The 128,782-nt window shown below is 39.2% G+C and overlaps 1 protein-coding gene across 1 annotated transcript; it reads right to left on the minus strand.

Annotated features, from left to right (window-relative positions):
* Nucleotides 1–7,546: 7,546 nt before the first annotated feature.
* Nucleotides 7,547–111,193, minus strand: pappab (pregnancy-associated plasma protein A, pappalysin 1b). Its single transcript, XM_036599056.1, has 22 exons — nucleotides 110,797–111,193; nucleotides 98,418–99,501; nucleotides 78,351–78,496; nucleotides 77,917–78,210; nucleotides 76,372–76,564; nucleotides 75,419–75,540; nucleotides 66,077–66,575; nucleotides 53,782–53,910; nucleotides 53,506–53,597; nucleotides 48,940–49,136; nucleotides 42,114–42,221; nucleotides 41,335–41,470; nucleotides 40,774–40,987; nucleotides 37,720–37,888; nucleotides 26,478–26,661; nucleotides 25,112–25,319; nucleotides 23,951–24,119; nucleotides 22,903–23,056; nucleotides 21,968–22,083; nucleotides 18,312–18,383; nucleotides 15,580–15,678; nucleotides 7,547–8,000 (listed from the first exon to the last, which is right to left on the minus strand). Exons 1-22 carry the CDS (start codon nucleotides 111,191–111,193, stop codon nucleotides 7,896–7,898), a joined length of 4,887 nt encoding a protein of 1,628 aa, XP_036454949.1. The 3' UTR covers nucleotides 7,547–7,895.
* Between the last annotated feature and the right edge of the window lie 17,589 nt (nucleotides 111,194–128,782).

The following is a 128,782-nucleotide window of genomic DNA, read 5'->3' on the forward strand; positions in this document are numbered from 1 at the left end:
CAGCATTAGCATTCCCTCAATTCTCCGGCACTGGCCTTCAGTCTCTGCTCCAACCAATCTGCTTCTGTCCAGCGCTCCAGTGGCAGGCAACTACAGAATCCAATGAGAGTTTCCGAGCCAGAGACTGAGGATTAGTAGGGTCAAAGGGAAGACTCAGAGAAGGGGATTGGGCTGGAGATGGTTCTGTCATGCAGTGCAGCACGTTCTTCAGTTTGATTAAAGCTAGATTGTCCTACAGATCTACAGCAGGATGAGCAGAGATAGAATCAAAGGGCAGTGGGTTGATGGTGACCAAAAATGAACTCATGTAGTGGGTTTTGTCTCTGTGTGGGCAGTGAGAAGCTGGCAACACAACACGCTCAGTACACTCTTAAAATGATAGTTCTAAATGTTTTTTTGCCAGTACAGTTTTAGGAAAACAGCTCTAAATCACAGAAAGGCAAATTTTACTTTTTTTTTCAGTGTATAGCAATTTAGTTACGCCCATTCACGTTGAAGTTATAAGGAGTGTTTCAGCCCAGACTGCCTTTTGAATGAAGCATAATACAGGGCAACCAATCAGGTCATTTACATGTATCTTTCTGAAAGGCAGAGTAACAAACAGAACCTGTTTAATTCTCATGGATAAAGAGAGATGAAAATGTTCATGTAATGATGCATTACGACTGTTTTTGGTACGTAAACCCACATCATATTTTTCAAAAACTGTCAAAAATTATCAACTGAAATATTCTTTAAGGAGCGTTCAAATGGACATTGTTGTGTCTCCTGCTTAAAAAAATCGATTGGTCAGCTGTGATAATGTATGGTTCCTTTTATTCAGTGAGAAAAGCTGATGGTTTTTCAAATTAAACATGTGGTTTAAAACCCAGAAGTGCGCTGTGCAGGCTAGAGGAGAGCTTTTCAGTCACACTGCATGTTGCTCCATAGACAACAATCACAAGAAGTGAGTTTAAGAGTTTGAAAAGGCATCGTCTAACCACCCCCTTTTAGAACTGAAAGTAGTTTGTGTGAGGTATCACTCCAAAGAACCTTTTGTATATGTAATGCACTTGTTTCTCATGTTCAGTGTTTGTACACATACGCAAGACAAGGCAAGTGCATTTGTATTTACATGTTTTCATGTTTTTTGTGTGCATCATCAGCATAAATAAATGAACACAACATTTACAATTATGTTTACTTAACCAGTGTTTATTGTCTAAATAATACATATCAGGAAAAATAATGTCAATGTCCTTACTATTAATAATGTTCGAGGAGTTTATGAAAATATACAGTACACCAGTTGTCTGTTGTGTGAAAAAAAGAAAACAAGGAAAAAAAAACAGTAAAACATAACAGAAACATCAAGGATCCCAAAGGAGAACTGACAATAGGTAGACATCAGCGGAATTCAAACAAACAGAACGGTGGTAAGTGCCCAAACCAGTGCATTGAGTGTGTAGTCAGAATAAAGTTGGTTCATTAAGTTTAACCAGTGCTTGCGGAGACCAGTGCTTATGGAGCGTAGAAGTACAACTCTAACCCTCTGCACTATGACCTGCAGGGCCACGCTGGACAAACAGCAGACTGGAGGAGAACTGCGACTGTTATGTTTGGTCTTGTTGTCAGTGCAGTATCAAAAACTAAATGATTATTCAGCTGTGGTAGGGCTTTGAAAAGAATAAAAGAACAAAGCTTGAAATATGGAGCTACTGTTTATTTTTTTGGCACAGTCACATTCTTTGCTTGACTTTTTTTTGACATTTTTATTTCTCAGATTTTGGGCCCACTCTACTGAACATGCAGGCATACAATCATTCGGAGACTGGACTTGATGTAAACATGCTCACAGGACTATTCTGGTTTTAGTATTGCCATAATAAAATAACAAATAAGCTCAAAGCATAAATTCAAGGTCACAAAATAAGCATAATCTGAATTTTGTCTATATTTTCAGATTGTTATAGAAAGTGTTTTATATAAAATTTAAACTAAGCAAAGTATTGAATTGACCTATCCATGCTCTGCCCACAGATGCATTTAACTAAAGTGAAGTTGGGTTAAGATTCTAGGCTACTGAGCTACACTACTTTATGGGAGTTAAAATATTCAAGTTGGACACAACACTGTTAATGTTAATTCATTACATAACTGATTATATTACAACAAAAAATACAGTCAACATGTTCAGTCAAATTACATGTTCTGTCGATTTTCTAAGTGAAAGCAGGGAACAAACCTGACATTTTTCTGCAAATTTTATTGCACTTTCTATTCATTTGAGCTTAACATATTAGAAAAAAAATAAAACTAATTGAAGAAAGAAAACATAATATGTGCCATAACTTTTGCACAGGCTACATTTTATGTTTAATAATATGTTAAATTCAGCAAACACCAATTGTGCATTAAAGTGTGCAGAAGCGTGTTCTCTGTAGAGTATGTGTTACCTTGTTCTCACTTACAAAATCAAAAAAACATGCTGACTAGAGGCACTAAAACATTTGCACATGACTGCATGTCTGGTCTGTCCTAACTTTCACATGCCTACAAAAGAAATATCATTGAAATTCAATCTCTAAATTCTTTGAGGAAAAAAAAAAACAAACAAAAAAAAGCAATGAAAGACAGCATTGGTGGGCAGAGCACTGACAAGTCAACTCAACACAATCATAGACAGAATATTTCTGAGGGACGCCTGCCTGTTCATGGATCAACGTGGGTTTCTCATAAGCCTCCACGTGTTTTGCTAAAACTGAATGGGCAGAGATGTTTATTCCTCCCAGCAGGACGCTGCACAAAACGCTGCCTATAAGCAGCCAAACATCAGCAGCTAATCCACCACAAGCCTCCCTGTGCTTTTCTCACGTATTCTACTATTTACATTAAACCACGTGAGTGCCTTCAGTCTCTGACCTTTTCAAAGTGTATACACAAATACACACGTAGGAAATAGATGTTCCCTCACCATTTCCCCTCAGAAACTGAATATACACATGTATGGAATTTAAAACAGGGGAGGAATCCAACAGAGCAAAGGGGAGCTTTGTACAGCTTTTCTCCACTTGACATTTCTATAACACTGCCCTTACAGAGGAGGATCGTTTATTACTGATGCAAGCGTGGCCAAGAAAAAGGGTCATTCCTTCAGATTTATTTGCAGTGAGGTTAGACCTGTAGTTTCTAACTGAATAAGATGAACGGACAGAAAGAAAGAGGGAAAAAAAAACAAACAAACTTTCAATCACAACGCAACGTTTACATAGGAGACATACAAAAATAACTTAGATGAACACTGTGTAAATATAAATAAAAAAAACAACATTCTTAATAAATAATTCTATTATTTACACCATTGGATATTGCTAAGAGACTTAAATTACTAAAATACTGAATAAGTAAGCAGCAAACATTACAGGCATGAGGTACAGCAAAAGGATCCTGTCGAGTTTACAGTAGAATATGTTCTATCTTCAAACATCTGTATCAGACTTCACTTGTTTCAATGGAGTTTCAATGGAGTTTTTCATGGCTTAAGAAAATAAACAGGGTTATGGTTGCATTTGCGGACAATCGGATATACTGAGGTGTTTTTTTTTCTTTTTTTTTCTGAGGCTCTCCAGAAAATAAAAGAAGACATATACCAAGAATGCTCAGAAGCGGTTATTTTTTGTGTGTGTACAGTTGAAACCAGTTTCGCTACTGCTTTATGAAATTGCACATGTACTGGCATTTGTTCTAGGCACTCTCTCCAAGTGATACTTGATATAAAGCAGCAGTATTTTCGTATTTATTATTACATACAATAGCATACAGTTTAACACTGAGGATAAAGACATTTATAAAGACTAAATATCACATGGTACATTGAAAAAAAGAAAAAACTGAGCACAGATCTACGTTTGAATGCAAAACAAGAAACCCACTACTTTACTACTGTACCTACAACTGTCTTTTCACTCTATTTATTGCCATGCTCCTTCTACTTGGGTTCAGGTCTTCGCTTTGGATAGCTGAGAATGAAAGCTGTATTCTGAGTGTATTCTGGTTTTTGTTAGAGTATATGCATTTATTAATTTTTTTTCTTTTTCACCTTGAAATTGCGGTGTTAAAATATACGTATCAAAAGGGGAAAACAAATCAAAAAGAGGTTTAAATACATAATGATGCAATACGGTGACAATATTTCATGTAACGATAATGATTACCTGTCTGACAATAGCAGCTTTTGTAAGGTAAACTTTTCTCTTTTTCTTTTTTTTCTCCATTTATCGACATACAACTTTACAAAGACAAGTGCAGTAACTGAGGTCGATGATAAAAATACTGATTTATAGTAATATAGTTTGAGTACATCCCCAGATACAAAGACATGATAAAGGAATCTACATAGTTCATCTAATCTTCCCATTGCCACAGAACACAATAGAAGCATTTCTTTACAAATGCAATCCATAAAAACCTATTTGCCGAAATGGCTCGTTGAACTAGCACAACCTCTGTTTCTGCTGAATGTGCAGTCTTGCATTTCCATGACTACGTTTCGACGTCTACTGCTGTTCCCACATTATCAGTAACAGATGCACGAGAGGACGCCACAGTTTGTGTGTGTGTGAGTTCATGGACACTGTGAAGGACTCAGCTAAACGTCTCTAAGCCTTTCTGCAGCTCTTGACTTCACATAAGCATTAGTGTCTTTGTAATGCATAAAAAGAGCACATTAATATATGTGGTAATGCTTAAATTTATAATGATTCAGATGTAGACTGTTCTACTAATTGCACTAAGGGTGAAACTTTACAGGAATGGTAAGGCAAAAATTCCAATTTACACAACTGTCCTCTTAGCCCAGAGGTAGTTGATCAGAGGTGCTCAAATTTTAGTTTCTTTAGTTTAGCTAACGTTGCTAACAAACACTAGATGTCAACAGTCACCCAAATCATTTCCTTAAACACATTCAGAAAACTCTCATCCGGTTTAAACTCTATCCAGGACTTCATTAAGAAGACCATTCATTTTTAGTGTGATTTAGGTAACAGTATGGCTGTGAACTAAAAAATAAACCAAATTTCACTGTGTAGCTAAACACTGCTGTCAGTCTTTTTAGACAGCAAGTGATGTGCCGAATTCTGACTCCCCCACAGAATCCACCTCCCTTTCATGTTCACGCATGTCATGCGGACCTATCTTCAATTCAAAGATTCGGGATTAATGGTTGTTCATGAAAAGAAACAACAGTGTACATATGTCCGCACGACGTTGTGCACACAAAGAGGAATCGAATTTGGCAGGACACCCTGGTGTCTAAAGTGTTTTCAGCCACATGGTGAAGTTCTGCCCATTTGTATACGCCACAGTAAGTCATACTGTGCTCTAAACCACTCTGACAAGTCTGTGTGACCTTAATAAAGATGCTGTAACCTTGATGCTGTTTGAGTGTGTTGAGAGATGTTTTGGGGATGTATTTATGGAAAAGATTTAAAGACTTGGGTGACTATTGACTTTGTTAGCAACGTTAGCCTCGTAGCTCCAGCGGTAAACTAAAGAAGCAAAATTTGGACACCAAACATAACTTGGCTGATCGACTATATCTGAGGTCAAGTTGTAAAATTGTGTATATTTGATTTTTTTACTCAACCGTTCCTCTTCTCTTAGATTTCCAATAAGATAATACTAAAAAGTGAAAGAGATGTTCACTTTAGAATGCTATAAACTCATGATATTTATGACTGAGGGGTCAAGATAAAAACTCTTTTTTAATTTCAAGATGGCAAAAATAGGCTTGGTTATTTTGCAATTCCTTCCGACTACTCTCTACAGATATTTATACACATCTCTCTTTCTGCTAATGCAACATTTGTTGTTTAAAGTTCCTTCACAATACAAATGTTTTGATTCTCATTCCTAATTATATTTTACAACTGTGAATTCCAATTTACATTCTTAATGTCACAATAAGGATTTTACATAAGCTGGAATGAACTGTTAGTCTTACTACTGATTAATAATGCAGTACTGAAAGAAAGTACTAGGTAGACATGATAAGAATGCTGATATCATTCACTCATGGCAGCATATACATGGTATTCTACCATTTAGAAATTGTGCATGAGAGCCCAGTTTACTTCTGAGGAGCTGATATGCTTGTGGAAATATCCTGGGAGTAAAATCTTGAATAAAGTTAAAATGCAACTGTATAGTACTGTGCAAAAGTCAGAGATCACCACTGATTTAACTTTCAGTTCAAATGACCATTAAGTACAAGTTGTTCATCAATTTTATTGATTTAACTTTCAGTTCAAATGACCATAAAGTACAAGTTATTCATTTTTTCAGGAGATACTTCTGAGGAGATTATATGTAATTCACTTGTATGAAGTTAAATATTAAAAGATACAGAAATAGAAAATCGAACTCCTACCTGGTAGATCATTAAACCTGTCACATATCAGATAAACAGCACTGAAAGTGAGAAGCAGAATGTACAACCAACCTCTAAGACTTTTAAAAACTTTGGAGGTGTGGTAAAATATTACTGCAGATTTCTTTGAAAAACTGAATGCAAGTCCCCTGAAAAGAATTGAAACTGTAATAAAGGTAAAGGGTGGACTAAATACTGAAGATGTTTATATTTAGCTGTTGAAGCTTCTGTGTAATTTTCTGTTGAATACATGTTTGCTGCTTTTTTACTTAATGCTAAATATGAAAAACTATGATGTTTTGACTGGAAATTAACTAAAGTATATGTGGACTGACTTTAGCACAGTACTGTATTTTTCTATATTATTACCTATAACTTTTCTGCATTCACTTTAATCTCTTGGAATGAAACTGCACAAATTCACAACTATCTTATTGTGTGTGAATGTTTTATATACTTTCTTTTATATTTGTATAGCTGCAATTTGGCCAGAGGTACGATGGAAGGTAGACTGTGGATGCAACATCATGCTCAACAAAACACAATCTGCAGAGAGATTTTGGCTGCACGGCCAAAGCAGCAAAACTAGCAGCAACAGCTGTGCTAACACAACTTCTTTCACATCTCTTCGTGGCCAGCTTCTCTTACTCTCTCTCTCCATCCCTCCTTCTCCTTCTCTCCCTCACTCACTCTCTCTCTCACACACAGCTGGAGTTGTAATTCATTGGATTAACACCTCTTTTGAGGTGACACTTTTCAGGTTTAGGTGTGCGTATCTGGATGATCTAGAGTTTTTTTATTTACTGCCACATGGGCTGCACCCCTGCATCTTCCTATTCCTAGCTATGGGGAAACACCTTCCTTTTCCTATGCGTCTTATAGATGAGCGTTGATATTAGATCCAGAACATTGCTTTTATTTTTCCTATGCTGTAACAGACAGTATTTGCTGTTAAAAAGAAACAGGAGCTATAAAGGATGTGCAAGTACTGATGTTTTATAATCACTGTATTGAGTTCTACGGCAGTTGGAAAATACCCAAGACTGCAAGGTTTTCTTTCCAATTTGCTCATTTTATGTTGTTCTGATCACTCTTGTAGTACATAACTTGTATGTAACTGTAACCTTGCTACGGTTGCAACTTACAAATAACAACTGACTAAAGGAAACACAAGACAATAAAGCTGGCCAGTCCAGACTCTATGACCAACATCTACGGTTATTTATTGTTGTATTATGAAGCTTGGTCCTACGAAACTGACTCTTTTCATCTCTAGTTGAACCCTATATATCTTTTTGTATTGTGTTGTTTTTTGGGTGGCATACCCTGGTGGGTGGGTGTTGCTGGATGAGGGAGCGAGGGCACAGCGGCAGGCGTGTCAGGGAGCAGTGTGAGTGGATTGGCCCTCTTGTAAGCAGCATGGAGAGAGGAATGTTTTTTTCTTTTTGTTTCCTCCTGTCAGGTGCTCCTGGGGGTCGACAGCCCAGCCTCAGCCCAGCATGTGGTGGCGGAGCCCTTTGCTGTTCTCCTGGGCGTTTGGGTCCCGACACGAGCAGTCTTCTCGGGTGTCACAAGTCATGGGGAATGGGATCACCTGGAAAAGACCCAGCATCATAGTTACGCCATGTGTGCAAAACAGCTTTCCATTTCTGCTGTTTTGCACGCATGGCGTGAAAACAGATTACAATTCTTTAGGGATAAAATTCAATGCATCATGAAATCTCAAATGTCACAACAATTCAATTTAACTGACCTATTCTTGCTCCACCCAGAAATATGTACTTTCTTAACATCTGTTGTGAGGTTGGACAAGCTACAGAACACTGACATCTGACATCCTATTCAACCTATTAACAAACTGTAGCACATAACTCGAGCTTTGCCAAAACATGTTAACCAGTGATGCACTTGAAATGAAAATTCTTGACTGAAACCGAAATTCAGGACACAGCGGGCCAAAAAACAAAAAAAGGCGACAATAAATTAAAACAATTGACATAAATGATTACAGTATATACAATATGTGTCTACAAAATACAGCAACACAGAATAGCTGGTAATGTAAGGCAATACATTCATTTATTTTTTAGTAATACTTTGCAGTTGAAAAACTGAAGCTAAAGGTGGTGTCATCATGCTCGCAGGGACATTCTGCTTCTGCTGTTTTGCTGTATTCTGCAGATTAAGAGGGTTGTCTGTTTTCAAGGGGTATCAAACCTGTAATGCCGAAGTTCTTGGGAGTTGCTCTTATGGTACTTGGTATGAACAGTGATTACAGATTACTTGTCTAATATCCCTCATAGTTCCAGATGGCCAACATTTTCACTGTTTATCTGCTGCTGCTCAAACTGTCTGAAGTGTGCTGTGCACAGTTAACCACTATTTTTCATTTTCATTTGTAAAGTGTTTGTTGTTTGTTTTTCAGTCAAAGTTTTCTGCCTTTTTCCCTCTTTCAGCTGAAAACTGAAAGTGCCATTTGTGATATTTTTAGTGCATAAAATAAATTACAATTACATAACACCAAACTTCCAAATTGAAATGCTATCCTGTCAAGCTGAACAATTGAAACTAGGCAGGCTTGAAACAACATACCAAAAAAAATAAAACTAAATAAATAAAATCCATCCATCCATCCATCATCTAAACCGCTTATCCTTCTGGGTCGCGGTGGGGTGCTGGAGCCTATCCCAGCTGTCATTGGGCGGAAGGCAGGATACACCCTGGACAGGTCGCCAGTCCATCGCAGGGCAGACAGACAGACATACACACATACACATTCACACACACACACTCACACCTAGGGGCAATTCAGCATGTCCAATTGGCCTGACTGCATGCTTTTGGACTGTGGGAGGAAACCGGAGTACCCGGAGGAAACCCACGCAGACACGGGGAGAACATGCAAACTCCACACAGAAATGACCCTGGTCACCCGGCCGGGAATCGAACCCAGGCCATTCTTGCTGTGAGGCGACAGCGCTACCCACTGCGCCACCGTGCCGCCCTTAAATAAAATCATTTTAAATTAATAACACTCTAAATTGTATTGTTTTAGAATTTGAAAACAGCTTGAGAATTGCATTTGAAAATAGCTTTAGAATATTATTTTAGCAAAAAATGAAGAAATATAAACATTTTATTAATTATATTATTAGCATTGATTATAATCAATTCTAACAGTCCAACTGCCATGCATTTTATACTCCTCAGATGGACTGACATAACCAGAAACCAGTAAACAGATTGTATGAATACAATTCTATACAAAATTCCTAAAATTCCCTTTCTGTTGTCAAACCCCTCCAAACTGCACACTATCTGCTACCTATTCATCTCAAGCTTGCCATAAAGCACCCAAACTACTGTGTCCCCTTTACATTTAGTGCAAACAGTACAATAAAACATTGTTTCCTGGTGCTTCCTATACTTTCACAGGGTAGCATCGCATCGCAGGGTAGCAGCAGGACAGGGCCCAAGTGTAGGTGAAAAAAGGAAAGAGGGAGCGTGCATATGGGCGCAGAGGAACAAGGGCTTTCTTGTGTTAGAGAGCTGGTGGAGGGCGGAATGGCCTTTCATTGCCCTGTGAAATACACAGAAACACACAGGGCTTCCCTCTCGGTGTCCCCATACACCATGGGGGATTTTCCCAACTATAAATCTGTTCCATTCATGATGCCCACAAGCTCCAACTCACAACATTCCCCATAGCCGATAGTCCTCATTACAAGCCGCCAACACTTCTCCAGTGTGAGTATGTGTGAATGGTTTTGTTGCCATCAAGCATCTTTAGAACTGTTTGAAAACTCCAGTGACTAAACGCCATTACACAGTCACTCTGAACTGTGTGTCTATTTTGAAGCTACAAATTATTACAATCTAGTCTAACAGCAGAAATAGATCTCCAGATACACAATAATGAAAATAACTGACACTTTACTGAAGGGCACTGTTCATAAGGCTACATGACACCTACAAAAGCCTGTCAAAGACCTAAATAAACATTTATAAGCACTAGGCATTAACACTGATGTCAAGCTGACATAATATATGTGTCATGAAACTATTTGGGGTGAAATGACATAGACTTAGTAGCTTATAAGATGATATACCCTTCCATGTCAGCATGGTTGAACAAAAGTGAGCATTTCTGTGACCCAAAGATAATCTGAGTTTCATGTTATCATTAGTAACATCAATAAGCTATGTCACATCATCAGTGTTATGTTATTGTGATATAGACTAAGCTAAAGAGTCATTTGTCTGACACAATCCAATATCAGAAAAAAAATCGATGTGACATAGGTGTCAGCATAATATCAAAGTTGACAAAAGCAGCCTTTGTTTATGTGGATATGACGGCCTTAAGTAGGCGTCTTGGAGCCTTATGAACACTAAACTGTTACCAAACAATTTAGCAGACAATTCTTTTATGTTGTCCAAGAATAAAAATGAAAGCAAAATAAGATTCAAGTGCCTCTAATCCCATGTCTTGCATTCACTGTCTCTGAATATACAGTAGTGCTGTAGTCAAGACTATTAGAGAGAAGTCTGACACATCGAGACCAGAGCAAGACTTTATAGTAGTCTAGTTAAGTCAAGAACAATAACAGGAGTGGCCATAGAAGATCTACTTTTAGTTTCTTACAACAAAGGATCTCTTTTTGCAAATGATGTGCAAATGTGAAAAACCTTTTTCAAAGTTTAAAGTAGCTCCACAAAATGTAAAGGCTCTGTATCAGTTCAATGCTTTTCAAAGCCAAGAACCACTTAGGAACTTTTAATTTTAAGAATGTATATTCTGTGTATTATAGTATCCTTTCACATCACAGTAAAAGAATATGAAACAACTCTTTGAGCACTTTGCCAAATAAAGGGCTCTTCCAAACAGATGTCTCGAAACAGAGCTGGAATGAAAAGGATATGATGATTTTAGCCATTTCAAGGGTGGTTTGACCTGCAGCATTGTTTGTTTGAGAGGAAATGACTTTGAAAGCTGAAGTCAGGTAATGCAAACGCAGGCAGTCTCACTTCTCTCCCTGTCGGTCCCCGGGACCCCAACATCTGGATAGTATAAATATCATGTGTTTCACAAGAGTGAGACAAGCTCGAACACAAGCCTTAACAGTGCTGGCGGAGAGATTTGGGCATGCACTAACCAGAGTGGAACAAAAAAAAAATAAATAAAAAAAATAAAAAAAACAAACCCTAAAAGCCTCCCTGACATCGCTTCTTTACACTTACAAATCTAACAGACACTGGATGTTCCGACAACAACTGACCTTATCCATACTGACGTCACTCAACCAATCGGGAGCCAGCGATATGTGCTTTCTGTCAACAGTCGCCATGGGAACACTGCGAGCCAACAGTGAGTTTTCATCTTTCAGCCATAACATTGGTGAAATAATTAACAACGCTATGGAGAAATACTTGATATCACAATAGCCTTTATTTTACCTCTGATCTCAACTCAGAGGCCTAGTTGCTAAGGTGAATCTGAAAACACACAGTCGCTGTACAATTAATTATAATTACAATATATATTATATTTTGACATTTGTTTGATACAGTACAGAAACTGACATTATAACATACAGCATGCAATCTCTGTATGAGGTTGTCACTGAAATAGAGGACATTTCAAAAAATTAATATAGCTTGTGCTTACATTGAACTTTTTAAGTTAAAAGGTTGCTGGATTGCTCCATTACACTATGTGGCTAAATTTGAACATGCTTTTCTGGCAAACATATCCTAATTTAATACTGTTAGGATTAGAGTGAAGATTACGATTAGATTCCTAGTGAAGTAAGTTTGGGATTAGCTTTGGGATTACCTTACACAACTTTACACAAATGTTTGCTAGCAAAATTAGACTAGCCTCTCCCCTCTCCAACCCACCCACCCTAACAAAACACGTCATCCTGGAGACAAAGTCATGTCCTCCATCATGATCTCACATCCAAAATGGCAGACCACATCAATGGACATTGTGAACTCATCATGACCTGGCTATTCTCAAGCCCCACACAACCATTAGGATGTTTTGTGTCACTGTTGCTTTTCTGTCTACAGCTCACCACTCAGACCAGGCTTTCCTAATTGCTTAGCGGGCCCAGTGAGAGCAGTTGTGCCCTATTGATGGTGCGTTTGGGAGGAAAAGACCTTGGCTGACACCAAGCTTGGCAAACAATGATGTGATGTATGCTGTGACATTGTGGAACACTGGACTGAAATGCCTGCAGCCCTTCCAAAACAACAATGCCACTGGCAAATGATTAAGATTGGATTTTGGGTGAGTGTTTGACAATTATGAATCATTCCAACACAACAATTGATTCTCCAAGACTGCTGAAATTGATAAAAACCACTAAACAGGACAAGAAATTATGGAAATAGCTACATCACTTCCAAGCTTTATAAGGTCAACTGAGGATGTCAGTGTTCACTTTAGTGCCCTTTTTAAAATATGAAGACACTCATATTTACCGGAAATATTTCTTTTTCACAGAAATGCTTTTTATCACATTATTAATCTTGTTATTGAAATGTATTGCTTTATTTTTTCTTATTGTTTTTTTTATTCTATACATTTCTTGTTCTTTTACATTTAAATAAAAAAAATACCCTTTTTCCCCTCATACACTGTTTTATTTATATCGATTTACTTTGTTATTGAAACATACATGGTAAGTATTATGCAAAAGAAATATGCATTGTGCAAAAGTCAGAGACCACCATTTATTTAGTTCATTTCTAGTCAAAATGACCATTAAGTACAAGTTTGTTTATCTATTATCTGTAAAATTATCTGGTAAGTATAAGTTTTCTCATTATACTTAACAGATAATTTAACAGATAATATAGAAGCCTTTATAACAGACTTGCTTTCAGTTTTTCTAAGAAATCTTTTTCCACACCTCCAAAGTTCAGTCTTAGAAGTTGGTTGCATTTTCTGCTTCTCATGATCCAACTAATCCCACACATTCAGAAATGTTGAAGTCTGGACGTTGAATTTATTTATCTGCTTGACGAATCCTGTGGTGTGACAATGCAAATCCAGTAAGCATTTAATTACTTTCACTATAAAACTTTGGTGGTGTCCACTGGCAAATGCTGTTGCTAGATGTTTCACAACATGTTGTGTATTCCACTGGGACATAACTCATAACACATGCCAAAAAGGCTTTTCTTTTTTCTGTTTTGTTTTGACTTTACACGATGGTTCAGCAGCCCTGTCTACTTCCAGAGAAGAGGTGCTGTAATTCTGATGAGGTTAGGCCACTTTTCCTCTCTTACAAGAGAATATCACTTTCTTTGGCAGCCAGAAAACCTTTCCATGTGAAAAAAGGGGTGGGAGGGAGGGATGAAGTGAAAGGACAGTGAATACATGAGGGAAAAACACTGCCTCAGCTGTACAGGCTTCTATTTAGTATAAGATATTAAATCTATGGACTACAAATTGCAAGACATTCCTCATTATTTTTAATTGTGATGAACACTCATAGAGAAATACTGTACAGAAATGCTGAATTTGAATTTGCTGGAAAGTCACCTACATCATACATTATATTGTTAAACAACATATGCTCTTTAATTTTAAAATATGAATAAGAAGACCATTTAAAAGGTTTAAAAGTAATGAATCATACCTACTCTTATTATTGCACTTGTTTTCCTGTAACATTTTCCTGTAAATGGTAAATTTTTTGGGGATAATTGCTTCTAAAAATTGCTAATTTTACTTGAGTTTCTTTCTAACAATAATCTTAGCTATCTTCTGTGTTCTTTTGCTATTTTTGTTTTATTTTGTCATTTTAGAATAATAAGCAGAACAGCTCTTTATTAAACCTAATGCTCTTACAAGCTAGCTAATGTATCTAATGTAAGTCAGCGTTCAGGGCAAGCTAATGGGTTAACTTGGGTAGCAAGTAAAACCAGAGGAACCCTGAGCACTGTACCTTTCTGTAAGGCAAATATTAACCTTAAGCAACTCCACATAATCACTCAAATAGTTTTGAAATAAATAGCTTTTTATGTCTAACCTAAAGGGGCTTCATCAGTTTGACAAGTCACAAATTTATGTTGTATACTACAATGCCCAGCATGCACTATGTAAATATATCATTGGAAATCTGATGGTACTCAAAGGCTTCTGATTAAAAGCCACTGATCTAGAGGCTAATACACTGGCAGTAGCTAGCATTAGTGATATAGCACAATCCTTAACTGTTAAACATTTTTCTTTCAAAATGTCCTTCCACTTTAAGATTCATCATCAGAAGTGGGTTTTCCTGGTCTTCAAACCAGGAAATACTGCTTTAAAGTCTACTAAGTATGGCTGTAAGAGGTAAGCAGTTAAGTAATTTCCTTTATTCAGTCGCAGCACTCTTAGGACATTTTCACACCCGAAAGTTCGGACCAAGGTCCGAACCAAGGTTCGTGTTTTTGTTACATTGCATACATTCAATTTGGTTAGTTTTGGTTTCACATTGCAATTTAGCAAGAGCACGAAAGAACTCTGCATGACAAACCTACGTCCTGTCGTCATCACCTATGTGGGAGCTTCCCCTATATTTAACACTGACTGGTTTGTAGAGGAGTGTGTGTCTGATGTTGGCATGTTGTCAATTCAGCAGGTAGCCTTTTCCATTTAAATAGAGGAAAATGAATATCCTCTCTCTCTCATCCTCTCATAAAATAAGTTATATGTTTTGGCATTTTTATGCGTTTTTTTTCCAAGTTGACTTTTGATTTTTACATTGAACCAAATTAAAATTAAATACTTACTCTCCTCATCTCCCTAAGTGCTACCAACGCAGCTCTTTTTTACTTCTCTCTTTTACTTCTTTTTCTTCTTCTATTGTTTAATGGGTGACAACTTCCAGTAACTGGTCTGAAAGTCAGAACCACAAACCGGACCATGGTTCACTTTGATATGGACCGAGACCACCTCTTTTGGTCAGACCAAATTTTGGTCCTTTGGTCCAGACCATGGTCCAAGGCACCTTTCGCATCTGCCTTTTTGGTTCAGACCAAACTGAAAAGTCAAAAAGTCCAGATCAAACAAGGAAAGTGTGAAAGCACCCTTACCTAAATAAAAAATTCCACCCCTGGTCACAAGTTTTAAACTGTGATGGTACAACTAAACTAAGCACAAGCACATATCTCACCTTTTTAGTTTTAACAGTAGAATGACAGCAGTCTCCACCATCGTAGTTACAGAATGCTCGGTTGTTGACGCCATCACAGTAGTTATCACCCATGAAAGGCTGCAGAAGAAAGAGCAACAACAAATGTATCATACAAGACTGTAACAAGCATATGTGCACCCCAACCCCAACATTATAATCGGAATAAAACACAATACATTCACAATGATTTTTATAAGGATCATGAATATGTGGCATTATGCCAAAACATCAAGCATACCAGAATAAAACTGTCCTCTGTAACTCCAGAGAGAGGGAGAGAAGGGAGAGAGGCATTCACACATATACATCCACACCATGCAAAAATAGACACACAGACCAGAGTCTGTTGCAATTATGTCGCCCTGGAAAAATTGAGTTAGTATTCCTGAGCCTGTGGATGGAGGCCTCTTTTAATGGGGAAACTGAAGCCCTATTAAACTTATATGTGTCTCCCTCGAGAGTTACTACACATTTCCATCTTGACAGGCTCCAAAGGTTGCCCGGCACACCTGTGACCTTTTTCCAGTTTGAAATCATCTCCCCGGCCCGACCCAACTGCTTTCAGAGGGCTGCTAATTAATTACCCAGCGGCTGAAAGTGGGTCAGGATGTGGCCGGTTCAAAAGTCTGCCGTTTTGGCACAAAAAAAACGGTAACCGGTCAGCTGCCGTCAGTGCCACTTTACTGTGCTGTCTTATTAAAGATGATTTGTTGAAGGGTTTCTTAAATTATGGTTTTCTGTGTATTTTTATGCTTAAGAATGCACTGTTACTGTATTCTAAGTATGACCAATGTTCTTTGCCAAGCACTTGTACTCTAAAACGAGTCATATCGGCTGTCTCCAGTGTTTAGACATGTTTCAGTGTAAAGGCAGTAGGCCTGTCATGATCATGAAATTTCAGTCGTTGATTAATTCTCATATTAATAACTGTGATTAACAATTTAATCATCTTTTTTACTTACTGTATGCAACTATTCAAGCACACTGGAAAAGGGAGCACTGACTTTACATGATTCAAATTTTTAGTATGTCGGTTCCACATGAATAATACATTACATCAACACAACGTCTTCTTTCAGTTTACTCATTGATGCATGAATGTTTCCGTTGATATTAAAGTCTGCAAAAAAGTTTTTTTTCTACTGAATGTATTAATATGTGTAATAGTGTCTATTTAGTAATTTTTCCGTATAATGTTCAGGGCTTTTCTGCTACCCTAGCATCCTAGCTCCCCCTGGGGATCTATTAAGTCAGTATATCTGTTTGTCCACAGTACTTTGCTGAAGTCAGAGACCATTTATTTCCTGAATTTCTAGTCAACATGGCCATTAAGTACAGGTTATTTATTTTTTCAATGTCTGAAAAAAAGAGTAGTAAACATATATTTAACAGAAATTTACACAGAAGCCTCAACAACTAAATGTAATATAATTTTTTTAGTATTTATTGTGTCCAACCTTTGCTTTTATTACAGCTTTCATTCTTTTTGGGAGTTTTGCTTTCAGTTTTTCAAGGAAGTCTGCAGGGATTTTTTTTTCATACCTCCAAGATTCAGTTATAGATGTTTGTTGCACTTTCTGCTTCTCACAATCCATGTAATCCCTAACACATTCAATGATGCTGAGGTCTGGGCATTGGGGTGGCTACTGTTCTGAGAACATCAACAGCTTCTTTCTTTGATTTTTTCTTTTCTTTTCTAAAATAGACACACAGACCAGAGTCTGTTGCAATTATGTTGCCCTGGAAAAACTGAGTTAGTATTCCTGAGCCTGTGGATTTTTTCTTTTCTTTTCTAAGTAACGGCTTCTTGTCAGCAACACATCCTTTCAGACCCATAGTGTTGTGTTGTCTTCTCACAGTGGAAGGATAAACAGAAACACCTGGAGATTTTTTCAGATCTGAAGCAAGAGTAGAGCTTGATTTTCTCCTCTCTCTCAAAGATGAAAACTGTAAGTAACGTTTATTTGATGGTGACAGTTTTTGTGGTCTACCAGCTCTTGGAAGGTTGTTCGGAGTCCCATTTTCTCTATATTCCTAAAGAATTTTTTGAAGTTTAGTTTTTGAAACTTTTTTACACTTATCTTCTTTTGACTTTCCTCTTCCTTATGCAAGTGGTTTACCCTATATCTAATCTCCCCGGAAATAACTTGTGAAAATGAATAACTTGTTCTGACCATTTTAACTTTTGTACACTGACAGATCTATCTACCTTTGTCTGTCTCTCTATCTACCTATCTATCTATCTATCTATCTATCTATTGACACTCCTTTTGGAAACTGGACTCCACTCCAATTTCACCCCACTTTCACCGTTTGGGGAGGAGGAGGCATGACCTTTCCTTTTAAAAGAAAGCCCTAGATGGGGTTTCCAGGTCCCTCTAAAACCACATCACCCTTCTAAACAAAACAGAGGTGGTCACGAAAGCACCCATCAGCTTTTAGTAACTCCTGCTAAAGCTGAGTCGGATTCGGCTGGAACTTTGGTTGCAGCGCACAACAAAAAAGGAAGACACCAACCACCAGCCGCACGTTTATTTATGTACTGGACTTCAAAAGAACGTGGGAAGATGGCAGAAACAACTGTTCAAGGTCAGACTCTGGCTTGCAAAACAAGCAAATGACGCTACTGGTGCTGGTCAGGTATTTCTCAGTTTAGACGAACGTGAATGCAATAGGAAAAAAAACGTCAGGATAAGAATAGAATCTCTTACCTCACAGCCTTTAATGCAGTGGAGAGTATCTGGGCTTGGATACCACTTCAGTCCAATTGTGCATACAATGCTCTGCAAAAGAGACGCAAAGACAAAGCCGGGTATAATTTTTGGTTTTTAAGCTGAATCATCCCACACGACAAGTTTATATGAGCTGGCAGTGATGTTGGAAGTGGAATTTGCGGATGCAATTCCAGGCCGAGGACATTCCACGCAATGAAACACAAAGGCATTTGAATTTAAGTGAATTTGAACAAACTTCGGCAAAGCACATGTGTCTCTCGGCAGATTCCTATCCGAGCATACGAAAGTGCAAACAAATAAAAATCCCTCTGCTTACAGCACTTTGGTTTTGGTGTTGGAATCGGTGGGGGGAATGCATTAAAGTATTGGGCTTGGAGGATTACAGTCTTAAGAGCTTGGCTAAGTAGGGGAGCCATTAAACATAAGGAGCAGGGCCTGGGCGGCTGTAAAGCGGGCGAACAGAGCGGCCCAGCGGCTCCTGGGTTAGCGCAGGTAGAGAGGATGTTTGGAGAGGCGAAATGACGTGCTCTGGGGGAACTCCAGAAGCCATGAGGAGTGGAAAAGGCTGAATGTAAACATAACATTTCCAAGAAAGCAGGCATTCGCCCGCTGCTCTGGAGCGGCTTAGGGTGGTGAGCTTTGGCCTTAGCAATCTATACACACACACATACACACACACACACACACACATACTCTTATACACTTAGCATTCAGTGTCACACAGAGGGTCCAGGCGGCCTGTTTACTCAGGCCTAATTTAAACCGTCTGCTTCTGAACCTGTGCTTGTTTTTACAGTTTCTCTAAAGGCCTGGGCAGGACAAGCACTACCTGCCTTCTATTAAATGGACTTTTATAATATCTGTATCAGTGGGCTGTTCTTCTTGTACTTATTTTTTTTCCCCTCACCTTTTCCGAGCCACACGATTAAGACATGGATGTTTTTCACTGATGGGTCTGAAGCTCCTGTGTACAGCATTAAAGGGTGATTTTTTTAAGGGGTAAGGTTACCAAGGCTGTGTGTATTTTCTTAAAAAAATGATCCAACCAAAGTAAACTATGTTCAGCCAATCTCCATTGATTTGCTACGCTGATTTCCACCACAACTCTGTCAGCATGCTGGTCTCTAATAGAGGCCACACAGGGTCAGAGAGAGAAAGAGAGAGAGACACACAGACAGAGGGGTACCATTCACGTACTCACACTCTCAACACTGTCGCTGCCTGGAGTTACATTTGACAGGTCTCTTTCAAAGTGAATGAAAAACAATCAGGCTTCTCAAAACATCCTCTACAATGTTTGGAGTTGAAGGCAAAAAAAAGTCAGAGACAACCTCTTAACCACTCACAGGCATGATGTCACCTAAAAACACCATTTAGCCTTCAAGGAATAAATCAATGACATAATAAATCAAGCAGATGGATTTTCCTCATCTCCTTTTTCGTGACCTGTGTCTGTTTAGGGCCTCAAGCTGTTTCGTTCATTCAGCACTGGTGAAATTACATGATATCCCCTAGTGCTGAACAATGTATATCCACACAACAATACTGATTTTTAGTGGTACTGATAGTTAACTGATGTACAGAGAGGGAATTCAAGTGTCTAGATACTTTTGTTTTCATTTTTAAAAATGTGTGAATAAAAAAGTTTTCAGACACCACAAATTAACAACATTCGTACTTTGTTGCGAAGCTGTTGCTTGCAATTACGACTTGTACAGTACGAAGTTTAAATTCTGCTCTAATACCTCCTGGTACATTACTCTATTCATATTTCCATCAATGAAGTGTAATGCCCCGGTACCGTTTGCAGAGAAGCAGCCCAATATTATGATGCTCCCACCTTCATACTTCACTGTAGGTTTGGTGTTTTTGGGAGGCAAACCTTGTTACTCCAAACATGACGAACTGAACTATTGTTGAACAGTTCTATTTTTATTTCATCTGACCAGAGTACATTGTTCTAAAATCGTTCTAATTCGTCAAAGTGTTTGTGTGCAAATTTGATGTGCATTTCAGCTTCTTTTTAGCTGAAGATCTTTGTGTGGAAACGAAGATAACTGCAGCGCAGTTCATTGCTTATTGTTCCCTGAGCGTTTTGTTTCTGGAATTCTGAAAAGACTGGAATTCTGCAAGACAATCTTTTAGCAGAGTACCAGTTCTCAGGCAGCATGGGTTCATTACTTTATTACTGCAAACTCAAATATCATGTAATACTGTAAGATGTTAGGAAAATATTACAGAACTATATTTTATCAATACTGCCCAGCATTAAAATCACCCCTTTTCCACAAAGATAGAGAAGACTGAGGACAGGCTTTTATTTCATACATCTTTCCATGAGTCTAAACGATGAGTCATTTAATAAGGCCAGAGTCATTCTTTTAAAGCACTAGACCAGTGTCTGTGGTCTGCTCCCATCAGCAGAACACAAAGAAATGACGTGGCTGTCGTGATGAAAGCTTCCACAGAGGAGGATAACTAAGAGAGGGAGGCTGAGGGGAGAGCCACATTCACAGTGTTAGAGAAAGGACGTCCACCTACAGCAAGTTCAGTCTCATTCGCTAGGTGAGTGGTTCGGGCTGTCGTTTTGGAAGCGCTGGTGGTTCAAGGGTAGGTCAGCACGTCATCACAGTTATTGTCGAGCATTCTGAGGCCGTCGCGGACCACGCCTATGGTCCAGCGCAGTGGTCAGAAAGTTTTGATGGTAAATTCATTCTCGGGAAAATAACAGCTGTTCATCCGCTACACTCATCATTTCTAAAGGTACTGCAGGTCAAGCTGGAGAGCCGTAAGAAAAGAGGAAATAAGAGACATGCGTCACAGCTGTCTGAAAGCTTGTGTTTGTGTCTGAACCAAGTTTTATGACATAATGCACGTTTTCTAAAGTTTGCTTCAAAAGTACTACACTGAGTCAAACTTGACAATAAACTGTGGCTAAAAAAAATAAGTGTTATATTGTACCTTCAGGATTTTGTGAGTAATTACTATAATCGCTGATTGTGTTCTGTGCCAGGCAGTTGTTTGTTAGGTAACAATATCTTTCTCTGTTTTTTTCAAACCTCACTCTGCTGCCCATCTCCCCAGTTCCTTACTTTTTTCAAACACAGAGGAAAGGGCAAAAGGAAAATGTCACAAGCATGTGTGTGTGTGGTCCAGCCTAACTGTTCCCCTTCAGTCTGATAAACAACACGATGTATGAGATTTAAGGACTGAGCCGAAAACGCATTCATCATCTCTGTTCTTATGCTAATGGTTAATTCTATTATTAATCACAATAAGTTCAATAACAAAAATAGGCTTTTAAAGTGTGCTAATTAAAGGGCAAGTTTATTTTGACCACCTCTGGTGCTTATGTGCCCTTTTTCTAGACTACTAGAAGTGATTTCAGAGTAGTTTCGTCATGGCCCAGTGTTAAACAACTGTGATACAGAGCTATATATAGTTACAGAGCTATGGACATATTTAAGGACTATGCTTTTATTATGACTGGACTGTGAATATTTAACAAACACAACCATCTGAAACACTTAGAATAGAGAGAAGGTTTTAGGAACATGATAAATACAAAAGAGATGAAAACACTTAGTGATCTTGTTGATGATAGACGCTGGACTGCTGGGATCTAAACGCACCTCAACTTTGGGTGGGTTTCGCCAGTGGTCTTTCATCAAATCGTCTCCGGTCATGTTTCTAGGGAGAAGGACCAAACTACTGCCAGTGTCATTGCAGGCCAGCTCACATTTGGCTCCTGTGGAAGAGCAAACACAGGTCTAAGATAAGAGCTCCAGGGATTCAGTTTAACAGCAGGAGAAAAACTGTAAGTATATTAACAGAGATGCATCTAAATTTCAGCAACTGCAAAAGTGTAGTTCCACGTCAAGTGACCTATCCATGCTTGGCTCATAAATGCACACTTTTATAGTAACTCTTAGGATACACTGGGTGCAGTTTTTGTCATGTTATCTCTGCTGAAAAGCTGCAGCAAATCATCTTCTAACTTTGTAGGCTTTGTGTGACTTTTCACTTTTGTCTCTCTATGTCACCGTAACCGAGTAACGTCATTTTATCATGATTTTATTAATTTAGCTTGAGACAACAGCTCACACTTTCTGTGTGTAATGTTCAGAAAATGACTTATTTCAAAATAATGACTTATTACTAATTACTTAAATTCTCGGAATGTTATAACTCATTATTTCAACATACTATTTTAACATCAAAATCTCAAAAAGAAGTCATACTAGCACAATATTTCAAGTCATTATTTTAAGACAGTAAGTCAATTGCCACAGGGCACACTGAGGTGATTTATGAAAATGCCAAACATTTTTTCAACAGAAAAATCTGCTTACACCTTCACATCCTAATATTGGCATGATGCCAACTACAGAATTACTCATGCCTTCCCAGGTCTACAGCAATGTCAACATACAGAGCAAGTACAATGATAAAAATGCTGCCATCAATTTCCATCCGTTCTACAGTAGCTTGTGATGTAGGCTATGATGCAAACTTAGATAGCTAGAAACATTAAAGCAGCTGAAGCTCAGTTTGGAGCTTTACAGACCAATGCTGTGTAGTCCTTCAGTGCAGCTGGTGAGGATGGCAGGGCCCAGGTTCTGAGGGAGGGAGCACTGGCCTTTCAGTCCTGGACAGAGTTGGAAAGAGCCTGTCCAGTTCCCATCCTTTCTACAGCGGATCACACTGGAGGTGGAGGCAGCCTGGAGGAAAAAACAAGCATTCTTCCTCACCATACTGAGCAACAGAAGCATAGACAACAATCTTGAATTTATCTAGAGGTAATGATGTTTTGACATTGATACTTGCACATGATTTGGTTAATGTTTGGACAACCAACTGACCAATCCATGCTCTACCCACAAATGCTTTTTCTTCATAGCAGCAAACTGTTGCAAAGTTGGACAAAGCTTTACAAAACTCTGGCACAGAACTCTAATTGGTAATTTCAAAGGAAATTCATTATTCAAGTATGTATTTGTGTGGCAGGACACACTGTCAGGATCAACTGGATGTAGTTTTTTGTCATGTAATCAAGCTAACATTAGCATTGTGGCAAATTCTATTTTTTCAGAGCACCTAGTTATGATTAGTTACAACAATATAGTGCTGTGGGATAGTGGTGCATTTTAAAATGGAAAATCAACATTATGTAGAAACCTGAAAGAAACATTCCAGCAACAGAATTATTTGTATAATTTATATTTCTGAAAGGCCTGCACTAAAATTTCTTATTCAATTGAATAAGAATCAATCCACTTGCCAAGAATGAAGGTATTTATGGGTCCATGATCAATATATGGGCTAACTGTCAGAGTTGTGAATTCCGACACAGGTCATGCTCAGTTCCTCTTCATATGACATGAAATGAGAAATGAAATTTTCCTTTATCAACCGTGGACTAAGTAAACAGCAGGATGGATGACAGCGAGAAAAATCTGCAAAGCACAAACAAATGGAAAGCATGCTGTGGTGGCGGAATAGCCATGACAAATGTCAATGAGTCCATGATGGAGGGATGAGTGACATAGAGGAAAGGTGGAGAGACAGAGCGAGGTAAAGTGATAGACCTGCTTGCAGCGGCTGTGCACTCTCACCGTGTGGTTGGCCCCTGGGCAGCTTAGCCAGCACTCGCTGTTGAACTGGAAGCCATTGGTGCACTGGTAGCTGCCATGGAAGACTGGCAGTGGTGGCTCACACATCACTGGCACACAAACACCTGGATGCCAGCTTCCATCCTCCGTACACTGCCTCGTAAACGCCCGTCTGATGAGCAATGTCACACACAGACACACGCATGCATGCACGCACACACACACACACACACACACACACACCAATGTATACTACTGTTCAGAATCATTTGTCAATATTAACAGCTTTTGTTATTTTACACAGTACTGCGCAAAACTCAGAGATTACCCTTACTTATCTTCTAGTCAAAACGGTCATTTGTTTATTTTTTGTTTATTTTTAGGATTAGCCCATTAGCTGCTATTGTGATAGCCACTATTCTTCCTGGGGTTCAGTAGACATAAAGTACAAGTTATTAATTTTTCAGCATCAGCGAAAAAACAGTAAACATATTTAACAGAAAATCACACAACAGCTTCAACAAAAAATATCTCAAATTTCATTATGCATTGTGTCCAGCTGTCAGTTTTGGTTGACTACCTGGTCTTGTGTGGTGTTAGGAACACAACCTATTTTCCTTTGACCTTGCCTTTCTTTATTGCAATATCTTTTGCCTAATCTCTGTGGTATCTCCTGAAGAATGAATGTCATGTACTTTATGGGCAATTTGACTGCAAATTAAATGAATGAAGGCTAAAGTTTGCCACAATGCTTGTAAATATCTGTTCTTCAGTTTTTTTTTTTTAAATGAGGGGTATTAATAGGGAGTTTGTCCCAACTTTGCTGCCGTAACACCTTCTTCTTTTCTAAAAAGGCTTTACACTAAATGTTGAAACATTGCTTTGAGGATTTGACTGCATTCAGCCACAAAAGCATCAGTGAGGTCAAATACTCATGTTGGATGATTAGCTCTGGATCACAAATCCCATTGAATGCAATAGGTAGTGTAAATTTATTCTCAATTTTTTATTCGTTTTAGAATCACCCACAGCTCCGTTCACTACACTTAAAACTTCTTTTTTTAACAGTAATTACATTAATAAGAATCAACCATACAGTTTGAGTTAGAGTCAGAATTAGAATAACAGGGTACTCAGGTTTCAGAGGTGCCAGAAGTGACTCACCTCTTAGGTTTCTCGGCACTAGGGACGTGGTAGCCAGGCTTGCACTTGTACTTGCAGAAGGAGCCCACCTTGAGGCCAGTGGCATTGCAGCGTTTGGTCTGCAGAATGGCGTTGGGGACTGGCGGAGGTGCGGGACAGCGTAGTTCACAAAGAGCTTCAGGAAAGGACCACATCCCATCCTCCATACATGTAAGTACATTGTTAGTGCCTATTGGAGACCAGAGGAGTTAAAACTGAGAGAGCTAAGGAACATACAGTGAGCTTCAGACAAAAATAATGCTTCTGTATCACACACGTCTCTGTATTAGCGTTTGTATCAGTGACCAATAGCCACATGGAACATAATAACGATGATTTGTTATGTTCACAGTGCACATTTACAATATGTCTAATATGCAGAACTGACTCAATTGAATTGTAGCATCCAACTATTCACAAATGATTCTGTCATTCATGTAATGATTCAGCAAGCCTCCAGTGACATAACAGAAATAACACTTTCAGGCTTTTTCACACCCAAAAAAACATTGCATACGCCACAACAGATGTGTTAAGGCTACAGAGGAATTAAGTTGGGTTGTAGACCTTCATTATGAGCGTTCATCTCCTGTAAAGCAGGATGAAAATCTGTTTTTAGGATTGTGTTAAAGTTGTACAATTTTGTTGCAATTGATTACTATATGGTTTACACAAAATAGACATAAATAACAATGTAAAATGACATTCTGCACTTTCACTTTATAGTCATTATTTAACTTCAATTCAAATGTACTGAAGTGCAGCACCAAAACAATACAACTGTAATCACTGTCCAATAATGATGTACATTTTTCATTTTCATACTAGTCTCTAATTGCCTGACAGTTCAATTTATCACGCATCATGCAATATACTGGAAAAAAACAGCACAGAAAATATAAAATGTGCTATAAATTTTGCACAGCCTACATTTATTGTTTTTTTCCCCCAATATATTAAATTCAGGAAATAAACAGTAACTGTGCATTACAATATGCAGAAGTTCTCTTTAAAAATAAAACAACCCAAAAACAAACCACAAAAAAATAAATAAATAAAAAATCACTTGACCCGGGCACACAAACTCTTGCATACAACTGTACATTACAAAGTAGTTTCATAGTAGATACTGAAGAACAGCAAGTAGTTACTAGATAATAAGCCTTAAGATAAATTACCGAAAAAACTAGAGTTTAAGAGGTCAAATGTAAATTCAACTCCAAACTCAAGTATATTATTTTTCCAATTTAAAGGACGTCACATTTTGTAGTTAAAGCAAAGATGACATTTAGAGTCATCCTCTCAAACTCAGTGGCCTTTTGCCGTGGACCTGCCGTTCAGTACCCACCTATGAGCTGTGCTGGCTGCCGGCACTGGAAAGTGCACCTCTTGCCGTAGGTGGTGCCCTCAGAGAACTGGAAGACAGCTGGGTGCACGTGGTACTTGTCGGGCCGGCCGCAGTCCACAGGCTCGCAGGACACCTGCTTGTTCCACTTCCCATCTGCACAGGTCAGGGTTGCCGTGGAGTCCGACTGTGAGGGGGAATGACCAAAGATAAAAATAGCACCATTTCTTTTCATATCTCTCTATGAATGTGATAAGAAAACTCCAGGTTCTATGGGAGTTCTAAGATCCAATATTGAACAAAAAAAGTACAAGGATCAAATCCAAAATGGGAAAAAATGTCCTCTCCCTCAATAAAAAGTTATTCTGTGAAGGGGAGCGGAGGGGGGCCAGCGGTCATTGCGACGTCAGCTGCCGATAATAAATGCCGCGGGTACAGCATATAAAGCTGTCAGGAGCAAAGGCAAAAGGAGTCAGGGGTCATTTCAGCTGATTTAATAAGTCATTTCAGGAGTGTGGAACGCCTGTAAAGACATCAGCGGAGCCCCATCAGAGCTGCTGGAGAAGCCTAGGCCAGCCATGCTCTCCCTTACTCTCTTTATTTCTCTCTAAACGCCACCATTGTCTTCTTTTCCCCTTTAGAACCACAGAGGCTAGCACACAACATAAGCCATCCAACAAATGTCAGTTTGCTGGTCACCAATTGCAACGTTACAGCCAAACATAGCCAAACTGCGAAGAACAGTCTGCTTTGCCTGGAACTCACTTGGACTGTGAAGGGCTGAAGGATCCTAGTGTGTTGTTGTGTTTATTGGGCCATTACTTGACAATTTAACCCCTTAAATGGCCCAAAGTTTTATTACGCACTTCTATAACTTAAGAATAGCTCAGCCAGTTTGCACTGAAGTTCCTGTAGTTACTAAATAATAAGCCTTAGTATATAATATGTCTGAGATTTTAGGGGGTTAAAACCAAAAAATTTGAGGGCATGGATCTTTGCTAGGATTTTTTTTATTATCCTCTTAAACTCTAAGGGACTCACATATATATCTTCCAGTCAAAGTGGCCGTTAAGTACAAGTTATTCTGAGGAGATTATATGTAACCCACTTGCACAAGAAAGGTGAAAAGGAAAATATGTGAAAAAAACAACAGAAAGTTCTAAAACTGGATTTAAAAACTGTTAAAATGAGGAGAAAATAAAACTTCTAATGACTCTGAAAAACCCAGCAGACCACCAAATCTGCTCCTGTAAGATAAAACAGTACTTGAAGAGAGTGGAGAAAAACAAGCTTCACTCTTGCTTCAGATCTGAAGAAATCCACAGGTGCTTCTGTCCATCCTTTTATTGTGTGAAAACAACTCAACACTGTGGGTCTGAAAAGATGTGTAGCTATCAAAAAGCCCTTACTGAGAAAAGGAAACTGCAACTCAACCAAAGGAATTTCTGGTTTTCTCAGAACAATGGACTGACCACCCCAGAGTCCAGACCTCAACATCCACTTCTGTGACTGCACTTTGGAGGTGTAGAAAAACATCTCTGAAGATTTCTTTGAAAAACTAAAAAACAAGTTTCCCAAAAAGAATGAAGTCTGCAACGAAGGCAAGACACACTAGAAACTAAAACAATGTCATTGTTGAGGTTTCTGTGTAATTTTCTGTTAAATATATGTTTTCTGGCTGTTCTGAAGTGGTCAAGTAGCCTATGCACGATACATTTTTCTGCGCTGACAATCGGATCAAAGGAAAGCAGCTGTAATAGAGAAAAGCTTAATCCTTGATCTAACAATTTATTGCTAAAATCTCCAGGTTTGCTAGTGAATAATAGCTGTCTGTGTTTTAATAAAAACACATTTTGGACTCCAAGATAAAAAAAATGCGCTATGCAGTGTGCCTTCCATTCCACCTTCGGAAAAATTCAGTGAACTCCTAAACGCTTAATTCAAATAACAGTTCTACAATGCTCAGCAAAAATATAAAAAAGTCAACTAACAGAGAATTATTGTTCAGTAGCCACTCAGTTACTGTAAAAGAAACACATAAAGCAAACTGTCAATGAGTCTTTAAATAGTTGTTCAAGGAGATGCATAAAAACTGGCAATAAATTTAGTTCATGATAGCGAATTTGAGACTTTAAGCCAACAAAACTATTGTGAGCTTCCTGGGTTTTAAAATGTGGGTTTTATGGGGCTGTCCTATTGTTTTGTGTGGTATCAAGCATTAGGCAAAAAGTCTAGTTTAACATGAACCATCCTTGGAGGCTTGGCCGGCGGCCGTGTGTGTGCTCAGGGGCCAGCCTGTTTCAATGAAACACAGAATAAAACACGCTCTCCTCCACAGATCTCTTAATTTGTTTATGACAAGCGCCAAAAGGCCGGCCATAAAAAAAGATGTCAGAGATGTTTGTTGAACCAGTTTCTGTGAAGCCAAACAGTTTTTGCTGGCGAGATGGAGATTATTGTGGCAAATGTTCTTTTACTCACATCCACAAAACTAAACACCGGAGGGAACTGCTTTTTTTTGTTGTTTTCTGTGTTTTTGACCATGAGCTCTCTCTCTCTCAAACTCTCTTTTCTCTCTCTCCCTTTTTCTTTGCAATGGCAGATTTAAGGCAGCCTGGAATGCAGCACGGCTGTGGAATCCAACGCTTATCTAATGTTCTGTACCCTCTCAGGAAATATACCAGCACCTAAAACTGAACAAAACAGCAGGAAACAGTTGAAATGCAATCCAGACGGTTACAAAACTTGCCCTCTTTCTTTGCCTCTTCCTCCTCTCGGTCAAGGCCTCTTATTGAAAACAGCTCGCCGGCGGGTGAGCGCAAACGCTCCCTGTTTCAGTTGGATATTTGAAATAACAAACAAACCTGAAGCAGTATTATGCCTCATCATCATAACATTGGTCCAATAACATGGTAATAACAGAACAACAATTCAAAGATCCAATGTAATGATGACTTGGCAGAAAGATCCTATTCATTTCTCTCTCTCTCTTTGGTTTAGCTGTCTGCAGAATATTACCACGGCGCTACATGTTAGACAGAAAGCATCACAGCTAATAAAGCGGCTAAGTGGGGACAGGACAGCATCAGCTTTCTTCCTCCAAAACCCTTCAATCCCCATTCTGACTTCCTATTGGACGAACCAACATGGAATTTCTGGGCCGATGCTAATAACCGATGATTATCCCATAGAAGTTGCCGTTTTTGCTATTTATAACAAAAGTATGTAACTTGATTTTAATTATTTGGAACTTATAGATTATTAAGCCCAGAACTTCAGAAATTATGTCAAAAGTGTGGATTCTTAACTTCAATATCACATTTATGCACATAACTAGAAAGGGAGGTTTATTAGGATTTAAACTGATGAAGATATTTTAATGCACTTTCTTGTTCTGCGGATAGAATAAACATCATTTACTTTTGCCACCTTTTTGCTATTAAAACACACAGAAAATTTTAACATATGCACAATAATGAAATTTAATATCACAATATTTGTATTTGTATTAATAAAGCCCTAGAGAACTGCAGCTCTTTGTAAAGAGAATGCTTTACAAAATGCCCTGGCTTGTTTTGATTGGACTGTTTGGTTGTTTTCTTCTCTCAAAATTACACCAAAAGGAACATTACACAGTATGGTAAACAGAAATTGTTAACCAGACAGAAACCACATTTGCAGAAAGGAAGCATATTATTGGTTTAGTTTACATCTTATCCTTCCTAGTATATTTTTAAATGTAGAATTATCCTTTTGTCAAGAAAAAAGAGCAACGCTCATTCTACATCATAGAAAAGTGATGAATGTATAACGTTAAAATCATGATGTTTTGGCCCACATTCATTCAACTTCATCAGATCACCATGAAGGCCTTGAATGTGGGCTGGAACATCAGGATTTTAGACTGAACATTGCACCTTTTTCTTAACAAGTCTTTTTTTTATGTTTGGTTGCACCTCACCTATAGCTGGAAAAGTTACAGATTATTACTTTAAAATCCCTTTTTAGTGCTATTTAATTGTAACTGTAATAACATTTAAATAGTACAGCAAAACGAAATTAATAATTCTGTTGTGTTCATTCTGTTGTGTTAAACACCTTGTTGCTTATTCAAACATAAATACCTGATAACCTTTTTGATTTTACAATATTAAGTTCATGCTATAATCCATTCATGCCCTGAGTGCAGAAGGTGTAGGACAAGGTAAAACTCTTAATTTTACAAAGCTAATACAGGCAATTCTTGTAAACATTTACATCAGGTACTTAACAAAAGTCTTAAAAAAAGATAATTACATGTAAAGTCATTTATCTCGGAAGGATTTTCTAAAAACCCCAATAACATTACGATAAATACAAACAAATAATATATTTTTGTGTTAGCTTAACCATTTCCAAAGCTCTCCTTGAGGAAGCACAGTATTTATATTCACCCCCCGCTACCTGCTTTTGCTAATCAATCCTTCATTAAATTAAATCAGGTGTGCTGCTGATAGAATTTGACAAATCAATGCAAAGTGCAGCGAGAAGTCAAGAACCTTCTAACTGTATTCTTCTGTGTGCCAGAATTCTGAATTTGTGGCCAGAATAATAGAAACATGTTTATTGTTTAGATACTGTATTTACCACTTAGGTGTTGCTTTAAAAAAATGAAAATTTATTAACGCCACTGTGGTGACCGTAGTGGTCCTCTCTGCTGAGCTGGTCCACACTGAGGTCATCCTATAATGTATGTTATGTCAACAGGTGCTGCAGTGACAGCCTGTGTAATGCTAGCTTTTTTGACACACTCTTTTATTTAAGACCTTGTTTCATAGAGCGCTATTAGCAAACTTCAGCTAATGGTATCTATGACACCAGGTGGAGCAACTCGGCAGCGGGAACCACTTTGGTCACTGCATCGCCACCTTTGCTACTGCTGTGCTTACTTTTAAACAGACAAAATTTGATTTGTCTAATACTATCTCAGACAAACCAGATTTGTTAAAAGAGGAAAAAGACAACAAAAAATTCTTCAAGGCTAGAGGCCACTCAGGTCACAGGCTCTATATTTTTAGTAGCCAAAATGTGAAATGTTGTGGCCAGGGACACCAGGCAATAAGTAATGTCAACCCTAACTTTTTTAAAAACAAGAAGTTCTTCCTGTATTTAGATTTATTTGTATTTAATCTAATATTAAATTGTATAAGTACAAGTAAAACACATTTCTAAATAGTTTTAAACAATTTTTTGGCGGCCTAAGACACCTACAACAGTAGGTGAACATAATATTAGGAGTCCTTGTAATAGCTGAGGTGTTCCTGTCTGGACAAGGAACTGAACATTCAGTATCTAAGTTTTCCCATTTCCCAATGACTGCCGATATATCAACCCTCCTTTCTATCCTGTTTAGAAGCCAAGTAGCAGTTTAGTCGGATGCTTTACAAGCCTGCGCTGGCCGTACCACAACAGCTATTAAACAAATGAGCTGAGCTGTAAGAGGTGTAGGGAGCTGCGCTGGAGGAGAGCGGGAGCGAAAAGCAAACAAAAACAGTCGTGGTCGAACAGGAGACTTTTACACACACAATAAGGGGGCTGTTTAAATAGCAGACAGCCTTTTTGCAATTCACATACACAAATGCATACATGCACAATACACACAATGACACACACACACAAACAGAACAGTCTAGAATTAGAACTAGCTGCTCAACAGGCTGTCACTGACTGCCTCCACCTCCTTTCTTCACACAGAGGAATGGCTCGCGAGTAGCTCGTCAGAAAAATGGAACTGGCATCCCATCTGGGTGGGGGTGGGCTGGGGAGGGGTGTTTGTGTGGAGTGGGGGTGTCTGCGTGCAAGGAGTTTCCTTCTTTTAAAAATTTACAGCTTCTGATTCCTCCTCCTCTGAGAATTTAACTACCACTGACTACTGTGCCTAATTCAACACAGATGCCCCTACTGCCTTCTTTCCTTCTTTTGCACCCCACCCCAAGCCTTTTTCTGTCTCTGCACATGTGCACACACACATACACTGAAATGTACATGCACACAAACACATACATACACACAAGCACATGTACTGACACATGCATTTACACACAAACACATGCATGGGCACATGCACACACAAGCATGCACACGCATATACACGCATACACATGCATGCACGGACACATATACAGGCATGCACACGCATGGCTTACATATATGCATGCATGCATGGGCACAGGCATATATCCACATGCACACATCCACATGCATGTACTGTACTGTGTAAAAATCAGAGACCACCCTTCATTGACTTCATTTCCATTCAAAACAAGTTCAAGTTCATCAAATCACTTTTAAATCACTTTTTTTTGGTGAATCTAAAGTGAAAAAAACCTGAAGCTTCCAAATTTTTTTTTTAAAGATATACAGAAAATGGGATGGGAAAAATAGAAATGCTAAGGGACTAAAAATATGTGAGCCATTAAGAAACCGTTGTGGAGAAAAAAAACATTTGCAAAGCAATCAAAGAAGCTGTTGGTGTTCTCAGAACAACGGACTGACCACCCCAGTGTCCAGACCTCAACATCAATGAATGTGTTCAAGATAACCAAATTTTAAAACTCAACTTTGGAGATATATACCTGCAGATTTCTTTGAAAAAATGAAAACAAGCCTCCCCAAAAAATTTATGGTGTATTTAAATCTTGTTGTTTAGGCTTCTAGGTAATTCTCTGTAAAATGTTTTCTGTTTTTTTCCCTGATGCTTAAAAAAAACAATTAATAACTTACGTAAGTTACGTACTTAATAGCCGTTTTGACTAGAAATAAACGAAGAGTGGTCTCTGATTTTTGAACAGTACTGTGCATGCATAGAGAGTATACACAGTCCACGTATGCACACGAATGCATGCACATGCTCTAATGCACATGCAAAAGGACATACCCACACGCAAATGCACACACACACACACACATAAACACACACACAAACATGCGCACACATACAAAACAAAGAAGAAAAAGAAAAGTAAACCTCCAACTCTCTGTTTGCCTTTCTGGCCCACTGCAATGTTGTTGTTTGTCTAATGGTGATTTCAGGACATGCTCTGCTTTCAATAACACCCTGGCAAAAACAAGCAGTGCACAGCCAGGACGTGGAGGCCACAGAAGACACTGCACTCGTTGTGATGTGCCACCCCACCGCCAGCGGTACAAGCAGGACAAAATCACTCAGTCCCAGCCCTTCCCTCCTCATGCAGACAGCGCTATGTCTCGCTAACTGTGTTTTCACGCTGCCGTTTCTAAGTACAACTCTTTTTTTTCTGGAATTTTGGAAGGTCCTGAGTTCCATTATAGTAAGAGGTTAATGGTGAAATGGCTAATTTCTCACTGACTGCGCCTTTTAGAAGCAGACGTTAGTGCTCTCTGGAGACGGCGGATAAGCAGTAATTGCTGTGCTGGGATCAGCACTTTCCCTTTCAATGCAAACCCACGGGCACCCTCGTATTGACGTCATCCATCAGACCATCGCACTCCCTCTCTCTTTCTCTCTGTCTCCTTTAGCAGCTCTCTGCATGCAGTTGCTGGCAGGGTTAGGGAGTTCCTTCAGGTGAGTTCAAACACAGGGCATCTGATCGAAAAATGCAGAGCTAAACCATATCAAGCAAACAGGCGGGCTTTCACCCACTGACCATGCTTACGCATAAGACATTAGAGGTCATGAAAGTGTAACATTGTGCAGCTGATCCTCCACACAGTCAACCCTGTTGTCGCTTTGTCATAACTGGGAGTGCTGCAGCAAAGTAGGAAATTCAGTAGGAAAGACTTTGTGTACATTCTTAAAAATAACGGTTTCTAAGTAGTTATTGGCTTGGACATGGTTCCTTTAACCCCTTAAAATCCCAACCTTATTATATCATAAAGCTTACTATTCCCTATTATTGTAGTGTTCAGGAACAATGCAAACTGGCCAAGTCATTTTTTAAAGGCCCATGACCCTTTGAGTTCCCCTGAAGTTCACTGACAAAGTTTTGTGGGTTTACGTACCAAAAACATGAATAATTTTTTTCTACATGACCATTTTCCAACTGCTTTTTATGCCTTAGAAAGAAACAGGCTGTTTTAGTTACTATGCCTTTAAAATCATATATGAAAATGACTGATTGCCCTATATTGTGCCTCATTCAAAAAGCCGTCCAGGCAGAAACACTCCTTATAACATTAGAGAAACAGTGAATTCAAAACAGTCTAATTCTGTAGCTTAGTCTTTTCACACATTAAAAAAGTGTAGACTAAAAGTAAATGGTATATTTTGGAGATTTACAATGTTAAATACAACACCAAACTCTTTTATTTAAAAAAAAAAAGGTGAGGGAAATTTGGTTTTCCATTATATGGGCCCTTAAATTGTTAGAAGTGAACAGAAATTTCTACTCTCTAAAGGATCCTGGCCATTTATAGAACCTTTGCATTATGCAAAGGTGTTCAAGCAGGTTCTTCATATACTTTATTTACAAAAACAGTTCTTTAAAGAACTGAATGCTGCCAAGTTCTTTAGGTAACCAAAAGTGATTCTTTTATGGCATCACTCCAAAATCTCTAATTGGCACTTAATTTTAAGGGTGTAGTTACTGTGGCAGAAGCTGCAGGCTTTATAAAAAACTCTCTCACCTTACATAACCAGACCAGACATCTACCCCCGTAAGGGCCCTTGCAGCCCCCCAGTGCTGGCCCCCAAAGCCCCACTGTTATATAAACCAAGGCCTCCCAAAAACTGGAGAAAATCTGTCTGCTGCTTTTCTCTCCTCTCTCCAAATGCGTAATAGCTGCTGTACAGAAGCCAAACCTCTGAGCGGACAGCGGTCTCTGGCAGCAACCAGCCCAAACACCTACATACAGTGCAGCTCTCGCTCTTGCAAAACATACTGAACATGTTTTTACACTACTCCTTCTCTATACTATTTACAGGCTTTTGCTGTATTGCTTGTGTTGTTTTTTTTAGCCAGAACCAAGACAGCAGGTGCAGAAACCCGCAGAAGAAGGCTCTCCTTGATTATACACAGCCAGAAACAGACTCAGGCAGCTTTTGTGAATGAGCAAGCCTGGATGGCGTGCTAAGGGCTCATAGTCCTAGTGTTTTGCTAGCACGCTCACTAACAGAAGTGGCTTTATCAAAAGTGGCTGCTGCTGTTGGTCTTTTGTGTGGAGGTGTGGGGTAAACAGTGCTCGCTGCAGTGCCATTGATCCACGGCCCTCAGAGAGCTGCAGAGCCAGACGCTCCTGATCTAAAACACATAGACAAATCGCATCTTCCCTCCAGCCTTCTCTTAACCTGCCTAGGTCCCTTCACGGCATATATATATCTCTTCTTACAGTTTGTTTAATTATTTTTTACTCTTAGCATATTAAAACATGCTAAGAGATTCTGTTGGAAGTGCATATTCTAAAATTATATGCAAATCAAATCTTTTTCTCTCATTTATTACACTGGAAAATATTTAATGTCTGAACTTAGAAAAAGTAAGTAAGCTGGTTGCCATACAAGTTTGACTTAATTTCAAATTTTAAGTTAACAAAACAATACAATGCAACCTGTTATTTCAAACTCAATGAAATGAAATTTTTAAGGTAACCAGTTTACTCATCCTCATACTCAATTTAAATCAATTTTTTCAATGTACAATTTGATGAAAGTTGCCATGCATACAGCCTTGTTTTGCACAAATAAAGGTTCACCAGATTTTCTGAATTTTCTGCCACCAAAAAACGCTTAAAATTCAGACTCAACCTTGTCAAAACGGAATGTAAATCAAATGTACATTGTTATTTAGTTACAATAACTAAATATTTACATTTAAATAATTGTTTAGCAACAACAACTATTATTATTATTTTTATTATTATTATTATTATTATTACTATTTTCTAACACAAATGTAAAAAGACAAAATAAAAAAGGTAAACATTTTGGTCTACATAGAACATGCACAAACAGCATACATGTCGGAACATTCTAATGTGTGTCTTCCACAAGCTGTATGGAGCTAGCAAATAAACATTTTCTGCAACTTTAGGTAAGGAGAAATACAGCTTGGACTGCAAATTCACTTATATAGCTTGGACTGCAAATTCACTTACATGCTTTACCATAAGCAGATAAGACATTCACAATAATAGCACAACGATTCTGTCATTTTGGGAGCACTATCGCCCCAGCATCAACTCTTTTAGTACTAAAACAATCAACTGATAGGTCTGTCTACATGCTGTGTTACTATCTTGGCTCTTGCAAATGTGCATGGCCAGACCAAGGAGGCAGCATATTAAACAGACAGGACTTTGGAAAAACATAGAGAGTACATTAACCCTATCAAACTGAATGTCTCACCAGTGATTCATTCTGAGACTTTGGCAATGTCCCCTTTGACTAATCATTTGCCTTCAGAGGAGTTACAGTGTGTGCACGTCCATGGTGTCCATAATAAAATGCATTTACATGTAGAAAAAAAGCTTTTCATGTGAGAGGTTTGATAGGGTTAAAGGAGAAGAGTAGCTTAAACAGGAAAAAATTACTTCATCAGACTCAAAGGGATAATAATAATAATAATAATAATAATAATAATGATGATAATAATAATAATACATTTAATTTATATAGCACATTCCTCAAATCTGAGGAATGCTTTACAACAGCAATGTCAAACCACTACAGTACATTATTAAGGCTATAATGTCTATTTGCAGCCTATAGCAATAACGCATTAGGGAAAGAGGAGAGAGAGCAGATGCAATGAGAAGTCTCTTGTGGCTTTGGCTTATCCTGTACGAACCCCCCCACCCAAACACTGCTCCCTGAAAGGAAAGTCTTGCTTTTATTTGAGCCACATGGCTCGTTCCCATGGTTTCAGGCTCCTCAAACAAAGTGGTTTAGGAAGAAAGACATAAAACTCGAGAGAAATCAGCAGCAGCTCCGAGCTCACCAGCCCGAGCTCCAGCCGTGGGGAGTGCTGCATCCTTTTCTGACAGTTTGCTTCACCCAACCTACGAGAGCCATAAAACTTTACTGCTGCTTGCTCCATAAGCGCTCAGAGCACATGCGAGGACACGGTTACTGGAGCGTACGTGTAACATGTTGTGTGTGTGTGTGTGTTTGTGTGTGTGTGCTGCTGTATGAAATCTAGCTGAAATATATTTTGGAAACATTTGGGGCAAAGCAACATACACACATTCCACCTGGTGATAAAACACTATGGGGCACAAGAGAGAGCAGCACCTGTGTTTTGATGATGTCATCGTCTCTGTGGATTTTGAGGGTGTATCCGCGGTTGCAGGTGATGGTGCAGCGGACGCCGTTGAAGTAGCCTGGACTACTGCATCTCATCTCTGCGTTATGCACTAGAGGCTTCTGGCAGTCAATGGCATCACACGAGTAATGCACACAACTGAGAGGAAAAGCATTAACATCAGCATTAGCAGAGGTGAATCTGACCTCATCTAACAACCACAACATGATTATGTATACTACTGTTCAAAAGTTTGTAATGTTATTAACTGCTGTTATTTTATTCAATAATAACTTAAACCAGATATAAAAACTTGGTACTATCAAAAAACATATAGACAGAAATGTCTAAGTCTGAATACTTAATTGTTTTCTTTGTTTGTTTGGGTTCTTTACCACAGCTTGAACTAATTAGAATCTCATATAAGAATAATCATATACATTGTATTTACTTTTTAACAAGCATTTGTGACAATATGACAAAATCTGATTTGATGCAATTAGTTCTGTGTCTGACTAAACAGGTTCTGTATCTTGCACGGGGGGGTGAAAAGTAGTTAATCATGGAAATTTGTGAATGTGTTAAAATTCAACTGTTCTGGAGGTTTGTTTAAAAAAAAAAAGTCAAGTTGCCACTTGGCTCACAGGATCTACTTTTTTATAGGTTTAAAAAAGGAAATGCTGTGGCCAGGGGCACTAAACAACAGGTAAGGATGACCCAGGCCTCAAACAGCGTAGACTGAAATGCTATAGGCTGGACAATAGAAAGTATTTTTTAAGGTGTTTAACATATACAATGTTTTTGGGAACATCAAGAAGCTATTAAATGATCATATAATATACTGTAATTGTCTATTTATAGTAATTTATTTCATACATTATCTGCCTCAAGATTTGATCTTCAGTGCAGTGGAAAAAGTATTTGCCCCCTTCCCAATTTCTTCTATTTTTGCACACATCACACTTGCATGTTTCAGATCATCAGAATACTGTTAGTATTAGAAAAAGACAAACAAAGTAAACACAAAATCCATTTTTTATGATTTATGGTTTCATTTATTAAAGGAAAGATTCTGTTCAGCCATACCTGGCCCTATGTGAAGAAGTAACTGTTCCTTTAGCTACTAAATCAATCAGTTAATCAAATTCAAATAGCTATTTCATTCAGACCTGTTGAATGTGAACATCACTTAAACAGAACCTGTTTATCTGGCAATGTAAAGCAGGCTAGAAGGACTCAAAAAGCAGCACATGATGCCACGTTCTAAACAAAAGCAAAACAAAGTCATTAAAATCTACCAGTCTGGAAAGGGGTACAAAGCCATTGCTAAGGCTCTGGGACTCCAGCGAACCACAGTGAGAGCCATTATCCACAAATAGAGAAAACTTGAAACAGTGATGAACCTTCCCAGGAGTGGCTGGCATACCAAAATTTCACCAAGAGCGCATTGACAACTCATCCAGGAGGACACAAAAGAACCCACATAAACATCTAAAGAACTGCAAGTCACTTGCCTCAATTAAGGTCCATGTACACGATTCCAAAATAAGAAAGACACTGGGCAAAAATGGCACCCAATTACCCCCAAGACTTTTGGGATAATATTCTGTGGACTGATGAGCCAAAGGTGGAACTTTTTGGAAGACATGAGTCCCATTACATCTGGAATAAAGCTAACACTGAATTCTACCATAAGAACATCATACCAGCAGTCAAACACAGTGGTGGCAGTGTGATGGTCTGGGGCTGCTTTGCTTCTGCAGGACCTGGACAACTTGTCATAACTGATGGAGCCATTAACTCTGTTCTCTATCAGAAAATACTGAAGAGGAATGTCCGCCAGTCAGTATGTGACCTAAAGCTCCAGCACAGTTGGGTTATGCAGCAGGACAATGATCCGAAGCACACAAGCAAGTCCACCTCTGAATGGCTCAAAAGAAACAACATTAAGGTTGTGGAGTGACTGAGTCAAAGTCCTAACTTGAATGCTATTGAGATACTGTGGGAAGACCTCCAATGTAGCCAAGTTAAAACAGTTCTGCAAAGAAAAGGGGGCCAACATTACTCCACAGCAATGTAAAAAACTCATTGCAAATTTTCGCAAACATTTGATTGCAGCTGTTACCGTCAAGAGTGGTACAACTACTTATTAAGTTTACGGGGGCAATTACATTTTCACATGAGTGACAGATCAAATTTTTATCTTGAATAAACAGAATAATGATTTAAAAGCTGCATTTTGTGTTTACTCGTGTTGTCTTTATATTTTAATAAAATTAGTTGGATGATCTGAAACATTAAAATGTGACATATTAGCAAAAAATTGGGTCGGGGCAAAAAAACTGGGTGAGGGGCAAATACTTTTCCACAGCCCTGCATGTTTTTCGAGTACAAGACATTCTGGATGTAAACTTCATTTGAACATTTTTGAATTTTCAATGTTCTACAGCTTTCTCAGTTATTATGGAGCTATCTACAGCTGTCTTCTACAAATTATCTGAAACCTATAAAGTTATAGAGTAGCAGCACCATAATAGAACCAACATGTATGTTCAGCAACACTGGTTGAAATCAGTGATTTTAAACTGTTTTAGATTAAATTAGTACACTCTTTTTTGAGACTCTGCACTGTTCCACTGTAACACTAGACGTTTAAATGTTTTCTATATCACTCTTTAAACACATCACAGAGTTTAGAGTAAAGCTTGACTGCAACATCAGATAAACATGAGCGTTAAAGGAGTAAACACATATTTTCAAAAATAATCACAAGCCATTTAGATTTTAAACCCTGGTGTTCATTTGATGCAGTGAAGCTTTCCCTAATACGCTGTCAATGAGGAGAAAGGCTCAACTGAATACTGAATTACTTTTAAAAGTATTAGAGAAAAGTGTTTAAATTGTAAACATTTGGATTTACAGTGTATGTGCAGGTGAATTTATTTTTTTTAGAGATTTCTTATCCCTACCTTTTTCACACAGCACCAATGTAAACACCTTTGGTCCAAGCTAACTGTGTTTTCCAGTTGAGGTAAAAATCTCACCTTTGGCCCATGGGGTTGTAGATTTCATTGCTCTGGCAGCCACTGATCGTGATTGGGTCAAAGTACTGGAAGGAGCGCAGACCCACACCTGAGATAGCCACCAAAGCCGAGCGGAAGCTAACCACAATGGCCTTGGTTCTGTAAAAGGCCATGCTCAGGTCGTGACTCACGGGGATCACCAGAGGATTATTCCGGCAACTCAACCGCCATTCGCCTGAAAAGCATCCCATCAGTGCACTGTCAATCTTTCCACAGAGTAGTGACTACTACATGGTAAGAAATTAATGGCACACCAAAGTGGAAATAGGTGGAGTAACCAAACAATAGCGCTTAAGCTGCTGTTTCATAATAGAAATGGATGTTTGTTGACTGTCATTTCATGCATGTTTTCTCTAAAACCTCAAAAAATGTATTACACAATAGAAATAGTGGAGGAGAGCTACTTATTACCTGGGTTGCTACCATTTAATGTTCCTAAGCTTAACTCACATTGTATAGCCATTCAGCAAATATACACATGTAAATGTCTGTAGGAAACATATGGAATGAAACTAGACAAACCAAGGTTGTGGATCTGCTCCTTGGTGTCCACCAGATGAACAGTCACATTGGCCTGGGTCTGGTCACTGTAGGCAGTTCCATCAGCAGCAAGGTGAATAATAACTGCAGCAGCCACCATGGGGTGGGAATAGTATGCCTGAGGGAGATAAATTAGACTACTTAGCTGTTAAAATAAACAAAGGAAAACTTTAGAACCTAAACCAAAAAAGTTCAGAAATAATTTCAATGTGTGATTTTTAAAGAACCATTTTTTAAATGAGGAGCACAAAGAACCTCCATTTTTTATTTTTTAAATGGCAATGCCAAATGATTTACTTTGTGTGATTTGTAATCAGAGTTATGAACTGTGCTGAAATCTACTTTGTACTAAAATTATTTTTAAAAAACGTAAGCATTTACAAATATATATCAACCAAACAAAATGAAAATGTATTATGTACATTTTACAGGCATTTTGCTACAGAATGAGTGCAGTAGGTGAGAATTCAGTTCCTAAAAATACATTTTATTTTAAATAAAGGTACTTGTAAACCTTTATGTAAATAAAATGTCAATATTAGTATACCAAATGGCAAATTAATATCATAGTATTGAATGAAAATGTTCTTTTTGAGCTCAATATTGCATATATGCGTGGAAAACATGCAAACATACAAACACACTGCTATTTTACATATTACATTTTCATTTTCATTTTGATAATGATATGCTTCCATAGTTAAGAGCATCTACCAAATGCAAATGCAGTGTCTGTGACTTAACTTGATGTCTCTTCTTACCTTTAGCCAGTAATGGTGGACCCTGCTGTGCAGCTGTGCCTCTTCACATGGAAACCAGGCATACTGAGATACTCCGTCAGACAGGTCAAACACCTTCGACTGGCAGCTCTGTGAGGACACAGACACACATACAGCATCAGAACATCCTGCATAAGGCTGGAATAACAAGAACATTATGGTATCCATCAAAAACATCCCTCTTCGCACTGATTTTAATGATAACAATGTTGATGGGTAACATATTTTGTCCATCTTGAAAAAGTTCACCAGAAATTAACTATTGACACAAAGTACTCTGACGTAAACATGCATCAGCCCTCCTATTGGTCCTACTGTCTTAGCTGGGGCTTCAGTCTACGTTGAGCAAGACTGAGGATAAACTGCTTCTGTCAGCTCTCATCCAGAACTATACAGTCCGCTCTAAAGATCTATAGGAACAGCTCACAACGAGCCATGTCTTTTAAGCTTCCTTCCGAGAAGAATAGTAACCGTTAGCAGTTTCTGCTTATGAGCAATCATTTTTGAATGATTTTCCTGCTCACAATGGATCTCTGCCAACAAATACACTTACAACGAAACAGCAATGTATTTTTTCATGTTCTTGTGTAAGTGATTGAATGCATAATGAGCAATGTGTAATTTTTATCTAATCTTGCATAATCTACAAAACATTATGTAATCTCATTGAAAGTATCAAAATGTATCATTGTATCATGATTAGCATGTTAGCTTGTGGCTAGAGCATTAGATTGGGATACATTAACATAAAACCAACGGCACATTTCAGCCACTCCTTTTTTATGCTGTGTTAAAAAATGTATCAAATCCAACTGTATCATATTGAATCGAACTATAAATTCTGTAAATCATTACACAACTAGTAACTTTAAATTGCGGAATAAAGATTCTGAAGGAATTTAGGCTTTTGCTGGGATGTAGTGAAGGTATGGAGCTTGATCAGCAGCCTAAAACCAGTCCAGTGCTAACTTCTGGGTTTAATTAAACAACCTCAACAAGCAACAGAAAAAAAAAAATTCCAATTTTCTACTACATGCTCAAAGTGAATTATAAACACAGTACCTGAAGGAGTGCACACTGAACGTCAGTAATGATGGAGGTCAGCCAGTCTGCATTTCCCTATCAAAATGTAATTTAGACCATCTGGAGGCTCACAATTAAGCTGAACCCTGGCAAGGTCAGACTGCTGCTCCAGATCATAAAGAAAGGTAGCAAAACTGAGAGGACGGAGAGGCGGACCCCAGGGGCTTTATGTATCCAACATCTCTGATTAAGAGTGCTGATCTAGGAATCATGTCACAAGAACTAGATCACAAAAAAGGAATTTATTCAAATGTCTCCAAGTATCTGTTTGAGATAGGGTACCATTAAGCAATGTTGAGCGGTAATCCAACTAAGTCCCCCTAAATACTTGTGGTGGGCTTTAAAGCCAAAGATTTTGAATAAATACTTGGATGTCCAAATTGCATAGACCATACAAGTTGGACTCAATAAACACGAAGCTGCAGCCCTAAAAAGATCCAGTCACTCTGACTTATTCAATTCCAATGACAATTGCAAGCAGCATGCCGATTACCATATAAGCTTGCAGACCACTCTCGTTTTGAACCCCCTGAACCCGAGTGTGGGGTGACGGTGCTGCGACGCTAGGTGACACTGGAGAGCCGCCTGGTGCCTGAGACCGTCAATGGCACTAATTATGCGTAGTATGTGTGAGAGTGTATGTGTGTGCGTGTAACAGGAGCTCATGAGCGCTCCAGGACAGCAGCAGGAACGGTCGGCTTGTCTGCTGTCTCTGCACAATGGATGTCCCCAGTATTTTTGGAGTAGTTTATAGCAGAGAGCTTCTGCCCCATCAGCAATAGAGTCATGCTGGTAAGTGACTGTCTGGCCTTTACACTGCCCGTTTCCCCCGCACACACACATTTGTCTCTCAGTTCCAGCTCTACGGTTCGTAAGCATACTGAACTCATAAGCCAATCACTAAATGCAATAGCATGACACACTATGGAGGTAGTATTCATCCCACCGAAGAACTAAACTACACAGAAATAAATTTTGATATTACAACATACTGTATGATGTCAATAACACAGGTATGAAATGAAACAGTAACAACTTAGAAGTGTTCAAATTTTTTTAAACCAACAGAACTTTATTAAGAGTTTTTTGTGTGTGCCTATAAATATTATAGAAGTATTTAAGTTTTGTTTCAGCTCAAGTTAACAATCTGTATTTTACGTGTTTGCTGTTATTGTAACTTAAGGTAAGTAACCTTTTTTTTTTAGTTAATTTAACATTAAATAGTAAGTTAACAGAATAATAATGTGTAATACATTCTGTTAAATTATTATCTGAAATTTTTAGGAAGTTACTCACAGTACTGTGCGAAAATCAGAGACAACACTTCATTTATTTCATTTACAGTTAAAATGTCCTTTAAGTGTGAGTTAATCATTTTAAAGTGTGAGGAAAAAAAAACAGAAATGTACATTTCAACAGAAAATGACAAAAAAGCCTCAGCAACTACATAATACTCCACTGTCAGAACTGAGGGCATTCATTCTTTTGCCTTTTTTACAACTTTCATTATTTGCAGAAGATGTTTTTCAAAGAAATATTTTTCCACACCTCCAAAGTTCAGTCTTAGAAGTTGGTTGTATTTTCTGCTTCTCACAATCAAGTAATCACCCATTCAATGATGTTGAGGTCTAGAGTCACGAGCACACTGTACACCAGCAGCTTCTTTGTTTGATCTTCTTTTTTGTCTATTCTTGTTTCTCACTAATGGCTTTTTGACAGCTCCACAACCTTTCACACTCTTAGCAGTAAGTTGTCTTCTCACAATGGAAGGATGGACAAAATGTGTGGATTTTTCACCTCTACATCAAGCGTGGAACTTTAAAAGATTAGTACTGTTCATGTGATGGTGACAGTTTTGGTGGTCTACCAGGTTTTGCTGTGTTGTTAAGAGCTATTTTCTCTGTATCTTTTAATCATTTGTTGAACTCCAATTTTGGAAACTGCTTTTTTTCCACTTATTTTCCTTTGACCTTCTCCTTCTTTATGCAAGTGGATCATTTTATAACTAATTTGCTCAGATATATCTCAGAAAAAAGGAATGACTTGTACTTAATGGCTTTTTTGACAGGAAGTTAAATAAATGAAGGGTGCTTTCTGACTTCTGCAGAACGGTACTTTTTATATTAAAACCCTAAATCATTTTTACACCATATTTTACTTCCATCTCACAAAATAGAGCTGGCATTTGTGGGGTCAGAAAGAAGTTAAAAAGAACTAATGCCTGAGGGAGCAAAGAAGGTCTTTTTTCACCTCTAGATACCTCATAAAATTTGAATAAAATGGTTGCAGAATTAACCACATGCACAGTAAAATTCTGATGTAATGCTAGAGAGACACAGAGAGAGAGAGAGAGATAATGAGAGAATGAGAAAGTTCTGCACATGTCCCACTGAGAGCTACACTTCTATCCTCTGTGGAGCTCCTCTTCTTTAGTAAAACGCAGAGTAGTAGCCCCTGTGACCGCCACTCACCCATCCTCACATCGATTCATGGACTCCTCTGCCTTACACTCAGCACTGCAACTCTAGATGCTGCTGCAGCACACAATAACACCCTATATATGATTACTCATCCTGATAGAACTCCAGCATCAATCACAAGCTAAAGCCTGCTCCACTTAAAACCACAAGCAGGCATTCGTCAAGCCATTTCTGTTTCCATTCATTTTCTGGAATATTCCCATTGATTCTCAAAGCCTACGCCTTTAAGATGCCTCATTTTTCAAATTCGACTATTCTAGTTCACTGCAAGCCAAAATATTTGAGGTTTTGATACCACTGTCTACAATCAATGCAAATCCAAGCAAACTGGCACTTTGTTGCCACTGATTGTTGCTTCCAACATTTAGTCCTTTGTTTATGAATCTATGGATGGCAACTGAAGCCTTTTCAAAAGTGGTTTAGAACTTTAGTAGACGGGAGTCCGTAGTTGTTCTGAAATGCTTGATTGCAGCTTAGGTAAGGGAATCCGGAAACCATGTGTCATTTCATGTTTAGATCAATTTCATAATATTTATACTTTTTGCGCTGATAGGTTGTTATCGGCTAAAGTGATAAATACTTACATATTTGTAATATTTGCAATGTTATTCGATTCATATATTAAAGAACCACTAAAGGTTATATACCTACTGTACAAGCTAAACACATTTTTGGATGAAAATCCACAAAATATATTTCTGAGGAACGATGAGGTTCAAATCTCCACAGTGAAAAATGGCTGTTTGGCTCAGAGCTATAAATCCTAAGGTTGTGCAAAGCATGATGGGAATAGTTTCCTGACATGATTAATTTGAGAGAGTAGACGATTTTGGGTGCAGGGCCGTTCGTTCTGCAAACAGCATAAAAGAGAGGAGAGGAGGTGGAGATGTGGCCAAGAAATGTGTAAAATTATAAATATTTCATATTGAAATATCTAGGGAGTAAAACAAACTTGCTTTTTTAAGTGTCTCTGGGAAAAAGGCAGTGTTTTACAGGTCTACTGTGTGAAGGTCTCTCATAAGTCTCTTCAACAGAATGTGCTAAACAGAAATCAGTGGTCAGGGTCTGCAGAAGTAGGTTATTATGCATAACCTTAGCTGGGTTAATTGTCAAGGACAATGAGACCTAACATGTTGATTGAAGGCCAAATTATACTTCTGGGTAAATGCAAACATGTGCAGGCGTCATATGCAGATGTCCGCATGTACGTAACATGAATATGTACACTAGGGGGCTGCTTCTAAGCCAGAATGCACAGAAAGCGAAAAAGGGAAGTCTTGTGTTTTTACTCTCTCTCTCTTCAAAGATAAATACTTGTTCGAGTCTCGTCCTGCCTTCCTCCAACAACACCAGGTAGTCAATCAGTGCTTGTTTGACAGAAACCTTTGCAGGTTCGCATGATGTGTACTTGGACTTTTGGTGACAACTCATGTTTTGGGCAAAATACATAAATGATCATTCACACTGGACCACTAAAAAGGTTGTTTAGAGCTGCTACATAATGTGCTTCTAGTTTCAAACACTGTGCTATTGCGTTGTAGCTAACTGAAATTACTCAGGTTGTAACTGACAAAGACAAATTTACCACCATGCCAATGCAAGCTCAATTACGCACATATAAATATACCAAATCAATTGTAAGTGTGAGCTCTCTAAATTTAGGTATTTTGAATAAAAAAGGTGTTGTGCACTACAATTTCCATTAAGTTAAAATAGAATTTTAGCCAAAGGCTTGTCCAATGCAGGATATTTGCAGGCACCCTTCTGTTATATTTAGTATTTTCTAAGATATTTTAATGAAACTTCAAATGTAATTTAAGAGCAAATATAACAAAGACACACAGTGTCATTGATGAGAAGCATCTACTCTTGTGCTCTTGTGAAGCATCTAAGATTATTTGACTGCTAACTGCTAACTTTTGGACAATCTTTTGCCTGCTAAATGTGAGTGAGTGAATGAGTGGGTGAGTCAGTCAATCAGTCACTCAGTCAGTCATAAGCCAGTTCCATGAGGCTCAGGTCGATTTTTCGTATGTACAACACTGTGCTCGGGTTTGTTTTAAAATGATTCAGTTTTAAATAGTAGTTTTGTTTTTATTTAAAAAAATGTGCCTGTGTGAATGTTCCACACTTTCATGCATTTTTTATCTTGCTCTCTTTCTAGTAATGTTATAGTTTCTATCTGTGTACTGAATAGCACCAGAGTTTGAGGAGTGGGTAAATGTACCCCAAAATGGATTATGAGAGGGATGAGTTGGGTTGGAGAAAAGGTCATAGTGGATCTTTCTCCAACACTGTATTAGGCATTTCTTTACTTAGCGAGAGGAACTAAGCACAGTGGGGTAACAGCTGATCAGAGGTGAATGGATGCTCTTCTCTGCCAGCACAGGTGGTAAATTCAGGTCCAGAAAGTAAAAATCCTCCCCAAGATATCATTGCAACTGCCTGGCTTCTGTAGTTAGCTCACATGATCAGCATAGGTGTTCAAGCTGTTGGAACAAGATCTTTGGGAGGATTTTCACCTTCTGAACCTGAATTTACATCTTCTGTCTACCAAGTATGAAAAATATTCCACAAAAATATAATGATAATAAATAATGTTTCATGTTAGTGAAGTACAGATGTGCAAAATACCAGTTTATTCCAGCATGACATTTTCTGTCAATCAACTCAAGTGCTTAGAAACAAAGCAACAACCGTGTCTGCAATTATCTGTTAGTGCATGTGATCAGGTTCGGCTCGGGTACAGGTTTCAAATTTAGTTGTATCAGAAATGCCTGGTTGGGCTGAACGTCGTAGTTGCAGCTGCTGAAAGTTGCAGGTGTGGGTCGGGTTTAGGCTTCAATTTCAAGCCCATGTAGACGTGTGTGATGGGATGTCAAAAAAAACAAAACAAATAACATCCACCTGTGTCCTAAATTCCAAGACCACTTCAATTTGAATTTAAGACATTTTAATGTTTATTAAGGTCTTTAATTTGTCAATTTCAGGCAAATTAAGACACTTCAAGGGCCCAAAGATGCCCTCGGTGCTGGAAACAGTTACAATAAAAATTAGTTTGTGGGCAAAGCATGGATAGATCAGTCTCACAAAAATAACTGTAAATATCAGTGTTCCATCATCAGCTTTAATTTCTGCAACATAAAAAGACATTGACCTCGGATACTGAAGAACCACGTAGCAGATAAAAGTGTGCAATGTGCAAAGTTTATGAGTGTTTGTATGTGTTTGCATGACGTTCCCACCTTTGTCACAGCAGGATACCCAGCAGCCACTTCAGAAGGACAATGCACCCTGTCCTCAGTGGAAACCTCCACCCCTGTGGCCCACTGGTCCAGGAAACCGCTGGGAGTGTAGAGTCCACAGTCCCTCACACTTGTCTCCCGCTCAAAGTCCTCACACACACCGTCACCATCATAGAAATAGCACAGACTGGGCTCATCTGTACAAGAGTGAGAGACACAGTAAATACACTAGAAAGACAGCGTTGTCAAGCCAATGTGTATTAGTGTGATATAGAACAACCTGTGGGGTATAAATGACGTTTTGGTCGATTTTTAATTAACCCCTTATAATCCCAGGCTTACTACATATTAAGGCTTATTATTCAGTAACTGTGTAGTTATTCTTAGGCTGTAGAAGTGTGTACTAACACTTTGGACCCACTGGTGGGTTCCAGCCATTTTAAGGGGTTAAACTCCCTTAAAACCCAAGGACCTGTATTATAACTTTAATCAGGCTTGAAATTTTGGTTCAAACCTGAATACAGACAAAGAACATTTTGTCCGAGTCTGACCTGATCGAAAAAGTTTTGTCCAAACCTGACTCAACCTAAACTACATTATCAAGTTCTAAGTCCGAGAGTCACATTCAGGGTACAACAAAATTTTGTCTAAACTGTCCCAAACTGGTATATCATCACCCAAAGTGCTGAACAGAACCAGACAGGATAGCACCATTCACCATGTAGTGACAATATTAGCAGTCATTAGATCCCTGAAAAATAAAATATAAAACAATATACTGGAATAAAATAATCACCTGTCCAAAATTAAGTTTAAATCATGCTTCAACAAATTCACTCATCAGGCAGCACTTCCAAACAAAATCTTAAACATTTGTTAGTCCGGATAAACTTTCCATACTGTGCCTAGACGCTAATATAGTAAGATGTTAACCTACACCTGTTTATTCCTAAAACTCTATTTTTATACTCAGAATGTGTTAAATATAACATATTGTACACAATCATATTTTTGTCCAAAGCAATTAAATTCTTTTGGCGGCACCAATCTGTACTTCCCTGGATGCTTTTGTGATTTATTTCCCAAGTCCAAATAATTGGGCTAGAGAAATATTTCAAATTCTATCCTGTATGTGTGACCATTTTTCAATTTCTAACTCAAATTTTCAAAGCGGACAACAAAGCAGTTCTGTAAGTCACTCTGGAACATCTGCTAAATGCCATGTAATAACTGAATAAAGTAAAAAGACTCCTGTATTTAATGTTGTTCATGTCCTACCAGTTATTTTTGGCAGGGATGCACCAATATGATAATTACAGGCTGATGCTAACATCTGATATTTTTCATGTACATGTCTACTGATGCCACTTCAAATACATAAACATTCGTAAATTGTAAAAATTGGGACTACAGCCACCTCAATTAGCATTATGGAGAAATGTAATATTTATGTCTATTGGATTTCAAATGCAATAAGTGGAATAAAATGCTTTAGAACAATATATTTGTCATCAAATATTGATTTGAAATATCAGTCAAATCTAAGCATCAGTCTGATAATAATTATTTTTTTAAGTAACTAACTGTTAATACCAACGTGATTCCAGTATCATTATACACCCCTAATGGTATCCCTGTATTTTGATAGGCAGTACAACAGAACATGCCCATATACATGCAGGTCAAAAGTCGGCCTTGCAATAAACCTTACTGGAATTTTGGAATGTCAGGTGGAATGGGGGAGTCTAGTTTGGAACAGTGATATGCCCTGTTCCAGTGCGTTCCTGAACCTTGAAGTGTTAGGAATCTGTAGACGTGTGCAACTGACACTCGGTCAGCTCTTAGGGCTGCAGGTAGGCGTTTGGAGACCCAGTGAAGCCCTGTCACCTGCTCTGGGTTTACCCAACTGATGGTCAAGAGCCACAGGGTGCCACTGAACCAAACAGCCGGCCAGGAAACACGTTTGCAGGATATCCACTTATCAGTCGGTGTGCACCCCTTCCCTGGCAGAGCTGTGCACTATGTAAGCGAGAAGGATGGCAGGGAAAACAAGCAGTATCTTCAAGCCCATAGCAGGCTGGTGTAAATCATCCAAAGGAAGCCACAATGCGTGCAGGACATTGGAATTCAAATAGCACCCCATTGCCATTTCCATGCTAAAAAAGCACTCATTTCATTAATGCCGTGTTTCCACGTGCTTGGCGGGTGACACATCGAAAAACAGCGCTGGAAATTTCAAGCACCCGAGGTTGGGCTCCAAAATACTTGTATTCCCTGCGAAGTTTGTGTTGGTGCTGGTTCAATATGACTGTGAGTCAGACAAAAACACCATGATGTGATAAAGCTGAGGCATTTTCTTCAAGTCAAAAATTTTACCACTTGGAAAGTAGCAGCGGATAAAGAGCGGAAACATGAAGTCATGTCATAAAGTGTTTTTGGACAGTTCTTTGGTTACAGCGGAATCTTGTAATACTAGTACAGCTACCTCCATCTGTTAAGGATCATCTCTAAATTATTCAAAGCACTTTTAATCAAAGATATATGACCTTTCCTTAGAAAGCTGCTGAAGTAGCAGGATATGGAAGAAAATGGATAAAAATGGGGGACACAATGGCCTGGATCCTGTTGAAGTGGCAGGCATCTTCTACTAACTGTTCCCCAGAGATAGAGAGCCATCAGTCAAACCATGGTTCAGCACTTCTGTCAGAAGAACAGGATAGACATGGGGTCATGTGTGGAAGAGAGATGGGGACCATTAGGGAAAGGCCTACCCAGGTCCATTTTACACACAGGGTGACCTTATTGAGGCGTGAGTTTCCTTTTGCAAGACTAGCTAAAATGCTAGCTCCATCTGTTCTGATGCATCAGAAAAGAAAAAACAATATCCACGGTTAACTAGTATAGGGATGTGAAGTACTAGTAAAATGCTGACACTGGATTTTCTTTAGGAAAGAACAGAGTTCACTGAATTTCACTGTATGTGAAGGACAAACTCATTGAACGTCTTAAAAACAAGGAGTTCGATGGTCTTTTCACCAAGATGAGCTGCTAATTAAGCTGTGACATCCGAGCAACTTCAGAGAGCACGCTTCTACAGGTGTCTCGGGTCATTCCTTCAGCTAGCTACATTCAAGGGAAAACTTCAAAGGATTCTTTAACCACCCTCCTTCTGTTTGCACTCTATTTTCTCTCCACTTCCACCACTGTGTCCCATTCACATGTTCCAGGCTAAAAAATGATGAATGAAACACTAACAAAGCTAGTAGAAAAAAAGACTCACAAAAAGTCTGCTCACCCTATGTCTTAGAATTCCTTAGAATTTCTAGTAATTCACTAGCATAAAGCATACTGCAATGGGATTAGACAGAAGTCTTTGTGGAGTGACAGTAGCTAGTACTCTGGACTGAGAGGTCTTTGTGAAGAGATTTCACATCATGTCAGTTAGAGGGCCCAATCACTAACATTCAGCAATTAAGTTAGCGATATTAGCATCACAATCCTACAAAAAAAACCCAGTCTGACTAAGCATGCGTTGAAGAGCACAATAGGACTTTGATACCTTCTGGTGCAGAGATGTTTTTTGAAGTCATTGTGTTGTTAGCTGGGAGAAAACTAAAAGTATGTTTGGGAAGACAATGAAAGACCACTGAAAGACTAAAAGACCACTGAGGAAATATATCAACCAAAATGACAAAATGATAAGATGAACAGCTACTTAGGATTAACAAAACTAGGGGTTTTAGGGCTGGGACCACCAATCGATATAGTGATAATTATCAATAACACATATCTTTTTTCTTTCAATTTGCATGCACGTGAGTTCTGCACTCCGGTCTGTGATCTGAAACTCCAGCACACGCAGTAGTGAGTTGTCCTGTGACTGTGAGTGACTGTCGCACTGGCAAGGGGCTATCTGGGAAAAACAGCATCAGAAACAGTATTTTTTATTTATATTTATATAATGTTTAGTCGTAATGAGGTTTTTGCTCACCAAGACAACTTGTATGGGTGAAAATAGTGAATACAATTTTAATGCACAGAACCATTTGCTCTAACTTTTTATTAACTACTTGCAGGATTGAAGAAATAGACTGATCAAGCAATAACAACACTGAAGCTATCACTTTGCTTTTAGCTAGTCACTCAAGGTCATAGACATCGGGTAACAGCCCATTCTGCTAAAATGTTTATAACCAACTGCAGTGCTGTGTCTCTGTGTTTTGCTTTGCTACAAAACGCGCAAACAATTTACAAGAGGACATAAAATGTGGCATGTGTGTTAAATCTGGCACATTTTGTTTTGGTGTGTTTTTTTGTGGTCTGTAAAACTGTAAGACTTGGTGAAAATGCCTCAAACTTTGTAGCCTCCCTCTGGCACAAAATGGAAATCTTCAGAGATATACTGAATGCTACTGTAATATATCAGTGGCTTTAAATATTGAAAATATATATGTATAGATTCCGTGACTATTTTTGCGTTCAATTATCAATTTTTTAAAATTGCTTATAGTCCCAGCCCTAGTGGTTTTCAAACAAGTTACAGAACAAAATGTAAGTAGAACATACCAACACAGTTAAACAAAGGCTCTTTTTTGCACTGGCTGGAGCAACCATCTCCATTGGCAAAGTTCTTGTCATCACACTGCTCTCCCAGATACCTGAAATATACACATCAAGTTTATTTGACTTTTTAAAGTCAATATATGCAGAGCAGAAAAGCGTTACCATTTTACATGACCAAATATTTAGCTTACCACATCAGCATTAATGGCTATAGTAATAGAAAATATACATTCCCTGCAACAGCTGTTCTTTGAAAGCCATGAGAGTAGTATGTCTTACTTTTGGATGAGTCCATCGCCACAGTAGGGTGAGCCCAGCTGATGTATGAGAGGAGGAGATGGCTCACTTTCTGCTGTCTTGGACACAGTCAGCACGTGATAGGTGTATGTCTCACCAGGCTCTACATCTCTGCAATGCACATCCATGGTTTGACAGAGTCATTTCATTTCAAGCAGTTCATGAAATCACAGTTAAAGGGACACTTTGGACAAAATGAAACATTAAACTATTACTACATCTGTTGTAAACATGCCTACTTGCCTAATACAGATGTGCCACAGAGTGGGATTATTCCAGTTTAGAGACTAAACCACCTCCACTCTGTACCCCCTTCAAATGATGTATGTGGAAGGTGGGAGGAACTAATGAAAAACTACAAGCGTACAAGGCCTTTGAAGACAGAGTTGTGCACCCAGTAACCATTACATATATGAGTACTGTATGCTGTAGACCTATAATACAGTCTTTTTGAATGACAGTAATAAAGTTCTCTTGCACAAAACTGGTTTGAGGTGGAAATAACAAATTTAAAACTTTTCATTTATGTGTTTAGGTAAGAATACAACATAATCACTTTGACACTTTGATACAAAGTGTCAAAACCACTGAGGTTAATCAAACACATAAATTAGAAGATGTTCAAACATGAAAAAATAATAAAGATGATTCTAAGTTGAAGTAACAAGATTTCTTAATATATATTATGCTATATATATATATAACATAAGGAAACTCAACAGAAATCTAATAAAACACAAAATATCCAAAAGTACCTAGAATATGATCTTACAGATAGCACAAAGTGTACCTTATGATGGAAGCTTTGAGAACCCAACACTGGGCTGTAATATAAGCTTCCAGGTCTGCAAAGCACCAGACTCAGCTGTATTTCTGCAAAGTAAAGCCCCTGTCATATTCTGAGAGACTGCACTGGGATCAGCAGAAGCCCTGGCTACTCGGCCTAACTCGCTTTAGCAAAACAAAGCAGAAGCCCTGGCTACTCGGCCTAACTCGCTTTAGCAAAACAAAGCAGCACTGAAGCAGCCGGGTGGGCTTCCCTGCCCCCCATTAACCCTCTTCCATAACCCCGGCCTCCCTGTACCTCCCTGCTCTTCCTCCTCTCCCCCCATTGATCTTCTCCCCCACAATGAATTTTCAAGAACAGAGAGACCGAAAGAGACAGTGGAGGTGGAGGCCTGAAAAATAGAGGATCAAATGGTGAAGGAGGGGAGGGTGTGGGGCGCTTTGTAGGAGGACAATACTGCCAGCTCCATGTCTCATTAGTCCCTCAATTCCCCTCCTCAAATCCTGCACTTCGTCTAAGAAGCTGACCTCCTCCCACACCTTTTTGCAGCTGCCTGCAGGGGTCAGGTTAATGAGAACATTTTCGGCAGGTCTCAGATTGGCTATCTACAACTGATTGATCTGATTGAACATTTAAATGTCAAACTGTAAAAACAATAACACTATCTAAATCAGAATCAGATTCAGAATCACTTTATTTCACCAAGTATGCCACACATGGGGAGTGCACACATGTATGTATGTAACATAATGACAAGTATTAACTAAGGAAAAATTAAAATAAACATACAATAAACAGAATAAAGGTAAGGAATAATAAAGAGCCATGAAGAGGATCTAAAGTGAGGTATGAATATCTATAAATATGCATGTCTGTGTAGACACATGCTATAAGAACTATTATATAGAGAATATCAGAGAATGATATGAATACTTGCAAAAATTTAACATCTGCACATTGTGCAAATAAGCATTGCGTTACAGAGGAGTTCCTGTAATACAGTAAGAAGGTTTGTTTGGTTTTGTTTAAGTTTAAAATGTGAGGTGCCCCCTGCAGTTAATGAGCACTACAGCTCTGGGGGAAAAGCTGTTAGCATGTCTGGTTGTGCTGGTTTTTATGACACTGAATCTTCTACCAGAAGGAAGTGGTTGGAAGAGGTAATGTCCAAGACAAGAGGGGTCAGCTGTTATTTTGGCTACATCCGATGATCCTCTCCACTGTCCTGATTATGCGCTGGAGTTTGGCTTGTTTATGGGAGGCGGAGGAGCCAAATGGATAATGTAAGGATGGACTTGATGATCACAGCATAGAACTGGATCATCAGGCTATGCGGCAGGTTAAATTTCTTAAGCTTAAGAGGACATTTTCTGCTGTGCTTTCTTGGCTATGGAGATTGTGTCCCTGGATATGGTGGTGTCCAGCAACAACCAGAGCTGTTTGTGTTGAAATGGGGAAGTAGGAAGCGAGGATTGCGCCTGAAGGAGGAAGGGTTGCCCCTAAAGGTGCATGTCCATGTTCTTCAGAGTAAATCATCTATACATGCAAAATATTTCCAAGCATTTCTAATTGGTATTTCTATATAAAAGGGATTGTTCCATATTTAAAGTACTGTTCAAAAGTCAAAGTCATTTAATTTCCAGTCAAAACGACCAAAATCTACAGGTATTTATGTCCATCCTTCCACTGACAACACTATGAGTCTGAAAAGATGAGTAGCTGCCAAGTCGTTACTGAGAGAACACAGAAGCTGCTGGTGTTCTCAGGACAACTGAGTGACAATCCCAGAGCCCAGATCTAAATTTCACTGAATATGTTTTATTATTTGAGATTATTTGGATTGTGAGTAGAAAATGCAACCAACTTTTAATACTGAACTTTGGAAGTGTGGGAACATATCTCTGCAGATTTCTTTGAAAAACTGAAAGCACGTCGGGTTGGATTTCACTGGAGTTTTTTGGTACCACACCATACGCCTTTATGTATTAACGGCACATGCACAGGCACAAAAAGAAGCTCCAGCTTGATGTTCAGGTCTGAAATGCATAATCAATATTATACTGAAAAAGATATGATCGCAATAGTAGATAATTCACTTACCTCCTCGAAAGAATCAACCTTCACCAAGTTTTGAGTTCTCTTTGAATAGTCTTTCAATGTGCTCTCAAGCAACAGATTCATCCACTCAGGGGAGCCCGAAGTGCAAACAAAGTTACAAAATATTCTTATGCACATTGCATGCAATTACACATTTCCACCAGAGAGGTCTCCAAAATCCTCAAAATTTAGATAGTGATGCTTTAAATATGTGTTTTCTGCATTTTCTCCTAAAAAGTAATAATTTGTATTTAATGGCCATTTTCTTTGGAAATAAGGTAAATGAGGCATTGTCTCTGAACTCTCCAAAATATTACATATCATGAAAGGCTTTTTTTGCATTCTATCAAAGTAAGAATAAAGTAGAATTGAAATCTTAAATCTCTTCATCATAAAAATGTTCCGGTTTTTGTCTTTGTCACATGGTGCTCTTTTCATGCTATAACAGGTAGAATGACAGTGTTCTTCATAGCACCATCTACAGAGAAGAATAATTTAAGGCAGAAGAAGGGAGTTTCGCCCACTTCACAAAAGGGTTCATGTGAACTTAGTCTTACTCTGGTAGCAGACTTCCCAAACAGTCAAATTTGGGTCAGCAAGCCTCAGCGGCGTGAGGACTACAGAGAGCCCGAGGACACTCTTTTAGAAGTGTACAAGCAGGAATCTCGGCCAACCCTGAAGGCACAGAGATGGAGGATCTGGGCCCACAATGTGGCCATGCGGTAGTGTTTTTCTAAGACATGTTTGTTGTGGTCAGGCACAAGCAAAGCTAAAAGAGTCCTGCCGCTATCCTTAACAGCCGCAATGACTCCTGAGGTAGACCATTGGCTTGACTTACATCAAGAGGAAAGAATATCTTGCCCATTGAATCGAGTAAGTATCAATTTAGCCATCAATGTCAGGCAGCTAGGTTACGCAGTTGCGGTTCTGCTGTTTGTTTGTGAAACTGTAATCATCCACTGTAACTGGAGCATTATGCACTGCAGTCCATGCTCAGCAAGAACTATGATCCTTCACATTAATGTTTTTCCAGTTAAAATTAGAAAATGGAAAGAGTATCATGTCAAAGTGAAAGTGTGTTCAGAAGGTTTATGTAAGAGTTTCTTTTACTTTAACAAGCACAAGAACCTCTTACATAAAAACTGTCTTAGGCACAACTCAGCAAAATACAAGAGACAAAACTCACAGTTGTCAGTCTCTTGTTGTGTTCTGAGTTTGAGGTGGCAACAACAATTTTCAAGCCTCTGCACTGGAATATAAGCTAGGCCATGACATCATCTATCAGACCACACATCCAGCTGTACCATGTATGGAAGAATGCAATCGTCCTGTTCCAAGAGGTTACTGAAATTTAAGTTGACAATTATGTGCCATTGTATGCAACTATTAAATAAGTTAGTAATAAATTAGTAGTAGCCTAAAGTGGGCAAACCAGTTGATCCACATTTTTGTGCCCTAGCTTATAATACTTAGGCTGGATGTATGCTGAAATCAAACTACTGCCAAACACACTGTCACAAGTAGGGCTCTCAGAACAAATGACACTGTGATTAGGACCGATCCTAGAGCCTTGTTTGGCATCTTTATTTTTAAAAGTGCACAGAAGAACCACGTTTGGTTTCTTAAAGAACCTGTCAATGTATTGTTATTTAAAGAACTCAACTGAAATCACTCAACCAAAAGTGCTTCTGCTATGATGTTTCAAAGAGCCCTTTTTTGGCATTTTTATTTGTAAGAGTGCATAGATTCAACAGAATTGACTGATATTTAGTTATCCGTTGGACAATCTTCTTCACCCCTAAAAAAAGAGATGTGCTGCTAGAACTTTCAAAGTTTAACGATCATAGGAAAAAATAAATCAAAGCAGCAAAACTTCTATAAAATTTATAGAGTTCTCGGATCTTTGTGTCATTGCTATGAATCTCTCTTCATTCGTCTGTTTCTCACCAGCATGCCAGCAGATTCTGTCTGGCTGCCTCCTCAGGCTTCTCCAAGTATTGAAAACACATGAGGGCAATCCAAGTGCTACAATCTCCCACTGATCAATAGAGCCTAATCCGTAGCCAGTTAGAATTAATAAAAGTCTGTTTTGTCAGACACAGATAAGAAACCCTGCTGGCATTTTCTTTATCTCTCTGAGTGGAGCAGAGTCGTTTTGTACAGGTAGTTCGCAAGTTGCAGTCTATTCCACTCTCTGCAGACTTTGAAGTAAAGTGTAGTGGAGAGAGGCAACGAGGCAGAGAGAATGAGAGAGAGAGAGGTGGGAGATAAGAGTTCTGTTTTACAGAACAGCAATGGAGCTTTCTGCTCTTTCTGAAGAAACTCTGCTCTTTCACACCGTATGGTGGCATAAAAGTATTTTATCTGATGTATTTTATCATGGCATCCTCAGTAAACCTTCAGAAAGGGAAGGACTGAGGAAGCTTATGGTATAATGCCAAGCCTGGGAGATGAGAAGCCACCTTAAACTTGACCAACTTAAAAGGAGGGAAAGTTGTCGTTTACAATCCAAATCAAAGGGCATGTTCTTGAAGGAAGTAAATAATTAGAAAGTGTATCAAATGCCAAGCTTGATTCAATGCCGAGCCCTTAGAAGTTATTATTTTCATTTTTCTCTAGTATTTAAATGTAATTACATAATTGCATATAGAACATAATTTGGTAAATTAGGATCTCTGAAATGTAATTACGTAATTGCATAGTGAATTACACTTACATATGGTTTACATTCTGTATCAACAGCTTTGAGTCTACATTTGCTAATTTTATCTGTTTGTTTTGATGTCAAACAATATGGTTCTTTTCTTTTTTTTGCAAAACAAGACAAACAATAACTTTTTATCAAATCCAAATCATGCCTCTGCTTTGAATGAAGTGCTATTCAGATTGGGTTACTTCTACATAGGGAGGTGAGATTATATAATTTTATCATAGGATGTCTGTATTGTTTATGACAATATTTAGAATCTTTAGAAACTTTCTCTGCTTGTTTCAGTAAGCTACAAGAGAGAATTAATCGACATTGAATTACACCATACTTTTGATATCATCAGCCATAACTGCAAGTTAATAAGGCATAACACAAAACACTAAATGGCAGAAATCCTAAATGATGCGCCTGTCGCAGATAGTACTATTTAGCACTTGATAATTCTTTCCATCGAGCAGATCCTTTTCTGAAAGCAGCCAGATGCTCTAAATCACAGCTACTCTGAAGCTGCGGCTTGTGGGGCCTGCCTTGTTCACCGCTGTGCTGTTTTCACAGTGAATTTTTAACACAAGCCATTTGTAACTACACCACGCATGCATGCATGAGCTCTGAACCTGCCATTAAAAATGCAGCAGAGGAGGCAAGATATCCTCTTCGCATGCTTACGTTCTGTCACATTTGTGCCCTCACACAAGCCTCCAGTTTGTACTGCATTCGAGCGAAGTATCCTGTAATGAGCTTTCATCATACAGGCTGTTCTTTGGAACAGCATGGATGCTAAATTGGACAGTGAGGTATAGCAGTATTGTGGGCTACGTCAGTTAATCGGCCTGTTTACAGTAGCTGGGTTAATCTACAGTGCACCGCGTTCCCTCGTCACCACCAAACCACTAAAAAGCACTCATTAGCAAGGCTGCCTCTTTTAGCCAGCCTCTGCTTTGATTGGGGCTGCTTTCTCTCTCCACAATGAACAGCCTCTTGCTTCATTTCGGAGCAGGCCTGCACCTGGAGGACGAAATGCGCATGTAATTTCTGGCCACTCCGACAGGAACATTTTCAGGCTCCTGTTTTCTTGACCGATATGAAAACGATCCGTAGTCACATGGTCGCACAATGATGAAAGTGTAGGAGAGAGTGGGCCTGGTGCAGGCCACCCACTTGGGGGGAAAAGACGGGGTGAGAGAGAGAGAGAGAGAGAGTGGACAAAAGCAGCTGTTCAGGTCCAAAGCCTCAGAACAGACTAATGGCTGGTCAGTAGTAGCGCTACCCACAATACTGAAAAAGGATGAAGGCTTGTCCAGAGCTGAGGCAGTCATTCCAGCGTAGAGGAGCCACTTATAATCAATCAAAAATGTTTTCCTTCTCGTTTTCATCCTTGCTCTTGCTGAGGTAAAACATAGTTTTTGCGGTAACCGTTATGCAACCACTGTAAAATTCAAAGAAATTGCTTTCTTTATGACAGCATGGTTTACTCTTGCTGTGCTTGTTTTGTCTTGCAGTGCTTGTTTCGCCTAACTTCATTTCCAGAGCACAGGGGAAGCTGGTCTGTCTGACAGACGTGGGATAAACAACGGCCTCACCTTCAACCAGTCAAGCTTCATGTTCACAGTGAGATCAGTGCTGTAGTGTAAGCCCTTAAACCTGCCCTGAAGCAATGATATATCTCAGCCAATGAAAAGAAACATGGCAGAAAGAAGCTGGGTATTACCAAAAAGACTCCCACAAGCTGGCTCCATGAATTTGAGCTGGTTTTTAATTAATGAGCTTCCTGGATTTTGGACCTTAGCTCAGATCGCTTCATCTTACGATTAACTATTTACGTCATTCCCCTGGAAAACGTTTTTTTCTCTCTCAACAGGAAAGTGGTTAGTACTAAAGAAGAGGAGGGTGTTGTTCTATGATCAGTCATCAATCCCAGGAGGCTTGAATTAGAGCAGACATGAGAAATATGATCTTAATTCACTGCTTTGCAGTACTTTGTGAATACAGATACTGATCCTCCTCACCATCTGTTTGTGCCCATACATTCTTAATGTACACATCAGTTTTACCATACATTCCTGTACACGTTTGTTTTGATAAGTAGAGCTCCATGACAGATTAAACAAGTATGGCCATTTTTCCTCATAGCTTTTGCGAACCCAGGCTAAACTTTTTGTGAGTCAATGTGTAAAATGCATTCCAAAACAACAGACCAAAAAAGGGTGACCTTTTATTTTTTATTCATCTGAGACAACTTAAAATGTATCATCATTGTCTAAACAAAAACTTGTATATCCAAGCAAGTCATTTTTTAGAAGGAAAAAACTTTCTTACCTTTCAATGTAAATTATTGTATTGTAATTAGATTTTATTTATTTATTTATTTATATCATTCATTGAAGTCATTTTGGATCATTTCTATTGGACCGTCGTTTATCATCAAATTTTGAGACAGCATAAATTGCAGCTTTTAAATTATAATTTCAAATTATGTTAAAAACAAAAGAAAAGAAAGATGCCAAAATTGAAGATACACGGTTTTGTTCTGACAGTGACAATACAATGAAAAATTCTTGTAAAAGTTAGCAATCGTTCATGAAATTTCACTTACAAAAGTATTTCTGCTCAAAGGTTTTACTCAAGGTTTGTGAGTAAATAGACCCAGTGAAGAGGGAAGATAACTGAAGAAGGAAAATGTGTTGAACAGTATGTGGGACAAATAACTATTTTTGCTTTTGATACAGTTTACTTACGTTAAGAATTAACAGTTGTGCCAAATCTTTAAGTATGCCATTTGATTCCTCCCAATTTCTGTTTTACCTTTTGGGTAAATGTTGGGCATACTGGGACACATATAGCCTACGTATAATTAATTAATTAAATAATTTTTAGCCTTCTACCTTAGAAGAGATTACTGGATTAGGCCTTTTGTACAGGAATCAAGCACTATTTGATCTTACTCTACTTTATGCATGATCAAAAGTGCTGTCAGTGCTGTTTTTTTTAAAATGATATCAATGAGTTTGAAGAACCTTGTTTAAAGAATATCTTTTCCACAACAAAAAAACCTTTTACATAATGTAAAGGTTATATAATTAAATGTTCTAAGAACCATGCACCCAAGCATGCTTTTTTAGAGAGTGTAGCTCGTTCAAATAAATTACTGCTAAATCTCAAAGAAATGCCTGGCGCTGGCTTTTGCTATTCAGTGGAACCTAATGAAAATATTCATTCACTAATTCACTGTTGTAATTTCCACACCAATTACAGTGATGTGAGCTCCACCTAAAAGGACATTTATGGCAAAATAAGAGGCATGTTCCAGCAGTCACACTAAAAATCTTCATTATATATTTGCCAAAGTGCCAAAGGACTTCCCTGTGTTGTAATTGACTTTGCAGACACTGATACTGTAAGTCACTCGGGAAGCCTATAATGTTTCATGACATGTTTCCGAGACAGTGTGCTAGTGAACCTAGTGGAAACTGGAAGTGACATTACTTTGGCTTGTATGAGGACAGAGAGGTTCACCAGGTTCACGTCAAGCCTTGTTTACATACACGGGGGAGATATTTAGTGAAAGCTAATGTGCAGCTTTGGCAGGATGCCGACAGAGGTGTAGCCCAGTGCTCTGGGAGGGCCCATTATTCAGAGTGTCAGAAAAAAAGGAAAAACACACGCCCGACCCGCATCTGTACACAAAAGACAACGAAGACAATGCCCGCCTCCTAAATGACTAAACTCTTCATTTCTGTATTGTTAAAAAGAGACACATCTGCCAGAACCAAAGAATAGATGTTCTATAGGGCTATAATTTTAAGAGCTTAAAGAAATAGAGGGGGGAGGAAAAAAAGCTTTGAACTTGGTTCTTCATTCAGTACACTCTATAGATGTTTCACTTCAGTGAAGAAAGACAAAATGGAATGTCCAGACTGCGTTGTGGGGGTCTAATACAATTGCTGATTTAAACACAACTCCAGCATGTTCAGTGAAAGGTATTTTTACACTTGCTCAAGCTAAGGATGCTGAGCAAAAGTCAGAGACCACCCTTCATTTATTTAATTTCCAATCAAAACGCCCATTAAGTACAAGTTACATTATTTTTTCAGGAGATGTTTCTGAGAAGATTAGATAAAAGATAACCTTCTTGAATAAAGAAGAAAAAAGTCGAAGGAAAATAATTAAAAACAACAGGAGCTGTTAACTATTAAAAGATATAGAGAAAATAAAGAGACTCCTAACAACCGTCAAAATCAGATAAACAGAGAGGAGAAAATCAAGTTCCACTTTTGCTTCAGATCTGAAAAGAAGGTGTTTCTGTCCATCCTTCCACTGTGAGAAAACAACTGAACACTATGGGTCTGAATGGATGTGTAGCTGTCAAGAAGCTGAGAAAATGGACATGTCCAAATCAAACAAAGAAGCTGCTGGTGTTAGCAGAATAACTGACTGACCACTCCAGAGTGCAGACTGCAACATCACTGAATGTGTTTAGGAAAACTTTCAGAAACAGCAAGTGCAACTTCAATCTCTACAGATTTCTTTGAAAAACTGAAAGCAAGTCTCCTGAAAAGAATCCAAGCTGTAATAAAGGCATGCTATTTGGTTGTTGAGCCTTTTTTTGAGAATTTTCTATTAAACATGTGTTTTCTGGTGTTGAAAAATGACATTCTTAATAAACATTTAGACTGGAAATTAAATAAACAAAGGGTTGTCTCTGACTTTTGCACAGTACTGTACATCAAATGTCTTCTCATTTTGTCACAGAGCAAAGACAAACAATGTTTTTCAAATGACAATAGACAATAAGACAAGAAGGAAACTTTTTTCCTAAGGCCTCTCTGAATTGACATTCTTGGCAAGGAAACGAGGGGGCTGCTGTTATTTTTCAAGGCACAGGACTGAGGGTTACTCTGAGCCCTCCCCTGTTCCTTACTTCAGTGTGTGGTCCTTGAACTGTAATCCCATATGTAGAATAAGGATTCTAGAGCAAGGGACAGTTAATCTGTCTCTGTTCTCCAACGTATATACCATACCATAACTACATATGGTCAGATTTCAGTAAGGACACTAGATTAATTTTGAGTTTTGAAGAATGAGCAACACGCAAAACATTACAAACGAGTCAAGTACAACCCTGCTTGGCCCAGTGCATGACACCCACAGGGAGAAAGGAGACAGCTCAAGTGTGATCCCTCTGTTTGTAGTGACTGAGCCAAGAAAAAGTCCTCTAGTGGGCCTCCTCTCCACATAGGAGGTTGTAGAGTTTCTTTTTCTCTCTCTATGCATTTATGGATTACCCCTGAACAACAGAAAGCCATGACAGAACATGAGGCTTTGCTTCAAGCATGGTGGATAGATTTATTCCACCTTACTGAGGTCAGGCTACAAGGTCTATATTTCTTGACTAAGTGCTGTTTACACGCCAGGGCTGCCTATCACCTCCAGCCTCCCAACCTTCTCCCTTCACCTCCACACCATGGTGGTCGCAACCATGAAAACATCAATCAGGCTCCTTCCGGCATTCAGAGGAAGAGCCTAGACTCTTCAAGAGCTCACCCACTGTTTTGTAGGCGAACGCTCAGAATTGATGATTGCTCCAGCAGGTTAACCAGCCTGGGAGATCTGTGGAATGTATTTCTCCACTAAAAGGGTGGCTGTGAAATTCTTTGAGCTGGCCTGAACCCCAACCCTAGGGGAAAAGGGCAATTCTGTAGACCCGACACATACAGAGAGGACCTGTGGTAAGACACCACAGCAAAAGATGCAAACACATGGCATGAACAGCATGAACGGCGTATGGAAGAAGACTCTGGAAAAATAATTGAGTGTTTTTATCCGACTTGGGCTTTTATAGTATTTAATCACAGTTTACAATTACACTCAAAAATGGGGGTTTCTAAATGGCAGATTCAGTTGTTTTAGTAGGTTTAGAATGCAACCAAACCTAAAACCTCAAGGTAAAGGAAGTACAAGACTAACAAGAGAGAACAATGACCAAATTCGACCAAATTACGAACAAATTATTTGTTCTAGGAAAAAAAAAGTTAATAGACCCCTTTTGCACTTCTGTGTTTAATGCAACGGAAGTCATCTTAGTAGGGAAAACATTACAGGGGTAGCCGCACTTACAAATGAGAATGAAGAGGATTCACACGTCTGTATTTTTAACATCCGTATTAAAGACTTTACTTATTTTTTTCCATGAAAGATGGTGTTTGTCTGGTGGAGCAGGTTTCTTTTTCAGAGATCAGCAAGGTCTGATTTGGTCTGAGTGGTATGATTTTAAAAAAGGTAAAAAGCTGGAAAGAGAATCTGACATTATCTATTGATAAAAAAAATTGTGGTTTTGCCTTACTTATCTAACGTTAGCTAGATTATCCAGTGAATTGTGTGCTGGCTACAGGATTAAGTGTAGTGATTGTGTTCATCTGTATGTTTTGACAGTTTTCTACAGTAACATTAAAGGTTAGTGTTAGTACAAGGCTGAAGTTGGCTTCCTATTTGCTACAACTATTGCTTCTTTTTTTTAATTTTCTGTCCCACTTTAAATGGCGCAGCAGCTACGCTCCAGTGCAAGTTCCACCTTAAACCATGCAGCAGTTACATGCTGGCATCACTCCAAAGAACCCTATTGGCACTTTTACTTTTAAGAATAGAGTGAAAGCTCTCATGACTCAAGCAAAAAGAGTTATCATCCTTACCTGTCTATGTATCTCCTGGGCTCCATGAGAACCACTCCATGAGGGGCATGGCTGAAAGGCGGATACCGGGCTAGCCTATATCGCAGCGGTTGGCACGCCTGGCACAGCATGTTGCCAGGCTTGGAAGCCATCAGTGTGGCGTCAATCTCCAGGTGTTGCTCCATGGTGAAGAACTGCACCCCATACACTTCCTCATCCATTTCCAGCTTCAGCGTGAGTGGTGTGTCACAGAAGACACTCTGAGGGCCCAGAGACATGTTGTTCCCACTCAGAGTCAGGAGAAGAATGTTGTGGATGGCAGCCAGGCCATTCTCTTCAGGGGAAAAGAAGGTGACCCAGACAGTGAGCGAGTCAGGCACCAGTGGGTAGGTGAAGTCCAGCTGGAGCATGCAGCCCTGCAGCGGGCAGGAGGCCGAGCCTACGCTGCCGGAGTCCAGCCCAGCGTTGGGGCTCCATGTACGTACGCTTGGCTCACAGACCTGCTCCACGTCCGGAGGACCTAAGGGAACACAGCCAGGCCAGTTCATAATGCTGAGAATGCGCTAAGCATAAATGTAGCCCATTTAATAAAATTTAATTTCCTAGCAGTGTCTCTCTGAGGTGCATGAAAACCCATGCTTAACGCCAGATTTACTTAAGCTATTAGCATGTGCTGGATGCCTTAGCTTCTGCAAAACCAATAACACGGGCAAGGAATTCGCCACAATCCATAAATTATGTTTCTAAAACTGTGCATGCTAACCATTTTAACAAGTGCTAACTGCTCACTTTAAAACCGACCACTTTGTTTTTTTTTTCAAGGCCTATTTCTTCTTCAATCTACTAAAATGGAAAATGCTAATATTACAGGATTACAACAGGATGACAGACTCCTCTGTTGTACTGTGTGTGTAAAGGCAAAACAGAGTCCTAAATACAGCACATCTCTATATTTCCTTCCATTTCAGATTGTCACTGTCCAAAAATGCCCTGTGTATTTCCATTTTTTCCCATTAGAAAACAGCAGCTGTGTGAACATTTCATGATGAATGGACCAAAAGAAGTGCTCAGAAAGTACTGGGAGTAAAATCTCTTGACATAAACACATGAACATTTTTGCCTTCTTCTATAAAGTTATTATTTTGGAAATATTTGTTTTTTTTCATTGGACAGTGACGATATTAGAGTCAGACATTTGGAAAAGTTACCATGTGCTCAAATAACACATTTTCAATTCTAGTTGCCAACCAACATTCCTTCCCGTTCCTATTTAGACTTTACTGCGCTTTCTTCCTAGCCACCATGAGACTGGACTGGAATAGGGAACGGTGAAAGACACATCTCAAAAACAAACAAACAAACAGACTGAGAGGAGCAAATCATGTCCTTTAGTGAGACGGCAGGAGGTCATTTGGGGAATTCTGGCCCTCAGCCAGTTATTCTTTCAGGAGCTGTCAAGAGGCCATTATGAGGCGGCTAAAGGGGGAGGGGCCCAGAGAGAGGGCAACGTTTGGCAGGGAGGCCCCACTCAATAACAAACTCTCATACGGAGGAGAAGGAGATCAATGGAGCCTATAATAGTATAGGATCCAGGGCTAACAAGCACTCACTCTTAAAAATAAAGGTGCCAAAAAGAGTTCTTTGGAGCCATGCCATAAAAGAACCATTTTTGGTTCCCTAAAGGACCTTTCAATAGGTGGTCTTTTAAAGAACCATTTTGGTAAATTATACATGTAAATGTGAAGAACCTTTTTGAAGTTAAAGTTAACCTACACATCATGTAAAAGGTTCAGTACCAAGTCAAATTTTTCAATGCATTTAGGCCAAGAACTATTCAGGAACATTTATTGTTAGGACCGTTAACTGTTGAAAATTGCTGTAAAAAACAAATAGTTGCTTGCAGTAAGAGAAATTAATATAGTTACAGTTAGCCTTGTTTGATCAGAAGAAGTACACTGTAGTATAGTATAGTATGCAAAGGTTTTGGCACCTCTGGTCAAATGACATGTTTTTTTAAGTGAGAATAATTTAACACATCCTCTACATTTAATAAGCAACTACTGTTTATTTGCTGAACTTCACATATTGGACAAAAAACATAAAATATGGCCTGTGCAAAAGTGGCACATTTTATATTTTATGTTTTTTTCCAATACATTAAACTTAGCTAAAGAAATATGAATTACACACCATAAAGACAGAAAACCATCATATTTGAGTTTGCTCCCTGTAGAGGATTATTTTCAGTTAGAAAACCAACAAAACATGTAATTTGACCAGAGGTGTTTATGCTTTTGCATACAACTGCTTGTGGCTTTTGATGGCAAAAGACAGAGAGGCCAAAGCATACTGTACTTTTAGAGAATAACTCTATAACCATTTCCATTATAATCTATATTATTCATGCTTATGAGGTCGGGGAGGAGTCAGCCCTGCAAACCACTGGCATTTGCAGGTTAGAACAAAGAAAGCATGCTTGCCCAAACATGGAACTTAACCAGATGAATGTTGGCTTCTAAACTAATTCTGTTACGCCACTCTCTTTTAACAATGACAAGTCCTTTAAATCTATAAATCTCCTTGGTAGTACCACTGGTAATTATTATAAACATTACACAGATTACCCATTATCGTTTACATAACTCTATGCAATAGAACTGAGATCTGTAAACTTCTCTGCCTATAAAACTTAATGAAAATGTCACATATGAGAAACTGAGTTTGGTAGCAGGCCACACTGGTGAGGCAAACATGCCAGTTGATGTACTCTGTAATGCAAACCTTAATAAATGTAACTTTTATTAGAACTCATTTTTACTGCATTCTGAAACAGTCAACACTCTGAAAAATAATGAAGGTTCTTAATTGGTTCTTGACTTACGACTCTAGGAAAAATGTTACATTTTTGAAGGTTTCTTTAACTTTACAAAAGTACTTAGACGTAAGAGTGGGCAATATCGCAAAAACATATACTGACACTTCATATTTGATTTTTATTTAAGGTTTCACTGCACTAAATCCAATCAGACAAAGGTAATCACGCTCTCTTTACCGATGATATCCATGATACACTCAGAAAGTGTATTGCCACAAAAAGGGATACAGTGTATCACAATAATTTCCCACCCCTGCACATACATCTCATTTTCAAAAATGGGTCTTTAAAGAACCATGCACTGAGAACATCTTAAGGCAACCAAAGCGGTTCTTCTACGACTTTCTATGACCAAAGAATGCTTTTCGGCTTCTTTTATTTTTAAGCATGAAGCCAGGGTCACTGAGTTGTGTGACGTCTGTTGGAGTTCAAACTGTTGGCATGGAGGAGCAGACGAGTGTACGACATGGTGGTTTTCTGTGCGGCGAAGGGAGGCTCACGAACTGTTGAGGTAAGGGTCAGAGACACCAGGCATTCTTCGCATTCCTGGGTTTTGTGTCTCACGGTCACCCAATCTGCTAACCACCAACCACATGGTAATTTGCATAGTCAATCTCGAAATCTTTGGACAGTCTCTTGAGCCCATATGTTTATGGTGCCCTTGTTGTTCTTTTCTTAAATTTCTGCAACTTGATAAGGCCACAACTACTGCCTGTTCCATCATTTTGAGTCTGGAGGCACATCAGGACACTTGGAGCAGGGTGAGATGGTGGATGGTGGAACACAAAAGTGTCCAACTTAGCCATTTAGCATAGATAGTAGAAGACAGACAGCACGCACTAGTGAAAGTGACGTAGGCAGGTGATTTTCTAAGAATCTGTGGAAGGGCAGCAGTTCAGCACAGCTGCGGGTTGTCAAAGGCAGGTTTGTATGAGATTGTAAACAGTGGAAAGATCACCCAGGCTATGGAGTACACCAGGGAAGTGTTCCAAGTGCAGAGCGGAGTTAGTTCAAATGTTGTGGCAGTGGCAAGCCCGGGCATGCCTCCCTCAGCTGACTGAATGTAGCCACCATTGGGCCAAGTTGGCTTTGAGGGATACAAGTGTGCACTTATGGCCTTCCCTCACCAAGTCTGACTCACTCATATTTAAAAGCAACCCACACTGAGTGATTAAGTAATTAAACAGAAAAACAGGCAGCTCAGGGAATTCAGGCCTTTACAGTTGTTTTTCAATGTCAAGTCCAATTCCACCTTTCACACAGTTTTACATTGTACATGGAAACATCCAAGCCTACAAGTGTCATGGCCAGTAAGCACCCAAGTTTCTATATGTACGAAGTCCAAAAAAATACCTTCTCTTCCAAATAGAAATAAACAACAAACCTAAACTTTAACTTTTAGATAAGGAAAAGTGAATTAAGGACAATGTTTTGGCATGGTACATGTTTTTTCATGCAATGTCGGATCAAAGGTTAAATTGCTAGGGCAGAATCATTGATATAGCCGCGGAAAACATGACTCATTCTCTACGATAAAAAACATTTTCATTCATATCACAAAGCTCTATGGACTAATTCTTTTATATATTTATACGTCCACATTTCTCATCTCCTAAAATAAACACATGAGAAAATCAACATTTATGACAACCCGTGTGACTAATTTTTTCCACACATTTTAGGCTGTCTCTCTGAGATCACTTTGCCGTTCTACCCCATTCTGGCCTCTCTTGGCAAGTTGTGTTGGGTGCAATACTTTAATCATATATTCCGTTCAATAAAACAGCACATTAATAGTTTGAACGGCACCGACCAATTAAATGTAATTTCCAAGTGTCAATAGAAACAGGTTCCTTGCTCCATGCCAAAGTGCTCACGTGCTAAAATCCAAAGAAAAAACTCCATAAAAAAGTCCATAACTGCATCATTGAGCATTAAAGGAACAAATCACTGCTTTTTAATCTAAAAACTGCCAGTAACAAATGAGAACTAGTAAGTGTCAGTTAACGTTATTCAAATAAGATCATTCTACTAGTCCCCACAAGCTTTCACTGACTTCAAGCCATGACAGCACGTTTGGGCTAAAAGTATTCCCTTATGGAAAGAACATCACAGCATTGCAGACTACCCAGCATTTCACACTGATTAACCCCTTAAATGGCCAGGGCTCACAGGCAGGCCCAAAGTTTTATTACACACTTGTATAACCTAAAAATAGCCAGTTTGCATCGAAGTCATTGTAGTTACTGAATAATAAGACTTAGTATGTAATAAGCCTGGGATTTTAAGAGGTTAAATTTATCAGCTAAATATCAAGCCCTTCATGAGATGAATTAGGTTTGCCAGAACAGGAAAAACGTTCAACTCTGCAGTGCTGTGGCCCTCAAGGATTTAAGTTTAATACCTCTGCTTTAAGAAAACTGAAATTCCTCTGACTCTGTAAACAGCAGGATCTAAACAAACTGTGTTGGGTGCAATTCTAGTAATTTTTTTTTGCCTTATGTGTAAATAGTTAGTTATGTTCAGAAGTACAACCAGAGGTCTCATGTGCACAGATCCTAAATATGAATGCGCAATTATTTTCTAAAAGATTTTATAAATTATTTCTGAAATGCTAAAACCTTAATTACGTTAAAGGGGAAGTCCACCAATTTTGCAAAATTACTTAACCATTCAACCGTTTAGATGTAAACAAAATTATTCCGAGTGGTTTGGTGTGAAATGCACCTTTCTAGAGAAATTTACTGAGTCAAAATTGTTCACCATTATACTACTCGGAACCAGACGTCCATATGTCTCGGATAAAACAGAGCTTCTGCTTCTTGGTCCAAAAGCAGCTAGAAACAAACTGCATAATTTTACAATTAAACTTAACAATTTTTTTTTTTAGTTGCATCAAGCTCATCTGTAAAAAATCTTGGTGTCACAATAGATCCCGATCTGTCCTTTGACGCACGTATAATGAATATTACTAGAATAGCCTTTGTGCATCTCCGCAATATTGCTAAATTAAGAAATGCATTATGTCTACAGGATGCAGTAAAGTTAGTTCATGCATTTATTACTTCAAGGCTAGATTACTTTAATGCCCTGCTGTCTGGATGTCCCAGCGAAAAGCCTCAACAAGCTTCAGCTAGTCCAAAATGCCTTACTAGAACCAGAAAATTTGACCATATCAGCCAGGTTTTATCAAACCTACACTGGTTGCCAGTTAAATTTCACATCGATTATAAAATTCTCTTACTGACCTATAAAGCTCTAAACGGACTCGCCCCTCAGTACCTGAGTGAACTTCTCTCCTACTATGAACCATCACGCTTACTTAGATCACAAGGTGCTGGCTTACTATTAGTACCTAGAATTTCTAAAGTTACATCAGGGGGGAGAGCCTTCTCATACAAAGCCCCCCAGCTTTGGAATAATCTTCCTGTTAATGTTCAGGACTCAGACACAGCCTCAGACTTTAAGTCTAGGCTAAAAACTAAACTTGTTTAGTCAAGCCTTTGGTAATTAGTTTTCCCTGTCAGATAAAAGGTGTAGATCGGGGGGGTTCATGGTCATAGAGTACTATGGTAAACCGGGAGTGTTGGTGTTGCTCTCACACGTTCACTCAAGTTTGCTGACGGTGGAGCGGAGGGGCGCCGACATCTCAGGGTGCCCTCATGCCTCTGTTATCTTCTGGTTTCTCCCTTTTAGGAAAGGGCTGCAATAACTAGACCTGCCGGAGTCTCTGCTGCTCTGTTAACTCTGTAATCTGTGATCAGTCACTCATTACAGAACTAACTCTCTGTGTGTTTTCCTTTCTTTGCCGGGTTGAACAGCTGCCCATCCTGTGCGCTGATGCTGTTGCTTCTTCTGCCTTGATCAGGTGCCCACTACTCGCCAGCCTTCAGGACCGGCTTGACCACCATTGAGCTTCATGCTGTACAACGCTGTGCAAACCTCACCCTCATGAACTGACCCTCCCAATGATGCTGCTGCTGCTGCATAAACTAAAACTAATCTAATTAACCATTGCTCCACCTGTTTTCCCTCTTTTGTACTATAATACTTTATACTAACACTGTTTGCTATCCAGTGTCGACCAGAGGAGGATGGGTTCCCCTTCTGAGTCTTGGATCCTCTCAAGGTTTCTTCCTCTTGCTCTTAGGGAGTTTTTCCTTGCCACTGTCGCCACTGGCTTGTTCAATGGGGCTTGGACCCGGACTTTTCTGTAAAGCTGCTTTGTGACAACACCTGTTGTAAAAAGCGCTATATAAATGAACTTTGCTTGCTTGCTTGCTTGAACTTATATGTGTCTTATAAGGTTTTATATGTCACGCTGATAATGGTAAAATAGTGCTAAATTTGAAAGAATACATTTTTTGGGTAATATTTTTTTCCTACACACAGTGTCAGCAAAACTCATAACTTATGTGAGTACTCATTAGAGGAGCAACGATAGATTACAGCTGCACCTCGCTGTCCTACCCCATAAACTGGTGAGCATAGTAAATAGTTTGTTGTTGACACCGTCAATTTCCTCTCTCTTGTTTGTTCTTTCTTCTTCAAGTCACTGCAAGTCATTTGTGTATTCTGGTTCAAATTGATATGACTCTATGACATTTTGGAAACAGACCTTACCAAAGTCCTCCACAGACTTTGCCATCTTCCAAAAATTAGTAAGAAACTGTAAAAATAAACTGTAAACAAAAGCTGCTGCCGGTGTTGTATCCGATTCAGTTCCCCCTCAAATTCACGTTCCCGTTGACAAATCAGGTCTTCCAGCATGCACATTCACTGAACAAAAGGAAAGCTACACTGGAACTATGGAAAGCGAAAAGGTTCAAAAAAGACAATATGGCATAATTGAGATTCAGTGATAAGTATATTTTCAATATGAGTAAACAGTAAATAACTGTAATGATAAATACTTTTTGTAGTGTTTGTCACCAATTGGGTGAATACAGCTGCCGTACAAACCCTTTTTGAACCTTTAAGCTTTCTGAAGTTCCAGTGTTGCTTGGTGTTGTTATCTGTTCAGTGAATGTTTGCACCCGAGGAACTGATTTGTCAAAGGGAATGTGGAACTGAGGGGGAACTGAATCGGATACAACACAGCTAGTAAATACAAAAGCACGTTAGCTTGCGCGCATAGATCTCAGTTGAGAATGTGGTTTCGACATGAAACACAGAAGTAATCCTGGAGTAATAGTTTATATGGAGTAATAGTTTATAATAGTGTATATGTTTTGGGCCAAAACTTTATAACAAAACTATCACAAAACAATGTCTCAGGTATCAAGAAACACATTTATAACTATTTTGTGTAATAAGTTAGTGGGATGTAGCTTTTAGAGCCTTTAAATGCTCTGGATGTCTGGTTCCTAGTACTATAATGGTGAACAATTCTGACTCTGTAAATTTCTCTAGAAACGCGCATTTCACACCTAACCACTCGGAATGATTTTGTTTACATCTAACCCATTAAATGATTAAGTAATTTTGCAAAATCAGTGGTGTTCCCCTTTAAGTAATAGTAAGTGAAATTATAACACATACATTGGGCATTCCACAGCTAAATCAACTACTTTTATTTATTGATTTATTTGTTTATTTATTTATTTGCCTGTTTAGCTATTGTAAATTTAATGTTCTTATTGAACCTTTTTATACCTTACTCTGAAATATGCTTTTTACATTCCCTCTGGTTGGCTGTTTGCAATTTTTTATATCTGCATGTGCATTTTGACTTTCCTTTTTTCTTTAACATTTCCACAATCAACGTTAAATCATTCATTAATTAAACCATTCCATCACATCTTCACTTACTAGCATAACTAAAACTCCCAATCAGTGAAAAAGTGGGTACAGATGAGCACAAATGCTTTGTCCACAGATCTTTCAGTTTTTGTGTATGTATAGGAACATTTGGCATGAGTTTCAGGTTTTATAAATCCTGATTTGTACGTCACTTTTAACGTAAGATCAAATTCACAGTATCTGATACTAACATGTCATAAATGAGGTTTTAGTTAAATCCTTAAACCCAAAACTTACTGTTCAGTTATAAATCTTAGTTACTGAATAAAAAAAAGTTACAAATAATTTTGTAACTTTTATGAATCTCAAATGCAAGGTACAGAATGGTGTGATTAAGGAAGTAAAGTGAGGGCCCACGTGCAGGCCCTTTAGATTTAAGGGTTTAAGACTTGGGTGGGAATCATTAGTTTCGATTCAGGAATAATGTTAAGCTAGCCCAATCATGTTTTTCCTACAAAGTTGTCTTTTCTGATCTCTGATCGGGTTTCTGCTCTTTGTGATGATGTCCGGTATACTATGCTCCTTACTATGCAGTTAATCCTGAGACTTTGTTTACGGTCAGAGTTTCAGATAAACCTTGGGTGTTAATTATAGATTGTAGGTTTAGATTTAGAAGTACAATGACAAATTATTTTCCTCAAAAGTTGTTTACACTGTAAACAACTTTCAGAAAGCATGGCTCTTACCTTCCGCCTCCCGGGGGCTCCAGTGTCCTGATGGAGCGCAGGGTCTTGGGGAAGATGAGTTTGTGGCGTACTGCATGAGCACTCCGCCTTCAGTGCAACTGTTGCATACTGATCCCACTTCTCTAGGAAACCAACAGACAGCCGAGGTAGCAACTTAGACACGGCAACAGAGCTATTACTAGCACACTAAAGCCATTTTATATTTATAAATTGCAGTTATGTATTTCACCACTGTCATATCAAAACCTCAAGTTCTTTTTTTTTGTTTTTACTCTTTTACACTTTTGAACAGTTGCCCATTACATTACATGAACATTTCATGACAAATGGGCCAGAATTACTTGGAATAAAATGTAATGAAACATTTACCTCAGCTACAAGTAAGTTACCTTTTTTAGTTATATTTTAACACCATTTGAACATGCTGGACACCCTTTAGATTATGTAAAACATTTATGCTACTATACATAAACTATAGCTATATTTGTTGTAAATGTACCTACTTGCCTTCTACAGTGGTGCTGCAATATACTCTAGCGTGAGTTTTTTTGGTTTAAAGACTAGGAAAACCCCCTTCTGATGATGTATCTTGAAGGTGGAAGGAACTTTTGAAAAACTACAAGCACTTTAGGGTGAACACATACATGAGGATGGGCTGTTTAAAATGTGTTTCCACTAGCTTTCTAATGAAAAAGGAAGCCAGATATCTAACAGTATTCCTATGAAGCCAAAAACCACATCTGTAGTTGTTAACCTCTACATCAACGTCTATGCAAGCAGCCAAGATTTCTTTCTTTTTTTTTGCCATGGAGGGATTCCCAATGGCTGTATGGTGTGTTTGGAGACATGATTTCTATGATTTATCCTTATCTCTGTTATTACATGCTTCAAAGCAAAGGTGATACAGAGACACTGCTCACTCCAAAAATCTCTGGCCCCTGGTTCATTTTCACCTGTCAAAGTAATGGCCGGTAATTGCGGGGAACCACTCCAGGGTGAGTGAGGCTTGCCCCTGCTCCATCAGGCGAGGAGGAAGAGGAACTGGGGCTGGCTTACTGCCAGACCTCCAGGACTGGTAGATCAGATCCAGGTAACAGTGCATGCGAGCCACCTGGTTCAGAGTGAAGGAGTCTGTGCAGGCATCATCTTCAGGAGAGAAAAAAGGGGATTAGGAACATTGCAATACATATACTGTACTGTGTCATAGTCAGAGTCTCTTTTTCATTCATTTGATTTCCTGTGAAAACAGCCACTACATCTATTAGTTACTCTTTATTCAGGAAATATTTCTGAAGTGATTAGATATTAGATAATCCACCTGCATAAGGAAGAGGAATTTCAAAGTGCAAGAGCTGGTAGACCACCTAACCTGCAACAATCAGAAAATCAAGCTCCACTCTTGCTTTAAATCTGAAAAAATCCACAGGTGTTTCTGCCCATCCTTTTACCAGCAGAAGACAACTCTATGACAAAGCTTTGAGTCTGAAAGAATGTATAGCTGTCAATAATCCGTTACTGAGAATAAGAAACAGACAAAAAGGAGCAAAAACTCAAAAAAGCTGCTGATGTTCTCAGAACATCAGACTGGCCACCACAGAGCCTGGGCCTCAACATTGTCATTGGGATTACTTGAATCATGAGAAGCAGAAAATGTTACCAGTTTCTAAGGCTGAACTTTGAAGGTGTGAAAAAATATCCCTGCAGATTTCTTTGAAAAACTGAAAGCAAGTCTCCTGAGAAGCAAAATTTTAAAATAGACAAAGGTGGACACACTAAATACTGAAAACACATTGATACTATCTTTGGTGTTGGGGCTTCCATGTAATTTTATATTTTCTTAACGCGGAAGTATGAATAACTTGAACTTAATGGCCATTTGACTGGAAATTAAACAAATGAAGTGTGGGCTCTGACTTTTGTAAAGTACTATACATCGCCGTCCTAATAAAAACCTATAAAAATTATTGTGTAAATATTTAACCACAAATGGACCATTACAAATGGTCCAGAATTACATGTTATTACATAAACAATGTTTTTTTCATTTTAAGGTCACCTTTTCAGAGCTGTGGAGTTTTGTTAAGCCAGCGATCATATGACATCCTGGTGGAGCATGTAAGTACATTCTTACAAATAAAGGTTCCCAACCTGGTTCTTTTCTGAAAGAATGTTACTGCTCTTTAAATAAAAAAAAATGTTCTTTACTTTCTCACATCTCTTTTACAAAAATGGTTCTGTAAAGAACCATCCATTACTCAGTCCTAAGTTCTCTGGCCATCTCTCCAAAGAACACATTTCGGCACTGTTATTTTTAAGAGTGTATATATGCATGTTTATCTTGGTCTTTGTCTCAACAACATAACTCATGTAGCCTCTGCAGAATGTGTTTGCACACAACCAGTGCAGCTCCTTTGGACACAGCAAAGTGTGCATTTCATGATACTCATAAAGAAACTGATACTATTGATATTGTACTACACTTAAAATGTCTGTCTCACCAGCATAGCTCATGTAATTTCTGTATGGCGTGTGCTTGAAGGAACGTTGGCCACAAGTATCATTTCCAGGCTCCGGGTCTCTGCAATATTTGTACTTGGGTGTGGGGTTTGTATCTGCGCACAGGTCACCAGTTTCTAGTGAAGGTTCTGTCTCCAGACAGGCATCATTACATGACTCGACTTCTGAAATCCCCCTGAAGACGTGGTACAGTCCGAGGCTGTGGCCGATCTCGTGGATCATGGTGTGCGTGTGGCCGAATGTACCATAGAACGAGGGGTTCAGCACGATCCCACCTCAAAAAGAGACAGGGAGGGCAGATAACACAACCACCACATGCACAGGTTCAAAGCATTTCTTCTCATCCACATCACAAAGCGAAAGCAATCTATTTTGTCCAGTTCTCTTAATCCTGTTGTTGGTTATTGCTGTTTACCTAAATGTGTCAAGGCCTCTTTATCCCAAGGCCAGGTGGCCACTCCTGCTAGGTCCTCGTCAGAGGAGTTGGCAAAGAAGACGTTCAGGTGTGTGGAGCCATCCAGATGCAGGAGATCCTTCAGCTCCTTTACATCCATGAAAGCCCTGAGGAGGAGACAGCAGAATGGGACAGATAAGCCACAATATACTCTAAACAGACTTTTGGAATTTATATTTAAAAGCCACAAATATTAGATAGTTTTTTTTGCTTGATATATTCTGTCATTTAGAGTATGCTAATGAAGCCGAAAGCAGTATTAGAGGTAAATAAGTACTGAGTGAGCATTTATAGAGCCTTTGGAGTAAGTTCGTAAGTTGACAGAAGTCACTTGAGCCTAAGCTTTGGGAGTTTGCCATGTAAGCAACTGATATTACAGTAAAGATAGTGTGCTAACTAGAAATGTCATGATACCACTTTTTCTTTAATGAGAGATAATGAAACCGATACTGCTGTCGATATTGTACTACATGTAAAATTAGTTGTTTTCAACTGAAGCATTTCACTTAAGATCAGCATCTAAAAGAAGGCTGTCATGCTGAAACTACTCAAACACTCTGCTACCCCACAGGAAGAAATATATAGCTAATAACATCACACAATGTGAATGTGTGCTATTTCATGATAGATTTGTTACAGGATTGAGTAAATCAAGACTAATTATAACACTATAGTGTTGTAGTGCATTGAAATTGGTCCTTCTTAGACAGCATCTCCATACATGCCAGGGCCGTCCATATTCGTATCCCTACAGTAAACAGTGTTGGGCTAGTATTTAAAAAGGTAACCCATTACAAATTTCTAGGTGCTTCCCTCAAACTGTAGTGGGATTACTTTACAAATTACTTCCTAGAAAAAGTGATTTTACAACTCATTAAATTACTTCTGTGTACCTCTGTAAAACCCACACATCTGTTTCAATTAAAAACAACAAGGGAAAACCCAATATTTTCATTTTAGAAAGAATTACCAATCCATGTAAATACAATTTAAAAGGAATGTCCCTGTTCCTGCCTTTTAACTGCGGTTACTCCTTCTGAATAAGATTTAAAGCTTGCAGAGCTGTTCCTGAATGAAAATTGAGTCTGGTCTGCTTAGGTAAGGCTGGAGCTCAGTCTTTTTAGCATGTACTAGGGCTGTAGTCAAGACCACCTTTGTCAAGTCCAAGACTAGTCCAAGAGCATGACTGGACAAGGCTGAGTCCAAGTCAGACCGAGTACAAAAAAAAAAAAGGCAAGATGGGAGTCCTCTTCAAGACAATTCCTTAATTAGTCTTTATCTCCTTCCAGTACAAACACAAAAACAAAACTGTATGTTCAAAAATAACTCCATCAAATTCAAACCATAATGAAATATTTCCTCTTCTATTTCCAAATACAAAGGTAGTATGGACTGAAAGTTTCTCTGCATTCAACATTCACTCTGAACGAATGCAGCCAATTCCCACTCGGAACAAATCCACCCAATGCCCACTCTCAATTAATTCAACCAATGCAGGCTCTGAATGAATCCAACACGTGGCCATTCTGAATTCTCTGATTTAATGCAACAATTCCTCACCCTAAATGAATTCAACCAATGCCTGCATCATGAAATACCATGAAAATATTATTAAAATAAAAGTCTGTTTTTGTCTTGACGACTTAGCTAATTAAGTAATTCAATTTACTTGGCTGTAATCCAGGGCAGCACGGTGGCGCAGTGGATAGTGCTGTTGCCTCACAGCAAGAATGGCCTGGGTTTGATTCCCGGCTGGGCGACCAAGGTCGTTTCTGTGTGGAGTTTGCATGTTCTCCCCGTGTCTGCGTCGGTTTCCTCCCACAGTCCAAAAACATGCAGTTAAGCTAACTGGACACGCTAAATTGCCCCTAGGTGTGAATGTGTATGTCTGTCTGCCCTGCAATGGACTAGTGACCTGTCCGGGGTGTATCCTGCCTTCCGCCCAGTGGCAGCTGGGATAGGCTCCAGCACCCCACCGCGACCCAGAAGAATAAGCAGTTTAGATGATGTAACCTATGTATGTATGGCTGTAATCCTTGTTTGTCAGCTTTAGCAAAATTATATCAAGATATATTTTATCTGCTTGAATCATCTGCATTTGTTTTAAGAGAGTACAATATAGTACAACAGAGTTTATATAACTAGAAAACTTGTAAAATGGTTCACCTCTGTGCAACACCGTACTACCAAGTTCAATGTCATACAGTTTCGGAAACATGCTTTTCAAACTGTAAACCAGCCTTCCTAACCTACCTAGGTTAACATCACTAACCAATTTATGCTAAATCTGATTAGCGATATTAAACTACAAACACTGTTAGCTTGCTGGTGGAAATGTGTGACTTTGAATACATTTAGCAACATTTAGTACAACAGTTGGCTAATCATCATGCAAGGCTGTCAAATTCACTAAAAGCCCATTTACATGGAACAGATATAACTACTGTAGCTATGAACGAATGTTTGAGTTATGTAGCTAACTAGCTAGCTAGCTATATTGAGTTATCTTTTAGTCTTTCATGATGGTCACTATGTCAAATTAAGCAATCACAGCGCCATTAATAGCTAACCTAACCAGCTTAGCTTACTACGTGCTATATCTTTGTCGAGAGACTGGCAACCCTAGCTAGCTAATTACAAACTGTAGCTAACGCTTGGCTTTCTGGCTACACAAACTAGGCTAGCTAGCGTTAGCTAGGAACCTCTGCGACAGAATAATTCAAATTACTTCAGTTTTAACAGAATAAACTACAGCACATAACCTAGGTCACTTGTTGAGGTATAATGAAACTGAAACAAATATATTAACCAAGTTAAAACATCACGAAATAACAGAAATGAACAACAAATACTTACAAGGTGGTAGAACAAGTTAAGCGGACCGTTTAAACTTGAGGCGATAAAACAACGACTTCGCAGTGAGTTTAAGGGGGGTTGAGGTTAAAGGTTATTTCTCACCGTGGTTTATCACACTGAACAGTGAAACATATCTCACAGAGATTTTATTGCCAAACTGTTTACATTTCCATCAAATTACAGCACAGGAGCTCAGCTCTGTTTGCCGTGGGGAAGAACCAAAGACGCTGAAGATCCAGTTCGCTTTGGTTCAACCCATGAGCTGCTGAGATGGAGTCAGCTCGCGCCGGCGACCGTTAAAAATTATTTAAAAAAAAACGGTAACGTTAGCTAGTTGGACTCAGTCGAGACCAGAAAGTAGCCTAACGTTAAATCTGGCGAGAGCGATGGCCGAGACTGAGACGAGTCCGAATACAAATACTACCGAGTCCAAGACCAGTAAGAGATCTTAAAAAACGCCTGGATTCGAGTCCTACAGTCCTACCGGCCATTACAGTAAACAGTGTTGGGGTAGTAATTAAAAATGTAACCTATTACAAGTTACCAGTTACTTCTCTCAAACCGTACTGGGATTAATTTACATATTACCTCCTAGAAAAATTAATCGCACTGATTGGTAAAGTTAGAAGTCAGCGGTTTCGTTTTCACAAAATAAACTGATAAATAATCAGATGTTTCATTGTTAGGTGTACTGATGGACAGAGAGGACCTTGCATACACAAAATTTGGGCATTGGTAAGTTATTGCACTGTGTGTGTGTGTGTGTGTGTATGTGTGCGCATGCACGTGTGTGAGAGTGTGTAAAGACTTGCTGAGCGGAGCAATGTTCTGTAATTTAATGGCCCTTGTGAGACTTACGAGGTCACACTGGGAGTTTGTATTTGGAATAAAACTCGAGCCGTACTCTGAGGCCAGCTCTGAGGTCAGAAGTCACTGGCCCTGTCTGGTTAGGAATGCATTGTGTCATTTGGATGGAAACAAACACATCCCTTTTAAGATTGTCATTACATATACGACACATTAGTCATGTCGTGAAGCAGAGGGGAATCCTCAGGGCCTTCTAGGTCTTCAGAGAAGACCTAATGATTTCTGTGAAAAATCTATCTTCAGGCCTGTTGTATTTAAACTCTACAGGTATTGTAGTAACACTCTTATGTCAGTGTTAATTTTTGATTGGGAAGAAAAGGGCTACATTCTTGACACATGAAGTGGAAAACTGTCCAATCAGGATCTAGGTAGTTACAGCCAAGCAGATTCTGCCATTGGTTAGGACTTCAGGAGCTGGACTGAAGACCTAAGGCTACATGTCCATTTGCACTTTTTCTTTTCACTGCTCTGGATCTCTCCTCTCACATTCTGTGTCATTATGGAAATGGAGGAACCATGTTGAACATAACTGGGGCAGTAAACATTCAGATATGCTTACAATAGAACAAAAATACAGGATTTTATGCTTCTGTAATTTTCAGAATCAATTAGTCACACAAGTTAGAAAATTAACTCACTGAATCTTACTAACCAGGTAGTCATATATGATTTAAATTTTGTTTCCCTGCTCAAACAATGTATACTACATCCAAATGAATGTCTTCCCTCCAAATCTTCTCTGACAGTTCTGTATAACACCAAATATTTTCATAGCAATAGAGAAATCTATTCGTTAGCAATACAGATGCTGATCGTTTTGCACTGTGTTGACTGATACAAAGCACATGAGATGCTGGATTCATATTAGATAAGAGTTACAGTGTTGCTGGATGCTCTGAGTACTGTATTTCCCTAGATTTCCTGAATATTTAGTCAACATGTTCAGCTGACAGAGTGTACATATGGATGATGTGTCAGTACTTTGTTGTTGTCACCAGTTTTCATTACATCATTTTGATGTAAAACATTCTAAAAATACTCTGTTTGAGACTTTAAAACAGTGTAAGATTTGTAAATATTGAGTCTGTTTCTTTGCATGTTCTTGGTTCTCAGAGGGACACTTAATTTACTATTTGTTTTCACAGAAACTAACCAGGCCATATTTAAAACAAGTTAAATAAATATCAGACATAGTCTTCACATATTTCTACATTGACACCACCACCCCCCCCAAAAAAGGAAGGAAAATAGAGCTGTTTTTGCCTCTCTGTACTTTCAGAGAATGTTTAATGTGTGACGTTTGTGATAAAGACCAGACTACTCTTGCATGATTGGCTGAACACAGTGCAGCGACCGCACTGATGTGCATGAAGTTGAAATCTGCTGATCATGCACCATACCATGTGACAAAGCTCTAAATTGAAATGAATAGGATGTGGTGAGGCAAAGTTGCAAGTGCACATGTACAGTAGCCTATGAGATTAACCACAAACATAATTAGGAACTGACAGAGGAAGCAATCATGTTTTGTTTTACAATTTCAGAAACGTTACTATAGGTCTTGTGGACGTCCTATATACGTCACTGACTGCGGGTCGCAGTTGCAGCAGCTCTGTACCAGGGCTCTTCACTGAAAGAATCAGTGCACAATTGCTACATACAAAAATATGTTAATACGTCTGTTAAAAAAGGGTCACATAAAGCATGCAATGTCTTTTACAGGCTTCAAATGTCCATGTTTAAACTAGAACAGCCCAAAATTAGTTAATCACCATTAGCTTAACACTAACATACTACTAGGATTCTATAGGGGTGCTAGTAGAAATTAGCATTAGCGCATCAATGTTTTCTTTTTTCCTTGTTTTTGACCAAGTTTTGATGTTTATGGGCCAAAATGAAGGCCTAGCTCTAATAGTCACAGTTCGTCACTGCTTATTATTTTTCATTTTCCCTTGTAGCTACAATCCTCTAAGTCAGACAGGGACAAATGACCTAGTGCTAATAAATGTTGGCATTCTGCAGAGATACACTTCCATATGTTTAGCAGCAAGGGATCCTAACAATGCATTAATTCATATCTGCTAACATGTATAGTGTTTCATATAGGCTCTCAGGCTTGCCTCCTCTGTCGCTTTGAGTTCCTTACTAGAGGCCCCACTCAATTCCTCTCAAAACATTTCCCTTTTGAAAAATGCTCAAGCAAAATAAAGAAAAGCCGTGCTCAACCCCCACTTCCAGCACTCTCATTGCAGACCCCCACTAACCACCATTCAAAAAAACAGCCAGTACCTCCTTCCTCCTTCTAAGAACAACATCTGTTAGCCAGTTCACTACAAAGACCAATCAAGCACTGTTTTTGCCGCCGCAATGTTAAATCCTGGGTTAGCTGAGATATTATGACAATATATGTGATGTTTGTAGTGCTTTTTGATGTATGGCTCTTCTGAGGGGGACGCAAACCCGAGATCTTTTTTCCTGTTATTTACATATCTGTATGCTTCAAACCACAGCACTCTGTCCTAAAAAGACATCATTTTAATCATAAATTAGAGAAAACCGGAGGGCCTGTGACATTTCAAACAGTGTTAAGTGCAGCATGTCGCTGAAAAATGTGTTAAATGTGTATACCTCATCAGGCTTCTATGGACATATGTTTGCTTAAGAGGCGGTCTAAGGTCGTATACTCTAAATGCAAGTGGCTATTTTCATAAGTAATAATTAGAAAAACAAGCATAACACATTTTTTGTGAATTTCATTTGAATTTGAGTAGATTTTTTGCTACTTTACTTAGCGAAGAGTTTTAGGTTTTAAAGTAAAAGCCCATACATCCAGTATGAGGTGATGTTTTTTCCATGCAGTTCTGAATAAACATGGGAGCTATGTGCGAGGTGTAGAGCAGAAAATTGATGATTAGTTGTGGTGATGCCGTTACAAGCCAGCACAGCTGTCAGTGAGCTGGACAAACGTGAGGGAAGTTCTGGGGTGGCATACACGATTCTGTTGCCTATATTACTCAAGAAAAAGTAAGGATTGTAAGAGTAATGTAATGAACCCACAGTGAGATCTTATGTCTGCGCAAGAACAGAACAGCAGAAAGGATTTTGGAAGCAAATTATTCTTAGTTCTTATTTTGGCAACGAAGGAAACAAAAGGAAACATGGTTCTCAGTCTCATGCTGTCTTCAGTACCAAATAAAGTCATGTTGTAACTGACACAAGACTTTTGTATTGTTTATTACATCCATGTTCATCTTAGGCTATGTTTACACAGCAGGTGAAAGTGGCCCAAATTTGATCTTTTTCCTCATATGTGACACAGATGTGTCATTTGTGTGGCAGTGTGAACAGCAAAAAACGCATTGAATCTGACATTTTCAATTCCGATTTGAGGCGCTTTCACATGTGGTACTGAAATCCGATACGTATCTGATCTGCGGCAATGCGACTCAGTCTGAACAGCCAGATTAGAATTCATGCGATTTTTACGTCAATCCAACTCGACATTCGTCATAATTTTGTGCAGCTGAGACTCATAAATATTTAGGCTGATGTTTCTGTACCAAAACATTAGAAGAGACACGGAGCAGCCATTCCGTGTTCAAATGAATTGGCCGAACGCGGCCGGAGGAGACCGAGGCTGCAGCGTCAGACAACAGTTAAAAGAATCCAAGGACACGAACCAAAGATGTGGCCGAACAACGTGCCCTTTTACGGCGAACCCGAACACACTGTGGTTGATGAGCCCAGCTGTCAACCACTGGAACTTTATAATCGCTCCTGTGATGCTGGCGAAGATGAAACTGAAATCTCCGACTGGCGTTCGCTGGCCGTCACGATTTTTTACCCTTGGATGAGCCGCCACGTGAAACATTGTTCTTTTGCACATGCGGTTTGGTTTAGGAGCTGATCTGTTCAGACTGATGTCGCGTACAGGTCACATTTAAAAGATAATGTGAACAGCCAAACAAAATCGGATTTGGTGAGAAAATCAGATTTAGGTCACTTTTACCTGCTGTGTAAACGTAGCCTTAGATCCATCCATCCATCATCTAAACCGCTTATCCTTCTGGGTCGCGGTGGGGTGCTGGAGCCTATCCCAGCTGTCATTGGGCGGAAGGCAGGATACACCCTGTCCATCGCAGGGCCGTAGCCTTAGATATTTTAGGAATTAAAGGGCACCTATAACATTTGTGTTTTGGGTTTATGTACCAAAATTGGTTTTTAAACAACCGTTTTCCAACCTCACTTTATCACTAAGAAACCAAGAGGCTGTTTTGGTTACTGTGGCTTTAAGACTGATGCAACAGAGCAATGAGCTCTGTTCTGATTGACTTCCCTGTAGTATGTACCACTCAAAAAGCAGTCTGGGCCAGAACACTCCTTATAACTTCATTGTGAAAGTTAAAATTCTGGGAGTTAAATGCAAAAGGATTTTGTGACGTTGCAAAAGCAATAAATTCAAAATGAGTTGTTTTTGCAGCTTATTTTCCATATCTGGCCTGGGAAGTGAATGGAATGTTCTGAAACTTTAACAGTGTTTACATGCTACATCAAACTCTTTCCTTTGAAAAAGACAAGGGAAATTAATTTTCTTTAGCCTATCCCAGCAGTCACTGAGCGGAAGGTGGGAAACACCCTGGACAGGTCACCAGTCCATCGCAGGGCTCACCGGACAAAAAATTAGTCACCTGTGACTTAAACAATCCTAATAGTGTGTGCGAGAATTGTCATCTTAGAATACAGGGATAGGAACGTTATGTTCCTTGGTAAGATGATGAGCAAAAGCAAAATCTGGTTGTCCAGCAGCTCAATGCAGGCACTGTGGTTCAAATATACTGTCACCTCAACCAAATGACCCTTTTCTGGATAATTAAAACACCCCCAGAACATCACAGAGCCTCCACCAGCTTGAACAACACCTTGCACGCTGTCCTCATTTGAAGGCTTCCTGAGGTCTACGATGAACACGATGCCAAGCATCATTCACATACAGGCGGAAACGAGATTCATCTGACCAGATTACCACATTCATCATGAAAAGTCAAATTTTTCTGTCTCTTTTCCCACCGTAACTGGGCAACTTTGTGAGCAGAAGTGAGCAAAGGCCTCTTGCGTGCCACTCTGCTCCATATGTTAAAGGTATGCAGTTCCCTGCTGAGTGTTCTTTTAGAAATTGGTTGTGAATGGCCTGGGTTGACATCTAGAAGCAATTATTGCCTGGAAGTGAAGCAATTTTTATTCACAAGCCATGAAACACACTGGCTGTCCCTGTCAGTTGTTGTCGTCTTTCGGCCATAATTCTGACGAGAATTTTTGCCACTGCTGGTAGACCATTATGACCGTACTGTGCTTTGTGACCCATTTTCCACACATCAAATGAGACAATCACTGCCCTGTACCACCTCTTCTCAATTTATGAATCCCATCGCACACCCTACAGGTATTTATAACTCGATCATCCTCGGAGCCTGAAGTTACTACCACCTAATTTTTTGTCCGGGGGCTTATATTCCAATTGCCTGCACTGCATTGTGACTTAGTGAAGAAGCTCAACTTCAATGGGTGGGGCGCAATTGTTTTAGGCTGAAAAGTCTTTGGTACGTAAATATATTCATGGTTGTGATATCACAATCATGTTAAGAACAAAACAGGAAGGTATTGCGGCTTCATTTTCAAATAAGGACTTTATAGACTGGGAAGTGAACGATATGTGAAATGTTTTCATGATACATCAAACTCTTTTATTTCAAAGATAGTAAGGATTTTTTTTAGTTTGCCATGATAAGGGCCCTTTAATACTTCTTGTCCAAATGATCACATTTGTATATGGGACCTGCTTAGAGTCTTGATAATACTTCCTCTGGCCTTAACTGAGGCCTGTCGTGAGGTGTGACTGAAGCAGTGACCCTCAAGGACCACCTTTAGATTAGGTGGTCATCTGTAGTCGGCGGAGTGCACACTTCTAAAAACGTGAAAAAAGTCTGCATGTCACCATATTTACATATAGCGATTTTGCAGGTCTGATTAAACAGGCAGCGATGCTATCCTTTAGCTGATGGACGAGTGACACTGCTATATGGGGGACATTATCAAAGGACATCAGGAGGTGGTTGGTGAAAGCTGAAAGGCCAGCTTGAGAGACAAGTCTGGAGAGAACAGATGATATAAGGTTTCCCTCCTAATAATTTCAGGAATTTCATTATTTCCTATGAAAATATTTGGCTGGCTTTTTGGCTGTACAGAAGGGGAAAGAAAGGGTCAGAGAGTTTAGTGGCAAGATGAATAAGTGAGCTATGGAATGAGTGCAAGAAAGCTTGTTTTTTAAAAAGCAAATGCTCCTGCTTTAATAAAAGTTCCACTACTGTAGGTCAAAGCCACCTAATCTGAGTTCAATTAAGCCTAATCCACTGGCTCACTTGCAAAAACACAACACGAATCAGATGTGGACGTAGGCCTACTACAAAAACAGCAGGCCAAAGTATGCCTGTGGCCAGCCAAAGTATGCATGCATCAGTGGCCGTGTATTGCACAACGATGTTCACTTCAGCCCCCCCCCCTTTCTCTCTCTCGCTGTAGCTCAGTGGGGCAGTGGGTGACACTAACAGAGCTCAGTCTTAAGACTTCTACTGATGGCAGAACTCACTGGTGCTGCTTTCATGAGTGGTGAAGATCTTTTTAAATGCCAAACCACACTGTTGCTTTGAATTTACTTGATTCAAACGTGTACATTGGTTCCACATCAGCACAAATCCTGTGGTTCATTTACTTACTTTTGGCAAGAATGTAATGATGTAATGTAGTTTATTCATGTGGAACTGATGTACACATTTGAACCAAGTAAATTCAAAGCAACACAGCAAGTGCATTCTTATTTTTCACAGTTGGTTTTAGACCTAAAGAAGAATTCTCACTGGAGATAATCCTAAGCAAAGACAAGGCCAATGCACATCTACTCAGTGTTACCTTTGTAACACCTTTGCAGTAGAAATTGTCCAAAAAGATTTTAAATAAAATTTTAAATAAGTGCACATTAACGTTAAGAATCAAACCTTTCTCAATATCCATCATATGATGTAAACAGACAAAAGACTCAAGCTGGCAGTGAAGGAGGGTCTGCTCACACGGAGGAATGTTTCTGATGCCATGACAGTTGAACGCAAAGCCGATGGCTCAAACATTCTGCCTTCGCAAGATTTTCCTGCCAGCAATACACTGTGTGATTTTAGCCTGTTTTTGAACACACACAAACACATAATTTCCCCAATACGAGTGAGGAAATAAACAGGCGAAAAAGTCAATATTTGCTACTAAAGTCCGTATATGCTAACTTTACTCTGTTTGACTGAATAGAATTGCTTTTCTCTGTTTAAACATATAGAGCAGGTCACCAAAGAACAAGATTTCTGATTTTAGAGGACATTCAACTACAGCTCAACCAACCAAACAAAATTACTCCAACAAGACGTGAAACTCCACAAGTGAGCTCTTCGGATAAGCCTCAGATGTGATTCCTGCCGTCACTGTGATACAGAGATTGTTGTTGAATGAGACAGATTGGGATCAAAACTATAAAACATACAAACATATAAAACATTTACTTACAGCTGTACAGAAGTGTTTTTCTGTTGTGGAACAAAACACACTCTTCTCCATTGCAGCGTTACTTGATCCAAGGTAGTTAATATAGCATAGCTAACCAATGCATGTCATTTAAAATCAGCTAGATTTTAACAATTGAACCGTTAAGGTACATTCTACTCATTTATGCAAAAAACTACTTAATCCTAAACAGGTTACTTAGTGTAGTATCAGATTCGAGTACACACACACACTTTCTAATCTGTTTATCCTTCTGGGTTATGGGGGCTGCTGGAGCCTATCCCATCGGTCATTGGGTGAAAGGCAGGATACAAATCGAATCAAGTACCGGCAAGTCCTTGTACTCGTACACACTCGTACAAAAAATCGTATAAATGCATCACTACCCGTAGTCAAATTACATGTGTTGATGATTTTCTAAGTGAAAATAAGTTGACACATCTTCCACAGGGAACAAACTTAAATATGGAATTTTTCTGCAAGTTTTATATTTGTTTGCAGAGTTTAACGTATAACATGTATATGTATGTATATATATATATATATATATATATATATATATATATATATATATATGTATATATATATAAAATGTGCCATAACTTTTTCACTGGTCACATTTTATGTTTGAATTTTTTTATTTTTTTACAACATGTTAAGTTCAGCAAATAAACAGTAATTAAAGTTAGAAAATCAACAAAACGTAAATTGACCAGGGGTGCCTAAACTTTTGCACATTAGGAAAATTTGGGAATAAAGTATGTTTAGTGTGGTCTTGCACATTGTGCTTTTGCATCTTTGAGAAATGAGACGTACTTGGACACTTACAGGAAAGCGCATGAACATGCACACAAATACCCCTGTAAATACCCTGTTTTGGTTGCTGGTGTGCTGGTCAGCAGCAATGGAAGCTGTTATGCTGGTCACCACGAAAACCAGCACATGTTGTGTTTTGGACACTGGTATGCTGGTCAACTAGCATGACCATGTTGGGTGGCCAGCTAAATCAGTGTCAGACCAGCATAAACCAGCTTAGATAATGGAATACATACTGGTCTAAACTCTTTGTGTTTTTTCAGCAGGAGAAGCCTTTTGATTAAGTAGAGTTTTAGAAGAAAAGGTGGAGCTCACCAGCATTCTTAGCGGTTCTGGTTTCTGTAATTAACTCTCAAGTTGTGTTTGATGGCTGCTGAAACTGGGAAATACCATAGATAGAGATGACCAGTGGCTCATACTTCCTGGAAGTAAGTGTTGCCCATAGACTTTTGATTTTTACTGATTTTTAAAAGTATTTTTCTTTAAGATAAGCGCTGAATCAAATGTGTTTTTGTAGAGCACAACATCAGCTCTTTCATAACATGAAAAGTCTTTAACTGATGTGTACTTTCACTTCTCCACACTGGATTTAATACTACTTACAGTATCTCTACATAAAAGAGGTCTAAAGCTAGTAAGACATACATGTAATATATTGTTCACACTGTTTTGCAGTTTGTTTTTTGTTGTTGTTGTAAATTCTTCAGTAACTATTTTAACTAAGAGCTTTTTGCTGAACTGGTCAGCTGAGAGCTAGTTGAACTGAACTTATGTAGGTTATGTTAAAGGTACAATGTGTAAGATTTAGGTTGATCTATTAGCAGAAATGGAATATAGTATACGAAACCATGTTTTTATTAGTGCATAATCACATGTTACTACAAATTTCTGTGTTTTCATTAGCTTAAGGTGAGCCCTTCATATCTACATAGGGAGCGGGTCCTCTTCCAACAGATGCTGCATGTTGCTGCTGTAGCCCACAACGGACAAACCAAACACTGGCTCTAGAGATCGACTTTCATGTTTTTACATTGAAGTGGCAGCTTGAATTTAGTGGGTCTATAACACTGCTTGGAAGATGTAGAAAGAAGTAGAATCAGTGGTCGCTGCCGGTGCTGGCGATCTCCATTTCGTCAAAAAGCATTAAGAAGCAAAAGATGCCACTAAATCTTACACCCTGTACCTTTAAGTATAGTTTCAAAACATTTTAGTTCTTATACATGTAGTTTGTGCCAGCAAACTTCAGTTACATACATTCCGGCTGTTCTAGGTTGCACACTGTGTCCAAAAATAAAAATAACACACAATTAATTAATTAACTAATTGATTAATTAACTAACTAATTATTTCACGTCTTTTCAGACACCCAATGTAAGTAATGCTGAGTTTGGATATCCATGTATTCAAATAGTTGCATCCATCTCTATAAAAAATGGATCAGATAGCCCAGATTAGGTTACATTAGTCATATATCAGTCATATATATTAGACTATTACAGTGACAAAAGCCTAGTATTAGATTACAAAATCGCCTGTTTTTAATGCTCACAATGTTTATTTGAGTCCTTTTAACAAATCCTGGGGTGAATCAGACTCCAATGAAGACTGTGCGGATTAATTCCACGTCTTTTTGGATCTATTTTACTGTGCGGATCAAACGAGAGAAGATGGACTGGGCTAAATGAAGTCGTCCCAGTCGATCAGATGTGCCCGCGTGCTCGGGACGTTATACTGCCGCATTTATATTTCATGTAAATTAAACGCATGATTACGCCTCTGTCCATTTACACGCATGCATTATTCATCGGAATCCATCAGAAACGTCACTCGACGTACGGATGTAGCGCGTGCGGCTTCGAGTCGAGCTGCTCGAGGCGGGTTGGCATGGCAATGGCTCGCCATTTACAGCTGAACATGCCTGCAGTTCTAAACTGATCCCGTCAACGGCACCGCGCGCGGGTCGGAGATACTGTCAGTCATCCGCGTAGTTAGCTCCGCACACGAAGCAGGCGCGAGGGTCTTTTTTAACAGTCACGCGCGAGAATTCGCAGTTGACCTCCGCAGAAATGGCAGAATTGAGTGACGGGATCATAAAAGAGAGTCAGGGGGGTGGGTGGGGGGGGGCAACTTTAGGTGAGTGTTCGACGCTTTAGATGACTGATTGAGACAAGGACGAGTAAAAAAAGGCGTAAAAGGAATAAACGTCTATTCAGACGTGCTGTAAACAAGCTGTCCGCAGAGACGGAGAGGAGAAATGTATCATGGCTGGATTGTGTCAATGTATACAGGTGTGAGAGGAGAGTGCAGTAATGTGTGGCCACTATGAGTGAAGAGAGGAACAGAGCGTAAAAGTGGCCCTCCCTCTCCCTCTCTCTCTCTCTCTCTCTCTCTCTCTCTCTCTCCCCCTCCCTCCCTCCATTTAGTTCTGCATGAAAGGAGCTCCTCAGAGCGCTCGCGCAAATGAATCAGCTCTGCTCACAATGGCGCGCTAAAGGACTGTTTAATTGCCGCTGCTTAACAGGAGGAAATCCCTCTGTCCCCAGGGCTTAGCTCTTTATCCTCAGCCCACTCCTAAACACCACAGGCTTCTGCTTGTGTGTGTGTGTGTGTGTGTGTGTGTGTGTGTGTGTGTGTGTGTGTGTGTGTGTGTTTGTTTTTGTACATTTTCAGGATAGACGTGCTGACTATAAAAAACAAAAACAAAACAAACAAACAAAAAAACAGCTAACTTACACTCAGCAAAAAGGGTTCTATATAGTACCATATTGCTTGTAACAATAGTGGAACCCTTTTTGGTGCTATATAGAAAAGCAAAAAGGGTTCTATATAGAACTGTCTACAACACATTCTCCATCAATCTGAAGAATGTTTTCATGATGCAAAAACCCTTTAATCATGAAAAGCGTTCCTTGAGTGAGTCTATTTAGAACCATTATTCAACTAAAAAACCCTTGAAGAAAATGGCTCTGATTTTAGGTGGTTTTATGTTCTATTTTTCAAAACCGAAAAGGCAAAAACACATAGGCCTATTAGGTAGTAATGTAATTACTGTTATATCAAAACCTTGTGATATAACATAACATATGGCCTTTATATTGTGTGAAGGTTTTGAGAGAAATCATCCAAACTTTTAATGAAAATTTTATTTTTACAAAGAAATACTTTTTTTTCAGAAAAGTTAACTTTTTAGAGATATGCAGTTTTGTTCCAACTGCACTGCTAAAAAAAGTCAGAGACCAGACTTTATTTCTTTAATTTACAGTCAAAATGGCCATTAAGTGTAAGTTATCCTTTTTAAGTATATGGAAAACATCAGAAAATTACACAGAAGCCTCAGTAATTTATATATTATAGATTTTTTTTTTCAGTATTTAGTGTGTCCACCCTTTTCCTTTATTTCACCTTCCATTGTTTTTAAGGGTCTTTCAGTTTTTCAAAGAAATCTGCAGGGATAATATTCCACACTTCCAAAGTTCAGTCACAGAAGTTGGTTGCAATTTTACAGTCCAAGTAATCTCAAACACATGGCCTCAATGATGTTGAGGTCTGGACTTTTCACAGTGGAAGGATGGTCAGAAACGCCTGTGGATTTTTTCAGAGTGGAGCCTTTTGTCCTATCTTTGCTATCTCTGAGGATTTTCTCCTCTCTCTCAAAGATGAAAGCTTTAAGTACTGTTTATCTGGTGGTGACAGTTTGGGTGGTCTGCCAGGTCTTGCATGGTTGTTAGAAGTCCCAAAATCGCCTCAGAAATATCCTGAAAAATGAATTTGAAATGAACTTATACTGAACCATTTTGACTGGAAATTAAATAAATGAAGGGTTATCTCTGACTTGCACAGCACTATATTCAGACACCCATGGGACATCATGTCCTGACAAGGTATAAAAACAGACATGAGTGTATGTGTGTATTGAGGCTGGTCCTCTCACTTTGTGCAACAGGTGCTTTTATGGGCCTGTCTGGCTCTTTAAAGCAAAGGAGCAAAATCCTTGACTAGTCGAAAACCATGCAAATGGCCTGCTTAAACCACAACTTGTAAAGTCAGGGGCCTTTTGACACTGAGTTAACAGAGATACTGGTGGCTTGACTCTGGCCTCCTCATGAAGAGCACAGGTCAAATGGCCTTCCATACTTTACACTCCATTAGTGCACAGGCAAATAAGCAAAAAACATAATGTTCTTGGAAGCAGTGCCTTTCCCAACTACAGTTTTGCACTTAAACAGCTCTATAGAAGATGAGATGCCAGACTCGCCAAACTATTAAACGACCAGAATTAGAAAACCTGGTGTCATCCTTTTTTACTCAATGACTCAGTTTGTACAGAACCTTAAACCTTGAAAAATATAGACATACCCTGACAGATCGAAAGTGATTAACACAGTATGATACAAAGCATATGCTATACCAGAACATTGTTTGTACATTGTGTTTTGTAAATATAGGTTTTACAAAAGTAACATGAGTCAGTGTTTGTGCACAAATAAGTCAAGAACAGTGGTGTGAGGCAAACAGATTCACCACAGCATTCGAGTCCATTGTTCTATGCTTGCACAACTCTCTGTTCATGCATACTTCTACAATCAGAAAGGAATGTCAAATCATTTTGTTATGCAGCCCTCGGCAAAGCGCTCCAGACATACCATAATCAAATCAAAACAAGCAACAAGTTGGAGAGCTCTTTTCTCTCTGGTTGACTCACACGCTTCAGCCTCCTCGCCCTCCCTAATACACACACACACACACACACACACACACACACACACACACACACACACAAACACACACACACACAGAGCTGTGTTTGATAACACCAGCTGTGATTACAGGCAGCGAAGACATGAAGATGCTGACCTTCCGAAACCACAGATAGGAAAAGGAAGCAAGAACATTATGTCATTTTCAAGCAGCAGCGCAGTGTGGTGAGGTAATGTTTAGAGTCCTTTCTGGATCCAGCAACAAAAATGATTGACCGCAGCCATATGAGGCAAACAGTCCTATAGGCTTGATACATTCTCAACAACACAAGAAAACAAACCCACCATGTAAAGTAGTGTGCAAAAGTCAGAGACCACCCTGTTGTTTAATTTCCAGCCTAAACAGCCATTAAGTACAGGTTATTCATTTTTCAGCATCAGAAAAAAAGCAGAAAGCATATATTTAACAAAAAAGTCAGCAGAAGCCTCAACAGCTAAATATCATATTTTTCAGTATTTAGTGGGTCCTCTTTTTGTCTTTATTATGACCTCCATTCTTTTTGGAAGACTTGCTTTCAGTTTTTTAAAGAAATCTGCAGGGATATTTTTCACACCTCCAAAGTTCAGTCTTAAGGTACATTCACATTACTGCACGGTATGCGACTCTCTCTACAGAGGTAAATTCCAGCACTCTCGAGCACGCTTAAGGTAAACGTTACCTTGCTATTACAATGCTACTTGCAGTCAAATAAAGTTTTTGGAACTAACCTGGTATCCCTGTTTGCAAGTTAACATTTTGTATTGTGAAGGGTTTTACAATTTGGTCCCTGTATCCCTGTTTTAACTAAGTGTTGTACAGTTCAGGTAAACCCACAATGCAGACAATCTGTTTTTCAATATTCTGAATTTTTAAATGGGAAAAAAATACTTTGTTGTCATTGGCTGTGTGTAAGGAGGTAGGGTTGAAGTTCAACAAAAGCTTGGCAAAAGCGACTCCTTTAAATGTGAATGGGCAAGGCACAAGCAAAATATTTTGCTGAGATAATGTGAATGTCCCTTTAGAACTTGGTTGTAATTTCTATTTCAGTTATAAATTTAGACTCATCAGTCCATAAAACCGTACTCAGTTTCAGTGTTCTAGTGCAAATGTTCAGAGAAATCTCAGTGAGCGCTTCTTGACAGCTACACATCCTTTCCGGTCCATAGTGTTGAGTTGTCCTCTCGCAGTGGACGAGTGGACAGAAACTGTGATTTTTTTCAGATCTGAAGCAAGAATGGAGCTTGATTTTCTCCTCTCTGAAAGATTAAAGCTTTAGGTACTGTTTATCTGATGGTGACAGTTTTGGTGGTCGACCCCAGGGGTGCCCAATGTTATCCGCAAAGAGCCAGTATGGCTGCAGGTTTTTATTCCAAATGGGCTGCTCTGTTGGGATGAAAACCTGCAGCCAAGCCGGCCCTTTGCGGATAAGACTGGAAACCCTGGTCTACCAGGTCTTGCACGGTTGTTTTTTAACTCTAGTTTTAGAAACTCCTGTTTTTTCACACATTTTTCTTGGAATTTCCCCTCATGTAAGGAGATTATCTTCTATCTTATCACCTAGAAATATCTCATTTAGTGACTTTAGATGCACATGAGAAAAAAAATCTAAAAGGCAGTTAAGGTGTGTTTGGGTAGTTGCTTGTGTGAATGTTAGTGTCTTTTTTAAGAGTAACATGATGTCAGTGACTCCTTTGGGAGCAGCTTTTGTGGAGGGAGACAGCTGTAAATCACTGGTTTTAATATTAGAAGGACAGAGGAGTTAAAATGGCAGTAGGATGCACGAGAGTGAACAATGGAAAAATTAAATACCTATTGATTTGATATGATTCTTAGTGCTGGAGGTTTCTGTGTAATTTACTTTTAGATATATGTTTTCTGTTTTTTTTCTTACACTGAAAAATGAATAACTTGTACTTAATGGCCATTCTGCCTGCAAAGTAAATACATGAAATGTTGGTCTCTGACTTTGCCACAGTCCTGTGAATATTATATGTGTGAACATTCTAATCCTCTTCTTGAGAAATGAACATTCTCTGTAAACACATATTCCAGAGAAAGAAAGGGTGCATTTTAACTCCATTAATATTCATTACAATCTGAACATATCTCTGGAAAGTTATGTTCCTGAATATCATTCCCAGAAGAGCCCCCACTACTGTAAGTAATAGTGTTACAGATCCTGCTCTGAACTGTAATTGGCTCTCTCTGGTGTCCAGGGGGACATAGTTTCCATTCCCACTTACTCCCTATCAATCCACTTTTATAAGCTCTCAAAAAAGGGAGAACTATGTCTAACATCTCCTTTCTTCCCATCCGGTCACCAAGAGAGTACTTTGTTTCAGCCGCAAAGCAAAAAAGGGACCGGCTGCTTGGCTTTGAATGAATGCCACAGAGCACCGCAGGGACCTGTGAAACACACACTGCTAGTGAACGCTAAAATACAAGGTAGAGCCCAACGCACCACATAGCAAGTGATTTATTCACCTTCAAACTCCAGACCAGACATCCTTTGCATACTTAAAAAGTTACTCATATTGGATCTTTTCAGACCCAGTAGTTTCAAGAAAGTCATTCTAAGGCCATGTCCTGATGTACTGTATGACAAAACAAAATTCATGAAAAGGAAACTTTTGAATTATACTCAGTGTTTCTGTCAGGGAACTCTAGAGGGAGGTGAAGAAAATATAATACCAGGTAATAGGGATGCATGATGATACAGGAGTCATATTGTTATCAGCCGATAATTGCTTGAAAAAAATTTACGTCATCGGACATCTATTTAAATTTGACCAATGTTTTCAACGATATTTGCTGATGTATTTATTGTACTCTGGAAGAACGCAATGTTTAGGTGATGTTGGGCTGCTCTGCTAGAATGTGTGCATTTTATTCATTTTACTGCATTTGTAATCATATAAAAATAAACCTACTGTTTCTCTGTAATGCTAATACATACATCCAGGTAGATGTAGTCCCAATTTCTATGTTTCTAAATGTTTATGGTTCAGCATTGGCAGATATGTATGCAAAGAATATCAGATATATGCATCAGCATTGGCAGATATGTACATGAAGGATATCAGATATGAGCTTCAATCCACAGTTCCCATATTGGTGCATCGCTGCCAAATAACATTAAATAGCAAGACTTACTTGTAGGGCGATGTACGATTAAAGCAAGTCTTGGTGACGTCAGTGATGTTGGGGTTGCAGCAGTCACCATTGTCGTAGTAGAAGCTATCCAAGTTACACTCTGGGTCGCAAACTCCATTCCCCTGTTTGTGTTTGGGACAGATTGCAGTCTGCCTCTTGCAGTAGCCAGCGTCAAAACCAGTGAAGGTGTGGTTGCATTCTGGGTCACACTCCTCATCGCCGATTTTGCTGGTGTCACAGTTAGCCAGTACTAGACGATTGCGCAGGGAGGAATTGTAGACGTTGTGGACAGTGCGCTCCCAGGTGATGTTGTAGACACGGAAAGCGTCATTCAGGTGTTGGTGTTGGAGGTTGATTTGGTGCTCCGTGACCGTGGGCCACCGGCCATAGTCATCGTACACGTTTACAAGCCGGTACCGCACTGTCTTGGGCTTGCGGAAGCTCCAGAAACGGATGTAGTTGGTTACCACCTCCACGTTGTCACAAATGGTCTGGCCACATGGCGGTGGAAGCAGTGCAGTATGGGTGGAGCTCCCCAGGTCACCCATCCATGTCCTGTCTGAGAGCATCGTCTGTGGAAAGGTTCCATCTTTCACTGTCAACCACCTCTGAGAGGCGTTTTCAAAGTCCTCATGAATGACCAGTTGGGAGAGTTCATTTGGGTGTTCACGGGCATGTCCCTGCATGTACCGGATGATCTCACGCTGGGTCAGAGCTCTCCTCCACAGGCTCAGGTGCTCCATGGTTCCTCGATAGTTGTGGTTGAGGGCGTTGCCGCCTATCATTAGCACCTTGCACTTTTTGGTGAGGGGGCTGAAGATCTCGCCTGATTGATCTCGACTTACGGCCACTTGAGCCCCGTTCACGTACAGCTTCATGTGGAGGCCATTGTAGGTGATGGCTAGATGGTGCCAATGGTTGGCCGAATAGGGTGCATTGGAGGTGATTGTGGTAACCTTGTGCGCTCGGTCAGTTTTGAGGGAGAAGAAGAAGCGAGGGTCCCTGTTGCCTTGATCACTCAATGGCTTGATGCCTAGTAACCACCCTCGGTCACAGGATGCGTAGAAACATTTGTCATAGAGCCCTAAAATGAAGAAAAGGAAGTCAGCAAAGATCTCTGAGACTAACTTGTCACATATCACTATATAGATACATCCTCCAAAATAAGCGTTCTTGGTTTGGAGTTTTTAAGAAACTAAAATTCATTCTCTTGTGGCTTTGCTCCAAAGAACATTTTCTGGCACCTTTATTTTTCAGAGTGTAAAAAATATATATAATTACTTTCTGATAGAGATGGGGCCTTGAGTCAGGAACTTGAGAAACTCAGAAACTCAACTTGACTTATGACTTAGAACTGATTAAATTAGTACCACCGAACTTGATGTGGTACATGAGAGTAAATAAATAAAATAAATAAATAAAACCGTACATTTTCAACATCACTCATGTGACTTTGCCTGTCATTTTTTCAATGGTCATATTCAGTCACTAAAAGGTTGCTCTCCTGCAGCTCACAGTGGTATCAGGTTTGATATGACTTCAAATAACTAGCCTTTAGTTATAGAAAATCTTCAGTCTGATGGACAAAATTGAAGCACTACATGCAGTAAATTCAGTGTTTAAAGGAAAGAGACAAAACTTCTCAAAATGTTTGGGTAGCATGTAGTGTGGACAGCAAGTATGCTAGCTACCGCAATAGCTAATTTAGCTGAAGTTTTAGTAAGTTACAGATCATTGCTTTTACAACTTACTACAACTTTAGCTGAATTAGCTGTTACGCTAGCTAGCTAGCAAGCATGCTTGCAGTTCAAACTGCAGACTAAACCAACCATTTCAAGTTGTTTTGCTTCCTTCCTTTAAACACAGATCTGTTATTTGAAGCCATGTCAAACCTGACAGGATTTTATACACAATTTACATGTGTACAATGCAAGCTAATCAATGTGACTAAGCTAAAATTCTACACTAAAGACTCAAGACTTGACTTGGACTTTTATGATGCGGCTTGACTATAGTGTAAAACACTGTACACATCCACCACATACATAGCCTGTTTGTAATTGTTTAAACACACTTTAACTCATTCTCACAATTGCTAATTACAATATACTTACCTATACTACAAGAACAACATCAAATTGCAAGTGTGTCAGTTCAGCAGAGTGAGGAACTCTGTGCAGTTCCCATGATCAGACCTTTTAAAACAGTCCAGTCCAAGGCTACAGCGAGGCATCTGCTAGCAATCAGGCCCCGACAGTGTGGTCTTGTATCAACAGAGCAAAGGTTACATGAACTTTCAGTCTATTTTCTTGAAATATGCCTCAGCAGTGGGTTCGTCTGAAATAAAAAATGGTCCTTTTCGGCAAGGGCCTTATTATGATAAGAGCCCTGAAACCCTCTTTTCCTGTTTCATTTGGAAAGTGTATGTTGGAAGGTAATGTATTCCTATATCTAATGGGACTGTTTCTTTCATAGTCTTACTGAGGAAAGTGAAAGTAAATAAAGAGCAGTATGTGGTGGTCTGTGACTCTGGAACAAGGCTGTATCAGTCTGTGGGATTTACGTTAACTACAAAAATCTGCAAATTCTGTGTGATTACCATCTGAAAGTTTTTTCATGTTTTTATTAGCCTGAACTGCAGATGTAAAAGTCATTAAAAGTATCAACTGTTGTAATTCTGCAAATGCAAAAAGTTTGTCATGCCTTGTCTGTTTAAACATTGAAATGATTTCCTAGAAAGAGCAATCAATAGAGAAATAAATTAGTCTCTTAACCATGTTCCGAGAACTGTAACAGCAAATATAGTCATTAATGGCATGTTTGAAAGGAAATTAACTCTTTACGTTGATGTAGATGAGTGTTTTTCACTAAATTTTAGTGGAGGGTCACTCCAAACAAAAGAACTCTGAATCGAGAGGCAACATTTTTCCTTCAAAGCCAAACAGGCCGGAATAACCTTGATGCTGATTCACTTTAGGCATGTGTGAAGGTTTTCATCTTCATTTCTGCATTTGTAGGATACACATATATGTATATATGTGCACACACACACACACACACCACACACACACACACACACACACATGTATATATATATATATATATATATATATATATATATATACACATGTATATACATATCCTGATTTCTTATTCTTTTGCATGTTTGTCACACTTAAATGTTTCAGATCACCAAACAAATTTAAATATTAGACAAAGATTCAATTTCCCTAGCCACACCCAGGCCTGATTACTGCCACACCTGTTCTCAATCAAGAAATCACTTAAATAGGACCTGCCCGACAAAGTCAAGTAGACCAAAAGATCCTCAAAAGCTAGACATCATGCTGCGATCCAAAGAAATTCAGGAACAAATGAGAAACAAAGTAATCGAGATCTGTCAGTCTGGAAAAGGTTATAAAGCCATTTCTAAAGCTTTGGGACTCCAGCGAACCACAGTGAGAGCCATTATCCACAAATGGCGAAAACATGGAACAGTGGTGAACCTTCCCAGGAGTGGCCAGCCGACCAAAATTACCCCAAGAGCGCAGCGATGACTCATCCAAGAGGTCACAAAAGACCCCACAACAACATCCAAAGAGCTGCAGGCCTCATTTGCCTCAGTTAAGGTCAGTGTTCATGACTCCACCATAAGAAAGAGACTGGGCAAAAATGGCCTGCATGGCAGAGTTCGAAGACGAAAACCACTGCTGAGCAAAAAGAACATAAAGGCTCGTCTCAGTTTTGCCAGAAAACATCTTGATGATCCCCCAGACTTTTGGGAGAATACTCTGTGGACTGAGGAGACAAAAGTTAAACTTTTTGGAAGGTGTATGTCCCATTACATCTGGCATAGAAGTAACACAGCATTTCAGAAAAGGAACATCATACCAACAGTAAAATATGGTGGTGGTAGTGTGATGGTCTGGGGCTGTTTTGCTGCTTCAGGACCTGCAAGACTTGCTGTGGTAAATGGAACCATGAATTCTGCTGTCTACCAAAAAATCCTGAAGGAGAATGTCCGGCCATCTGTTCGTGACCTCAAGCTGAAGCGCACTTGAGTTCTGCAGCAGGACAATGATCCAAAACACACCAGCAAGTCTAGTTCTGAATGGCTTAAGAAAAACAAAATTAAGACTTTGGAGTGGCCTAGTCAAAGTCCTGACCTGAATCTGATTGAGATGCTGTGGTATGACCTTAAAAAGGCGGTTCATGTTCGGAAACCCTCCAATGTGGCTGAATTACAACAATTCTGCAAAGATGAGTGGGCCAAAATTCCTCCACAGCGCTGTAAAAGACTCATTGTCAGTTATTGCAAACGCTTGATTGCAGTTGTTGCTTCTAAGGGTGGCCCAACCAGTTATTAGGTTTAGGGGGCAATCACTTTTTCACACAGGGCCCTGTAGGTTTGTATTTCTTTTTCCCCTAATAATAAAGGCCTTCATTTATAGATTGCATTTTGTGTTTACTTGTGTTATATTTGTCTAATATTTAAATTTGATTGGTGATCTGAAACATTTAAGTGTGACAAACATGCAAAAGAATAAGAAATCAGGAAGGGGGCAAACATTTTTTCACACCATTGTGTATATATATATATATATATATATATACACGCATAAAATGTCCCCTTTTGAGGTCAAATTTTCTTCCTCTTGCTCTTAGGGAGTTTTTACTTGCCACTGTGGCCACTGGCTTGAGCATTGGAGCTTGGACCCAGATTTTTCTGCAAAGCTGCTTTGTGACATTGCCTGTTGTAAGAAGTGATATATAAATAAACTTTGACTTGGCTTGACACCATACTGTGAAAAAGCCAGAGATCACCCTTCATTTATTTGATTCAGAGTCAAAAGTGCTATTAAGTATAGTTTTTTCATTTTCCAGTTTCAGGGAAAAAGCAAGAAACATCAATTAAACATAATATTAACATTTGTAGTGTTTAGTGTTCCCCATGACCCTGAAGGATAAGTGGTTTAGAAAATGTGTGTTTGTGTGTTAAGTGTTTCCACCCTTCACCTTTATTCCAGCTTTCATTTTTTTCAGGAGATTTGTTTTCAGTTTTTCAAAGCAATCTGCAAGGATATTTTTCCACACCTCTAAAATTCAGTCATAAAAGTTGGTTGCACTTTCTGCTTCTCATGATCCAAGTAATCCCAAACACATTCAGTGTTGAGGTCTGGACTGAGAAGCTTCTTTGATTTCTTTTTTGTCCATTTCTTTTTCTCAGTGAGGGCTTCTTGACCTCTACACATCCTTACAGACTCATAGTGTAGAGTTCTCACAGTGGACAGTTGGATGAAAACACCTGTGGATTTTTTCAGATCTGAAGCAAGAGCGGAGCTTGATTTTCTCCTCTCACTCAAAGATGAAAGCTTTAATTGCTGTTTATCTGATGGTGACAGTTTTGGTGGTCTACCAGGTCTTGTTAGGAATCTTTTTCCTTCAAAATCTTTTAACACTTGTTGAAATCCAGTTTTAAAATCTCCTATTTTATTGGTTTAGTTGGGTTTTTTTTGTGTTTTCATTTGATGATCTTCTTCCTTATGCAAGTAGATTGTTTTATATGTGATAACCTGGTATCCTCAGAAATATTTCTAAATAGTAATAATAACTAAATAAAAGAGTGGTCTCTGACTTTTGCACAGTACTGTAGCTAGCTGACACCTAGGCTACAATGGAAATTGTTCCCCCTAGTGGTGAAGTTGAATTCGTAAAGAGACACATCATTTGTATTATTAGGACTAACTAGGCCTTCTCCTTTTTTCATATTTCAGAGATGTCATGTCATGGATTATATTCGTGTTGCCCACTGGGGGCTGTTAGTGACCTGCAGGCCACACAGTGAGAAATAGTACTCTGACATAACATAGATTTAAGCCCCCAAATTAAGCAATCTTTAAGGAAGAAGGCCAGTGAACATGTCTGTTAGAGGTACAGACAGGTACTGACACCAGTGCTGCCCCTTCAAACTTTAAATCAAAAGAAGTCAGAGTGTCCTGTAGAGGCGCAGCGCGCTCATGACATGGCCCACTAACATTCACTGTACTGCCGTCTGGCGCAGTAAGCAGCAGTTCTGGGATACTCGCTGGAGTCAGAAACAGGGAGGGGTGGCTTTGTGACCCTCAGTCTAGTGCTGTGTACACACAGCCTGCCCCCGCTCCCTGTGTGAGGAATCCTCTCTCTCCTCACACAGCTGTGAGAAGTGTGTTTGCTGAAGGTAATTGGAGAAAATCATGCATGCCAAATAAGCAGTAAAGCATTACCAGGGCAGTGGGGACAAACGCTGGCATTTGTGTGTGTGTGTGGCTTTTTTAGAAAACCAGAGAAAAACAGGACTAACATACAATGCTTGTAAACTTTATAATGTGCTTTTTATATACATTTCCTTTTTAAAGCTGAGAGAGCAAAGTCATTTCTTTTTGGTTCCTAAGATAAAGGTTAAGGTTAGGGTTAGGTCTAGTAGAAGACTTTTAAAAATTCCTCTTACATATACCACCCTTCATTTATTTCATTTGTCATTAAAATAACTGAGTGTTAGTTATTTGATTTTCAGGATTTTTCCTGAAGAGATTAGATATAAGATAATCCACTTGCATAATTAAAGTCCAATGAAAACAAGTGAGGATAAAGAGAAAGTGGGACAATACAAGACTTTGCAGCCCACCAAAACTGTCACCATCCATTAAACAGTACTTTAAACTTTTGTTTTTGAGATAGTGGAGAAAATCAACTTCACTCTTGCTTCAGATCTGAAAGAATCTACAGTTGTTTCTGTCCATCCTTCCACAGTCCTCAGCACTGTGGATCTGAAAGGATGGGTGACTGTCAAGAAGACATTACTGAGAAAAAGAAAAAGACAAAAAATGCAGATCAAACAAAAAAGCTGCTGATGTTCTCAGAACAATGTGTCTCATTAACCAATACCTTTCTAAGTTTTGTCTTAAATTTGTTCTTGAGAAAGGAAAAGTTTACGTCAGATTCATGATGTGTTCTTAAAGCGCAGAATTGTTCTCATCTTTGTGCTCTTGAGTGTCCCAAATAAGAAGACAAGAAAGAAGAACGGTTGATGAATGAGGCCCAATGAACTGGCCACATCAAGAGTCCAGACCTCAGTGTCATTGACTGCACTGTAAAAAATGCTTCAGTGTTTTAACTCAGTCATTTAACATAAAGCCGACTTCTAATAGTAAGTTAGTGTGTAATATTCTGTTAGCTTGTTAGTTGAAGTTCAATGATTTTTAAGGTAACCAGGTCATTAACTTTTTTTAAGGAAAAATATTGGATCATGTTTACAGTGTGAAATTAAATAAATGTGGTCTCTGATTTTTACACAGGACTGTATAGTTCACTGTCAAGTATGAAGTGGTATTTTTTTTTGTTACTGAGGTTGAGGTTAGAGTTTAAGGTTGAGGTTTAAATGAAGGGTTTGAAAATTTTCATTACAATTAGGTAATTCTTTCATTTGAGGGCTATGCAGGGCGGTGCCATCTCCCCAGAAAAAAAAACAGTACCATGGTATTGAAGTTTGCTTAATACTGTTTTCCAAATTAGAATCACAAAGAGCTTACAGTTCATTATGTATAAATATATGAGTAATCTGTAAGAAGTCAGTTATTGATTAGAACAGCAGAATGGTATACAATAGTACAGTATAGGACTTTTGAGATTTTGCTTGCACTAAAAAATAAGTAGAGCTACAGGTCAAGGTACAAGTGTCCCCTCTAGATCACCTCATACCTCCTCCTCCAATCATTTGAACCATTTCATCATCCCTCTTAAACCTTTTTTTCTCTATTTGACCACTGTATTTAATGTATAGGGGACATTTTATCACTGCATATATGTCCTCAGGTATGAGACAATGTCAGTTGCATGTAGGTTACTTTAATACATGTAGGTTGCTCACATATTTACTTGGAAATAAACAATTTAAATGACTTTTAACAATTAAAAACTTTGCAGTTTTATATCCCAGAATCTCCTCCACATGGAGAGTTTTACTCAAATGGTTAGAATCCGCAGGGACGCAGCTCACTTTAACAAGGTTTGTTTTCTGTTTGTTTTTCATTCTGACCACTAGCGTTTCCCAAAGATCATTCGCATTAAAAGAGAAGCCCCAGCTTTGGGGCAGACATAGGCACACAAGCGCCTGCTGCTCGCTCACACACACTCCTCTACTGCCCGCAGAAGCACTGCCAGCATCTATAAAAATAAATTGTGCCATAAAAGTTAGGAAATTACAATCTGTGAAATCCTGGAATGAGACCACTAAGTGGCAAATAACAAACAGGTAAAAAATCTGCCAGCTCTGAGCATTAGATGTTCAAGAGGGTCAGTGGCGAGAGTTAAAAAGGGAGATGGATGGACCCTGCAGACACAATACTGAAACATTTGCATTTGATAAGATCAGAAAATGAGTGTTTAGGAATAAGTTCTATGTCAGATCATAATACTGGTCTCATACTGCCTACATGTGGGGCATATCGAAGAACGTACACATGAACACTTATAAACTCGTTCACTTGTTAGTGGACACGCCACGTAATTGGATATAGTAATGTTAAGATAATGCAATAATGAAAAGATCAAATAGATTTAGCTTAGGATTAGAGCTAAATATGACAAAACATGACAAATCATCGGCCCACTAATGCATCTATTTTAAGTGTTTTCCATCTCAGCACCATGGACAGAGCACAACAGAGTTAGCATTGCCAAATGAGAGACACTAGAACCAAAGCTGTTCCAAAATGTTCCGTGTACCTGGTTTTCTATTATAAACATCCATCGGAGACTGAGATTCATTATTTGTCAGTATTAATTAAGAATTTCATGCATGGAAAATAGTGGAAAGGTTTGAACTTAGTATGCACAGATTCCCTGTTACTTTCCCATATTACTTTCTGCTTCTGGGTAAAAGAACATAAAGATATATTTAAAGTTAACTACACCCTTAAAAAGAGGTTCTTCAAGGGTTCTTGAGTAAACTCAAACCATGATAACTCAAAGAACAAATAGTGTGCAATTGCTTGCACATCTGCATGATGATAAACCTGTTGAAGGCGGTTCTTTGAAGAACATTTTAGTTCACTTTTAATTTACTTTGCATGAAAAAGGTTCTGCTATTGTTACATGACTTTATATAGAACCTTGTTGCAACTATACAGCTGCAGCCCAAAACAAACAATGTGAAGGTTCTTTACCAATTTAAGCTTTTCCTAGAATCGCATGTCCAAGCCAAGAACCATTAAGCAAACTTTATTATTGAGAATGCAGCAATAATTCAACTCCATAATTAAAATGTAAAAGCACTGACATTTTTTATCCATGTGATGTCTGTTAATATAAATGTTAATTCCAGTCTGTGATGTAGATGACAGATTGCAACCCTGAATTAAAATCATATCAACTCTCTTCAGTAAAGATTTATGATATGGGAGCTTTTGTGAGCTTTTATTTGAACACAGTGTATCATAAAGCTACTAAATCAGAGAGACTTTGTGGCTTTTCAGAACCATTCACGCAACATTTTCATCCCTCAAACACTCTGCTCCCCCCCGCCCTCTCTCTCTCTCTCTCGCTCTCTCTCTCTCTCTCTGTCTCTGTTGGAGGATCTGATTCACTGCTGTGGTGGCTCTGTTTGAAGGCTTTTGTGGGGAGGAATGTAACATCTTAAAACGAGAGCAATAACAAAACCACTTGATGAAAGAATGGACAAGGCACTAATTTTACAGCTTAACCCGTCAAGATTGCCTCTTTAAAGCCATGCCTTCATAAAAAAGACTGTAATTTGCAAACAATATGCTTCTGTCAACCCTTGAACTATTAGCTTCCTTCATTGCAACAGAGGGACAACTGGAGAACATGTTACAGGATTTACAGATGTATTTACTGAGTTGGGCTCCAATTAGCCGGTATAAGACATTTAGTTTGACTAGTTTATGTGATATTCTTGTGGTTGAGGCTGTCAGTGCTCTATTTTTGTTTCTTAATGTGGTTGAGAGATTTATGATGCTTCTATTCATATACAGTACTATGCAAAAGTCTAAGGCACAATTGATTTAATAAAATAAAGAATTGATTAGCCAAATTGTATTTTATCGTGTATGAAACATCAAAATATTGATGTTTTTTGTAATAATTCTAATATTATTATTTTGCTGAGCAAATATATGCTCACTGTCCAGATAAATAGCTTTTTAATTATAATTTTCTCAGGTGCCTAAAAAATGTGATGTACAGTGAGATATATATATATATATATACCATTCATTATATATACAGTACTGTACAAAATCTTAGAAACCTAGACACATTATTTAAAAACAATAAGTGTGTTTTTGCTTGTAAAAACACCATTTATCACTAGAATGAATGCAAATAAACATAAATACTGGAAAAAGTGTCAAGAATGTCTATTTATAAAAGTAGTTGTTATCTTGTGAGCTAGTTTTAAGAAAAAAGCTTATTTCAAGATTTCTCCTCAATGGCCCCAGCCATCACATGGATTTGTTCAAATTTTATAGCACATGTGATTTTATTTAATGATGTTTTAATTAGCCAAACCAAGTATTGGTTGATAAGTACAATAGCTCAGGCTTCCTTGAACACATTGACATACATATAATCACTACTTAATACTTAATGTTATTAGTATTATGCATTCAACGTGTATGCACAGGATATTTGAATATATTGAATATTGACGTATTGCTGTATTATGCTGACATCATACGGATATATGAAAAAAAGATATGTATAAAATAAAATGTATGTAATAAAGTATAGGTTTTAATAACACAATAGGCGTATTAATCCGCCTTAATATCAGTTAGGTTCACCTTCTCTCACAGGACGTTGCTTTTTTTTTCTTTAATAAGCGTTTTAAAAATGTATATAAAAATGATAATAAAAAAAAGGACCCGGCTTTGCTGATTAAGCACTTCCTAACAATCTTGTCTCTTTCAGTTTGTTCTTTTCTGTCAGGTTTCCAATGCGTCCAATAGTACTGACGTATTAGGATCGATCACAGTGATCAGAGTGGAAGCTTTAAAAAAGAGTCTGATCTCTCTATACTCACACACACACACACACACACACACACACACACACACACACACACATACATACACATACACACATACACACACTAACAGTCTACGGAGCTGCACACGCACTGAGAAGCTGAGAAGCTGAGTATTACGCTCTCTATTGGCAGAAAAGGGGACGAAGGAAAGGAAATCAAACAAACTCTGACCGAGACAGACGAAAGAAATACTGCACATTTCAGCACAGATCACATTCTTCATAAAGGCTCTTCTCATTTTCATGCTTCTGTGTGTGCGTTTTTTTAATCATACAGACCATAAATAATGTATTTTATCCAATAAATACAATAAATCATCAACTATATTAGACGAGTTAATTCCTTAAAGTCCTAATACATTTTAAACATTTAGCACGAAGATGCTGACTGAAATTATAGCCCTGAAAAATGAGCTAAATTAGCTCGTCCGAGCTGATCTGAGGGTTAAATCTGACTCCCGCGCGTTTAATTGGGGGGCGGGGCCACATTACGAGTGACGTATTTCATAAAGACTCAAAAAAGGAGGGGGGCGGATTTTTATAGCACTAATTTTTTGACAGCAGTCACTTCATCCACGCGCCCTCATCCCACCACATCCGCCTCATTTCATTACTGTGTTTTCCCTCGCGCTTTTCGGTGTAACGGATTGTGCATGTTTAAGAGTCTGTTATTGAGCCTCAACGCGCTGAAATAAACGCACGCAGCTCTGTCCGGCTCTGATCTGACCCTCCCAGTGCCGATGAGCTTGTAGTTAAAGTGCAGACTTGACGCGAGAGTTCGGCTACTTGTCCTTTCAGCTCGAGCTTCTGCGCCCTGACCAACTTCATTCAGCATGTCAGTGCAACACGAATGGGATGAGAAAACTTCTGATGCACGGAGGAAAAAGTGCAGCTGTGTGGGATTAAAAGAGGTCAACGAGTGCACGTGTGACCAGTACTGACCAATAGTTTTTTTTAATCAGCGTACAATAAACGTGTGCAAAAACACATACACACATATGCAAACCAAGACTATTTTGTAGGCTGCAGGTTTAATGAATGAGAGCACAAATGCTAATGCATGAAAAAAAAAAACGGCTCGTGGTTCAGATGCGTCCAGCGGATGCGCGTGAACTGTTTTCTTTACTTCTTTTAGCAGGAATTGCAGCATCCATAACTGACTCACACTTTTAAATGGAGCTTATTATTTTGTATCATGCTGACCATTATTTACCAATAGCTTTGCCTTATAATGTGCGCTCACGCGCTGCACCTACTGTCCCTCTATCATCAACAGCCCGAGCAGCAGACTGACCTGCAATAACAGTAGGTGAGCGCTGGCCGCCCTCGGGCTTGGTCCACATCTCCAGGGTGAAGTTGCCTCGCGGTACCTCGGCGCTGGGCTTCAAGCGCAGCTGGTCTCCTCTGCCCGTGAAGTAAACGGCGCTCCTCGCGCGCTCGGCTCCGTTCTCCCCCGCCGCCGCCGTCGCCGCGCGCCGCTCCAGCGCGGCCACCGAGCGCTTCCCCCGCGGCAGCCGCGTGCCGCACGCGCCCGGGACGGAGCCAGCAGCAGCTTCCCTCGCGCGCACCAGCTCCCTCTTGGACCTGGGCGTCCTCCTCGCGACGGCGCCGCACTCGCGCCCGACCGGACACAAGCCGAAGAAGAAGAGCAGCAGGCACGGGAGCCAAGTGCACAAAGGCAAAAGTTTCATATTTGTAACCCCCCTCAAGTGGAGCCCACTTCCCCCCTTAAAAAATAAATAAAAAATAATAACAGCAGTAATAAAAATCTTTTTTTTTTGGTCCCTCTTAATAGCTAATAGAATCAAAACGAGTAGCCTGTGCGCAAAACAGTGCGTCTAGATCTTCACCCCCCTCTGCTTTTCTCTTTCTTTCCTTCTTTCTTTCTTTATGTCTTTCTTTCTTTCTTAAAAAAAGCTTGTCAAGGCGCGGATTCTACAGCAAGAAAGCAAAGCTGTCTTATTTTTTTTTCCTTTATAATGTTAAGCCACGACCCCCTTTCCTTGCCCCCCTTTCAAAGACACTTCAGCGCAGATTGAGGTGGGGGGGGAGAGAGAGAGAGGGAGAGAGAGACAGACAGAGAGAGAGAGAGAGAGAGAGAGCGAGAGAGGGAATATGTTAATTCATCCAAGCGCTCCACCTTCTCAATTGAATGGATCCCATTAAAGTGCAGGGATGACTAATAATCAATCAGAGCCACCGGACCCCCCCCACCCCACTCCTCCTCCTCCTCCCTCTCCTCCTCTCTCGCGCGCCTTCCCTCAAAAGCTCCTTCCTTCGCTCATGAACGGAGTTGAAAACGCGCGCGTTTACTTTAACGCGCCACCGTTCCTGCTCGCGCGCGGAGGCTGTCTGTCTGGACCTCTGGGGGGAAGGAGGAAGCGCGAGGGATGGTCTATTTGTATTTCTTTACAAACAGAAAGGGGATTAGCGCGCGCTGAAGTTGCAACAACAACAACAGCCAATCTTGAGGCGATGTTAATCGGAAGCTGCGGGGTTCTGAGCGGGCAGCACTGCTGGGGTTCGCCTTCAGGGTTTTTCACACCCAGCGAGCTCTGGCGCTCGAACGGCGAGCTGTGTGGAGTTAAGAGGGGGAGTCCCAGGTAACCTCTGACCGCACTGCTGCTGTCTGAGTGCGTGTCTGAGCTGGGACGGTGGCGGGTTTAATGACGAGAGGAGCTCCCTCTAGTGGCCGCAGGCGGGACTACTAAAAAAACAAGTCCGGCAAGAAAAGGGTATAAATCTTAAAGGGCAATCCCACCGATTTCTCAAATAAATGAATGAATGAATGAATGAATGAATGAATAAATACATAAATAAATAAATAAAGTATAGTACAATCGTCGACAAGTCATTCAGAGTGGTTGGACGCGAAATGGTATATAGTAGAGAAACTTACAGACAGAGGTCTTTACAGTGGTGGTGATAGGAACCAGGCGTCACAATATCTACAACGCAAATATCGCCGTTTTATTTACTATTCAAAAGGACCAGTGAACCTACACATCTTCTGGCTTTTTATATGTAATGTTATTAATAGTAAAAAAAGAAATCAACAAATGTTTTTCTTTGGGGACTATTTTGCCTGACAAGCTGCATGTACCTCTAAGCCATGAATGAATAAAAAAAGGCCTTCTCAAGACTGTCACATAAGGCATATTTGTATAAAACCTTGCTGTGAGGAAGCCTTTCGAGGCATTAAAATCTTCAGTCGTCTGGTTCCACTGAAAACAATGTTCACTTAGGAGGCATTACTTTGTTTACATTTCAATGATGTAATATTGCAGAAATTTGGAAAATCGGTGGAATTCCCCTTTAAGATTCACATCTGCTGTGGTTAGCTCTGTCTGTAGGGTCCTGCAGTGATGTAGGCTCATCTGTTTGAAGGATAGATGGCCAAGCAGCCTTACAGGAAGGTTAAAGTAGTGTGAAAATGAGACAGATCATTGTGTAAGACTTTAGCTCCAACACTAATCAACTCCCCCTTGATCCATCTAATTACAGGCCTCAGAGGTCCTTGATTAGGTGCGTTAGCTTTGGGTTGGAGGTAAAACCTGCAGGAAGGTAGATCTCCAGGAGGTGGGTTGGTGTAACACTTAGGTTGCTGGAGCACCCCCGCCCCACCCTGATCCAATGAATCAGCTACTTAACAAGCCCTTCCTGAGCTGAAGTGGGTGTGTTAAATTGCCCATATCACTAAAAACCTTTTCTGAAGTAGAAGAGTTTCATATTTGTACATAAATATTGTTAAAGTTTCAAAGCATACTGTCCACTCATCAGTCTATACAGTCCATATATGGAAACTAAGCAGCAACGGCCTGTTGTAAAATTCACTGATTTTGTGATGTTTGCATACATCTGCCAAATCAGCCTACAGCAGTACAGACAGCTTACTCACACTGAAGTTATAAGGAGTGTTTCAGCAAGGACTGCTGTTTGAATGAGGCACAGTGCAAGACAGCCAATCAGAACAGAGGTAATTTGCATATATGAGTCTTAAAAGCACAGGAACAACAACAGCTAAGGGATAAAGAGAGACTGGAAAATGGCTGTTTCTTGATTATTAAAACCACACAAATGTAATAAGTAGTACTGTAAAAATTGAAATATTGGAAAATGTCACATATGGGCCCTTTAAAGCAGAAAAACATTAAAAAGTGCAGGGCAGGGGCTATTTTTAGGACTAGTGTTGGGAGCCTGTGGTATAAAACAATGGTTACTGGTTCCAATCCTGGTGGCCCCACCTGCACTGCACAGTTTAGTGTTTTTCCCCTCATCATTAGTCCATAATCAAGGCCTCCCTGGGCTGAATCTGATGTACTAGAGCAGAGAAAGGATGAAATTCCTTTCAGGCAGAATTGCTGCATCAATATGTATGAACTTACCTCAACAGAAAATGTGGACACACAGTCATATGCACCATTTGGGTGCCCCTGGTCAATTGATGTGTTGTTAATTTACTAAGTGAAAATAAGTTAACAAATCCTCTACAGAGAATACACTGCACATTTTATTTAAATGTTTCAGTTTATTCGCTAAATTTAACATATTGTGTAAAAACTAAAACAGAAAAGATTTTAAACTCAGCAAATAGATATAAATCATGCAGTAAAAATAGCAGAAAAATGTAATTTAAGTTTGTAGCCTTTTCACTTACAAAATCAACAAAACGTGTAATTTGACTGGGAGTGTTCAACCTTTTGTATAGGACTGTATGTAATATTGACATATTTCCAACATTGACATATTTCCAATATTGACATATTTCCAGCTCAAAGCAGGTCAACTGATTTGGTGACCAAGATCAATGTTGAAAGGGACTCAATTTTTAGCCTCTAGAAACATTTTAAATTCAGGTGCTTTCCAGTTGCCGTTCTCAGCTGTAGTGTAAACCGATGTCTCTGTGCCGTTGACTTTTCACACTGCATATCAGCACAAACATCTCGGAAAAGTACTGAGTACATGTCCTCCAGGTTTAGCTGTTCTCGGTTTTCTTGTCTTCACAGCTGCAAAGGGGCTCCTTGCAAACATGTGACGTCAGTGTCACTGAATATCAATGGGCAACTGCAAAGGGAAGAGGCGGGAAAAACCTGCGGTGAGGCAGTTAAGAGCCCCTGGTGCTGACGGGTGCTTAACTTCTGCTTCATGAAACACCAACAGCTCTTGTTCGTCATGTTAGTCTGACCTTTTTACCTAGTTTGGGTGAGGAGGGTTGAACAATGGTATGTTTTTCATAGTAGCAGGTTTCAGAATGTTTAAATTAGTTATGAAATATAGTTAATGTAATAATATTCAATTAATTTTAAACCAGTTTTTTGGCCAAAATAAAAATTTCAGCACTCCAAACGCATTAGTGTATTCAATGTTTTTTTAAAAAAAATTCTGAATTGTACCAAAATAATTCAGTCGAGGTGAAAACTGAGATTTTGATGCGTTACTAAAGAATCACATTTTGAAAAGAATCAATTTGAGAGTTTTGCACTCCATATCTCAAATTGATTCTATTCAAATATTGAATAGTATAGTTTAAAGTATTGAATAGTAGTCTTAAGCTTATTTATAACCAATAACCGCAACCGCAAATGTGGGCATACAGTTGTATGCAAAAGTTTGGACACTCCTGGTCAAATGACATGTTTTGTTGATTTTCTAGTACTGTGCAAAAGTCTGAGACCACCTTATGTATCACTGTGCAAGAGCTGGTAGACCATCAAATCTGTCACCATCAGATAAACAGTGCTTAAAGTTTTCGTCTTTGAGAGAGAGGAGAAAATTAAGCTCCACTCTTGCTCCACAGGTGTTTCTGTCCATCCTTCCACTGAGAGAAGACAACTCAACACTAAAGGATGTGTAGCTGTCAAGATGCCCTTACTGAGACAAGGAAACAGACAAAAAAGAAGACAAACTTCAAATCAAGCAAAGAAGCTGTTGGTGTTCTCAGAACAATGGATTCAGTCTAGAGTCTAGACTTACCTACTTAGATCGTGAGAAGAAACTTCTAAGACTTTAGCAGTGTGGAAAAATATCCCTGCCAATTTCTTTAAAAAACTGAAAGTAAGCCTCTCCAAAAGAATGGAATCTGTAATAAAGGCAAAGGATGGACACACTAAATACTGAACAGAAAATATTTTTTATATTTAGTTGTTGAGGCTTCTGTGTAATTCTCCATTAAATATGCATTTTCTGTTTTGTTCCTGATGCTAAAAACATTTGTACTTGTACATAACGGCTTGTTTAATGGAAAACTAAATAAATGTAGGATGAGCTCTGATTTTTGCACAGTACCATATTTAAAAAACGAGTTGATTAGGGGAAATAATTACAAATGAAATATGCCACTTAACACACACAGTAGCCCAAGTGTAGGTTCTCACTTAGCATAGGAGTTGCCACACATATGAATAGTTGATTGCTTCAGCCTCGTAATTCTTTCATTGGCATGACAGGATTCCTCCCTCGTCTGCTGCCCTGCTGCTCTCACACCAGGTGATTAATTGGCTTTATTGAGCAGAAATGTGTAAAGATAGGGCATCTATTACTGAAAAGAAGTCAGAGTAGGTCCAAAAAAAAGATAGGACTACTAGTGAGGTAAGAGACTCAAAGCAGGGGAAATCTTCATCAATCAGTGCCTGTACTTTATTATTATAATTAATCAATAATCAAAAAATAATTTTTTGCTTAAATGGTTTGGTAACACTTTCTATGAATACCCTGTCTACAAGAACCAATGAATATTTTCATAAAGCATTATTATGCATCCATGAGGCGTCTTAAACATGAATATAAATATACACAAAAATGCATTACACTTTATAGTCATGCTTATTGTTATGAATTGTTAACATAAACTAAAGAAGCTAAATTTGCACATCAAACATTACTTGCTTGATTAACTACACCTGAGATTGTATCCCTTTGATTTTTTGCCAAACCATTCCTTTAAGGGTCAGTCCACTTTCCGGTAATCTTGACTGCAGTGCGAACGCTCACTCTCATGACACAGTAGTATGACATCACCAATGAGGTGTTTTCAAGCTACACTGCAGGACAGCGGTTCACTTATTGACGTTGACCATTTTAAGTACGATGGTCACTGAAAAGTGGCCGGGCAGGGGCAGGCATTAAAGAAATTAAACTTTGCAAATCATTCGGAGATAAGATTAAGGGAGTTCTCAAGGCTGCTTTGTTTCCTCTCCCACCGTTTGCAAATCATTCATACGGGAAGGAGTCCCAGAGGAAAACACTCGCACACGTCACAGCCCTCGCACACGCCGTTTACATTCACCAGGCAGACTTAGGTCTCACTTTTCACTGTTCACTTATTTAATCAGGGAATTACATTCAGTGGTTTCTTAATGCATCTCCATGAAACCCACATTAAAATACATCAGCCATAGAGACTACAGATAGAGAGTGATTTAGACCAGGCCAGGCTCCACCTGCCTGTATCTGCTGACCAGAGTAAATTAGTGACCGCAGCACAAGTCTTCCTTTAAGATTAATAGATGTCTCTACAGACGGCCGGTGACATCATCATGACGTACATTCGCTCCCTTTCCTCTCTGCCCCCCTCTTCCTCAATCAGGAAATGCAGGATAGTTCATTTGAATTGATCCTGCCTGTCTCCTTGCCAGAGTTACCCTGTTACACCTCCACGTCTGAGAGCAATGAACCAAACACTAAATCTATCTCTCTGTCTGTCTTAGCACACTGAAAACCTCCTTTTCCGCATGTCTTTTGTCTTTTATAACTTCTATATTATCTTTTGGATTGTGTTTCCTTTCCAGAATATTAGAAATAATGAGGGGAAACTTCTCTCCCTTAGAGCACTTCAGAACCTGCTTTGTATCAGAGCTGTGTAAAATCTGTTTGTGTCAATGATTTGAAAGGGAGATGTGACTCTAAGTGTAAATCTCATCTCTGGGTTTGTGGTCTTCAGGGAGGCTCCAGTACAAGGCCCCCCACTTCCTAAACTTTCAGGAGACCTTCAGTGGAGGATTCTGTACTTTGTACCAGCCACCAGCATGTTTGTATCAAACTATTGTATCAAGCTATTTGACTTCTTTGCATCTTTGGTCATAACCCTGGTTTCATGCTTTGTTCTGTCTGCTCTAGGCTGGTTCTACTGTTGAACTCCTGAACCGAGTTCTGAGAGGTTTAAACTTTCTGTTAAATCATATTTTATTTGTCTTTGGGTGTAAGTACTCCAAGTCCAGCGCTGAAAACGTGTTTTGGTCAGTTTTTTAGTGGGACAGGCAAAGTTAGCGATTTGGAGATCTTTCAGAATTGCAAATTTATTCCAGGGAGTAGTGGAATCATATAAAAGAGCTGAATTTGTTTTATTTTTATTAAAGCACCATTAATGTTTCTGGTTTTGAAATAAACGTTGTGTTAATCAAAGCTTTGTTTCTGTTAATAGGGGTGTACTATTGCTTATTTGGTAACCCTCTTTACCTTCAAATCCCTGGTTCCTTTTTCTCAATGATGCCTAAACACAGGGTTTTTAAAGGCAAGGCAAGTTTATTTACATTGTACCTTCCATACACTGCAGTCTGTCTGTCTGTCTGTCTGTCTGTCTGTCTGTTTGTCTGTCTGTCTGTGTGTCTGTCTGTCTATGAGACACACACTTGGGCTGATGATTTTTATGTAGTCTTTCTGCTCTGATTATTGAGGCCTTTGTGTCAAAAGTGGAACAAAAGCAGAAAACGCCGAATCTGCTTTGCTAGGCCTGCTTTATGTTTCATCTTTGCAGTGTATGCATTGCTCCTTTCTGCATCCCCACCATAAAATAATGGCTTCTGTGCCATGTGTGAAAATATGTGCTGTCACGTAAAATATTTTTCACTGCAAAAGCAGAATATGTTAGAAATCATATTGTTTTAAAGCAAGCCTTGTTAGATGAGGATAATATTGAGAAGCCTCTGTTTGCGGAACAAAGCCTAATAAGCTAATGATGCAGAACTTCAGAAAGTATATTGTCTGCTATTACTGAAGAGTGCAATGTCAGTAGATGGTTAGGATTTCAGAGGGAATCATCAGTGCTAAGTTGTTTCAGAAATACAGATAAACTAAAAGATTAGTATGAATGAAAGGACGCACCTCCCTCCTTTTGAAGACCTTCCTAATAAAAGTACCTTTGGCCGTGACGAGGGATCATGTTCATTTTCTCCGAAATCAAATGTGTGAGTGTGTGTATGCGAGTGTGTGTGTAGTTTCGTCAGAGTGGAAAGGGAATTTCCACCTGGTGTTTACTGTACCCAGCTTTCATAAGATAACCATCAGCCAAGCGGTGAGTGATGCATGTTCTGACATCGATTGTATTTGCTCCAATAGAGGGCCACAGGCTTTCATTCCAAATTCAAGGTGTTCCCTCTAAGGACAAGATCAATGCATGCTTGGGGAGATGTGGAAAAACCCTGTATTCAGGCCAATGCAACAGACTATGATGAATGGATGGAAAGAATTGGTGTTGCACGATATGTTTGTAATCGAATGAATAGTGTCTCTATGGCTTTATTTGGTATTCACATTTGCTGGCAAACCATTATTGGCATGGGCTTGATCTTCAAAGCGTAAGGCATATTTAATTGTAAATTTATAGCTAATAAATTTGTCTGTCACCACCACCAAAATATTTGTCCTTCATATTTGTATTAGAAACAGTATTTCTCATGGCATCAGGAATGGTTTATATTGATAGGAAAGGCATTATCAAATACTTTGCTTGTGAGTTTTGGTTGTACAGAGCAGACATTTTAAATATATCCAAATACAAATCATTAGTGCCATTTATACATTTTATGAGGGAAAGAACTATGTACATCACCGTGTTAATGGATCATGAGTTGTGTCTAAATCGATAGCATATGTAAAAACCTGCCATGTCTTTCTTTCTAGATTTTCTCAGACTTCCCAGACTTTCCAGCTTTTGTGGATCACAGCAATCAAAACACAAGAAGACTGTTTACATTGAAGGGCTGGAGTGATGACTCTGTGTTCCACAGCCATAATCCACTTGCTGATAACGTCCTGTGTAATGTACTGTACACATAACTAGTCTAAAGATAATCAGCCACCTGTAATTCAGGGGTTTTTGGAGATCTTTGTGTAAGCCATGCTGTTTAAAACAGTTGCCGTTTTTTCCTGTTACTGTCAGCTTTGACTTCATAGCTGTATTATCTGCTGATACTTTACTGTAAATATTTTTAGAAAGTGCCAAAGTGTAAGAATGTCACAGCATGAAATCTATTATTTTCTCCTGAATAGACAAGGCCTCGGGTTTGGATTTGGTTTCCAGTAAAATTCAGACAAATTAATTATGGGCTATGTCATTGGTCAGAGCTTGTTCATAAGAGGTGGACGGTGGAAGATGAATCTAACCCAAACGTATGTTGGCACACTGTAGCATCCATTGTACAATTTCTGACACTGTATGCAGGTTTTCTTGGTTGCCTGAACACTGTTGTCCATTCAGAAGTCATGTTCTCAAAACAGTAAACACATCATACTAAACAGAGCCTTGCTGGTTAAAATGACACACTTTATTTGCAAAATAATCTAACCCTAAACATTAAACACATCCCACAAAAGCAAGCTGGGACATTTCAGAAGAGTAAATTCTTTCACTCACTCACTAAACAACCAAAAAACACAAAATGCAGGTCAGTATTATTTAGTGACAGTCTTACCTATTCCTTATGTGGTAGACACTTTCTTTATCCATGCTTACAACACCAACTGATGATAATTGATTGACGAGTTAATGATTGTGCACTGTGTAGTTCACATGGGTGCTGCAGGTATATATAACGATAAGATTATTTTCTATAATCTGTAAGTAAATATTTTCATTGTGTTTTATAGTTATTCAATATATTTGTGTGTTTTTGTGAAATCTGTTAATTGTTCTGTAATAGTATCTAAAGAATGAATGAAGGCAATGAGAACACGTTAACACGCACACTTGATACTTCTGCTTTGCTAAGAAAGTGATAATGAAGATTAAGTTGATCAGTTTTAGCAATCAAGAAAAACTGTACATCACCTTCATATGATAACAGACTCACCTGTAACACATCCCTCTGCTGACAAATACTGTCTCAAACCTCCTGACACAGTATCTCTGGTAGTCAGTAGTATATAATAGAGGTCTGCGCAGGAGTGTTCTCCCACAAGATTTCAAAATTGGAATCATTTGTCCCGCTCCCGCCCGCAACTGAAACATTTTGGCAAGAGGTCTCACTTTATTTGGCTAGTATAGATTATCTACAGATGTTCAAAATGTTAACAAACTATTTGTTGGTTCTATGCAGTGGTGGGTTTAGTTTTAGGATTTGGACCAGGGATAGGCCTCAAACCAGGGTGAGTGTTGGGTTTAGGTTTCGGGTTGAGATTAAGGTTAGGGTTAGGATTAGAGTCAGGTTTAGAGTTAAAGACAATCATGGTCAATTTAGTAGATATTGAGTTGAATGTAACTTGAAAGTAAATTAAGTATCTACAAAGCATCTAAAGTGGACTATCCAAATAAAGCGTTACCTCTGCCAGGGCAGTTCCGTCAGGGAGTACTGAAACCCAATATCTGACACAGTCTATTCACAAATACATTATCCTCCACTGAACTAACATGGCAGTCATGGTCATCAGGTTCACTATGAAGTAACTTCACCAAACAACATTTATTCCCAGTAAACACAAAGCAGGAATTACAACACAGAATGCTTATTTTGGGTATTTTGCTGGATTGGGCAGCTGTGGCCGTCAGACTGGAGGCTCTGCTGCCTCTGTAAGCTATGAGTTTGCGTGTTGTTCACGTGATCATTTGCTTCACAACTCTTTAGAATGACCTCATTCATTTTAACTGTTTTACTGTTATCATTTTATATTGTTCAAATATATAATTTAGTGATCATTCTACTTTATTTAGGCTATTTTTTAATATGCGCAATTTCTCTTAATGGATATTTCGTCCCGCTACCACCTGTTTGTGGGCTGGTTTCCCGCTCATTCCTGCACACAACACTGAAAATTAGTCCCACACCGCAAAATACTGTGGCAGGTCCCGCCATGCAGACCTCTAGTATATAAAGACAGTCTTATTTGTTACCTATTACTCACCTGATACTTGTCTACAGTCTCCTTTATCCATGTCTACACAACGTTCAACACAGTTATGCAATGAACTTCTGTGAGATCTGTGTTAACTGTTTTGAAAAAGTATGGATCCATTGAAAGCAATGAGAAATTGTTATCACATTTGCAAAAACACACCTCTTTGCTTCGCCAAAAAAGTTACTATGAAGATGAAATCAGCCTTGGTTTTATTAAATGTGTTGTTCGCACAGTACTGTGCATCAAACTCTTTTATTTCACAAACTCACTTCTGTAACTACCGTGTACGCCCCCGTGGTCATTCCAGAAATGACCATTATTGAGACCTACTGCTAATTTCCCAGACCTCAAACATCACCACAGTTATTATCTCCACAAGTCCACAGAGAAGCTGCGGTGTACACCCAGATAAAGCGGCTTTGCATGATTTACAGGAACATGCTCTCCGCTGGGGATGCCTGCGGTGCCTGTGCGTGGTATAGACAGAGAAGAAGTGTGTGTGGGTGTGTGTGTGTGGTGCTTTTGTGGAAGCGCTGACTGTATTCTGCTTTATGTCATGACCAGGCCAGTCAATCACAGCCGTGCCTTTGGGGAGGAAAGTTGATAAATGAGGCCGACTTGGTCACGACCAGTTCCTGGAAATTCCTTCTCTGCGGGGCAAAGCTTCCTCTCTGCTCGCCGCTTCTTGCGCACGGCTCCCATATGGCTTGGCTTGCGGTTGGTGCATCGGCCTTCCTCGCATACTTGTTGCAGACATCTTAATAACCCTACTCAGACACAACTTCAGTGCAGTAACATGAACAACACGTTTTATTGATTACATCACTGTGTTTTGTTTCATGTAAATACTTAAAAATAAATGTGCCAGAAAGCGTTATTTGAAGTGATGCCAGAGAAGAACCTTTCCATGGATGTTTCTTTAGAGTTCAATTATGTTCAATAAAGAACACAAATGCTCATATTTAGGCCCAGGACACACCAAGCCAACATTTGAGAACTTGTGCCAACTATGTCCAACTTTCGATTGCCTTCCATTAGCTTACCATCGCCTCTCATTTCCTGCGAAAACTTGCACTCGAACACACTGCAAAGACTATGGCTGATGGTCAATATGCATTGACTTAACTTGGCTACACAACAGACAGCAACTCTCTATAGCAGGATATAGCAATAGTCTGAAACTGTAAAACTGCAGCATCCAAAGTAAAGACTATATTGTTTGAATGTATTATAAGCTTCAAATGTTCATGTTTAAGGTAACTTAGTGTATAAAAGTAGAAGTAAACCACCATTAACAGTGCCAGGTGGGTAAAAAGGCCACTCAGAAGAAAAATATTAAATGAATTAAAATGCATAGTTGCATATTCATAATTAGATGACAAAAAAATGAAAAGTTCATGACATGACTGAAAATCCCATGCTTTATGTCAGTGTGTTATCAAAGCACCTCCAGAGCTTTCACGTATCTGTGTTTATTCATAACAATATAATACTTTTCTTTTTGGGAATACGATATGATATGACAAGCAAAAATGGTTAAAATGTCCATTCCTAGTGCTAATACTTTGCTACTTACATTGGCATTGAAAAATGAAGCTTTTCTCTTTGTGCCCTCTTGAGAGTGCTGCTTTCTTGCATTGCTTTCTTTTCTTGCTATTGTTTCTCTCCTCATTTGCCCTTTCTCAACAATACCAACGCTGATTCAACATGCTCATTCGGCCAAAAAAGCGCTAAAGAGGCCCAACTACAGCCAATGGTGCCATACACACCACGCTGACTATGGGCGACAGTAGACCACGGAACCACCAGGATACTAAATCAATATACAACAGATGTACACTCTATTATCACAGAATAGTAGTATGTGAATAATGGGTGTAGAACGGTGACTCCTCTAGCGGTCGCAGCCGACCTCAACGAGAGGAAGAAAAGAGCAAACAGTGGGCCACACCTTCACGACTGAACATTGTTTTTTTCCATGATATACTGAATGATAAAACACACGTTCCTGTAGTAATACTTAGCATGCGGTGTACTCGTCAACAGGGAGGGGCAGCCTGCGGATAACCTGCAATTCATCCCAACGATGACAGCCACTCGATTTACCGCTATGTTTTCATTTGTCGCCTTCCGGAGAAAATCACAGGTTTGAGTGGGAACTCTAGAGTGCACCTCAGTAAGTTGGGCAAGCGCGGATTCTTTTTGGGTTATTTAGCTAGAGTTGATTTGCTTTCCATTTCGGTTCTGAATCATGGCATGGATGCTGAGTGTGGCGCCAGGAGTGGCAAACCTGGTTAAAAACAGCAATTACAATACACTCCACTCAATAACAAAACCCTCAAATACCACCAAGACAACCAACCAAGGAACCTAAAGTGCTTTTTTCTTTAAAAACAAAATAAAAAAAAAAAGGAATCTGCCACAGCTTATAACTATCTCTCTTTTGGGCTTAGGAAACCTAACTGCCTGACATACACAGCTTAGGTTTTGTCAAAATACCCAAATTTCATTTGACCCCTTACATGGCCAGGGCCTGCTGGTGGGCCTAAAGTTTCTTTATACACTTCTATACCCTAAGAATAGCTCAGCCAGTTTGCATTGATGTCCCTGTAGTTATGGAATAATATGCCTTTGTACTTAATAAACCTGAGATTTTAAGGGGTACAAATAATTTTGTGTGTAAACCTGCATCAGGTTTGGCAGGCTAAGAAGAAAATCCAGAGGTTTCAGCTGTTTAAATGTTGCTAGCAAGCTTAATTATCATTGCAACCTACTCGACTAGCTACCATGTCGCTACCATCCTTACATAGGGTGCCAACTATAACAAGTCTTCAGGATCTCCCAATCTGCTTTATTTATTCTTTTAAAATGAAAACCCTGAAAATAGCCAATTGTTTTATGCATTAGTGGCACAAGCTACAGATTTAATGATCAATCACCACACAGCATTATCACCTGGTACATCCAGAGTGAAATGATGTCACAGTTTCTACTCCTGTGTGACCTTTGGAGGTGTTAATATGTGACAAAGTGGGTTGATTTTCTGATTTTGACCGTTGTCCACTCTCTCTGTTCTGACCTAGATTACAGAGGTGCTTGAGCTCTCAGGTGATGGAAGCAAAAAACGCTCTCATGTGGACAGATGAATATTTCAGTCCTTTACATAACTCTTCTCTCCGGGGGCATTAGATGTTCCCACTTCACAGAGCCGTGTCCTTTGCTCCGCGGAGGACGGACGGATGTGGGCCAGTCAGGATGTGTTTCTGTGTGTGACAGTGACACTTCCGCCTCACTGTGGTGGGAACATCTCGAGCCCTGCTCCCTCAGGTCAGCTAGCAGAACCGGTGGCAGCCAGGCACTGGCCTCACTGCATAAGCACTCAGGGCCAATGTCATCATTCTACACATCATTCTACACAGAGCTGGTATATACAGCGGTAACACTGGCTCTGAGCGCGCATCGGAAAATGCGAAACCATTCGGAAGGAGAATGAGCTAAGTGTTCTGGGAATGATACTAAACTCTAAAAGGATTACCTAATATTACCCGGGACTGTATGTGCTATCATTCAGAAACACAGTCATGACCATTGTGCCACAATGTTTCTGTAACAATAAAAACTATGGCCATATAAGAAGCTAACTTATTATAGACATGCAGTCCTCTGTACCCAAGCTGGGAGGGGGAAGGCTAGCACATGCTTCCTCTGACACACATAAAGTACCACTGCATCTTTTAGACTGCTGCTAACACAACCTCATTGGCAGACTCAACACGCTTGGAGGAGAGTGCTAACTGCCAATTCTTTTATATCATCTTACAGATATCCGCAATGACTTGCATCATGCTTTGTGATGGGGAAGAGGGAAAGCCATCCTACCCAGAGTGAGGGACGACTCCTAGTCATGAAAGGATGTCGAACACAATCTTCTGACAAAAAGGCCAAAACATAGATGGTTACACCACTTGGGAGTAACTTATACATAGGTAACACAATGTACATTATAGTTAGTAAAAACTTCTTAAAGCTGCCAATTACTTTGAAATACCATGTTCTTCATTTTTGCATTTTCATAGTATAGCACACTAAACTAATACGTTTGTTTTTTGGCCTACTTTTTATATTGATTAACAATTTAACTAGATTGACTGATCTGATGAGTTTGCCTACAAGCTCATTTACAGTGCTGGAATAAAATCACTTGGTACATGCACAGTGTGACGCATACATTTTCTCATGTTCTGTTGACACGTATGTACTATCTGAGCAAAGTGTTGTTGGAGGTCGTAGCCATATTCAAGTGCTTGACAAGGTTTGCAATATCTCAGAATTTGAACTTATCAGAACTATTTACATGTATGTTACCTAACACATACACTTTCTAAGCCACTTTTCCTCCTGGGTTATTGGGGGCGCTGGATCCTATCCCAGCGGTCATTGGGCAGAAGGCAGGAAACATCCTAGACAGGTTGCCAATCCATCACAGGGCAGATAGACATACACATTCACACGCTCACACCTAGGGCCAGTTTAGCATCTAGGCCTGACTGCATGTCTTTGGACTGTGGAAGGAAGCCCCTCTGAGAGACAGGACAGGGAGAACATGCCAACTCCACACAGAAAGGACCCTGGTCACCCAGCCAGGGAATCAAACCCAGGCCTTTTTGCTGTGAGGCGCTACCCACTGCCTGTTTTCTAACATAGAGTTATAAAAGTAAACTGAATATGTATCTTTTTTGCCTGTTACAGAGCAAGAACTTTTTTATTCATTTTCCCCTGTTGTTGCTTCCATGACTCTTGTCCTTTTAATCCTTAAAGTGGGGCAGTGAATGAAAGCAACCTGTGTCTGTTTCTCCTTGATGTACAGGTTTATGCTCCTCTCTGGTACTGCCAGCGTACCCTGGCCTGGGGAACACCGTGTTCTTTGCAGGCCATGCGACAGCCAAGTTGAAGATGTGCTCAGAAAAAATGACAAGTTTGTCCTCTGCTCTTGCCACTACCTCCATTTCACCCAGAGAACCCTGGCCCTTTCCTGACCATCCAGGGGCTCTTTAGAACACATTATTATGATACACGAGCTCTTAAGAAACCTGAGATGTGACTGTGAACAGCAGCCGCGGCAGTAAAATTTCCTACTGTTCAGCTAGACAGCCTTTACTCTGCTTTCTGGAACAGCATGAGAATGAGCAAAACAGTTTTGATGAAAAGGGGTCCCCACAGGAATGCAGCATGTACTTATAAGAACCAGGCCAATTGCTTTCTGGCAAAAAAAGTGAAAGATGGGCAGTGCTATCTAGTAGTTTTCCTTCTGTGCTTACTGTAGATCGGATTTGTCAGTGCTCTTTTGACAGTATATAGAGGAAAGAAGCTGTGACCTTGACTTCAGGTGGAATTGGAAATTCCTTTCACTTTTATAAAAGAGGATTAGATACAGAAGAATGATCTCTTTATCCCTAATATGTGCACCAACACTTCAATTCCTTCTCTCTCATAGCAGTTGCTGAATAATTTTAAGCCTAGACATAAAGGTGTTCAAAATTTAGGCATAATTTACACTGATATAATTAACAACTTTGTTTGTATAGCAGTTCTTACACTGGAGGTTGTTGCAAAGCAACTTTACAGAAATCTGGGTCCAGGCCCCAACCTTGAGAGGAACCAAAACTCAAAAGGGGGTCCATCTTCCTCTGGTTGACTGTAGAAAGCACAACCAAAATAATATAAATTTAAAGTTAAATCATTTTAAATATAGTCCATATACACTACATGGCCAAAAGTATGTGGACATCCTTATTATTGTCTTCAGGTGTTTTAGCCACATCAATTAAGTATATAAAATCAAACACATAGCCATGAAATTTCCATAGCAGACACAACGTGGCAGTAGAATGAGTCATACTCAATAGCTGAAATTTCTGCACTGTTAGATCTGCCCCAGTCAACTGTAAGTGCTATTTTTGGGAAATTTTAGTGTCTGAGAACAACAACAGCTCAGCCACAAAGTAGCAGACCACATAAACTCCCAGAGTGTTCCCAAACTCCCAGAGCGATGAAACATGCAGGGCGTAAATATCGCATATCCTCTGAGTTCCAAACTGCCTCTGATAGGAACATCAGCATGAGAACTGTGTGTTGGGATTTCATGGTCGAGCAGCTGCACACAACCCTGAGATCACTGTGCACAATGCCAAGCATCAACTGACTATCTGGCAATCTGATCGATGAATCTGGATTTGGCCGGACACCCTGAGAACACTACCTACCAGAATACATAGTACAGTAAAGTTTGGTGGAGGAGGGATAATTGCCTCAGGCTGTTTTTCAGGGTTTGGGTCAGGCCACTTAGTTTCTGTGAAGGATGATGTTTATGCTGCAGCATACAAAGACATTGTATACAATCATATGCTTCCAAATTTATGGAAACAGTTTGTGAAGTCCCTTTCCTGTTCCAGCATGACTGTGCACAAAGCGAGGTCCATAAAGACTTGGTTTGATGAGTTTGGTGTGGAGGAACTCCAATGGCCTGCGCAGAGCACTGAACTCAACCCCACTGAACATATTTGGCCTTTTTGTATAATATCAATGCTTGACCTCATAAATGCTCTTTTGATTCAATGATCACAACTTCTTACAGACACACTCTACAATATTATGGAAAGCCATCCCAGAAGAATGTAGGCTGTTATCCCCATGGTTTTGGAATGGGAGGTCCAACAAGCTCATATAGGTGTCGTGGTCAAGTGTCCACATACTTTTGGCCATAAAATGTTTCTAATATTTTTAGGTATGAGATTGTTGTAAGAATACTGTAAGATTACTCAACCTAATTTGGCCTTTTTGATCTAGTCAACTTATTCCATGACAGACAATTTTAAGCACTATTGAAATTTCTTTATTTGGTAGTATGGCCGTCTCCTTTTCAACAACAAAATGCGATGGTGTCTTGGACGGGGGAACATGCTAGCATTAGCCCCTCCAGCTTGGTAGTGATGTGTAATATGGTGAGATCTTCCATTTGCCATGATTAAATTAGAGAGATCTCTAAACATGGGTAAACATGTCTAAAAGTAGGTTGAATAACCTTCTAATGCTGCGTTTCCTAATCCTTCACCTTGTGCCACACAGTCACTGTATAGTTTCAAAAATTCTCTGTCCCATCATACCTGATCCAG

This window comes from Colossoma macropomum, unplaced genomic scaffold, assembly GCF_904425465.1.
Source record: "Colossoma macropomum unplaced genomic scaffold, Colossoma_macropomum, whole genome shotgun sequence".
Classification (NCBI taxonomy): Eukaryota; Metazoa; Chordata; class Actinopteri; order Characiformes; family Serrasalmidae; genus Colossoma; species Colossoma macropomum.

Bases quoted from the DNA above. Each gene is read 5' to 3' on its own strand.
- pappab (XM_036599056.1), bottom strand. From the start codon at position 111,193: ATGAAACTTTTGCCTTTGTGCACTTGGCTCCCGTGCCTGCTGCTCTTC. The intron at 53,911-66,076 runs GTAAGGATGATA...TGTGCATTGCAG, and splicing joins CCCAGGAGATACATAGACAG to AGATGTAGAGCCTGGTGAGA. The intron at 37,889-40,773 runs GTGAGATTTTTA...TTTTCCTCTCAG, and splicing joins TACAACCCCATGGGCCAAAG to TTGTGTGCATTACTCGTGTG.